Raw genomic sequence first — 119,878 nt, forward strand, 5'->3', positions numbered from 1 at the left:
GAGATTCCTGCCTTTCCTGGTTGTCTGCTCAGTTATTTTCACTTTACCAAGATTCTTAGAACTTTAGAAGTTGGCCCATTTCTCTTGTCCAAGAGTGAAAAAGAAATAAAATAAAATAAAAAATCACTGCAGAGACCCATTCATAACAATAGGCAATGCATGCTGATGTGCTATGGGGCACAAAAACATTTCTTGAAAGCCAATCATTAAATTAATTAGCAGCATTTTTGCAGAATTTAGGACAGGTAGAAAAATGAAGAGCAGGCCAGAAAATGCTTCTTTCCTCCAGTCTGGGTCAGGTAAAATATATAAATCCTGATTTTTTATTTTATTTTATTTTGCCGAAACGCGCTCCACTGTCCTGCAATTGTCCTCACAGAAAAGACCAGCTCACAAATGCAAGTTCTGCTTCACAACAAGACATGAAAGGGAAGAGCACCAAGGAAGAGAACTTGAGCTTCACTTTTTTCTGCCAAAAGTTTCCAGCTCACCAGAAATGGACTGCAAAAGATCAGAAAGATAGAAGTGCCAAGAAAATAGCAGCGTTGTCTCCAAAATTTACAAACAGCTTCATAACAACATCAGGTTGGAAAAAACTCTGTCCAGGCTCTGAAAACATGGATTCCAGCATAGTCAGAAGGAACAAGAAGCCACGTGTGAGAGAGAGAAAGAAGCACGCTGCACTATTTGCGATGGGCTTTCCACAAAAACCATTAGATTCCAAAGAGAATAACATCTAGGAAATGCACAGAAAATGTCCATTCCACCAACAACTATTTACGAAAAGGAAAGAAAAAGATCCCGCAAACCATTAAAGCTTATTCTTGAGTATGTATTTCCTGTATTTGGCTGAGAGAATTTTTTAATAATAATTTTTGATGGATCTGATTTCATCATATACTGCCAGGGCTAGAAGGGACTATTTGCAATGATTTACACAAGTTGCAGTTCGTAATTTTTGATAGGGCTGAGCTGCTGTTGGAAATATTCCATGGTTCTGAACTTGGGTCAGCTTATCCATTCAAAGATCAGTTTGTAACAGTTCCTTTGTTGAAAAACCAGCCTTGGAAGTTAAGAATCAGGCAGAAATTTGCAGAATTTCCCTTCTGTAAACAGATGGAGGAAATCAGAAGCACTTTTTTCCATCCCTTTGAAAAGAGAACCAAGCAACTCTCCGAATGAGTTTTAAAGGCACTTACTGCAAATAGCTGGAAATGACTGCAGCCCAGCTTGAGAAACAGAAGCAGCATTTCTCTGTAAAGCTCAGAAAAAATATGGTTCTCCTTTATATGCTTCTTCTGGGGGGGAAGTAAACTTCTTTGGATGAGGGCAACAAAAAAACTTTGGTTCATAACATTATTTTGCATAAAACTTCAAGTAGATCTTCAAAAGCCACTGACTGTCCAGACTAATAACAAAATACCCGTGCTCTCTCCTCAGTGATGGACGGTCCTCTGTAGTATAGTATTTTGTAAGGCAGAAATCTTGCTGAGATGGAGGAGTCATACAGCTGCATCTTAGAAAAGGAAGACAGTGTCACTTGCACCACCACAAACAAATGAATTTACTTGATTAAAGAACGCACAGGAAACCTTGTTTTGGTGGGAGGGCAGGGGGGTGTGGAAGATGAGACAGCACCGATACTTGCTAGAGGCAAGTTATTTTGCTCCACTAGTTAGCTGTGAAAAGTTGTCAGTAGCTGTGACACATACGTTGACCAAAGTGTAGAATTACTGCTTTGTGAGTAATTTTGAGTAACAAGAAATAGGCTGTTAATAAATCCTCCCAGGCAGATACTGCCATGGGAAAATATAAATATTCATTTCGAGAAGCATTTTGGCAGGCACTAAGCATGATACTTACTTGTTGACTGCGTGATGCAAGAAACCTTGTAGGATGACCATATGCTTAAAACACAAAGGACTGTAGCTAGGAATCCAAACGTCTGAATGAAAAAACAGACAAACCACAAATACTTACCATTAGATGACACATAATCCATGAATGTATGGACTCCTGTATATTCAACTATGTATTTTATGATGTTAACAGGCCAAAAATGAAGTTATATTTTACACCATTCTGCCAATGTGCTAAAAAAAAAAAAATAGTTACCATAGTATAATAGCAGCTTACGCCTTGTCAAACCAATGACTGAAAATCTTATAGAGTAGGGAGAAAAAGCTGGACACCTACACAGTGTCCCACCTGCTAGACTTCTCATTAGGACACTGCGTTAAAGAAAAGACTTATTCTGACACCTCTGATTTTTGCTCTTTTGACAAACCCCATTTGACCAGTCTTTATTTGTCATCTGCCAGATAAATAAGTGTCTCCTTCTCCATCTGCATCTACAAATAATCATTGGGACAAAGCTTGTGAAAGCAACCCTTTATCCTAGTTGCACTGCATTTTAAGTTCTGTTGTCCACATTCAAAACTCGTGTCTCTGAACAACACTTCAGCCAGAGACAGAATACATCATCCAATACATAGACCCAGGATGACAAAGGGTTTTAGCTCAGGAGAAATAATCTCTGTTTCAGGTGCAGAACATGGCAAATCAGAAGACTAGGGTGAAATGCTAACTTGCAGTTGTTACAACAGCCATTTGTCAAACCTAAATTGTCTTAATTCTTCCCCAAAACACATTTGTCTTTATGTGTTAAAGCTAAAGCTTTTTGTTTCAACACACATTCATTTTAGTGGTGAGACTGGAGTCTCACGAAACCTTTTTGTTGGTGTTATGCTACGGAACAATCACTGAAATGAGATAGAAGACAGTACACCAACCAAGAAACAAGCAAGACAAGTCTGTAAGAAATCAAAGTGACAAGCAATGGATTTCTAGCACTCAACTTACATTGCAAAAAAAAGCATCAAGACTAATAAACAAGTCCTTACCGCTCCAGCCACTAGTCCAGTCAAATTGTAACTCTTCGATGCTGCTACAATTGATGCAATGAGAAGCAGAATTGTACCAATTAAATAATGGAGAAATTCCTGTAAAGACAAGCATAGATTGCTTCAGAAGGAAAACTTACCAGAAAAGCATTTCAGTATCCATCAGAATCAGAACAAATTGGCAGTGGTTACTCAAAGTTAAAAAAAATAAAGAACGAGAAAAACATAAAAAACAACTGACAGGTTTCTGTTTGAAAGGGAAAGACCAATCTGCAGCTCTACGAAATGTCACTGGAATAAAATCTTCTTAGTGGGTATGGACTCCATCTTTTTCATTCAGTATGGTACAATATGGGGGGAAAAACATGTATCTTTATTGTACCAAGAATGCAATTTACTCAAAGACACCATTCTGAGGAAAGGAAGAAGCCTTGGGGGCACGTTTCTCTAGCCTACATACATGAAATAGCAATGAGTAGCAGAGGAAATGCAAGTGCTTCTATTTCTAATCAGAAAATAAGCTGGATTTACTAACAACTTTCTTACATCAACCAAGCCTAGAAACAGGAGAGAAAACACAAAAAGCACAACTATGCAGACATTCATAAGCAACATCAGGTTCCAGAAAAGCTGCCCAAGTCTTGCAAGCTGCAGCTTAGTAATGTAGTAAATCAAACGTGATGCAATATTTTTTTTTTTTCTGAGAGCACTGAGGCACTACATTCTAGATTTTCTCTGGTGTGACAAATATCACCCTAGGAGTCAATTTTGCCTCACAGTGCACAGTCATCTGTGGATTTGTGTTCTGAATCCTCACGAGGGTTACATCAATCAATACAGGTCTTCAGAACATTGTGTGGTGGGGTGTCCTGGTGGGATATATGTTTACTGATTTTGTACTGCACTACCAGCATGAGCCAGGCAAACACCACATGTAAGGGAGACAGGAGATTCCTTCTCAAACCAAAACAGAGAATATATAGACCCAAGAGGAAATTGTTCAAGGAAATTCCAGAAGAGAAAAAGTCTGTCAAACCATACCAAAGTTTCCCTCTGCTCAGATTTTTAAACAACTGAAGAGGATCCTTCCCTAAAGCAGGTTCTCAGACTACAAATTACTTTCCCCTTGTAACCTCGTTTCAGGTGATCAAGATCATAATCCCTGTTTTTGCTAGAATAAAGCATTTCTATTACAAGTCTCCTCTGATTAGTCCACATCGCAGCAGGCAAATCAGGTATGCTGTTTCTTTCTTAGAGACATCTATTACAGCAATGTAATAGATTACAGCAAAAAAAAAAAAAAAAGCCTACAACTTTCACAGAACCCAAGGGATGGAGACAAGCTGTAAGTGAATTATCAAAGGCCATGTTATGTAGAGAATGAACCCCTGGCAGGACCAGGACAGTGCAATTCTGCAAAAATGCTTTTGCAGCTTTAAAAGTTGTCGTTACAGAACAACCTCCTCAACCACCACAGCTTTACTGATTGTAAGGCACACCTCTGATTGCAATGCAGGGATCTTGCCAGGAAACTCAGCCAAACACTAATCCTAGTTTCCCAAAGTCTCTTACAGGCTTTTCAATTCTGTTCCAAAGATACTAAAATATTTGACCAAAAAGGAGGTGGTTGTAAAACCAGGGAATCACAGAATATCTCAAGTCCAACCCCTGGCTCCTCATAGCACCACCCAAAACCCAAACCCAATGTCTGAGAGCACAGTCCAAATGCACCTTGAGCTCCGGCACTCAGCGCCGTGCCCACAGCCCTTGGCAGGCTGCTCCATGCCCACCGCCCTCTGGCACAGACCCTGTCCCTAACTCCCAACCTGACTCCCCTGGCACAGCTCCACTCTCTTGTGTCCGTCACACAGAGCAGAGCTCAGCGCTGCCTCTCTGCCCCCTGTGAGCAGCTGCAGCCACCATCAGGCCTCCCCTCAGCTCCTGTGCTCTGTGCCAAGCAAACTCACACACCTTGACCTCCAGAGCCTTCTCCATCTTTATAGCCTCCTCTGAACATAAACAGAATGTATAAGCATCCCATTTCGTTAAAGCTATCTGAAACTAAATAGACACAAACTGAAGTGCCTTAAGTTCACCATCGCACTGTGGAACATTTTGAAATGAACAAACAGATAAGAAAAACAAAAGGAAGTGAATGAAAAGGTCAAAGTGGCAGAGTTACAACAATTCACACATTAAATATTGCTTTACAAAACTCATTCCTTCTTCCATGCAAACATATTATCTCTAAATAAGGACAGAAGTACTTTCTAGAAACAAATACTAGAGGTACATATTTTAAAAAGTGTTGCAAGTCTCCATTAAAAAGAATTTACTTTTTTTCTTTGCTTAGAAGTAAAATAAACTGCTACCTCACCTCTGTAAACTATTTACATAGCTTCCTTGAAAAGGAAGCAAACACTTCTTGAATTTCAAAACTTCCTCTACATCTTTCTGTTTGGCTTTCCTCACCCCTTTAGCTCTTTCTCTGTGGGATTAACAGGTCACTATGCATCCAAGAGAGATGCAGTCAGAGGTTACTAAAATCTGTGATCCCACACCAGGCCAGATGACTTTTCTGTTAGCTGATCTAATCAAAGCTGTTGCGGAAGTTCAGGTCTCTCATTTTCAGTGGTGCTTGTTAGTTCTCTGCTAGGATATAAGAGATGGATGTACAGGGGAAATGGTGGAATGAGGTAGGATATCCTGCAGGAAGTTCCTAGTGAAGGCCAGGCTATGAGCAGTCAGGCTGAGGATCCTATTTCTTGCTATTGTTTAAGTTACCTATAACCATACCAAAAAGAGTCACATTTGACTTAAATAGCACATGTAAACTTTATTTTGGGACAGGATGTATTACACAAATTCTAATGTAGTGTATTGGTACTCTAACAAACGTGTAGCTACTATAAATGGCCAGAGTTAGGGCCTGTCTGCTGACACCTTTTTCCAGTTGTCTCAGAATAACCCTATTGCCTTCACTGGAGCAAATCTGGATTTGTATCTGTGTGAAGGAGAGAAGGATCTGATTCAAGTCAGCTTAAAGACTCAGAATTACAGTATCTTTTGAACTGAACACTAGTAACAAAAGCAGCAAAGGGATCTGTACATGAAAGAGAGCCTATCAACATGTGACAGCACAAGAAAATGAAGCAAGTAATCCAGACATCAACCCACAAGAGAAGCAAAAAATGCAGACCATCTGACAGACTTACCGCAAGTGGCCAGCTAACACAAGTGAGCGTCCTGTAGATTCTGAAAATGTGGATTATGTAGAAGAACAAAATCATAACCAAGTCGCACATTGTAACAATCTGAAAGTAGCTGTATGCACTGTAATCTGTCCACTGAGAATTATTTACACTGATGAATCCAACCAGCAGTGAGATCTGAAAGACAAAAGACACATTAGAGGTTTTTAGAGCATCTACAAAGATGACTTCAAACACAACAATATGTCATTTAGAAACAGAAGGCAATCATCCAGAGTAAACTGGATGGTCCCAAAAAAAATGGAGGACAAAGTAACAGGCACAAAAATGTTCAAAGCTGAGAAAGAGCCAACTGCTAAAAAGAAAGCAACGGTCCCAGACAGCCTGCGGGATCCAAACTGAAGAAGTCCGTATTACAAAACAAGAGGTCTCAAATAGAGAACAGGTGCTGAATGCCTGGGGTTGCAGCAGCAACTGAAGGACATAAACCCTATGGAATTTCAAAAGGACACGGATGGTTCACTGCAGCTGAAATCACTGAATGCTGTAAAAACAAATATGCCACGAACACCTTTAGTTCTGTTTGGTGGGTGCTGGCTGTAACTGAGATAACAATTTCACTCCTCTTTTTCTATCACCTTTGCAGCAGAGGTATCAGTAGATTGCAAGGTAGTACTGTAGGAAATGATGTAACCGTGTCAAGAAACCTTTCAAAAGTTTTACTACGTTAACAGTGTCACATAAAACCACAACTTCTGTTACTTGTAGGCTTGCAAAGGACCTGCCTAGCATGGGTGATTGAAAAAAAATCTACCCAGGATACAGCCAAATATTTTATTATTACAGGCTTTGGTAACATGCATTTTCAGCCTCTGTAATTTTCAGCTCACCCCAAACCAGACAGGAACAGTAATGATTCACACTTTGAATGTTTCTTCAAGACATTAAAAAAAAAATAATTCTGAGGAAGCCTGCACTTCAGTACTGCATGTATAATCATCCTTCAAACTCCTAATCAACTCCATCCATTACTGTTTAATTAAAATGAAAAGGAAAAAAAAACCCAACACCCAAATAACATAGCTCAGATTCTTCCTCCAAAAGAGCCAATTCGTTGTCACAACATGATGTGGTTGTTTGGACAGAGTTTGGTCAAAATAACAATTTATTGTGAAGTATAATAGAGGTTTTGCTTGCACCTGGGAGTGTGTTCTGTTTAAGCCTATCCACCCAAGCAGGTGGAATTGGGTCAAACATACAGCAGGAAGAATCTGAACTATGCTGTTTGGGTGTCGGATTGTTTTTTTTTTCCTACCTTTCAAAATGTATGATACAGGTCAGTCCGTGCCTCCCCAACTAGTTTCTGCCCTCTAGCTTGGGAGTTCAATACTGGCAGCATCCCATCTGTTTGGTGCTTCTCTCTGCATCATGCCTATTCTCTGCCTCCCAACTCAGGTCTCACAGCTTAGCCACTGGGTAATCCTAAATGCACAAAGTCTTGCATTTGAAGTATGTTTGAGATTTCAGAGATGTTACACTTCATAGAAGAAGAAAAGGAAATGCTCTATAAAATTCAGCATTTCCTACTTCCAAGCCAAGTTCTTGAATTTTAAGATCATTTTAATGATCTCCCCCAAGTGAGGGAGAACAAGGGAGTAGTTAGGGCTGCACGGAAATGACGGGAAGCAGAAGCCAGGTTGGCTCAGGTTGACATCTCAGCTCCCTGAATCTTAATGTCAGCTGAGCTGAGACACCTGACTGAGCTGCTGGATGGCCTGAACTGTCAGGTGGAGATCAGCAGGTCATTTATCATATCATCTAAGAGATCATTTGCAGTGATACAGGATACACGCTCCTAATAATTCAAGAAGAAAATGAAAATAACACTCAGTGAAATTTAATTCTGAAGTAAGACTCAACAACAAAATCACAGCAAGTGCTGAATCCTGCCCATAATTCACGATGGGATGAGGACAATGGCTGTCTAAACACCAAAGGCTAAAAGGAGTCTCTCTTATTCAGGTGCTTTTACAGTGACCGCTCTTCAGTTTTTACACTGTACAGAACAAAAAGGGAGAGCCAGTTCACAGAAATGTTCAATCTGCCTATTAGCTCATTTCACACTTGAACCATTTCCTTTATCAACTTTTTTACTGTATACAAAGGGTAAGAAGGACTGGGGTCCTGAAATATAGCTACCATCTGAATAAGCAGCACTAGTAAGCCTTACTTACTTTAAACATTACCATATCTAGTTGCTAAGATTTGTAAGTTGAAAGCAGGGAAGCATAAAGGTTTCTTTTTCTTCCTTTTAGATAGCAGGTATAAAAATTTCAGAACAAGCACAAAGGAGAGCCATCCAAAGACAAGATCAGAAAACTCCTCTGAGGAGCTGCATTCCTCAGAAGATCCAAGGGAAAAAAAACATCTGACCAGCTCCTAAGAACATGGCAGAAACTTGGATTTAACAAACGTGCCTTCCATTCCAAGTGCCAATTCTCAATTAAAACGATGCCCAAAACAATTAGCAAAGACTTCTCCTTTCTTGCTTTCAGGTGTGCCTCAGTTCCCCCCATAGGTAGGAAGAAATAACCATGGGAAAGATGCATTTCTCTCAAATATTTCCTTTCTTAAAGTAAATTTCCCAGCACAAGATTTACACACAAATTCTCAAGAGGGTTCTCTGATCAGAGGCACGTAATGCTGTTTCACAGGACAGGCACAAATGGGACAGGATCAAGAACTTTATACAATACTATACCATGCTAACCACACAACACTGCCCGTATGGCTGGCAGGTACATTCAGAGTTAAAAAATCATCCATTAAAAAAACGGAATAGTAACCAATGTAGCAAGGAGAGCCACAGAATTTTACCTTTCCTTTTAAAAAGTGACAAATACCAAAGTTTCTTCACCAGGTATCAGAATTTATCACAATATACTGATACCATATATAGGCAATAACTATATCTCAATTTTATCTCTGTAATTTCTGTTTCCAGAAAACTTGCTGAGTGAGTGGTAAAATGATTAACATGTAACTGTCTGAGATATGGTTTCATATATACACCTCAGAAGTCAGTTTGTGGCACAGACCACATGTAGATAAATAAATATACATGGAGAGAGAAATGAATGGCAAAGTGATGAAATGTTATGAGCATTCTTTACGCATCTGAGCTCAGTGGAACAGGTTAATACATCTTGAAAACAAAACCTAGGGGCACAAAAAATTGAGAGCACTGCCATTTCCATTTCAATATAATATTTCAGATTGTGAAAGCAGCAGACTCGGATCCCCAGCCAGCAGGCCAGTCACACTAGAAGAATGAGGTAAAGGTTGGTCAGCATCAGGAAAATTTTAACGCACTGCACAAAATGTAAGCAGGCTTCTGACCCGCATTACTCAATGGGTGAGAGACGTGTTGCAGGACATTACTGATATGTTTTCTGGTTTCTGAAAAGCAACACAAAGAAAATAGGCATCAATCAACTTCAAGGGACAATTCTGGGGTTTAAGTCGAGCTCCATATTTATCCTGTTTCACAAAAGTTGATTAGCTTGAACTTCATGACTTTCCATTGAACCAGATATTATAGTTGAGTCATTAAGACTTCAGGAACACTGGGATATTTCAGCAACCATCTCCCAATGAAGCCAACATGAGCTAAAGGCAATCAGCAACTGCCAGAAGGCACTCAACACCTTACCAGAGAGAACAGACACTACACAAGAAAGATAGAAAGAGTCCACATTCTCTTCTCTATTTTGAGCTGGAGAAAAGTCAACCATCTCCTCTGCAATGTGCCTGTGGAAAATGCTAGCCCTTGAATAGCAGTGACATAAGCTCCCAAGCCTAAACACCGCACTGATTTGAAGTGAGCTTAGCTCTACCAAAAATTTAACACTTAGCTTTTGCCTAATATAGTCTTCCTTCAAAAGCCAATCCACGTCCCCTAAAAAAGGATGAATGAGCACAGATTTTTAGAGTGCATTAATGGGAGGTGGGACATATCTCGGGAGATCTGATCCTCAGATCAGGGACCAGGGTTTATGCTGCTGCTGCCTTTACTCAGTGAGGGCAAGGCTTAAGACTTGCTCTACTCTCTGCTGTGGCTTCACTTGCTGAATGAGCCAGCCACAGGCCATGCTAATCAGACATACCTAGGGCTGACAGGAAAGAGAGGAGCTGCGGCTGCATGCTTGTTTTAACCATGCAGGAAATGAAAGGCGTGATCCACTTATGTGTTGGGTGCTCATAGCAAAAATCACAAGAAGACTGAGGCTGGAAGGGACTTCTGGAGGTCATCTGGTCCAATCTCCTGCTCCAGCAAGGACACTTGAAGCAGGTCTGATCATGTGGTAAAAGACTGTAGTTTATCCGACCACAGAGCAATTTTATAGCCCAAGAATAAATCTGTGCAAGTGCCTTGTACAATCTTTTTCTACTGTCCCACCTTAATAGATGTAATAAATAAAGCTCTGACTTTATTACCAATACTTAATTCTTTCGCAACGTTTGGAGAGAACTAAATTTTCTTCAGACACAGCTACCTGCACAAATATAAATCCAGCATGATCTCCAATACTGACAACATGCTATAAAAGAAAGCTTGCTGTTCTGAGCATTAGAGACACACTTCCACAGACAAACACTGACAGAAGATGGGAGGAATTGAACATCAGTGCCTCTTGAGTTCCAATCTCAGTTTTGTAACCTTATTACTGTTTAGAATTGAGTAAATTACGTGATTTTGTGCTTCAATTCCCCCATTCACCAAATAAGGGCTAATAGAATAGAATAGCTCAGTTGGAAGCAACACTGAAAGACCATGAAGTTCAACTGTCTGACCAGTTCAGGCTAAATGAAGGTTAAAGCATGTTACTGAGGGCACTGTCCAAATGCTTCTTGAGCACTGACAGGCACACAGGTTACCAATCACCTCTATAGAAAGCCTGTTCAGTGTTTGAACACCCTCACAGTATACAGTTTTTTTCTAATGTCCAGTCTGAACCTTCCCTGGTGCAGCTTTGTGCTATTCCTAAAGACTCGTGCTAAAGTTCTTCACCTTCCAAACACTTCAGACATATAAAACAAGGCAAAATGTTGAACACTGCAAATAAACAATCAAGATGCTTATGACCCTAGGTCAAGATGACTGTTTTCATTTAAAGTTTAAATGAGAATAGATATCTACAAAAAACAAAATGGAGCAGCAACAACAACAGCAAACAAAACTAAACAAACAAAATCCACCAATAGATTGATGCAACAGATAAGTGTGAATTAATAATATATGAAAAAATTCCTAAGAAGTCCAATGGAGATTTCAGGGAACAAGTAAAAGAGTAAAAAAAGATTGGTCTCTTGGAGTTGCTTTTGGGTTGATTCATTGCCATTACTCCACATGATTAATAAAAATGAGTATCCTAGCTTACTGTAAAACAGTAATTAGTGTCTGTTTCCTGACTACTGCCATCTGAAGTCCAGGAATAAACTCACTAACTCTAATGACTCCAATGTGGTGTTGACAGGCATTCTTTACTTACAAAGTTGGATGTGCAAGAGGTTATCTCCACCCTAACCATGCATACCTTGCACAAAAGACCTTCAGCTCATATGTTATTTGTGTTACATGTGCAAAGGTTTCCTCTGGGCAGTATGCACATACTCAATAACCCCCTCCAAAATGATTAACATAGGGTCCTGCCTCCTTGCACATGCTCAGTGATTTTGGGTGGTGGTCTCAAGACCCTTGGGGATGAAGCAAACAGTTGTCCTCTTCATGACCACAGATTGCCCTCCTTTTTTCAAGTTGGCAGTTTTCCATAGCTCATTTAGCAATGATGAGCAATTCTTTATATCTTTGCTCCCTGTTTTTCTAACCAAGTAGTAAATTCCTTGTAGGGTGATATACTGGAGAAGGCACCCACACTGACCTAGATAACAATTATATGCTGAGCTCCATGAGTAGATAAAGGATGATCTGCTTAGCATCAAGTATATTTTGCTTAGTATCAGACAATTAAGACAAGTGTGTTTTGCTTAACATCAGCTAGTTTTGTGCAAGCATGTATTATTCAATTAAGGATATCACTATCACTTACTTACAGTAAACCCTGATATCACATGTTGCAAAGAAAACACCCCAAATACATCCCAAATAGACTCCTGTTTTCAAACTGGAAACATAAGCTGCAAAGTTCAGGCCTCTGTTCGTCCTCTTGACCGCTCCTGACTGTTCTTTCCCACGCATTATCACTGGCCTGTATCTAGCTGTTCTTTCACTACTCCAATAATGCCCATGGAGTAAGCGTTACCCTTTCCCACTGTGTGCACAGCACCCAGGACAGTGGCTGTGTACTGGGTCTGGCTGGGAAGGAGTTAACTTCCTTCACAGTAGCTGACAGGGTGCTGCGCTTTGCCTCTGTGGTTAGAAAAGCGTTGATAGCACATCAGTGCTTTGCCTACTGCTGAGCAGTGCTCACACAGTAGCTGAGCTTTCTAACTGCATTACACAAAGCAAGAAGGCTGGGTGTGGGCAAGAGGTTGGCAGGGGATGTGGCCGAGCCAGCTGCCCCAGGCGGCCCCCAGGATATTCCAGGCCATGCGATGTAGTGCTCAGCAACACACTCAGAGGACGGGATGATGTTTGTGGCCATTGCCTCTGTCTTACCAAGCGACCATTATGAGCGCTGTGAGCCTGCTCTCCAGCAAGTGACATGGCATCCGCCTGTCAATGGGGATTAAGTGAACAAATTCCTCTTTTTGCTTTGCTTTCAAGCACAGCTTTTGCTTTCCTTATGAAACCGTCATTATCAAACTCCACGAGAAGCATTTCTATCTGCTCTCCATCCCAGAGGAAAAGGGAGCACATGAGAGCCAGGTGGGTGTCTGGCTGTTGGCCATGGTCAGCTCACTTCATTGGCTGTCAAGGCGTGGGACTTCCAGCTGCTGCTGTACTACCAGCAGCAGTACTAAAACCCTAATTCTTCAAAGTCTCAAGATCACATCCTGAACTGATAGGTCAAAACTGCTGTCTTACCATGTGACTTTTAGATATGAGTAATAGTTTTCTTTTGCTATATAAAAAATAAGATGTGAAATGCCAGCTAAACTGTTGGGAAGAAAGATAAGGTAGACAGGAAGCATATCTGCATCAAGATACCCAGTTCTGGAGAAACACTAACTCTTATCTCAAAGATTTCGAGGAATACCATGACACAAACATGGACACATATAATCTACCCATCACTGCATTATCTTTCCATTTATTTTACTATGTGATATAAAACCACTTCCTTGCTTTTCTCTGCGTATCTTCTTTTCTTTCTTGGCTATACTCCCCTCTGCTCTGCTCTCCCACAAGAAGTTTTTTTAATTCCATGGATTTTTTTCCTTCTTTTTTTCTTACTATTCCTCTGTCTTCTTCATTCCCTATATGATACTCTGTACTTCCTCTCTTCTGTATCTCATTCTTTCCAAAGAATCCAAATTTCTCTTCATGCATCTGAAAACACAACATTTCCCTCTTTTAATATATCCTAGGTATCTTCCCCATGCCCTTGCATCAGGACATGCATTGCAATTAGGTAAATAAAAATATTTCCAGAGGGATATAGTTTGATGCATTTAAGCCAAAGCTGTCAATGCAAAAGCAATTCCTAGCCTTTCTACTCAGCCACTTTGTGCAGTACCAGCACAGAGTATTGTGAGGTAAAAAAAACTGAAGAACTGACACAGCAACACAATGACTCTGCCTGTGTTTATGTCCTCCCCTGTGTATGAATTGTTTTTCCAGCTGTTATCTGTTCTATAATTAGTGCAGGAACACAACAATGGTGCCAGTGCAAGAGGAAAGCTGACAGAGGGAATGAAATAAGCAGTTGGGAGAAGAAACAAGGATATTCCATTCAGGGGGCAGTGCCAACCAAGGTGCTCACGAAACTAGAAGCATCAGAAGCCCACTACCAAAGTGCCATTTACTAAGCAGCTGCACAGGGAAAGGAGACGTTGTCTCAGAGCACCATTCAGGGGAAAGAGGGCAGGGGACAGGACTCAGCATGCCACTACATCTGTAGGCAGCAGCTCTGGTTTACCAGCCCCCAGCTCGTAGCTGATAACGTGTGAAATACCAAAAAAGCTTTTATTTTCCATCCTTCTTTGGAAAGGAATTTGATTCTCTAGAAGACAGATATAGCCTTTTTTTTTTTTTTTTTCTCCTTCTTCCCTTGAATGCTGTAAACAGCAGTGAAAGGAGACTTCTCCACTGCACTTGGTGAAGAACTGGTGAACCTCTGTACCGCTTCAATCTCCCTCCTCCTTCATCTAATTCCTCCTCTCTTAGAACTTACCCAAGTTCCGTGCAAACAACTGCACAGAAGCTGTCTGTCTTCAGATTTGGAGTAAGGGACAGTGGTGACTCACACCAAGTTTTATTAGTCTTTTTAAAGAAAGCAATATAATAAGAGCTAAATGCTTCTTTTATTTGAATGAAAAAAGTCAAAGCTTTTAGCTTGTGACACTGGTCAAAATGGAATGTGGAATTTTCCATCCTAAGCATGCCAATGAGGACAGCCATGTCCTGTTTAGGTGTCCCACACAGAGAAGAGCTGTCACTGACTGCAGAAGTACTACCACATTTCGTGTATTTATGAATGTGACACCACAACACGGTGAAGCAATATGTATATTATTAATTACATACTTCTGGAGAGAATCAAACGGTTTTTTGAACTGTTACTGTTACTCTTACTCATAAAGCTGTAAGATAGACAAAGCTCAGGTCAAGGTCACAAGCATAATTCATGCAACACCAGTTCAGCTAATTTAAGCAACAAAGCTGACTGATGCCATAACCAAAATCTTCTTCCAAAGGAAAAGGGAGGTCTAACAGCCAAGCACACACTAGAAAGATTCAGAAAAGGAAAACATGATAAAGAACCCAGTCCAGCTAAAACCTCCCTAATGACAGATGAAATCAGCAATCTTCAAGTGCATGGATCTGTGAAGCAGTCAGTCTTTGGTTGCACAACAGTCTCTCAGCCCCTGCGTCTGGGCAGATTTCCTCTTGTCTGGCTGGTTTGCTAAAATAAGGAGGCTGCCTGGTCTCTGATAAGTGACTTCTCTTGTGCGCTGCCATCCTCAGCTATTTATTGAAGATAGGAATGGTGGGAGGGTGAGAAGAAGACAAAATAATCTTATTTGACCCTCTAAGACTCAGATAAGAGGACAAGCCTCAGTACAAGGAAGCTGTATTCTTCACTTATTAATAAGTTATTTATCTGTTCTGGCACAGGCCCCGGCGGTAGCAAAGGATGTGAGGTAATCACAGAACCAGCATGTGAATGACAGCATTAAAAAGCCCCTGTTGCAGGATGGTAGCCACCATTACTAAAAAAGCAATTCTCTGTAACGACCAGCAAAGTCACACCTACTGCACAGCACAGTGCAAGCAACACATCAGTCCCACCTCTGTCACCTCAGCCAGCTCCCTGCCTCACACCCCAAAGCTGCCTGCACCACCACACCATGCTGCACTGAAGGACACCACGCTGGACTGCACTTCATTAGCTGAAAGCTGAGAACTTCACCATTATACGGCAAAGAACATGCTACAGTCTCATCTAGCAGTGAATTAATTTAAAAGAGCAATGCAAGATTGTTAACAAGAGGCTCGTAACTTTATTTCTTTTCTCTCTAAACCAATACTAAAAGATTTAGGTTCTGCTTTGTTTTATAAATCAAATTCAGTTTAAAACGCTCCAACTGTAAAATCATCACCAGCAAGTTTTTGCAATCTATGTAAAAACATTTGTGCAAAACTCATATTACTGCAGCGATATGTGAAGTCATAATTGAGTAACGGCACACAAGTGCCATATTCAAGTCACAAACAATTCCCAAAACATATAAAACTCATTGCAAAAGATTATTAATAGCACAGCTAACTTTCAACATCTCTACATAGGATATGGCCAGAATTCTAAATACAGCAAACGTTCTAGCAGGATTTTAACTCTGGAAAAGGCAACTGCTTTCCTTCTAGCTCTCAAAGAAGCCTTATGCCTTTCTAGGCACCCACAAATCCTAGAGATGCTGTCCTGGGCAAGGCCAGAAGACCCGTATACTTCGTGAACATGTTACTCCTTGTGCATGCAACAGCCCCAGCAGAACAGCCACCCACTCCAGCAGTCTCTCCCAGCTCACCTGTATTACTTCCTCTCAGCTTGCCAAGGAGAAATACGTGGAGTAGGAGTGAGGTACCTCTGAAACCACCATTCTGAACCATTCTCAGTGTACACTGAGTTGTACTGTTTGCAAACTGCTCAGGAAAGTCTCAGTGTCCATGCCTGTAACCCTCAGCAAGCAATTTGTTCATCCCTCTCCTTATGGATGCTGCTCACAACACAACTCATTGTCTGAGGCATTTATTGCTTGGCTGACTCGAATCTTCAGTTAGCACCTGCCATCTCTTTTCCCAGCCCCAGAGAATACCACACTGACATCTGGCAATCGCACTGAGAGCTGTTAAAAAGCCTGTATCTGTCATCTTCAGCAAAGGCTGTGCGAGCCACGGCGGAGCCTCAAGCAAGGTCTCCTCAAACAAGAGGAGACTGGTAGCATCACTGAAGTCTATGTTGTTAGCTGTGCTGGTACCTCATTTTTTTTTTTTAAATCAGGAAAAACACAGGTGAGTGTTCCCCAAAATACTAACATTGTGACTATTTCCACATCAACCAGCATTATCACAACCCAGTTGATGGATTAGACAGGGCCTAAGCGCACACACTTTGTGCTTGGCAAGGCACAAGAAGCGAAGGGTGATGAGATAATAGCTGAGATTTCCCAACGGCACCACTGCCCGGCAGCTCACACTAACACCCAGGGATGGCACTGCCCTTGCTACTAGGAAGCCACGCTCAAGCTATCTACAAAAGGCTCAATTAGCCAGCAGGTGACAAAGAGCAGCTGGGACTGGGTTTTTCCCTTGTAGATGAGAGACCTCTTCAAGTGGCCTTCCCAGTTTCGGGTGAACGTGATTACAGACTTACAGGACAGTATCCAAAGCCTTTCTGCAGCTCTGCAGTTGCTACTGATGATCTCAGGTCTCTTTCCTTTCCAGCTGTCAGTGTTTGTTTCGCGAACTCAGAAATGGTATTGCAATAAAACTAAACAACATCCCAAGAAAATTCCTCTTGAAGCAGCTTCTCAATCTTGTCATTGCCACACTCCATTTTCCTTGTGTCAAGCTATGAGCAGAAGAAGCCCTAAGTACAAGAACAGCAAATCAATTTGCTGTGGCTTTGAAGGCTGCAGCCACATGGCTTGGGCCAGTCAGACACTCCTGTACTTGCCATTGTATTCATCAAATTCCCAGCACTGCAGCGTAGAAAATTGTTTCAGCTGTAATGATTCCTTTGGAATCTGAGTTATGCAGAACAGATGAAGCACGCAGGTGTGTGGAAGAAAATTACAGCAATTTTCAAGTTTGATCTCTGCACAGAGAGAGCAGCAATTTCTGGCTGCTGTATACTTTACATCTCACCACAAAAGAGGAGGACAAGCCCACAGTGCACGTGATGTGACAGCAGTGCAAAGGAGAGGCTCAGCCACAGGACTGAGAGAATGCCCTACAAGTACACCCAAGGGAGGGGAGCGGAGGAAACACTCACTCATAGTAGACAAACGCTGCCTGGCTTGTGGGGCCGATACTGCTTCGTGCAGGCAATGTAGAGCTGTTACCTAATGTCATCGTGGTCAGGCACACTGCCCTCACTGAGGTATGTCCACGGCTCCCGTGATCATGATGAGACACATGGATTGTTCCAGGGCTGCAGGTGAAGGATCTGCTCAACAAGGGAATTTTCAACATTTTTAGGCTCTGAGTTATTTAAAGACCACACTTGCACTGAACTGAACCACTGGTTTTCGTTCTTCTGCGGTAGGAGTAGCAGATATTCAAAGGGACACTGTCTCCAAAGGGACAGGAGAGGGGATATGGCACATTAGCACTTCTTAGGAAGGTCACAGAGCAGTAAGAATCCATGCTTTTCACATCTGACAACCCACAGACACCATGCACACCTGATAGAGATTTCAAAACGCTACTGCAAATCTAACTTCCTGTGAAACACATGCGCCAGAAAACCACTGCCAATACTTTACTCTGCTCTTTCAAGCATGCTAAACACATCTCAGGAGATGTGGTAAATTTCTAGGCTTCACTTCCTGTTTTTTCTGATTTCAGAAAATGTACTTACTAGACCTTATTCAGTCACAGCTACACGAAGAGCACTACAGGCCATGAATGTATTACAACAAATCCTAATGGATTGGCCAAGTGAGCAAGGCACAACAGCTCCAATTCCGTGCTTGCAGGTAGCCTCTTCTGGAAAGAAATAATGCATTCACTGATATATTTGGAACAGAGATTTCCTACTATTTAAAAACAGCAATATTCTGGGCTCGACTTTTGAACCTTCCAGAGCAGTTGAATAATTCACTGGTGTTTTTTTTTTCTGCTGAAAAACATAGAAATTGAACAATTAGACAGAGAGTAACCCAAGTAATTAAACCTTTCCCTAACAACAACAACAAATAACAGAAAAGGACTGAAATCTTAGCTTGTGACTTGAAGCATGTGGAACCAATTCATCCTTCTGCAGTTCCTGCCATTCTATCCCAGACTCTGGCTGCTCCTGACAATAGTCTCTGTGGCTGCACCATTCCCTCAAATCTCTTATGGAAGAAGAAAAGTGAAGGAGAGTTGAAGTAAAGCTACATCAGTTCCCTCATTTGGCATATTGCACAATCTTGTAAACAGCTGCATCACTGCAGCTGAGAATGGCAGCACAGAGAAAATTCCTTCCACTGCCGTTGCCTCTGAAGTTTTGACCCATCAAATAAAACCATGTCAGCCTACCACTAAGCATTACTTAGCACCCAGGGAACACGCTGTCTGCTCCCAGCTCATATGCAAATACCTGGGCAGAAATTGTATGGCCACCCTGAGCAGAGGAATGGAAAAAGTACGCCTGGCCAAGCCAGCCTGTTGCGGTGATCTCAGAGTGTAAATAACAGGACTTCCCAGACCTATGGGTTTTAATTACAAGTCTTGGGCATTCCTCACTCAAATGCTCTTGTTTACTTTTGAGCCACCCACGACATAGACAAACTTCTATCTCTATGGCCAGCATGCCAAGCGAGGTCCCTTCACTGCAACATCTAGCAGAACAGCAATGGGCACCTACAATACACGTGTCTGACCTCGGCCTGAGAATAACAACTTCGCTGCTAAAATTAAAAAATAAATTCAATTCCTTATTCTTTAGCCAGTCATTTGTCACACAGTTGCAGGCTGAGGACACTCACACATTTCCTCCTCTATTACTTTATCCACTACTTCACCAAATGCCTCCAATAAGACTTTTTGTGTAATACATCAGGATATCACTGTTAGCTAGAACAGCAGCATTTTTCCTATCTTCTCTTATCAGCTGGGATGAAGAGACAAGCAGAACACAGACCTGTTTGAGTGTAAGCTTGGCAGGTCACCATCTGGCATCTTTCAGCCAAGCTTGTTACTTCTGACCACTGTTTTCCTTTGGAAGAACTACGGACAGAGTAATTGCTGGAGAAAGTTGAAAGTACAGTCTAGGTAGGATAAAAGTTTACCATTTCAGCATCTCTGCACATATCTCCTAACTAAACAGTCTTATTACCATACAAGCAAAGTCATACATCAGTAACACACTGCTGCAAAGAACTAGATCATTTACGTCAATAGATTCCATAGACAAAAGAAGTTTGGGGCTCAAGTTAAGACTGGAGCTATTGGAGAGCTACTCCAACAGCATTTGCTTTTGTGCATTTCTTTTTTCTAAATCAATGCTTTTGACTAGGAGTTTTTATCTTCCACCAACAGATCTTGCTTTCTTCTCATATTTTAACATCTTCCAAATGCAGCTCCCCAGGAAGTTTGGCTGATACCATCCCGCACATTTAGAAGTTGATCTTGGCTCTAACAATCTAGCTACCAACGTTTTTTTGGCTTTCTGCATGAGATGTATTAATATTCCCTTGAGCACCATTATTCAACTGTATGTTTGTATATAATAATCCAAAGAATTTCAGCAAACTTCAGTGCTGCTCAGAGGCTGCCTGGTGGGCTGTTCAGATATCAAGAATTGCAACTACTTTTGTCGACACTTGGGAAATGAAATATTTACTCAGCAGAAGACTTTAACTATCGCCTTAGCAACTTTAACGAGTTAAAAATGATGCTATTAAGTCAACTTCCATTGGGTTTATTCTATTTTTCCCAGCTTTGAGAAGATTTCTTCTTCTCGTGTCTGGTGAAACTGCTCTTTCCTGATTCAGATTGAATAAGATGATCCTTAGGTTAAAACACTGTATACTATGGCTGTGCTTGCTGTGCCAGAACCGCTGTCTGCTCAGTTGCAATGGCCTTATTGTGGGGACATCCTCCCTCAGTCTGGACTCTGGTCACAGTTACCTTGGCCCATCTTGAAGTAGGGGCAGAGAGGCCACAGGCCACCTCCATTCCCCTCAGGATCCAGAAGCAAGAAACAATCCTGGAATGGTTTCAGAAGTCTGAGACCTACAGAAGCACTGTGTTGTGATGCCTCTTCTTGCACACAACAGCTCCAAACAGTCTCCAAGGGCACAGGAGACCTCAAAAGGTTTCCTGATACCTTTCGAAAACTACCCGGTTCTTTCTGAGTACCCAGAAAGTCCTGCAATAAAATAAGCCAGCAGTAGCACAAACACAGATCAAACATGCTTCAAAAGCACTGTCAGTGGGGTGTACTGAAAAGTGCCACATGTAGCAATTTCGCCAAGCTGGCTTCATGTCAAATGTAGCCCTTGTAGTCACGTGGACTGTGCACACAGAGACACACACCCTTGCACTTGCTCTAGAATCACAGAATCACCAAGGTTGGAAAAGACCTACAAGATCATCCAGTCCAACCATCCACCCATCACCAACAGTTCTCACTTAACCATACCCCTCAACACAACATCCAAACGTTCCTTGAACACCTCCAGGCTCAGTGACTCCACCACCTCCCTGGGCAGCCCATTCCAGTGCCTGACCACCCTTGCAGAGAAGTAGTATTTCCTAACGTCCAACCTGAATCTCCCACAGCCTGAACCACGGCACAATCCTGCATGTAACACCCGGAGTACAAAAGGTACTGGCAAAAGCGCAAGCACAAAAAAGAATGAAAGAAGGAACAAAAGGAAGAGCAATATTCAAACTAGACCAGTTGAAGGCAGAAGTTGAAGATACGTCGTAACTTCTTGCTAAAAGCACATCAATTCAGACTGGATTTTGAAAATGGAGTCCCTATTAACATTAGTGATGGTCATACATGAAAAACAGCTGTGAAACTGCCTTATTAGTAAAGTGCACAAGTAACAAACTATTTTTCTCCTCCACTGTATTTTCAAAATACCTATATAGAGCATTCCTTGCATATTTGAAAGTCAGGAACTCAATGCAGAAAACGCATTACCTTCTCAGAGCTGTAATTATGCAAAATAAAGGAATGTACGTAGGCTCACAGGCACGAAACATGCTTTCTAATTCCTAATTTCAATCTATACTAGATGCTACAGCCAACACAAGCTTTCAAATCACCCAGAAGAATTTAAAGGGAATGAATTGGTAACATGGAGTCAGTAATGATCAGATTCCTGGACAAGCTCCTCATCTTGCATGAGACTGCTGAATTTTAAGGCTTGTGTTAAGATCCTTCTCACAGAAGAAAACCTGTGACATTGTCTTCTGTTTCCTTGGTACAATTATCCTGGCACGCTGATGCCATCTATTAGAATAATTTCATGCACACAATCAAATTATTTATGCTAATTTTGGGGCTTGCAAACAGCCGTTAGCATTACTATAAATGAAGAAATAAAAATGTTTGCTTCTCTCTCGTACCATTTATTTCTTGGCAAAGGAGATTGAGGAAGAAGGAGAAAAGAGATGCAGTAGTGCTCCTTCTTCATAACCAGAACCATTCAGAAGCCTCTAGGTATACTTTATGAAGCACGTTGTATGTCTATCTGAAAACAACTTACCTTTGTCCTCTGTCTGAATAATGGCTCTCCTTCATAAGAAGCCTGCAGTCACACCATCCCCACTAACATTAATCCAGCAACGTTTACAGTTTCATCACAGAGAATTCTGATCAAACAACACCAGAAGAACTGCATGCTAATAAAAGCAGATTCATAGATATAGTGAAAATAATCTCTGAGAAAAGATGAATTTTAGATGAATGTTGTGGAGTTGACCTAAAACTAGCTTGTCTTGGTCATTTCTACATATTGCAGCACAAACATTTTGTTTTCTTTGAAAACTGTTTGAGAAGAATACATTACCAAGATAACGCATCAGAAAAGTTTAACCTGCCCAAAGTTCCTTGGATAGCTGAAGTAATTTCTACTGATATTATTTATAAGCAAGCTAGAACGCAGAAAAATGTAAAAGGGTAAAGTTGGGAGGGGGCTCATGGGAGCTTGTCAAATCAGCACAGAAAACCACTAGGTTAAATTCTAATGATATTGATCAGCATTCAGAAAATATTATTTCATATAAAATATGTTAAATATTACACTATTACATACACTTATATACATTAAAATACATTTACATACATTACATTAAAGAATGTAAAGTATGTAAAGCACACATTCCACACTTTCCATGCACACCAAAACTGAAACTTCAGCACAAATACACGCGCTTGTGAGAGTAACAAGTAGGAAGTGTAGTGCAGATACATCAGGATGGACAGCAGAGAGGACTATGTCCTTCTAGTCCATAAAAGGTATTGTGCTTTCTACAGTGGCGAAGACAAAAAGATAAGCGGGCTTCTAGTTAGTCAGCAAAGCACAAGGCTATATTTCCAGGACCGCAGGGTCACTGGCAATGGAGACGTGCATTCAAAAGAGCATCGTTTTTATCTCCTGGAAAGACGCTCCAGATCCTCATGATGGATTGGGAACAACCCAAGAGAAGAGAACACAGCAGACAGCTGCTGGCTCTCCTACAGAACCGAACTCACAGTGAGGGACAACTACAGTACAAATGCCCAGCGTTTCCCCAGTTCCTGCTGCAGGTGATACCTCACCACTTCTGGCCCAGGCGCTCACCCCGACCCCGGCCTCGCAGGCGGCCCTTGGCCTCCTCTCCCAAAACTTACCACAGCTAACGGACCGCTGACGTGCAGCACCCGATGCCTTCACGCTGCTGTGCCAAAATTACGATTAACAACAAAGTTGTCACCGCTCAACATCGCCACTGGCTTCGATGTCCCAGCAGCGCAGCGCGGCACTGCACACAAGCAGCGTTCCCCCAGGCTGACACACGTCTGTCTCCACCAGCGAACGAAAAGCGGAGGCTGCTTCTGACGGGAGTTCGCACTCGGCGTCCTGAGAGAAACCCGGCTCCCTCCTCCTCCCGCCAGCTGCGAGAGCTCCAGAGCAAAAACCGCCGTTACCCGCCGCCCCGGAGGCGCCCCGGGACGGGCCGAGGGTCCCGAGGCCACCCGCCCCTGACCGGCTTCGTACCATCTGGGCCACCTTCAGCATGCCGGCACACGAGCGGAAATAGGCGCCGTCCAGCAGCTCCGCGTCCGAGCCCGCCGACGAGGAGGCGGCGGCCGACGGCGGCGCGGCGGGCCCCGCGCTGCTCACCCCGGTGCGGATCACTCGCGCCCCGTGAGACATGGCTCCGTCCTGCCGCTCCGCTGCTCTGCCGCGGCCCGGAGCGGGAGAAGGGGTACGGGACGGGACGGGACGGGACGGGGCGGGGCGGGGAAAGAGGGAGGGGAACGCAAGGAGGACGGGCGGCGGCCAGCGGCTGCGGAGGGGCCGGGCGGAGCGGAGCGGCGTACTTCCCCGCCGGCCGGGCGGTGCCCCGGGGCAGCGGGCGGGGCGGGGCCCGGGGTGGCGGGAAAGCGGAGGCAGAAGTTTGTCGGCGGTGTTCTTCGGCCGAGACGGCTCGGAGCTGGGGGGCGGCTCGCGGCGTCGCCGCGCGCAGCGCGTGTTTGCACAGATAGGAGAGCGCGTCTTCCGATCCGCCGCGGCCCAAAGGCAAAAGGTTGTCTGCAGTGGGCGGCAGCAGAGGGGTTGTAACGGTGCCGGAACGGCTCGGCTCCGCAGCTGGAATTCAGTCATGCAGAGATGCAGTTCGGCAAAGGAAGCTCTACGTTTCCTCAAGGTTAAAAATAAGCGGTTGTGCTTTCTGACAGGAGGGTAAAAACGGCCCCTGAGCTTAGCATCTGTTGCTCCTATAGAAACATCATCTTCTCATGTTTTGTTCTGCAGTGAGAACACGTTTCATTCATATTTAATACTGAATATCGCCCTGAACAACGAAGGCTGCTGTAAAAGTGTAGACAGGTGAGATCAGATGACGTCCAGCATAAGGAATTGATGTGAGTGAGATGGGGTAGGTGAATGGAAGCAACCATAGAATCGTAAGTCCTTGGAGTTGGAATGGGCCTTCAAAGATCACCTAGTCCAGCCCCCCTGCCTGAACAGGGACACCACAGCTAGGTCAGGGTGCCCGGGGCAGGATCCAGCCTGGCCTTCAAAGTCCCCAGGAACGGTTCATCCACCATGTCACTGGGCAACCCATTCCAGTGCCTCACCACCCTTACCGAAAAAGATGTTTTCCTTACATCTAACCTAAATCTCCCCTCTTTGAGCTTAAAGCCACTTCCCCTTGTTCTATTACCACAGACCCTGTCCCCTTCTTTCCTGAAGCTTCTGATGGGTTGACCTTACTGATAGAATCGTTATGGTTGGAAAAGATCCCTAAGAACATCTAGTCCAACAGTCCACCTAGCAAAAGACCAAGCAGTGCACTTTGTTTTCAGTGAGGAAACCTACTATCTGCAATAAAAGGCAGTACCTCTCCCATCAAATTTTAACACCTATTATTAGATATCAAATGTACAACACTGCCAAATCACACAGAAGTAAAATGCTAGCCACTGAGATTTTAAAGCTGGTTTTCTTGTAAGCCTTATGAAGGAAGGTCTTAGTTATCTCTGTACTTCCCATTAAGAAATATGTTTTTCTTTCCCGCTGACTCAGCTGCTGTAGTTCTTAATTTCTCATGAATTTCTCATTTCTACCCAGTGCAATAGAAATGCTTTTACATTAATGCACGTAGAGTAGTTGTATTTTCCACTCAAGAACACTCAAGAACAGCCATCTTCTGTAAACCACTGGCACAAACCCAAGTCTAAAACACTTCTGAATTTCAAGTTTTGATTATAATTCTTCTGCTGTTTACTTGGTAAATGATACGATGTAAAATACATGGTAAATGTACGATGATGATGACACACCAACAACTCTTTAATTAATGAAATTTGATGGCCAAAAGTTAACAGCAAATATCCTTGCTCTCTAGCACCTCACATGTCTATGTGAGTGCCTCAGATCTTTTAGAGATACCGTTTGTTTGGAACACATTATTTACAATGTCAAATAATTTTATTTTGCAAGTTCTCTCATGTTTTTGTTTTTTTTCTCAATTCTTCTCAATATCTCTGTTAAGAATTTTGCTAATGATTTCATTGGTTCCCAGATGTACTTTCAAAAAAAGCTTTTATCTTATGAACACAAAGAAATGTCTACAGCCAAAAATCTTCCAAATACTGCTTTATGATAAACTACTGCTACGTTATCTTCTTTATCAATATTAGAACATACGAAAACATGGATCATAGTTGGCAAGTCAGTATTTAAGACTAATGCACCTGGAACAATCAGATAACCTTTTGGAAGCTTTTACCTTTCATTAGGCCTGAAATAGAAGCAGCAACCTTCAGAAGTAATTCTCAGCCTTACTGATCCCTCCAACTTTAACTAGATATTCAGATTGCTTGAAAAACAGTTGGTAGCTGCAGAAGAGATGAGAAATAGCATACGAAGTAAGATGGCTATCCTTCTTAAGAACAAAGCAGATTAAGTTATGATTTGTGAAACAAAGAAAGCCAAAGATAAAACAAATTCCCACCTAGTACTTTTAAAAACCCAGCAGAATTACAAATTTAATTCCCAAACTTGTCCTTGGGAGACAAGGGATTCTGCACATCTTCCCTTGAGAATTAGGGTGAAGATGCTGAGAGGACGTATTTTGCCAAAAGCATTCCCTAACCTACAACTGTATGTTTTTGTCTTTCATTCTTGGGTTTACTCTAACAGGTAGTGGCTGTTTTCTAACACACAATTTACACAATAGTTTTAGGTATAATGGATAAAATGTATTACTCTCTCTAAGCTCATCTCTGTCTTTGTACCTCTATCCACAAGTGTTGTTTGGGCTATGATGTTAGACCAGCCCATCACTGTTATCATGAAACATTTATGCAAACACAGCCATGTTCTTTGAACTTAGATATGAACATCGAATATCATTCAAGAAAGAATTTTTCTTACTTCTCAAGCATTTTCACAGATGGAAAATCACTCATGAGATTTAAATTTTGGCTGTTCCTTGTCACATTTACTCAGTTGACATTTGTATCATTTTTCTGCCTTTGATTTTTTTCCAGCAATGGAAAAGAGCATATGGAACTTTAATGACACATTTTGTCTGTATAGATAAAATGCATAGTTGGTAGCCCTTCTTCATTCTCAGAGCTGGATGATATTAGTAAGCAGGAGACAGCTTGACCTTTGTTATGCAGGCCAGATGCAATTTGCAGACAAATATAGGTATTTAAATAATATCTTGGCTTCCCTTGTATTGAAATCCTGTGACTCTGACAGATAATCAAGAACAAAACCAGGAGATTGAGAACAGAATTAGCTGGCTGCTGATAAATCTTCCTAGCTGCAGGGTGTGCACATAAGGAAGCACACCCCATTTATTCACAGGGAAAAACAAAGAAGATTTTCAAGCAGTGAGATTTCTCTACTACCAAATATATAGTGCAACAAAGTTTTTGAAGACTGGAAAAGCCCAAATCCCCTGAGTGCAAGAATAAGGGATTTACCAGCAGTCTTTTTTACTAGCAGAAAACTTTAAATAATCACAAAATAATCACAGTCTTGCTCTTTACATAATTCCTGGAAGAGATTCCTTAGGTAATTTGTATTTGAAAGTCATTTGCAAAGGTATTTGTCTTGGAAGTCATAACCTTCCATCATACTTCTGCGTAACTCAAAGATATTTAAATATGAGTCAAATTAAAAACTTGATTTGTTAAACTAACAACTCACAAATGAGGCTGGTAAAAAGGGAATGAGTGAGAAAATCCTTTGTTTCTACTGCTAGGGTCTTGACATTTCTTCTATGGATTTAATCTTCATGTCATTTGATAGCATGTTGAGGCCTACATTTTCAGTACTACAAACTAATGAACTAGCCTCAGTCCTCAGAGAAGCAAGAATTATTACCTTTAGTACATATTTTATGATATTCTCTGTAGGTTAAACATTGAGCATTAAAGGTCTGTTGTCTAGAATTATCAATCAAATCTGCTAGATTTGAGAAACCTGTTAAGATAATTTGCTTCATACATACAACTTCTTCAGCAAGCTGTAAGTCTATGTTGTTAATAGGTTTCAAAACCAAACTCACGATTAAAATAGGCTATTGGAATATGTAAACTGACACAACCATCACAATTCTTAATAGCACATATCTGCCTCTGAAAAACAGACAAAATAAGCAAACCCCTGCTCCCTGCTTACAAAACATTCAAAGCTGGGTCAATTATTTATTTCTCTTTAAAGCTTTTTGGTATTTTTCACAAGGTCACTTTGTATACATATAACATCAATCTTACTTTTGATTTGTAGCATTCGTTATCAAAAGTACACAGGTGACATTTAAAAAGTTAAATTTACAAAACTGGCACATCATCTGAGTGAAGTTTATTAAAGGTTTAGTTATAACATCTATGCAATGTCTAGAAAAATACCATGTTAATTTTAAAAGAAGCAGTATGAAATTTTATTATACAGTACAAAGTCAGTGTTAGATGTCACTAAATACGATATCATATTATAAATATTCATTTTAATCTAAGTTTAAATATATTTCTTCAATTACAACAGAAGTGTTCCAGAAGATCTAATCCTTGTTCCAAGCTTCCATCAAGAAGAGTATAATCCTCAAGACGTTTTATTCTACAGAATTCATTTTAACACAATTTTTACTGCAAAGTTCTTGATCGCCAAGATATAAAGCTAAAATATGTATTTCCAGCATAGCAGGAGGTAACCACAAAGGCAAAGAACTGTGGAGAGAAGAGTAAAAATATATGTCAGAAAAATATTTGAGAGCGTTCTCATTCATTTGAAAAATTAATGATGGTATTTGGATAAAAGCAGCAGAATTGCTAAAATGGTGGTCTCTGGCCTTCTTGTACTTGGGTTGCCATCGCAGTCAACCTCGTTTAAATAAACTTTGTGTAGGAATATGGGCCTAGAAGCAGCTAAAATATAGACTATTTCAACACTTATCTCCACATCATATTGCCTCAGAAGGGATCCTACAGACTGGATGCCCACCAACCCTATACTTGCAGCTTTTAACTTCAGTTGTTCGTAAAGACCAAGCGACACTGTGAGCTCAAACTAATGCCCCCACAGTGCTGCTGCTGCTGCATTCCAGGAGCTGCCTGAAGGCCACCTGTGCCTCAGTGTGGCACACTGCACATCCAGAGAGGTCATTTAGAGCAAACCTAAATTCAAAATTCAGGCCCAGGCATATTCTCAAATGATAGTAATTCCAGTAGTCCTCTGTTAATGAATTTATTTCTCAGTGCAGAGAGTGGCAGCAACCTCATTAAGATATCACTACGTTATCAGAAAGTGACTGCAGAAGAAGTCTTCTATAGCAGGCTAGATTTATTTTATATTTGAAGATTTTTAGGAACTACAGAATATGAGTGGTGTTTGAATTCCTTACTGCATATGCAGCCAGAAGCAAAAGAACAGCTGTGAACTATTTCAGTTATACTGATAAAGTCCAATTCAATGCCAGTGGTTAAGTTCCTGCTAATCACTGCATGTTGTTCAAAATAGCTTATGATAAGACCAGAATGTTTTGTGCTGGTAACTGAACCAAATAAAGCTGACATTGCAAACAGGGCAAACACTACTTTTCTTGGAGTTTGGCAGTGGTAGGGACAAGAGGGAACAAAAACAAGTTACAGTAAGGGAAATTTCAATTAGATATTAGCAAAGAAAAAAAAAATCACTGTGAGAGAAATGAAATATGGCAATGTGGCCTTGAGGCATTTTGGAAAATCCATCCTCAGAAATGTTCAAAACTCAAACAGACAAGGCCCTGAGCAACCTGGTGCAAGCTAACCCTGTGCTGGGGGAGGAGAGGTTGGACCAGATGATCTCCAGAGGTCCCTTCCAGCCTAAATATATTTTATGATTCTCGCTTCTCGCTTCTCTCACTGGCCCAGGTAGGCACTGCAGTTCTGAGAGCAAGGCACTACTAGGCATATACACAAGGCAGTAAATCTGAGCCTTCCAAAGATTTTGGGTGAGCCTTATCTCATGTAAATTCAATCCGTGGCACAAAAACTTGTAGATGATGATATAAAACCTGGTAACAATAGAAAATTCTAACATTCTCCTTACCAAAAGAATGTTATTTCTTAGAAACTAAAACCTCCATCCAAAATCTTCCCAGTAAAGAAAAGATATCGGAGATGGATGATTTGCTAAATTCTCACAAACATATGTCCATGAAACACTTAATGTGTACAGAGAGCACTATTAAACTACATTTAATAGTTTATTTAGACATTGCATTAGATGAACATTATTAGGAGGTATTAGAAGAGATTCCAAATATCCCATGAGCATTGGTGCATTTTGCATAAAGCATGAGTCAGCATGGAAGATTACTGAGCAGCAAGCGAGCTCCTGTCAACACCACTGGCTGAGAAGCAGATCAATAATTACAAACTGCCAAGAGGTGAAGATCCTGAACACCACTGAAGTGACAGGGACATAGTTACATCATTCCCAAGATAAAAACAGAGCAGGTGTTCAGGTCTCTGTGTTCATCACTGTGTAAAATAAGCTTCAGGCAGAAGACAGAATTTGTGAATAGTCCAGAAAGGACAACTGCAGATGCATTAACCATCAGCAAAGTAGCTGTAATTCAGAGTTACTCCAATACAATTGAATTTGACTGCTGTTACCAAAATGTGCAAAGTTCTTCTGCAACTCCTTTAACTTAGCTAAAGAATACCTTCACCTAATCTGGTCCTTATAAAATTAAAAAAAAAATGTTTTTTATTACCCACTTTGAATGCTTTGGACTTCCAAATCTAAGTAGAAAGTCAGTAATGTCAAAAACAGTTGGAAGTTACATGATTTTTCAAGTGTTGCCCAAGATTATCAAAAGGTGAGCTTGGAAGTCACTGTAGAAATGGTGGCACCATTTCAAGGCCTTCCCACAGTGCTCTGTGCATGGCTCAGCCAACAGAAATTAAATGCACTTTAACCACATCAGTGCAAAGTCAGCTGGGTTAGTTTAAGCTGCTTTGGAAGTTGTGTGAGTGCACTGAAGTAACTTTGTGTTCACCCAATTTGTCACTCTGAGGCAGAGGCCATAACTTCTGCTAGAAAGCTAGTAATGAATGGAGGCAGGGAGGGGGAAACAGTCTGATCTTAAAACCATTACAGCCTTTGCAGCTGTGACTGTCATCTCCTGGTTGAATTCCTAGTTGCCTTCAAAACCTACAAACTAAATTACAGTTATCAATAGATTTTGTGTGAGTCCCTACTGCAATCTGCAGCTTTTTGAAATCCAGAATGTGTGCATTTCAACCCTCACATCCAGACAGGCGCTGTTTGGTATCACTTTGTTAGACATACAGCTGTGACTGAAACAAAAAATGAACTCACTGAAGAAGCTGCCCAACTGTTGTAATTGTGACTGTCCAGTTCTTTGGTGACTGAAGATGCATCTACAATGGCGGCAATGAGGTACAAAATGAAGGCACTCCCATTAAAACACAGACCCTGTTGAAAAAGAAAATCAAATTAGCAATTCATATGCAAAAACGTTTGTTACCATTTTCTGTTCCAACATTACAAAAATCTCCTCTGAAACACAATGTGCACATCCAATGTACACACAAAATGTGATTCTCGATGATTTTACCCTCTTTTAACTTCCTCTCTGTAAGATTAGAATTTAATTGCTTATTCTTAATATACATGAACATTAGAGCACATTTTGGACCAATTGCTCGTTCCATCAAACTAAATACTGAAAATTTTAATTTAAAGCCAGGTACTCTGATTTTCCAAAATTGAAAACAGGTACACAGATTGCTTATCGCAAGCTAAATATTAGAATATTAGGCAGAAAGAATATGAGACTACATGAAAGACAAACAAACAAACAAAACCCAACCCCCCATCTGCAATATTTATGGAACTTCCACGACTTTGTCTTCATTTTTGAAGGAAATAAAGTGGGTACAATTTTTTTGGTGAGTATTCTTTCACCATTCAGTAATTTTCCCTTCTGCCTGTTTCTGAGAGAAGAAAAAGCAAACAAACCACAACATAAAACGAAGGAGGAGAACACTCTGAAAGGACTACCTGGGTCATTGAAAGACCCATCTGTGGCAGACACTGCATTTTTTCTTCCCAGGGAAAGAGTGAATGTCTCAGGGAATCTATGCTCATTACTATGAATGAAGCAAAGCAGATGACCTTAATCTCACATGAAACTACAGAGAATAATCAAGGACAGTTTATTCTGGTTTTGCATGTCAGAGACAACAGGAGGGCAAGCATCTGAGAAAAGGCAAACAAAAAGGTATGCATTTATTTTTCTTTAAGTAAGTAACTTGAATACTTTGACATTAATTACTCATTGCTTGCTCACGGCTAGAGGAAATTCATTCGTGTTTAAAAAAAAAATCCCCTAAAACTCCCCCTGCTGCTTGTCTAAGGCATATGAATTTGGCCATAAAATACACTTGCAGTTCAGATGTCAGTGGAATACCCATGACACTCTTTATACCTAGTTACAATCACAGGAATTAGTAACTGAATTTAGACAAAGCCCTGGTGTTGTACATGGTCCCCTCCGTTCAGCTTCTGGCTCTATGTTTGCACCTCACAGCATCACACACGTATCATAAGCCTTAACTCTGTTGTCCCAGTTGTCTCTAAATGATGCAGACTGGTGCAGCTCCAACTTATTCATTTCCATGGTGTGACCCAGTAGATGCTGGGGATGTACCTCAATTGTTCATGACTGAATTCACCAATCATGAACTCTGTCATGATCTAAAAAAAAGGAGAGAAATTCAGAAGGCACCCGTGTCTGTCTCAGCAACTCCCTCAGTGCACCAAAACACAGGTCAGCACATTGGAGTGATTGGTGTGGGAGCTCCTCACCTCCTTCTCCTTTGCTTCAGAAAGACCTCAATTCAGACTTGGTGGAGCCTGGCTCACTGCCCCACATTCTAATGACAGACAGGGTTCAAACCTTCATGAAGGGAAGCCATTCCCCAGCAACTTGCTTTCTCAGCTACAAGCCCTTCCAGAGAGCAGCATGCTGTGCTGTCATCTGTTATCCACTCAGTTTATGAGAGGTCTGACCAAATTCATGCAAGCTGCAGAGAATTCACATTCTCCTGTGGTTTCAAGTCCTTGCAGCTTCAGGACATTTGGAAAAGACCCACCTACCTACATTTCTGCAGAGAACACAGGGCAGTGCCTCAGCACTCGGCTGAAGCCCAGCACAGGGGACTTGAGGTTTTATTCACACACTTGTGAGTGGCTTTTATCTCGCCTGTAGCAGCTCATCTAATAAAATATAGTATCTCCTTGTACAAATCACCTCTTCTATCTAGGTATTACAGTAATAAAATATCAAACAGTCAATTTTAGGATAGGGTGCCAAAAAGTGGAAAGCACAACTTCTGCAATGCACTGATTTTCCAAGTTCAAACTTGATTGCCTAGAATATTTGTTGTTGTTATTTTTAAATTTCCCGTTCCAAAAAGACTCAATTACCTTGGAAAGCTACAAATCCCTGCAATATCTTGTCATGTAGAAAAAAAAGCACATAATTTTTTAGAAGTGCTGCTTTGGGAAATAACACTGCTAGGGAAGATGGAATGCAATGCACGCTGATTGGGCCGTTTACTGCCAATATATTACTCAAACCAAATGGTTCATGCTAAATTACCATCTGCTTCTTAAATTCAAATCTACCCAATTTTAAAAGCTTCCATTGATTGTTTTAGCAAAGAACTGGCCCTATTAAGGAGAGTCACTTCTGAAGCACATCCTTTGGGTTAATTTGCAGTAAAGTAACTGCATCTTAAGCAATTTGGTAACGTGCTTAACCTGCAAAAACCCAGTTTGTGGCAGGGAAGTCCAGATGTAACTTTGGATACTGCATACAATAGGCAGAGTTTTAGCTAACTGTTGCTTAAGGAGGAAGAGCAATAATTAGCAAAGACTGATACTTTGGGGAATGGGGAGAAGGTGGCAGTAAACTCTGTGAAAAGGTGTGACATTCAGGAGGTGTGTGTCATGCCCTCCTCCATGAAAACATTAAAAACATCTCTCTGAACACCTTGGCCAGCCAGGAGTGGCAGAGGTTCAATTCACAGGCTGCTCCCAATAGCTCTTTCAATACCTCAGGGCAAAAGAAGCTGAAATCCAAGCGTCTTTAGTTTGTTTTGCATTTTCTCTTCAAATTATCTTGTACCACAGAGGGAGAGTACCTTTTGGACCTACGTTTGGGTGATCTTATCTACCATGCATTTGGAACTGAGAGCAAGAAATATACTCAGTTTCAAGCAGAAATTAATCAAGAACTGCAGCTTGTCTGCCACACAGATCAGGGGCAACTCATTTACTTGCAGCTGTTGCCTGGTAATAGTGTTGAACTGATAAAAGAAGGGTAATAACTAAAACTGTAACAAAATGGATACAAAGATGTTTTCCTTTTGAATGTACTTTACTTACACTTAATGGAATCGGGAAGAAAAAAAAACGACACGCACTTCTAACCATACCCAGACACATTACTGCTGTAATTGAAATAATCCAACATTTCTATAGCGTTGTTATAGCCTTCAAGGTAATTGCTGGTCGTGAAACTTGAAAACAGAGAAGCTATCTGAGCATAATCCTTGTTGCTGTTATTAGTAATTGCTATAGCTAGCTATTTATTACAGCAACAAAAGGGAAGGTGAAAAGTGTATTCAATTTTAGTCACATACACTTTGCAACATAGAAGTCAAATATATTTTATCATAAAAACAGCAGAATTCTCACTAATAGCCCTTATCTGGTAGAAAAAGAGAGAAAAGCAGTATTTCACTGTATCAAACAAATGCAAAACCAAATTTATGTTATTTGCTGTATGGGTTACAAATAGCCAGTTGGCTTATGTGACAATGACATTTAGCATCTATTCTCTCGAAAATCAGCATGTTATGAAAATCACACACATATATAACACTCATTTGTATAACTAGCAGGATTTCTTTAAATAACAAAACTTAGACCTGAATTTCAAATACCTGTGAATTTTTTCTCCAATTACATTAGTTGTTCACCTAATTTTCATTTAGTCTTGAGCTAAAAGCAAGGGATTACATGGCAGGTATTTTACATGCATATAACACTAATAATTTGCAGCACCGTTTTCACTCTAGCTGTACATGGCTAGTGAGACTGCTGCTTCCTCTCTGAGCAACATTTTATTTTCATTTAGCAGAGGAAGACTCATGCTTTAAGATCCGTGGTACCATTTCCAACTCGTGGTGTTGATTCCTGTAGGGATTCCCACTGTTTAAGCCATACAACTAAGTCTGTTAGCTCAAACGCAGCGACAGATTCATTCTTCGTGGGATGTAATCACTGAAGGGTGAAAAATGGGCCACTGTGCATAAATATGAGTCACACACACATTATTAAAAATCAAGTCACTAAATCGATCGATGAACAAAACAGTGAAACATCACAAGAAAAGTACTTTAAAAGGGTAGTACTGTCTGAGTAGAATGAAGGTTAAACACTGCAGGGATGCAGAGACAGAAATTAGGGGGAAAAACTGCAAAAAGCACCAGTACGATTGGGTAACTGCAGCTGTAGAATGCATCAGTATTTTAATCTCTTCACAACCCAGCAAATCCAAAACAACAATGAGCAGATGTATTTACCACTGTGGTCCATGGCACCTGGGGGATCCTGGTGTAGGTCATGGTCATGTAGATGATCAGAAAGAAGACAGTGAGGACCCAGTAAAACACAGCTACAAACATCACCCAGCCAAAGGCTGGATATAGGAAGTATTCTGTTCCAGCGATCAGAGTCCACACCAGCAGCCCTAATATCTGCAAAATTATGGAGAAGAAAGAAATCAGTTACACAGTCTTAGACTTCTTATATTTGTGCTAGGTCAAAGAACCCCACCACTGCGAACCACATAATCATCTCATGAGCCGAGCTGGGGTGCTGTACTGATCTAACTACATACAACAGTAATCTAACAAAACTACACGTAATACTAATCTAACAAAAAGGAAGAACAAATAAAACTGGCTTTGCTGCAGGAGGTTGCAAAAAGAAGGGCAGAAACGATGCATCTCAGTCTTGACTTAGCCCACGTTTCTCTATTATGAGACCATACCTGTGGTGGTTTTACAGCTAGATCTCAAAAGTATTGCTCATTTTAAATAACATTTAAAAAACAAACTGAGCAAACATCATAGATAACTGTGTTTGAATTCTAGCCTACTAGCTTACATGCATTACTCTGCAGTCAGCAAGAAGCCTGTGAAGGACTGCCAGGACCTTCAGGTCCCACCTGCTACAATCATGGGTAACCAAGCACTTGGGGTCTAGGTCAAAATGGTCCATAAAACAGAAACTCTGTGGAGTGTCAAGCACTACAGATGTAAAACAAGTCTCAGGACCTTATAATAGAGGGAGCAATACAATATCAACAGCCACCTGTAATGCTCCGCTGGACCAGGTTGGGTATATTATTGTATGCCACAGTTCTTGAAACATTTCCAAAGTGATCGGCCATAAGAAGCAGAAATCCTAATCCATCAGTACGGGGAAAAGAACCTTTCCTCTTGATCCTGAACCTGGCAATCTGTTCACGTCTGACTCAAACAAAATACATCAGCCGGGGATTTTAACATGCAATCTTCTGTTTCCTCTAGGGTTAGCTGATCTCCAGTGCATTAAGGGAGATGCAAACAAATCAGAAGCCAAATGGATGACAAAGAGATTTGCCAAGGGGAGAAAAGCTGTGTGTTTTACAAGGTCTCCAGAGATTATTAAATATTAAATAATTTTTTATTTTAAACCTTTCATATATTTATATATTTAAAAGCATTTTACTGCAATCTGTTTTGGGAACTAAAATCCTTTTGTTTGAAATAAGGCTCACCTCTTTTTGCTATCTGGACTATGGTGAAATTGCCTAGCAGAGATAAGTGAGAGGAAGACAAAATTGAAGAAAACAGCACTTATTAAACAGACAACATCCAGAGCAAAACAGACTAGGAAACCTTCTATGTCAATATCTTGTCTCTGGCAGTGGTTAATGACAGATGCCTGAAAAAGTACATAAGAATAGATGACACGGCAGTAGCATTTCCATGGTCTGTCTCCCAGGCTTTCAGGAACCTGTTGTGGAGAGCCTTCCTGAGCCAAAGTGATATCCTTGTAGCCCCTGGGAGAGCAGTTCTGCCATAGCTCCATCTGCATCAGTGCTGGCCCCATTCCCACGCAACTTGTTGGCCATGGTACCATTTACTCTGCAATTGCAGAATTCTGCATGTATTCATAACGATACATTTCTAAACATTACATACGAGATAAAACTATCCCGTTAAACAAGAGTTTACTACAATCTGTCCCGCTAACTTTTAGCAGCTGACACCTATTTACTTTGTCTTCAGTTCATCTTCCAAATTGCCAGACAAACAAAAATCAGCCTTCAATTTGTTGTCTTGGGCATTCACAGTATATTACCATATAATATTCCTATTTTCATCCACTTCTACAAAATGTACTCCTAAAAGAACCACAAAACTGTACAATCTTTTTGTCTTTTTAATAGAAAAAAAAACACAAAATGGTATTTTAAGAATTTTAATTTCTTGCACCATTTTTTTCCAGCTTAGCAATATCTGGAGCACAAATTTTATGGGGAGTGACCGAGAGAACTGGGATTGTTCAGTCTGGAGAAGAGGAGGCTCAGGGGAGACCTGATAGATTTGATGCACTACAGCTGGCTTGGGCTGGGCTAACAATTCCCAATTCATGCCAGATACCAGGTGAGGGCAGCATTGCCTCACAAGAACAGGATAGTCTAAAATACAAAGTTACCGGCTCAGCAATGCTTCTGACAGTTCACTCTAATTCTAGTTCCATTCCAACCACATTTCACTAATAGCAGCAATTCGGTTAATAATGCCTTAAATTACACAAACTATACATGATTAGATTAAAAACCAACTCAATTTTAGTGCAGCAACTGCTTTCAGATTATACAATCTTGATAGGCCATTTAGCTCACAAAATGCCCTTTTCTTGCAATACAAAGATGCTTCCTGTTGTGCCCATGCTCATTAACCCAAATTTAAATTCATTATCCATAAATTATATCAATGAATAATTGGTCTCATGCTTAATAAACAGCTATTAAAGACAGATTTATCCTCTCTCTGAGTTGCCGGTACAACACCATCAAAGGAAACTTGGGAGACAAAGAAAACAGAGAAATGTAACGTCATTAAACACCTAAGAACAACAGTGTGGGTTCTGAGTGAGCTTTAAAAACAGCCAGATAACTTCAGCAGAGCAGTGTAACAGATAACTAACTTCAGCACAAATGAGATTGGTCAGAACACCTCAGCAGAGGCAACGATTATTTCTGAAAATGGTAAAAACTTTGCAAGCAGCAAGTTATTAAAAAAGAAAATTCCAAAGTTACACGAGACCACTAAACCTACACAACTGCACAGTGCAACTATTCAGACGTGGGCCACAGCAGTGGTGGTGTTCTCAGTTAACTTTCCTCCAGCAAAACTCTAACCTGTGATTACTCTCTGTCTTTCAAGAACACTTTAATATTGAAACGGCCGTACATCTTGCTTGTATCTCAAAGCACTGCTTTTAATGTGTGTTTGTAGCTCGCCTGCGTCAATAGCAGACCAATTTGTCTAAGCAACTGAGATGCACCATGGGTTTCTCAGATTTATATTCTTTACCAGTTCTTGGTTCATATGCAGCGTAACTTTGATGGGTTGCATATTAGAATGCCCCTGACATTTTCAGTTAGATCCAGATACTCTTACCGCATATTACTGGAGCTGACAGGCTGAAATAATATTTCAGATTTCTTGATTAGAACTGAAAAGGTCAGACCAGCTCATGGTCAACAATTCACTCTCTGTGTAGTTAAATGATATGGCAAACAGTTTTATTGCTGATGTAAACACATGCAATAAATTGATTTAAAGTTCACGCTGGCCGACAGTACCTACAAAATACCTTAGGTGTCAAAGGAACAGAGACAGCTAGACAAGTCTTTCATTATTAGCTTGTCTTTTCAGCATGTTAAATACTGAGATGGCTTCTGTGGTGTAAAAGCCTGTCTCCTAGTGTTTTGATTGTCCCTTACATTACATGTTTGCTGTTCAGCAGATCAGTACAAAGTGGATGACACTCGTGCATCTGATGGAACTGAGAATACCACTTCTGCTGATGTAGTAACGAGCCTCCCTGCTGGGAATAAGGGCTATGGCTACATCCAAATGGCATCCAAATCAGCTCCTAGTGCACAGAACGTGGCAAATGAGTGTCAGGTAAGCAACACTGTAAAGCAGAGACCAGCTGCAGTACCTGAGGAATGCTCACAGCCACTCAGTGTGTACACAACTAGCTTCATGGCTACAGACTGGCCAGAAGACAAGGAGAGCTCCATTCAGTAACTGGGAAAGGCCCAGATCTCATAATGCTACAATGGATTGCTAATAGCTAAGTGTTTCATTTACTGACCGGTCAGAATATGCTTATCTAGAGTTATAGGAGCATACTGTGATGCTGTCAAAAAGACTTTGAGAAAAGGAAGAACAAACATCAAGAAGAAAGAAGAAAACAATGCATGTGGCAGCTGATGGCAGGGGTTGCTGGCTTATCAGGCTAGCGGGGCTTCTGCAGCTGGGTCTGATATTTCAGGTTGGGTGGGAGATAAGGATTTTACTCATCAGTAAATCATAAAGGCAAACAGTTTTCCCTTGTTCATTGCAGTCTATGATTTCACCTTGGATATCTCTTTTGTGATTATTTGGCTGCCAGTTGCCCAGGTATCTCCATTACTGCATTAATATGTCAAATCTACTAATGCATACTTCAGCAGTTGGCAGACACCATAAAAAGGAAATAATTCTGTAGCAAAGTCCAATATTATTGAGCGTGCAAGTTTAAAATTAGATGCTTAATTGCATATTCAAACTCTTAAATAAGTGCCATAATTTATCTGCAGTGCTAAGAACTTCAGAAGTATCAGACCACACAGAGATGTGAAAAACAGAGGCTTTGTAGCCTAGCAGATGAGATGCATCTCGTCTCATGTTGCTGGTACAAGCAAGCAAGTAAGAAATAAGAGTGAGCTTCAATCTGTGTATCCAGTTTCGCTTTCAGAAGCAGCCTGAAAACTGCAGAACTGAATTTGTACTTGCAAACTATATTCTAAAAGCCCATGATGTTTTCTGTGACACTGTTCTGGTGATGTTAATGTTGCAAATCTGCAGTGTTCATCCTGACTGGTTAACACAGTAACACAGTTACAACAGCATATGCATCCCTTTCAAAGAAAAAAGAAGGCTCACGGGAGAAAAACCCAAGGCCTGTCTCATTTCATGAAGTAAAAACTATGTGGCATGCTTGCCTGAAGCTTTCTGTATTTATCCTAGAGATGCTTTCCAAGACCATTTCGGTTAGCCGTATGCCTAAGTATTGTAGGATTTATGCAGCATTGCTACTGGCTGAGATGGAAATGACGGGAGAAGGAGAGATGTGCATTTGCAGAAACAGTTTTCTTCCATACTCAAGGCACCTAAATATGGACAGGCTCCAGCAAACAGAAAGCAAGACGTCTTGCATCTCCTTCCTAAGAAAGCAGATTTACTACCAGAACAAAGAGAAACCACTCTATATTACTGCACATCTTTATTTCACTCTTAAATCACAATCTAGGAGCTACCTCAGCAGCCTATGAATGTCTCACCCTCAGCCTTTTCTTCCCTAGGCTACTCTCAGCCTGCAAAAAAAAACCAACCAGGGAGTCTGCAAGCAAGGAGAGCACAAACACTTCTCACACACCAAAATGAAGGATTGGATACCCTGACTCAAACTGTCCCAGAAGGGAGGTAGGGTGAAAAAATAATGAAAGAGAAAAAAAGAAGGAGAAAAAAGGGTATTCCTTCCCTATTGTTCCTGTAAAATATAGCCAGGACAGTCAGTTATCATAATAGGAAGATTTATTTGCCCTATACTTGATGGATGCAGAATGATTTTTTTTTTTTTTCTTGCTAAGACTACATGAAATAAGTGTTTGCACTGCATTTAAATAATCTCTTTAATTGGGGTATTTGAGCTCCCACACAATACATGAAGCCATATCCATCAATTTTGTCCACTGCCACTAGAGGGAGAAAAGCCACTGCTTTTGTAGAAAAACGTTTCATGATCCCTCATGCATTCCAGATGACCACTGGCAGCGGGTGATTGATTTCCCTGCCCAAGAATCACCTGTCCAAAGATAAAGAATGGTGGTGGGGAAGAGATGGAGCAAGATACCGAAATTACTCTCAGGGCCCCCTAATACTAAGGGTGCCATTTGCATACAGTACCCAAACGCAGCAGCCTGGAAGTGTGCTCTCAAATAAAGCCAAGAGCTTGGTTGAGTCATATGGAACAGTATGACAAAGCTTTCAGTCAATTAGAGAGCATGACTTTGATGAATTAGAGAGAATGACTTTGATAGTTTAATTCCATACTGACCATGATGCACACAACAACAAAATCAAATGTAAATTCAGCTACAAACTACTCAAAATGGCGCTCATTTATTTGTTTTACTTAAAGAAAAAAATAAAAAAAACAACACTTGTATTTTAAAATCATATTTTAGAGTCCATGGAGGAAGAAAAACTAAGAAAAAAATATGGTGAAAGCATACGAACAGCAGATAAATGAAATTCCTGTCCAGACTAAAGCACAACTCAACAATCGCTTTGGCTTAATGCTGGCAAATCTTCTTTTGTGTTCGGTCAGAAGAAAAGGTGACTCATATTTGGCTACATTTTATAGAAATGCAAGAGCCTTGCTGAGCTACCTTTGAAATGTCAAGCCCATGTTAATTCTTGTACTTTGTAATAATCTAAGCAATACACTGTCTTAGCCTGACTTATGTCTCTGTTTCAGTTGCAAGCACTTTTCTAACACGAAACACTACATCAGATTGACATCAGCCAGTCACTGCCCTTCTTGTTACTGATAACATCGCATTGGAAGTATTTATTTTGCTGAGATCTCCTCAGTGAAGGAAAGGTCTGAAGTCCACCCAGGCTGTCTTCTTTTGTGACAGCTCTGTGCAATAAACTCCGCTTCTATAGACAAAAATCCTTTGAATTCCTATAGTTTCACAGGTTGTACATCAAATGAAAACAGGCTGCTGTGTTTCTGTTGAGAGTTTTTCAGGGCTTGTCATTCCTAACAGAATTCAGAAAGCCACAGTTCTTGCAGAAACATCCAAGTGGTCACAATGGACACACACAGAAAGTATTTTATGATTTATGAAGTACCGCTCTTAGCATCAAACTCGGCCTTAGCATTGGAACTCTCTCCTATGTTTCTATTCATAACAAAAAGGTGGAAAATTGAGCCCCTTTTAAAGAAATTTCTGAAAACTGTCAGATTAGTTTTAATATTATTTTTACGCAATCTTCAAACTTTCTGTCCCACTTTTGGCTCCATAGCAGCAACAGCAAGCACTCCTCGTGAAAGTGAGGGCTTGAAATGCTGGCAACACTCACCATTACTGGAAAGTAGCAATCTCTCACAGAGTTGTTTTTTAGGGCAGCTTTCACTAGAAAGGAAATCATGGGATGTGGAAAGTGTCCAAACATGCTCCAGAAGTATGTTTTCCCTACAGTGAACTCTTACTTAGGAGCTTAGTCCAAACCTTCCTACAAACCACACAGAAAACCTGTAGATCCAGGATTGAAATTGTTTAAACTCATGCTCACTGGAGGAGATTTCATTCAATAGAGAGGATGGGATGGTCATTTCGCATTGAGAACTCAAAGACTTTCAAGAGCAGACAGACAGACCTCTAATGGCTTTCCCACAGCTCCAAACAGCAAGGAAGTCTTCCCTCAGTAGCTCCAGTTCCCTAGGAAAGAGCCCCAAACCACCTTCATCCACAGAACAAGGGCCAGACCTGCTCACACCTGAGTCAGTAGAGAAGAGCCAGTTCTGATAATTAGTATATGATGCTCATTAGCCAGATCAGTCACATGGTGAAGATGTACTTACTTAGCTAAAGCATGTGTAAATAAAGATATGGGATTGACATTACAGCATGAGGGTGAGCCACCTTGCAAGAGTGCCCAAGAAACTGTAAAGTCTCATTGGGAAGAACTGTGAGAGGGAAGCACACACTGGCTGGCACGTAAAGCATCAAGTTGGAAACACTTTTCTGAACAGAATGAGTGTTGCTATGCTGCAGCACTTACTGGGCATAAAATCAATAGGACCTCAGCACACCCCGATTTAATGTTGACTGAAGATGCCCACTCAGATGAATAAATCACATGGCACTCCTGTTCTCACCTTCATAGATGAGATCACTGACTCTGCTGCAACTCATCAACTCATATACAAAGAACCTTCTACAATATGGTGCTACAGCTCACTGCAACCAACAGCTGAGGAAAAGAACTCAGGAGGGGCAGAGTAAAGAAATTGTCCTGTCCATCCCAGCAGCATACTACAATACCGAGCTCTTGCTTCATCTGAGAAACATGCAAGGAATGTGTGAGACTGGAGCTAGCGCCGCTCATGCAGACCAAAAAGAAAGAGTGAATGAAAACAACTGAAGATGTTCTCTGGAAAACACATCCCATCCCATAACCATCAAATTTGTGCAAATAAAAAAGGGTTTGCTACATTTACCAAGACATTTTTTTTGTGGAAAAATTATTGGAGGCAGGATAGTGAATATTCATAAATAGACAAAACAAAAAATTGAGCTTGGGTTATAATTTTTTCCATGTGATCAAAAAAGAGAAAAGAAAAAAAAAAAAAAAAAAAAAAAAGCATTAGAAACTGTTAGAAATTGAATAGAATAACAAAAACTCTAACAAATAGCACACCTCACTGTTCTTTACAAACCAGTAGTGTACCTGCACATTGGAAATGTTCTGTTGATACAGGCTGGTTTAGCAGTAGGGATCAGTATTTAAGTTTAAGGACCAATATACTAGTTTAGCAAAAGGAATCAATGAGTGCTTGTTCTAAAACTTTCCATTGTAACTGCTTGGTGTGTGAACAGCCTTATTTTTCTCATTGATTCTGCTTCACAGGAGCACTCGAGTCACAATAGACTACTTTTATCTTTGCTGGTACATGGACTTCTTCCTTGGATTTCACATATACTGTTTTGAATTAGAGTGCACTACGATAGAAGTTGCTCATATGGCCTAAGAAGTAATGGAAATTTGCCAAACTGGGGAAAAACAGCAAAAGGCCAGCCAAATGTCACTGTGATGAAGCTGATAGAGAAATAAAGGGGAGGAAGAAGTTGGTCGTACGGTTTACCTTAGATACAACTGTGCATGCCCAGAAGGACACTGGCATATATTATTGAGTTCTTGGAAAAGAAAGAATATGTATGTCAATGTATTATATTTGTATGTCTTCACTGTTTAAATGTAGAACTTGAACTCTGCGAGCGCGTGCTTGATTTGTTGTCTCCTGGTACATACTGTGAGGAATAAGGGAATACCACTTTCTAACACCACACTGAAGTCAGAGAGTTTTCTTCCCAGATTTCAGATGATACTGTTCATCCCTCTCTCCCATTTCTAAAATGATTCAGTAGGCTTAAGCAAGGCACCAAGAATGGCTCCTGCAAGAAATGAAATTTAAAGCTAGAAAAAGATGACTTCTAATTTTCTGTTCGAGACAGAAGGAGGATGTGACAGGAGTCTGCAGTGCTGGGTGGCATAAAGGGAGCAAGGAGTGGGTTAGGCCTCACAACAGAAGAAGCAGCCAGCTAAACTATCAGACAAAAAGGTGAAAAAACAAGCAGAAGTAAGTGGTATTGCAAATAAAACAGAAAACAAACAAAATAACACAACCCAACAGTAACAAAAAACCAAAATCTGATAAATAGCCAAATTGTGGAATTCACTGTCACAGGATATAATGGAAATCAGAAATAAGAGAGTTTTAGAAAACATACAAACTCCTAGAAGCCAGGCTAGCCCACGGCCATTACCTGTATACATGACATTCAACACACAACTCTCAGCTCTGGAAATTCCTAAATGCACAACTTGTCAGAAGCCAGTAAACTACCATGGAAGGCTCTTGCTCTGTGAGCTCCCCTTCTCACACTCCCTCATAGGTTTCCAATATTACTGATTATTAGAGACAGATTAGCAGATCAAACAGCCCAATGATCCTATCCATTACAACCACCATGACGCGCTGCTGGTTTAATTGGCCTTGCTTCCCTGCAGGATACCCTGGCAACTGAGCGCTGGAAGCTGCAGAAGTTTTGGCAGACTAGGATGAGACAGCCACACAACACATCAACACAACATGTTTTTTCTAACATAGGGCTATGAGGAATGACCTCATACACTAGCAAAAAAACTGGCCTGAAAGATACCTTTACCAAATCTATCTTCTCAGCAAAACTCTGGTTGATCATTAACAAGTCATTAAAATGTGTACAAAGCATAAAGATTGGTCCATGTCCCAGGGCACTTTCCACATTAAAGGCTTTAAGGTTTTTGTGGGCTGCATTTGGGAGCACACATCTGCTTACCAGCTGCCTACCAATGCCTGTAAATCCCAGCTTAACACTTATGTTTTGCCTGAGGAATGACACACACAGAGTTTATATAGGTAATGCACTTTGCCATGCATTACACATGCATTAATTAACTTGTAACATCCTTGCTAGCTATTATTTTATCTATAGAAGCAGCCAGATCTTTGAAGACAATGCTCCTTTATTTGACAAAAATGCATTTTTATGCAGGAGACAGCATGATGGATCTTTCCCAGGTCAGTCAGGAGAAAGACCGGAGGTCAGCTTCTCTCCTAAGGCACACAGAGGTGTTGCATTTAACCAGCAATGCACTGCTTCGTGCTATCAGCCGCTCCATCAGTGGCACGGTTTAATGCAAAAATAAAGAGGGGTGGTGCAAAACCTTACTGCAGACAAGCAGCCTGCCTTAAAAAGCACTTACTTCTTTAGAAGGGCACTCGGTGAAACAGTGGGAAGGCAATGACCTCCACAGTGCTTAATCTCTAAACCTGACCTCGGCCAAGGAGACTGCCTGGCCTCCTCTCCAGCAATCATGATAGATGGGAATAAAAGGGAAGGCGCTGCTCCCTCTTCCTGTATGGCACCACCTTCACGTCCATGAGAAACACCTTCCTATTGTTCACTAATGCCTCTGATGTGAAATTCACCTTTTACAGTCTGCGCAGCTTCCTGACAGTGCTGGGAGAAGCGGTGCTGCTGGGGCCAACGCCACGGGCTGCAGCTGACGGCATCGCACGTCTCCAGGCATTGTTCACTGCAATTCCTGCCGTGCTTTGCCCTTCAGCAGCAGACACGAAAAAATGTAAGAGTATATTAGATCCAAACACGAAAGGATTTGCTTTTTCAGGTGCTCTAGGAGGGAATTTTCACTTGGTGATGTTTTTGAGTATGAACTTCAAAGTTCTAAAGCAAAACAGTCACAAAGAAACACACGCTACTTGAATAGACTGATATTCCTCTGTTTCCTAAAGGTTCCTTTTGTGCTTCTTAAGAAACAGCACACTTGATGATCCAAACACCTTCAGTTTTAAAACTAGCAAATAAGTGCCATGCTTTGATCATTTTTTCTTTCTAAAACTCCTATTATAAGTCATCAGAATAGGCAAAACAGCAAGGTTAAGTGTTCTTGTATTTAACATGCAAATATTAATGCATTTTGGAGCTCTGAGTAGAAGCTGTAGCTGATTTCTCTGAGGAATAACGTTCACAAATAGGTCTTTTAAATTGCCCTGGTCCCATACAAGCAGTACAGAAGGAAAAACGCAGCTCATGTGAGCCATAGGGATAATTCATGGAGCTGATTTCTCACGAGTTCTATCATCAAATCCGTGTGACGCCTGACTTCAAGTTTAAAACATCTCCATGCTGATTTTAATTTAAAAATATCTCTGTACGAAATTATAGATATTACAGATTTGAGAGCTGACATCAGTAGCAAACATCAAGTACTTATGTGGAAGAAGTTAAAACAGCCTTGCAGGGTTTCCCTGCTACAATTTAAGGTTCAAAACAAACCTAAGCACAAAAACTGGGACACCGTACTGTCACGTTGTTTTTTAATTCCTGTTTTGAGATTTGAAGTTGAGATTAGACAAGGCAGGGAATTTCTGCGGATGCAAAATCTCATCTTGAGACACAAAGGGTTTCAGGAGTACCAGTGCATTTATAACTGCAGGATAGGGTCTGCCCCCACCTTCCTCCAAAAGCAGATTTTCAGTTGGGATTTTTTGGATGCCAAGCTCAACATACTACCTTTTGTTTGTGCAAATTTACTGTTTTCTAACATTAGTTCACAAAGATACAGGAGTTTTCCTGAGAGAGGCTGCAGACTTTAAAGGCAAGTAGTCGAGATACACTTCCATTGTTAAAGACCATGGTACAGCCCCGGTGCTCTGGCGTTATGTCTCCTATATAAAGCACCCATACACATGTGTGTGCAGGCTTAGCTTGTTGCATACACTGAGTGTGTGTTTGTCTTTGGTGCTATCAGGAAGTGCATTCTGAGGAAATGACAACCCTTCCTCAGAAAAATTAGAATGAAAGACTGTTAGCTTCAGTAATCTCTAAATGCCAGAAATCTCCTTTTCTTGGTCTCTTTTATTATGATTTAAACAGGAAAAAAAGCCCATAAGTGAATTCTGAGCTTAGAAAACAGATGACCATATATGTCTGCCTGAACATTGTGTTTTCCCCATTATAGCTATTTATTGTCATTATTTTTATTAGTGTATCATTGTTTCTTCAGGACCATAATGGTAGGAAGGTTTGTTCTTTTGTTTCATATAAATGAAAAAAGCTTGAGGTATTTTTTTGTTCTTCTACCTTGCCCTTATCTCTTTTTCTGCATACAGACTTTTCCTTAGGAAGAAGCTTTATAATGCTTGATCTTCCTCTCTCCCTTCATCCTCTAAAAAAGTTCAAGCTCCCTGGGCTAGAAAAATACTGGTTTCCCAAAGCAATGATTTGTGTACATTATTTTTCAGATTTGGTGCCCGTGCACCAAACACACTAAACACACCCAGTCACAAAGAAAGTCACCCTGCCCTCTTTGAACATTAATAAGGTGAACTATTTTTAAATGTGAATTCCTAACCGTGGTTACTTATGAATTAGGACTGATTATTTATGTAGAGCACTTTGTTTAAATGGTGTCTACTTTCTTCGGGAGAACAATGCAGTATACAGCTGCTTTATTAATAATGTCATTGGCTCTTTGTTGCTATTTTTACATTTCCATCTTCCTGTTAGGCCATGTAAATAGAGCTGCCTATAATTAGCGGACGCACAGCATTGTTTCACAAACCCTAACTGCTACATTACAATAGAAAACTCATTACTTCTTTGGAAATAATTTTACTTCATAGTTATGAGGCTGTATGACTGTGTGTAATATGGCGCAATGGGAAAAACAAAGAGAATATCTGCTAAGAAAGCCTACTGCTGCACTCCATTTCTACTCAAAGATCAGTAACACCTTAAAAGCTTTTTTTCAATTTTATTTTTAGAATGAAACTATTTTTTCATTTCCAGCTGGTCACATAGAGATTGGTTTTATAAAAAAAGAAATTTAGCTCCCTGTGAGAGGAAGTCCTCCGATCACCAGAAGCTGAAGCAGTTCCCCCTTGCTTGACCAACTGTAGACATGAAAATGAGCCTGCGTACAAATTTGCTGTATTTCTTGACTATGTCAATATCCAGACCCGTATATAAACGTCCAACCCCAGGAACCATTATCCATGTTTTTAGGTAAGGACTCAGGATTTTACAAAGACCAAATCACTGTAGAAGCACCTCCCTGAAAAATCCTTTTTCTTACCTGAGAAAACTGTTTCCCTTCTTGAATGTATTTTGCATATAATGTGACAACACAGGAGAACACCATGCTTACATATATTTTATATTTGCACACGATTTTCTGGAAGCATTTCCGTTCATGTAGTTCACATTCAGACCTTTATGGCCACGTGGGCATCGCACAAAGAATTCAACCTACAGAATGCTCTTTGGAAAGAGATGTCTTAATGAAGACACTGCACATGATAGGATTAATCTTATGGAATCACAGAATCACCAAGGTTGGAAAAGCCCTCTCATATCACCTAGTCCAACCATCAGCCCATTTCCCCCATGCCCACTGACCTCGTCCCTCAGTGCCACATCCACACGGTTCTTGAGCACCTCCAGGGCCAGTGCCTGCACCACCTCCCTGGGCAGCCTGTGCCACTGCATCACTGCTCTTTCTCAGAAGAAATCTTTCCTAGTATCCAGTTTTCTCTCTAAATAAGCTGCCATACTGCCAATTGCACTAATTGCTGAAAACCTCAGCCTCACTTCAATCTGAATTTGTCTAATGTCACTTTCCAGGTATGTCCTTTTCTCACATCTCTGTTAGTGCTGATAAATTAAATATATCTTTGTACTGAAAGCTGTTTATAAGTCAATGAGACACAATTGAAGGAGAGAGAATCATAAATTTATGCATGTGTGAGTTTTCCTTATTATCAGTAGCAGTAGAAAAGGGTTTACTATGAAGGAATCAGGAACAGGGAATATACAAAATTTTCAGACAAGTCCTATTTAGGAGCCATTATCACTCTTCTACAATTAATATTCACAGAGCAGTTTGGGATGCAAAAGCAACTTTAAGATGAGCAATTCTAAACAAGTGAAAATATTAATGCCAAAGGCAGAAAATTAATTGGACAAACTTGAAAACAGAGACTGTGGATCAGACATACTCTTGGAGCAGTCCTTGTCACCTTGCTCCACCAGCTCATTTTTTAGATTCTGCAGAAAAAAGCCTGCAAGCTTGAAGGGCTTCCCACAATGAGCCTGCTTCTTGTGATAAATACTCAAGTGGAGCACGCAGCATTGCAGAACAAAGTAAAAAAGCTCCACAGGATACCTGACACTTGAAATTCAAACTACCAAAGTCATAAATTAAGTATATATATGCCTGCATGTGAGCGAGGGTGTAATGTTCCCCCAACTGCTTCAATGGGCTTTCTGTAAACAAAGAACAAAACAACTGGCTGCAAACCTCAGCTTTCTAGTGCAAGGAAAGCAAGTTTCCAATCAAGAAAAAAAACCTTCATGGCCTGAAGACACTGGCTTATTCAGATTTAAATAAGTGACCAGGGATGATTTAATGCCCCTCAAGTCTACTTTACTTTTCTGACAGAGGTTGCTGCCCCACAAGGGTGACAGCTGCACACAAAGCTGCTCATGAATTACTGCACACTGCTGCTCAGCATAGTCAAGGTAAACAAATCACTGGTTTGGGTTATGGCTGCACACTGAACTGTGAGCAGCAGCCAACAGCATGGCACAGAGAACTTTTAAACTTTCTGCATGACAGAGCTACCAGCCTGGAGTTGGAGCTTCTGAATTTTCCTCCTGTAGTACATGAACAGAAAAATCAAGAAACGTTCAAGAACAATGAGCCCTTCTTGGCTGTTGCTCTCCCTGTAGGCATTTATGCCTCACTCTCCCCAAAAGAAAGCTAATAACCCTTGAGTTTTATGCATATTCAACTCCATTACTGTCTCTAAATCATATTTTCCAACAGAGACTTCAAGACATCTGCAAACCACTTGGGTTATCATGGATTAATACATGAATCCCCAACCTTTTGGCTTGCCTGGGCCACACTGAATGAAGAGGAATTGTCTTGGGCTGCATAAGTTGCTCCTAAAGTAATATCTCTTATTTATTTCCATGGAAACCACAGCACAGTAACACTGTTTGATAGAGCAAATTCTCAGCTACAAAACACTGTTTCTCAACATAGTCACCACCATTAGCTATGCATTTTCTCCAGCAATGAAGGAGGTGGTGACTTACTGTTGCCACTGCTGGAACACACCACCCACCACCTCACTGTGCCACCATCCACCCTTTGGTCCTCACAGACATTCACCAGGTGCTGATGAATGTCAATGGGCACCATTTTTTTCCGCATGGAGGAATTCAATTCCACCCTTTTACTTCATACACACTTCCATGTCAGATGGCATTCTGTCAGACTGCCCCTCTGCTGCCATCTGTCACAAGGCAACAACACGTAATGGGATACTGGTGGGAAGGTTCAGCCTCTGCTGCCAACATGTACCACCAACATCTGCATCTGACATCTTGGGCCAATGTAATGAAATAGGAGGCATTACTTTCAGAGCAACCCTCATAAAATACACAATATTACTAATGTATACGTAACAAAACACCTTAAATTCTAATATTTTTCTTAAAATGTTAATAAAGAGAGGAACAAAACCATAAATCCAGTGGGATATTTGAACATGTTTTTGTGACACTAATGCATCAATCAGGTTTAGCGGCAGTGGCTGCAGTTCTTATTAAGCTCTCAAGGTGTTCTTCGGAGACTTTTGATGAAATTTTTCTCTTCCTATGCTTCATCCTTGAAAACAGTTGCTACAAATGTGCGTGCTGCCAAAAAGTGATGACATGAATAAAGTGTGATTGTAAAGCAAAAGATATTTTTCTCTGTTAAGATAAGGATTATGAAAGACTGGCAAAGAGACATGATCAGATTTTTGAGTTGAATATCTGATTGCAACTCTCTATGATCCATTTGAAAATTTCCAGGTCATGTATTTACGTGGACTGAAAATGGTGTCACAAACATAAATTGACAATATTTTTTTTTTTGCAGTCTTGAAACCTATTCCCAAATTCCATCATCAAAACAGAAAGAACGACTGTGTATTTTTCACTGTTCAGAGCACTGTATCTAGCCAGTGTATCACGATGCATACAACTATCTGCCATCTCTTGAGTCAGCTCTGCACAGCATTGCTCTCCTCGTGCGCTGATTTCAGCCAGCACAGGGTTAATAGAGCACCTGTCGTTTGGTTGTTATTGATTGATGGGTGCATGCCTGGGACCAATCTGTAGTGAAGAGCCACCCCCCTTTATAGCATGGGCCTTGGCCATGCCACATTGCCAGCCATGCTGCACTACGGGTTGGACATGCCTGATTTAGTGGGACCCCCATGCCTGGGCAATTACAAGTCACAGTGGAAAGTATTCCTTCTACATTGACCTTCCTGCTCCTCTGCAGGCACAGCACTTTCCTTTGGACAGGCATGCTGTTAGCCTGCAGACCAGTACAACTCCCAAAGATATCAGCAAAGAGTGCTCACCTTCCTAGCACAGATTGGAATTTTGTTCCAAAGAAGACAAGCCAATCTCCTCATCCTGAGACCCAAATAAATCTAAACAAAATACAAGCACTGCATGCTTGCTCTCCAGCCTGCCTTACCCACTCACCCTCACCCATCACTGATGCTGAGGCAGAAAGTCAGAACACGTGACTACGCCTCAAGTCATGGCTCCAAGCATAGCACAGATCAAACTGTGTGAGGAAAGGACACTACCAGCCACCGGTGGACAAGTCCATCTCAGATCACAGCTTGTGGTTTAGGGACATAGGAGTGGGGTCCATCTCTGTCTTGGTGCAGGCGGCCATGAACAGCAGGCAGCTGGTGGTACCAATTCCCAAAAGTGCAGCAACCGACTTCGCTGCGAGATGTTTGCATTTGATCTGCAGTTCAATAACAGCAAGTGATACAGCGTGCATGCCACATTACAAGGGAGAGAGCTCAACATAATGCAACAACAGCCAAGGAGCCGAGGGGGTTACAGGCTGAAGCTTTGCTCTAGTTGCAGGCTCTGCTCCCATCCAAGCAGCTCTTTTGGAAAATCAGAGCCTTTTCCTGTAGTTTTGTTTAAATTACAACATCCCCAGTATATACAACCAACTAAATGATATTTACTTAGCTCACTTCCACACCTTTCCACTTTCCCTTGCCTCGTATTCAGACCACAGCTTTCTTTCCAGTATTTTCATCCCAATGATTACAGTAGAGCAGATACAATAAGGAGGTCTTACCACTCTTTGTTCAAATACACTTTGGTGATTATTTCAGCTATCTACCTCCCACTCAGAAGCGCCTGTTTTTCCACTGAGGGGGAAGGGAAGGCCAGGAGCCAGTAAACTGATATTGGCATTTTCTTTAAAAGGTCTGTGTGCAGGGTCAGAGCTATTTAGTATGTTTTCCCCAGAAAGCATTATTTTTGTTGTTTCAAGTCAAAGGCAGAAAATTAAATCAAAGAAGGAAAATTCTTTAGAAAGCTCAAAACCAGTAAGCTACAAAAAGAAGTACTTTACAGATTGCCTTACTTCAAGCTACCAACTATTCCCACATTAAAATCCTCACAGTGAAAACAGCCCACTGAACTGTGCAGAGACACATCCTATAACTTCCTACAGCAGACAAATCGCAGATCTAGCAAACAGAACTGCAAGCAGAAAGGAATTAGGCTGCTGAAGCACTTCATTAGCTGAGAGCTTAGCTAGATCACACAAAGGGAAAACAAAGAACACTGCAAGTGAAGTGATTTGCCTTTGATACAGGAGAATGCTTATACACGCAGCCTTATATTAATCAAGTGATGAGGCAGGAAAGTCATGGGACACATTTCATGTATTGGATAGGAACACATTTAGATTGATTTCTGTGACACTGTGCAGCTTTGATACTTAGGATTTATGAACATCCTGAAGGTGATGTGGATGTAACAAAATGACTAATGCTTCACCATGAAGCAAGGTACTTGTATCTGTAGCATACACGGCCACAGGCAGCTTTAAGGAAATACATACATTAGACATGTGAGTTACAAAAGGGTATGTCTGAGGAAGAATCGGCAGTTTTCCTTTTTGCCACCAATCAGCAGCTCTGTTTAAGCAAAAAACAAAAAACAAAAACAAACGAACAAAAAAAATCCAAAAAAAAAGCATGCACAGAAGGGGTAAAGAACCTTGCAGCAAGACTTTGCTTTGAAGCAATTTTACTGAGCCTTTCATTTTCCCCAAGTCAGTTTCAGTACAATAGGTCAAACAAACAAAGGGTAAAGACTTGGGCCCCTCCCAATCTCTACTTAATTTGACACCAAGTGCTGCACACAGAGGTCTCAGGGAGGAAAGCCTGGAGGAAGACAATCTCTTTCATTAGACTGATCTACAGCGGAGGCCAAAGCAACAACCCAGGAACACTTCTTTCTTCATCACTGAACGGAAGGAACAAAGCTGATCCTTCACCAAAGGCAACAAGTGGGTAGGAAATGACAGTAGGAAAGGAGCTGCTGATCTGTAGGAGCTCAGCAAACAACAGGCGTGCTGATGAGCTGTGCAACCTCCTTGGAGCCAGGCTGCCCTGGTCCTGGTGTTTCATGCACGGAGATGTCGGGATGTCTGAAGTCAATGGGAATTTTACAACAGATTTTAATAGTATCAAAAACCAAATCATTATAACCTTCTCTTCATAATAACTGTTTCGATTCCTGTCAACTCATCTGGACTCTCTTTGCACCTTGGCTCAGGATCATCTTCTTGTTTGTGTACATTGTCTATATGATAGAGAAATAACAGCCCGCACAATTCAAAATCATGCGTTCTAAAACACAGTTCTCCCTGATATTTTGTTGTACATGAGACCTAAATTGAAGAGGTATATTGAAAAAAAATAAGATTAGGAGAAAACAGTTTTGAAATGACAATGACTGCAGGCATAGTTCTGGGGCCTTTAGGGGCTAGCATTCAACTCCTCCATTTAGTAAGACAGTGAAAACAGAACGTAACTGAGCTTAGAGAATTCCATTTCATTTATTGCTCTGTGCTCTGTTTAATTTTAACTTGACCTGGCGAAATACTTCTTAAGATTCCCCATCTCATCCCTGACACACTGTCCTGATTTGCTTACTTTAGGCAAACATTTGCTAGACAGTCCTCTGTTACTGCACAAAGAAAACATCAAGTTCTTTGTGCAAATGTCTGGTCATGTTTCACGATGGTCAAAGTCTAAAACGAAATCCCAAATGTGAACAAAATGTTTGTAAACCTTATTCTGCGTTCCTACCCTCATTTTTGCTGAGAAAGGGCAAAATCATTAAACAACTGCAACAAATGACAAGATGCGGTTAGTAACATGAGAAGTTGCTTATCACTATTTCACTCATCACTGAACTATAGTAGTGTAGGCTTGTGTCATATCTTTAAAGCTAGTTTTATACACATTTACACGGAGATCACAGTTCAAACAGAAATTGCTCCACAAGAAATCCCATCAAGTGGTATCATTTGGTATTTAGACTCTGAAAATAGCCAAATTCACATGCATTAGGACAAAAAACCAACCAGCCAAACAAAACAAAAATAACACTAATAATGTGCTGTTTGTAACAGTGCCACACCTTAGCAGTGCCCAGCAGGCAATCCACAAGAGACGTAACGGTTGTGACTGTCCCGTGCATCCCAATGGTCACTGCTTATGCACACAGTGAGGCTCCAAAATATAAATCAGAAATTCCAACAGAGATCCTGCTTTTCCATGTGTTCACCCATTTCTTACACCAAAGTACTGTTCAGCTTTTTCAAAAATCCTTCCTTTCTGGGAGATGGTGGTAGGTCTGACCAAAACCCAGTCTGTCCAATCTGCCCCATGTCTGTAGCATTCACAGTTCAGCCTAAAGCATGTTTATTTAAAAGTAAGCCCCTTTAGCAATGCAAGAAACAAACATGCTACAATAATTCACCAATAACCTCCTAAATCATTGTATTAATGTTGCAATATTGTTTTTAAATGCCACAGTACTTTATCACAGTTTTGTCCAGCTACAGTTTTATCAAACCACTAATGATGGATGTCTTACAGTGAGCAGAGCCTGTTCTTTCAGCTGCCTCACATCTCTTACTGTAAGACCCTGTTTTGCCCTATTCTTATGGCAGGAGCTGCGCCTTCTATGTGGTCTGTGCCAAGCCCAAGGAAAGGCTGTCCTGATGGAGATCCTGCAAAGCAGACCTTCAGCAAGTTGTCCAGAGCAGTGGGGCAGGAAGGCTTGAAGGAATGAAAGAACCAAAACCTCCATCCCTTCTCCCTCCCCACCCCGTCCCCCCCAAAGAAAAAAAAAGCCACAATGAAAAACCTTAAAAAATCATAAAATTATGACAGGGACAAAGAGGCAGAGGAATGAGCAAGCCAGAGGTAGGCACAACCATATGTTAAAATATCTTTCTGTTCAGTAAGCAACAGTGCCAGAGAGAAAGTTTTTCACACATCTTCATTCTATCCCTAGTAAACACACATGGTGCTGCAGTCTGTAATTACAGGACCACAGATTTTCCTCTCCTCTGTAGCATCACCTGCGTGCAGCAGCAGACTGGATAGCTGTCTTCAGAATTTTAAAGAGATTGCACTAAAATTGAAGTCAAAAGCATCCATTTCTTGCCAATTTTTTTTCTGGAAAACTGCTTCTTTTTTCCCACAGTACTTAACTTGCACTTTGCTTCTTTTGAACATAGCTCTTACTGACTTGGCTATGACTGCAAATAATCATTTCTTTTGCACCTTAGACCCAAAGTCAGTGACCCAGAAAACAAGGAGAAAAGGGAGGACACTGAAAAGCCCACCTTATTTGCTCAAGCATCTCACAGGAACAAAGCGCTGCAGGCGAAAGATAAAACTCAGATTTCCCATGGAAGCTACTGGCCGAGAGAGCACCTTTTCTCCTTGAGTGATCCCTTTCCTTACTCACATCTGCCTTCCTCCAGTGCTGTACAGAACACGCAATACTCTAGTCCACTCCCAGGAAACCTCCCTGCTCCATAACTGTGACAGAAGCTCCTTGATGAAAGCAGCATGTATCGTAGCTGTGCTCTGAGCCTGCAGAAGACAACCGTGCATTACTTTATGCCTTGTGAGCTACATCAGCAGCAGCAGGCACTCATCTACCCACAGGATCATCCTCCCTCACCTGATCCTGTCAGAGCTCGCTCTGAAGAGTCTCCAAGTGGACACAGCCAAGGCAGATTTTATCACTTAAGTGCCATTTTAAAGATACATTGTAGAGGTTTAACTTTTGATGGAGGCTTCTTCTGGCTGTCCCTCTGCCTCTCAGCGTTTGACTCCTGCCAGATACATCCTCAGCGTCTTGATTTTTAAGTTTCTGCCATACCTCCTCATATTTCAAAACTGCACAGCCTTGTGTCAGCTATTATCTGCAGCAGGAGTTGCAGCCTTGGGAATAGCGTGCTGGTCAAATGAAAAGAGATGAGGCTGCTAAAATACATGTGGAAGGAACTCTTTAATGTGTAATCACTACACATACATTAAAGGGGGGAAAAAAAGGATCTTGTTAGTGGCTGTCTCGTTTCCAAGCTAAAGGAATGGAGCCTGTGCAGAACAGTGTCACCTTGAATCCATTTAAATGCAGGCCTGGATAAAGCAGGCACATTTGAAGCTGATGACAGAAACCAGTCTTGTTTTCAGGTACGAAGCAGAGGTTTTTACAGGTTTCCTTTTAATTTGCGCACATCGGGCTATCAGCTAAACACAAACAGCAATTACTGGAGATGATGATCAGAGAGCGTTTCCCCACACAGCCCCCTTCCAGCCCTAATGAGGATTTTTCAATACGTTTGTTCTTTGTAACTAAATGATGATATATCCAAACACCGCAACAACAAACTGCTGATTATAACCATGCTTACTTAGTTCATCTCCATTCTACAGAGTCTGATTTTAGCGCATCTCAGATTGAACAAAACCACCGTGGCTGCCCAGAACAAGCTGCTGTTACAGCCTTGCTCTAATGACAGCAGCGTGATGAAACCCTTTTTGTTTTGCTTTGGAGGTTTTGTCCCAGCAAACTCGTGGTTGCACCCGGATCATTTGCACGCATACACCTTGCAAAAACAACGGGAGTGAACACTCATTCTTGTGTTCTAACTCGGTAAAAGTGGAGTCATGCTCAGGACAGATTCAGTGAAGGACGAACCAGGCTTCCAGCTCTCCCATTTCACTCATGTAAGGTTAGCTCCAAGCCTTCCTCTGGCCAGCCCCAGCTCCCACAGAAAGCAGTGACTCAGTGCTCCCGATCCTTCAGAAACAGGTGAATCAGTGCTAGCAGCTTCCACAGGAACTGGCTGAACAGAATGCCTCGCCAAAGATTTGGCAGGCGCTAAAATTCATTTGTGAGTTGATCCTAGAAAAAGAGGGCTTGATGCTCTCTCCAAGGGCAGTAGTTCTAATGCTTTTCTGGAATGGAAACAGGAACAAGTGCAGAAATATCACACTGCACAGCGCTGGCTCTCCAGGCACACATGGGAGTGCTCCCTGCATCCTAGAGCTGGGACTGAAAGGCATCTGCTGCTGCTGCGGGGGGTGAAGCACGTTGCTAATGGGTAAGACCAGCAATCAGAAAGCTGGGGGTCTGTTATGGTTCTGACCCCCAGCCCATTCACCTTTCTGCCTTTCTCCTTTCTCTGTTTGCATTTTTACAGTGTTACCAGCAAATGCACCACTTCGTCATGCATGGCATGGAAAACAGATTTTTTTCCTGGCCAAGCAGCCATTAGAAATACTGGGAGGACTATGCATTTTAGCTACAGAAGGAAAAAAAAACAAACAAACAAAAAAAAACCAACAAAAAAAACAAAAAAACAAAAAAACAAAAAAACAACTGCCTTTGGATTGCATAAGAATTTTTGTAGGTACAGAGGAAAATGATTGTTTTCTAGAGTTTGGCAGAGGTGAGGGAGAAGGAATCGTATTATATTCACTATCCACCCAAGAACGAAATTGATGCTTAAGTATGTCTTTAAAGCATTCTTCTCATCAAGAGATAATGGCATTTCATAGATATTCCACCTTAACCTTGAGATATTGAGAATATTTTGCATTTTTGACCTTTTGTAAAATATCTGCATTCAATTTGAAAGGCATTTTCACCCTCTTACCATGTCAGACTTCATACTGCTCAACCTGCACTTGGAGCACATTTGACACCATTTCCAAAGCTTCTGTTTTCTTGTGTGTCACCAAACATTTTTCTCCTCCCAAGGAAACACCCTGACCTTGTCCAGGAAATCAAAAGCCTCTAGGAAACAGAACTCAAGTGAACACTACGATCCTGGAAGCAGATGGAAGTCACACAGATGTACGAATGCATGACACCAAGGATGACAGCGATTAGTGATGGAACGATGGCACCTGAAATAAGTGAGAACTGAAACCTGACTTCAGTGAAAGTTTTGGCTGATCAAGAATAAAGGATAGAGCCCAGACTTTGTACTGTATGTTTTCTTATTCATGTGCAGAAAGATGAAGCTGCTGAATGAAGTGATTGATGAGAACAGAGTAGCTTTTTCCCTCAGTAGTTCCAACTGAATCATTTTAAGACCACGCTTATGTGCACCTCTTTCAGGCAAAGCACTTGTTCAGCACATCAGAAGATGCCTCAACATTGTCACCTTCATGCATGCAGACACGTTTTGATTGCAGTAACAATTTTATTGCAAAAAAGGAAAAAAATCTCTACTGCCAATGATCCCAGAGAAAGTGCTGGGGCTGCTCAGGTGAGGGAAGGGGCTTCAAGAATCTCTCTCTGAGTTTCTGAGGCTGTTCCAAGAACTAGGGGTGCAGGAGCATGGCATCTATACAAAAGCTCTGAACTGCAGGCAGAGAAAAAGCAAAACACAAGGACAACTTTAAGAGCTAAGTATAATTTATGTCTTTTGAGTATTCTATAGTACGTGTTCCCACTGTTTTTCTTAACGTTTCTATGATTTCATTGCTAACAATTCAAAACCTGAAAACCCGTTAAAGGGTTCTACTTCTACTTCTACTTTGGCTTCTACTAAAAGGGAAAAAGAATAGACATTTGGAAATGACAGGTTCTGCTTTTGGTAACTTCTATGTTTCAAATTTGACAGTAACTATTTAACATTCCCAGGCTCACCATTGCACTGGAATAAGCAAGTTAAACAAGATTTCCTGCCTGAACTATGCCTCCAAAGGTTCATTTGAAGAATAAAGAAACAGTCGTCAAAATTATTTTTATTCCCCAGAAATGTAAATGTGAAGCACAATTTTATGTGGTGCCAGTAACATAAATAAGCACCTCTCAAGCTTCTATTTCAAGCACCTATTGCATTCTGGGCATTTCACACGAAGAGTAATGTATAGCTTTAATCTGTACAGTACAAGGAAACATGACTGCAATTACAATTTACTCAAAATTACACCATCACAAGCTTTCGCTTGCAGCTGCAGCATAAAAACCTCCCAGACCTTTTGCAGCTAGGTTATATTTGGTTTTGTTAGGGACAAATAGCCATCACGAGCCTTAGAATGACCGGGGCAAGTTTTAAGAGAGGATCTGCATCTAGCAACACACTGGTGTGAGGCAACAGTCTGAAGAAATCAATGTAATTGTGCTGGAAAGTAAATACCTTTGTAACCACATCCACGGCAACCACAAAAACTTCACTTCTGCAAAGTGATCAGTAATGCTTGACTTGAGGAACTGACTGAGACTCAGGAGGTATTGCTTGCCACCATTAATCAGAGCCATAAAATTCCCACAAACAGTCTTTCTGAGCCATCACTGTATGGAAAAGAAACACTCAGCAGTCATCTCTGGAAATTACTATACTTGCTTCTTTCCAAAATCTAAATGCTCCTTTTTAGGGAGCATGCTATGGGAATCAGTACCTGCTACCTTCTGCAGGATGCACTTCTACTGCAGCATTAACTCAGGTGATTGACTGCTGAAGTCACTGAGATGCAGAGAAATTCCTTCTGCTGCCAACAACCACCCAGTGCACTGAGGGCAGCAAATACAGATCTCCTGAGTCAGGAGCCACTGCCTTGCTCATCACACATCATGACTTCCGTGTTAAACTAATTTGGATAAACTTCCACACAGCAAAGCTGCATTTTACACCAGTTCTCAAAGGCCTCTCTTAGAAATCCAGCAGTATTATAAACCAACCCCAGTTCTTTCCCTAGCAAACGGCAGGAAGCCTTGCACGCCCTCTGGCCGCATAGAAGGCAATGGATATCTGCCATCACCTGGTAATTTACAGCCGACACCTCCACCTGCAGCTCTGTGCTCACTCACTGGATGTGCAGTTCCAGACCCAAAGGCATTACAGCGTGAGGCTGAAACAGGTGTGGATACACAGCTCCATCACTGCTGAATGTGCATGGCCAACTCCACCCCAGCTTTATGCTCGCTTTAAGGCAGTTACATAGAGACAGATAATACCTTACCCATCTGTCTTTATAAAGCCAACGTATCTTGAAGCAATTGGAAGCAGCAGGTTGAGCTAATGGCAGATGTGTGTTTTACAGCACAGCAAAGAACATCCTCCTAGGAGCTGGTAAATCTGAATGTACCATATCTGGTTACCAGCCCACCTGGAAATGCACACAGCCATTACTCATCTTCACAGCACCCACGCTGAGGAGGAGAAGAATAACAGAGATTTGCCCTTTATCTACACAAAGAGAGCTCTTGTTTCAAAACCAGCAGCCACAAACTTCAATGTGCACATTGCTGATTGACAGTGGCAGTAATCAAACATGCAGTGCTAATTCTTCAGTGCTCCTGCTTCAAGCCTCTGGCTTAGCTTTAACACAGCATCCTAACAAACATGGTGTCTAGCTGATGAGTGGGTGAGCAATGAAAGCTGCTCCTAAAAGCATTCCCATTCCCTGCCCACCTAGCTGGTGTCTCAGAGCAGGGCAGCAGAGGCACAGCTATGTAGGCGCCTACACAGCTGCTGCAGCTCAGAGCATGGCAGCAGACTGAAAGCAATCCATCAGGTTGAGAATTCCCAAGGTGAAATACAGACACAGATACAAGCCCGTCCCATTTACAGCTTTGCAACTTTTTAGCAAAGGACAGCGGCTGACAGCTGGGGGGTCAGTGCTGAGGGTCAGAAACACCCTGAGCAGCCAATCTGTACAGGCATGACAACACTTTGAGACACACTGGATGATCGGAACAGTGGAATTGATGGATTCGGTGCCAACTTGAAACCCAGATCTTATATGAAGCTAGCCATGCTCTGCTAAAGCACACTTCCTCTCAGAAAAAACATCATACAGAATTAGTGGAAATGGTTTAGCCAAAATCCAGTGTCTAATACACACACGCACATATATAAACATTCAAATAAAATCATTTGATTTTAATAACTTCAGTTAATTCCATCTAAAAGTATTTACTAGTATATTTGTCTTTCATTTCACAGAACAGCATCTTCACCTCCTTTAAAATAAATGGGGCTAAAATTATCAGTTAAACTGAGAACCATTGGAATTTCCTTGTGGATGCCACCTTTCAGTACTTCTGTAGGCTTGCCTTAATGCTGTTAATCTGCTATCAGAATTGTCCTCCTTTCTCTCAAACAGCCCATCACGAACATGGATAAGTTTATCTACCTCAGAGACTTCCATCGGCTCCCCTGAGCTAGCAGGGACCACACATCTTCACTCTGTTGACCAGCAAAAGCATGTGAGTGGAAGTCTGCAGTGAAGACACAATTTTTTGTTGGCCTACAAGGTCAGGTAGCTTTGAAGTTCTTCTCAAAGCTGCCAAACATATTTCCCCTGAGGTACTTCTAAAATTCAGACCAAACTTGACTCTAAGTGTCAATGTTTAAAGAACTCACATCAACATGCTGGATGAAGAATCATCCTGTAATTATTCTACAAGCCAGGGATGTGTGAAGGAAACAAAGTCCCCAAGAAAACCATCAACACTTTGCTTGGAAAGGAAAGCCACACAGGTATCATCATCTGTCATCCCTAATGGGAAAGCACACATTAAAGGGTCAGTCATTAGGAGCCTATCCATGGCCATGGAGCTTCATCCACATGAACATGGAGCTTCATCCACAGCCGACATACAGCCAGGCTCCAGTGGGGTGGGGAATGCTCCAGACAACTCTTAGAGTTTGGATGATGTACAAGAAAAGTTCAGAATTTTGTTGTAATTGGTAACTGAAAAAGAATGGAAAAGATGCTTTTCTTTCCACAACTAAGACCTTTATTCACAGATGTCCCACACAGCAAAGCCTCCCCTACATCTAACCCTGGAAACCCGCCTACAGTCAAACACCTGAAGATTCTCTGGGTTATCTTACTGGAAAGGTAGCAAGCAGGAGTTGAGCCACAAGCACGACTGAAGCACAATGTTTCCAAATGGAAATGAACCTGGTTTAGTACGCAGTATTTCCACCACCATCAAAGCAAAAGCAACACAGGGAAATTCAAAGAAAACTGGCCAGGGCAACAAGCCCTTTAAGCTCCTCAATTACTAGCAGTGCAGATGAGCAGGCTCAGAGATGCCGTGTGTCTGCTGCTTAACACCGAGGTGGGCACCCCGTGCCACCTGCCACCGTGGTGCACAACCGAGCCTCAGCACGTGCCTGCTTGCATCTCACCAAGCCCTGCAAAAAAACCCACGGGGCTCCCATCCCTTCTGGCTCGCACATCTATCTAATGACTGGGATCGCAGGGAAATGTTACTGACTACAAAACGGAGAGAAGCCGTGTGACTCTGGCACGCGGCTGTCGGTGCGCTGTGACACAGAAGCACACGCAGCCTGCGGAGTTCAGAGGCGCCTCCAGAAGTCACTCGGCAGCCCGAACCGTCCCCGCTACGAGGGCTGACGGGACCGCGGGCTGCGGCCGGCGCTAACTCGCTGCCACCTGACCTGCAGCGCCCTGCAGAGCTTGGTCACCCGCTGATGCGTTTTTCAGGCGACCAACTCGTTTAAACTAAAGCAGAACTTCTTACAGCGACGAGAGCTGCCGTGCCCCCCCGCCCCGCCCCGCACTCACTATCTCGGCCACCATGAGGAGCCCGGGCGGGGTCCGCAGGAACTCCCTGTCGTAGGCGAGGGTGCTGGAGCTGGCCGACAGGTTGGCGGTGAAGGAGCTGCTGGTGGTGGTCACGGTGTGGGAGCGCGGACGCGGCGGCTGCTCCAGAGGCGGTGGCGGCTCCATGCTTCGGGGCTGCCCCGCGCCTCCCGGCCGGCCCCGAGCCCAGCGGCGGGGCGGGGGCAGCGGCGAGGGCGGCCGCCTCCCGGGCGGCGGGAAAGGCTCCGCCGCCGCCCCGCTTTGTGCGGCCCCGGCGCCGCGGGGGGGAGAGGCGGGCGCGGGGGGCGCAGCGCCTTCGGACGGGCGGCCGTGTGGGGTGTGCGGGTCGGGCTGAGTGGGGAAGGGGAGCCCAGCGCGAGGGAGGGCTGCGTGCGGCCAAATAGTGCAACCAGCAGGAGCAGGGAGGAGATCGTCCCTCTGTGCTACGCACTGCTGAGGCCGCGCTCCGAGTGCTGTGTTCAGCTTTGGGTCCGCACTGCAAGAAGGACGTCGAGGCCCTGGAGTGTGTCCAGAGATGGGCAACAAAGCTGTGAGGGGTCTGGGGCACAAGTCTGATGGGAGCGGCTGAGGGAGCTGGGATTGTTCAGTCTGGAGGAGGCTCAGGGTAGACCTGATCGCTCTCTACAGCTGCCTGAAAGGAGGCTGTGGTGAGGTGGGGGTTGGCCTCTGCTCCCAGGTAACAGTGATAAGATGAAAGGGAATGGCCTCAAATTGCACCAGGGGAGGTTCAGGTTGGATATGAGGAAGAATTTCTTCTGAGAAAGAGCAGTGATGCAGTGGCACAGGCTGCCCAGGGAGGTGGTGCAGTCACCGTCCCTGGAGGTGCTCAAGAACCACGTGGATGTGGCACTGAGGGACGAGGTCTGTGAGCGGTCACAGGCATGGGCTGATGGTTGGACTAGGTGATCTTAGTGCTCTTTTCCAGCCTTAATAATTCTGTAATCCTATGATTGATCTGGAGCTGCCATCTGATTGCAGGCTCTTTACGCACACAAAGGTGTTGGGCTTTCTTCCAGAGCAGCTGAGGAATGCTCTGTGGAATCCCATGGTTGGTAAGCACCATTTGGTAAACCCATCCCCAGCACTGTCCATCTGCACAGTCACCTGCAACCAGCACCAATGGAGACATCCTAGGAACACGGGTTGCTGCAGGTGGTCTGTGGGAGTGCGACCACCACAGAGAGGCCACAGGCAGACACCAGGGCCTGGAAGGTGCAGCAGCCTCCTGAGAGCTGAAATTGGGGATTTAGCTGGCATCTCCCAAACAATCCAGAGTCTCTGTGGTGTAGAAGGCATTGTAAAAGGCAAACACTGAAGGACACTGGAAATGGAAAGTATGAGGTCATTGCTAAACTACTACCTGACAGTGCTGAGCTGTTCTCTGACCTGTATTCGTTTGTAGTTTCCAGTCTAGCCTTAAGTGTCCCCTTTAAAAATAATAATAAAAAAAAATGAGGGTCATTTAAGAGCTTCTAATGCAACCTTCCATTCCACAGAAAGCACAGTGTTTCAAGAAGGAGCCAGCAGGTGATAGCTTCCTTCAGCGTTCAGGAATTCTCATTAGTGAAGCATTTGTAAGTGGCAACTCAGTAAAAGTGAAGTGTTTTCCATATGTCTGGTGGCTATTGTCCTCGAATTGTTTACTGCTGCTCTCCCGCTGGCTAACAAAGGATGGGCTTGCAGTGTTACCTTTCAGCAGGGGACCGAACGAGCTGGAGAGGGAGGAGGAGGAGGATGCAGTTTCTCCCAGCAGTACGGGAAATGCGAATTACCCAAAGAAACTGCTGCTTATACTTGATTGTGCCTCTCTTACAGTGTAAGTGTGTCACAACACAGGCTCCACGGGGGTGCTTTGAAGGTGTGCCTTGGCTCGGGATCAGTGGAGCCTCTGCATGCATACTCAAAGGCACGGGTGACTTTGCTTTGAGCTGGCAGAAAAAATGTGACAGCGTTTTGCAAACATGAGCTGAGCGGGTCATCAGAATGAAGTGCCGGTTACTCAGTGGGGTATGATATACAGATACACTGTGTGAGGAAAAAAATAAGTAGACCACACTTAACATCTCATAACATTTAACACAGCATCTCAATCATAAATAAACGATTTTACACTTTTTACTATCTTTTGTGTGTGTGTGTGTGTGTGGAGTTACCAGTGTTTTTGTACTGGTTGCATTCCTGTTTCATTCCTTTTAAAAATAAGAGCTGAGATGGTAAGGAAGACTGTGCATTGGTTTGTGTAGAGACCAGCTTCAGCTGGCTTGCAAATAAAAAGTGTACTAATTGTTCAGCGCTGCCAAGCTTCCCCCCAGAGCCAGAGCCACTGTGAGATGCCCCTGTTGCTGTGAGTGCGGATCCAGTTAGCAGCACTGAATCACTTGTAAACTTTCCCATCCACAAGTGAGTAAATCTAGGGGCTAAAATTCCTATCAGTAGCAACGCAGTAATCCACACAAACTTCAAAATGGTTTGAGTCACTCTCATCACTACCACTTTGAGAGCTGATTTATTTCCCACTGTATGTATATTCTCGCCGTGTTTCCAGGGCATTTATTTAGTGGACTTAACTTTTATACATACTGCTAAAACTGTGTATTTTGCTCACTGCACTTCTGGAGGTCAGTGCTGTTTACTTTTTTGGCCATCAAACATCAGACCAATACACGCCTTGGCTTTTGGTCCTTATGTATATCATTTGAGCATCCCAGGTCCTCGGGGAAAAAAGTTAAACACAGATGCGGAGAGAGATTTATTTTGTTTCAACTGTATTAAAACTATTAATATAGCATATGTTTTTAATGTCTGCTGAGGATGTCAAATATTGGAACTAATTCAACAAGAAGTGGATGGCTACATTGCTGGGCAACTTCTCTGAACTCTAGCTACTGCTCTGACTTCCCTAATTAGCAAAATTTTCTCCAGCAAACATAATCAAGAAATGAGTTTCACTTTAAAAAAAACGGCAAATGCTGCAGCAGCTTTTCCAAATTGCTTGCATTTCTGGAAGCAAATTTCACCCTTTAACCTGACAGTATAACCCATTACATTTAGAATGTAAACTCTGAAACTCTTGCTTTTTGTTTTGCATCTTGCGCTGAAGGCTCCAACTGAAAAGCTTGCAGGGAGCATCTGAGCTTAGCTAGATTTTTTTACACGTAGATAGCATCAGAAGCAAAATAATTGAACGCTGCCGCTTGAACAATCAACCTTTCACTACAAAACTACCAAGAGAGAAGAAGGTGGCCCATTTTCTGTATTTTAAATGAACCTTTCAAGGGAAGGATTAGTGAGCCTTTCAAACATCAGTCAGGATTCTTACCTTTGTTTGTCAACTCCTGTATCTCCTCACAAAGTAAACTGTGATTAGAAGAAAAATACTCAATGTGTTGAAGCTTTTCTGTTCAATTGTTTTAGTAAAAGCAAAAGAGCTGATAAAAGTATTACAGTGTTTCTAAGTAAAGGAATTATTGCTGAAATGTCCTGATATCTAATTAACAGATTCTTCCACTTAAGCTGGTTTGGGTCTCAAATCCTGAGGAATCAACATTTTTGAGATTTCTGACTGAGCTCTCCAGAACTACTGCATTAGCAACAATGTGGCCCACTGGAAGTGCTCATTAAAGTATATTCACACGACCAAGGAGCAGAGATGACTGGAATTTCCTGAACTGTTTTTCTGGTTTTGAAATACAACTTCCCTTCACCCCTCCCAAATCTCAGAACTTCCAAATGTCAAAGTCAGCTAAGCAAAACAAGTGAACAGATAAAGGAAAGGTGACTGAAAGTTTTCATTAGTCATCAGGACATTTCAGTCAGCAACAAAAAGTTGTGTTCTTTAAAACGTAGGAGTGATCTAAGAAAAATAAGTGAGTTTACTCTAAAGAGAACAAAAAAGGAATTGTATTTGCTATGGAACCCAGGCTAGATGTGAGGAATAGGAATAGGAATAGTGTCGGATGTCCAGGCCAAATATTTTCACCCTTGACATCCGACTGTGCTCATCTGAAGATATTTCCAGTAAGCAATAAATCAAATGTTAAAACTACGCTTGGAATATTTCCTAATGGCTTTCTGGAACCAGCAATGTATAGGCTCTGAGCTGTGTATATAGAGTAAATAATTAATAACATACATGACTCTCTGACAGCTTATCTAGCTCTACAGAAAATCTGATTTACACTAGCCCAAACCAGAAATGCTAGACTTTGACTTCAGTACTGAGATATACTATAAACATGCCTGGTGATCAGTCAAGACAGATGACTCTAAACGAACCAGCATTTAGTAGAGTAAAATTGGCTTTCAGTATCACAATACTTGATATTGAGGCTCTTCTAACATTGCAAGAGAGAGTGAATAGATGATAACCTCTGATTTTCAAAATGGCTCTTGCTCTTGAAATCCACAGAAGGATTTGTTTGTACGTGATGTTACTGAACACAGTATTTGTTTGCTCTGCTGCTCAGACACCCCAAAATTCTGGAACCTATGATCAATAGTAACACAAAGTCCATCAACTGAGTAACAAGAGTGCATTGGATTTCACCACCAGACACAAATGTTACTGCCCTAAGGCAGGAAAATACAAAAATCAGCTGTTTACATTTCATGTGCCTTTTCTTTCAATTATTTCTTTCAACACATGAAGTTTACCCGCGTTACATGAACAGCCAGGACTGTAGACAGAGTGTCAGAAAGTTGTCTTATTACACGTGATCCACCATACAGAGAATTAAGTCCATGCTATAAACAGTAACATACTGACTTCTCAATTTTTTTCCAATTTTTCAAACACATTACCGTGACTCTAAGTAAACTGTTCATTGACAGAGACTGCGCTAAGAAAAGAAGTCACAAAGTACATAAACCACGTGTTTTCTATGCTTTAGGCTTTCACCAGCTGTCCCATCTCCTCTGGGAATCCTAGAATCCTTCCCAAATGCAACTGTGCCTTAAACAGTGTGTTGAGGAAAAGCTGCTTACTTCCTCCAGAGAGATTTGTACTTCACAGTTCCTGCATGCTACACACATACACCTAACTTCAGGGCAGAGGGTGTACCTACTCAGTTAAGGGGAGAGATGAAAGTGAGAAGTCTATGTACAAATCTCAGAATGGATGCTGTTGTTGTATTGTTTATACTGCATTTCAAGCGCTGCTTCTCAGTTGTCTTCAGCTGTCCTATAGTGAGCGTGCAAGCACAGCTCTGAGCACAGCTGCTGGCCTTGCCTTCTCACACCTGCAGATCACAAGCCACTTGGATACTCAAGTGTCCTGTATCATCTTATGCGAGGAAGGAGCTTTTTGTTCCCTAAGAATGTTCAGACAAAGGCTGTCCCTGAGGCTCATTCATGAATGCTCTCCATGGGGTCACCATCCCGAAGTAGACTTTTAAAATGCTTTACTTTCAGTCTGGATTTGTCCAGCTTCAGTTTCCAGCCATGTTGTCTGCTAATGCTGTACCTGCCAGCTACTGGATGTTTCCACTATGTGTACATACATACAAAGCAAGCTCCATTCACCTCTTAACAATTTAGCATAATAGGTCATGTATTTCAGGTCTCAGACGTTTCTAGATTTTGTACTGATCACAGCAAAGCAAGAGAACTAAACATTAATAAAGACTGCAAGCAAACTGATGCCAGAAGCTTGGAGGAGACAGTAAATGCTGTTCCTAATCATGGATGAGGCTGTGAGAAATCACAGTGGAACTGTTCAGCCTTTCACTAATCACCTGAAAACAAACAGGGAATTGACAACTGTCAAGGGTGATCTTTTTCTTCAGCAGTTCCACACTAGCTTTAAGTGCTGTATAAAGATTACTGCTACCATTTAAACACTTATCAGGTTGGATATGAGGGAGAATTTCTTCTGAGAAAGAGCAGTGGTGCAGTGGCTCAGGCTGCCCAGGGAGGTGGTGCAGTCACCGTCCCTGGAGGTGCTCAAGAACCATGAGCAAGAACTGAGGGATGTGGTCAGTGGGCATGGTGGGGTGAGTTGGTGGTTGGACTAGGTGATTGTAGAGGTCTTTTCTGACCTTAATGATTCTACAATTCTGTACTTCTACAGTAGAAACAAGGACTAGTGTACTACAGTACAGCCATTTTCACTGAAGACATCTATGGGCTCTTCTCAGTAAGGATGGTGCTTGCATAAGAATCAGCTCTTCAAAGTTTGAGGGTTAGGGTGAAGTCAGAAGAAACTGGGCAGGAAGAGGAACAACAGGCGTGTTTTTGTTGCAGTTGCTCCTGTTTTGTGGCTGAAGGATCTACTGAGAAAAGTGGCAGCTGGCTGGGGAGAGGTTAACAGTCTAACTGCTGAGGCACAGGAGGCTGGAGTGATGGAGAGGAGAACGCCTGGCAGGAGGTTGACCGACATCTTGGAGAATGCAGCAGTGGAAGGAGAAGGCAGAGAAATGCAGGCAGATGTTTTGCAGTCCTGCACAGCTCTTCACAGCCATTCTCTGTGGGATATTTAACTTCTACTCATTGAAAGAACAAAATTTTACCACAGAATGCTCTGAAATCTCAAATGACTGAGATACACGGTATCAGTATTTTCAAATCAGTAGACCAGTGTCAAAATACTTCTGTGAACACAAAGAACAAAGTGACCCTGTTATTATTATCACAAAGTGATCCATAGAGCAGACTCAGATCTGAAACAAAACAAACAAAAACAAAACAAACAAACAAACAAAAAACCCAAAGAAACAAATATCTGTAGCACAAAATAGAGTTAAGTTTAACCCAAAGGACACAGAGATGAGTGTACTTTTAGAATATATAGAACACTTCTCACGACTATAAATTATTATTGGATGTTTTCAAAGCATGAGCGTTGCAGATATGCACAAAAGCAGCATGCAAAGCTGCTCATACTGGCTAAGTCTTGTGCCAGTTCATGAAAAAATAAGCGCAGCGATACAAGACACTTTGCATGTGTTTCTATTCTAGGTTCCCAAAAGCAGCTATTGCAGGAGAAATAGGAAGCCAGAGAAACAGGAGATAAATAGAAGAGAATGATTTTTCTGTTAAAACTGCATATATTTTTGGAGAAGAGAGTGTGTTCTGTAGCAAAGCCTGCTGGGATTTTTAAAGGAATCAGAAGATGGATTTTGTTAAATTTCTTAATTCACTTAGTCTGCTTTGAAAACGGCAGGCTTTGGACTGTGTAAGAATGGCGCACTGTGCCAGCCTACAGAGCAGCCAGGGGATGGGAGACAGGCTGCACTTTGGAGGGACTGGAATTTCCTCAGAACAAAGGCTTATCCTATTTATGACATATCTTGAGAAAGCTTATCCTGTCAAGTCATTTATCACTCTACTAACCAGCTACTGAGCATGGATAATGCTTCTCTGCTACATCAGCGAGAGAAAAGAGAATTTCAGACGAAAAGGTTTTCATTTGGGGATTTTAGGACGAGAAGAGCTGATAGGAGTTAGACTATCTAAGCTCTTTGAACCATGAAAAACATACCAAGAAGGATTTTACTAAATGCTCATATTACAGCTAAAATACAGCCTTCTTATTGAAGGCAACCTCATTACCTAGGTATTTGAATGTGAATTTAATGCAAGTTGGCACAGCCCTGTGGATTGTGCTATTAGATTTGGATACTCTGAGATGGATGGGGCTCTAATTACTAATATCAAGGTGAATTAAACCCACCATATATTCATGAGTGTCTGACTTGGCTTGAACCATAAGACAATTCTGACAGGAGATTTGGTATAACGTAATGATCCCCATAAGCATCACAGTTAAGAAGCTTGGTTTACTGTAACTTTGAGGTTAGATGACGTTACATTCAAGGAGGTTCAGACTCTGCTGTAAATACTTGCTGCGGCGGCGATATTTATCACGTCAATTTATCCAAGTAGCCTTTTCTACTGAGAGTGTTGTCAGTTACAACGTTTTCTTAACATTTACAACTTCAGATCTTTCCGTACTCCTCCATTTTTCCTGTTCAGGAATTAACCAAGAGGTGAAAATACTTTGCAGAATGATGAGGACACTCATCTGTATAGTTAAAGGACTGTCTCCTAGACCTGAACAAGTACTAACAAAAAAAAAAAAGCCCCCCCAGCCCCTCACTAAATATATCAAATACATCATCTTACAAAAGCAGTGTGGTTGATATGCCAATCAAACACTTTCTTTATTTGCCTTCCTCAGAAGGATTCAATCAGAGAACCAAGCAGTATTGGTTTGTGCAAATGAAGGTCATGCATCAGACTTCTGTGCTACACCTGTTTAAATGATGTTATGATTACAATTACAGTGAAGTACTAATCAGGGAGATCATATTTTTGTGATTCATTGTTCAAGCTGGCAGTACAAGGAAAAACATCAGTTAGCAAGGATATATTCAAACCAGTTATTGCTTTGATGAAGTCTGAGGTTATTTCTTGCATGCAATCATCCTTGTTCTAGAAGCCTACTTCTATGGACTGTACAAATTCATTACTGCAAAGTTTCTCCATATAATTCAGCAGTAAGAGAAATAGGGGTTATACAATTACACAAATTTATCAGTGCTAAAATACAGGATTTAATAAATTACCTTCATAGATAACAAGGTACAACACTGGAATATTCTACTGTATTAAAATAAGAGGAATTTAAGAAAATTACTTATAATTGAAATCCTCCAGCTTTCAAAGTAACCCCATCTGTAAAGCAACTGAATATAAGGCAATCAAAAAAAAAGAAAAACACGCACAGGATAGGGAAAAAAAAGCTGCTGGTAAAGGCATCTGTGCTAAGTATGTGGTTATGTCTTGTTGTAAGAGCTCAGTGGGAGCTGCAAGCATGCACAGTTGCCTCTCCAGGAAGGGGGATCCAGGGGCAGCAGGCCTACAGTGTACTTTGTGTGCAGCACAAGTGATGCAGTTCAAGCCCACTTCCAAATTTTGGAAAGTGATTAAGAGGCAGGACTTGAAGGACTACATATCTCCCAAATACTTCTCCTGTGTGCATCCCTGCCTGGAGAAAGACACTGTTAGATCGCAGTATTTCGTAAGTAGAATTAATGTGATTGAAAATAACTTTTTGCAAGCATCAACTTTAAGACAAGCAGCAGAGAGGTTACTTTCTCCATTAGTGCTACATTGAGAAGCAGCCCTTACCCTGTATTTATGTTGGTAGTGCGTCTCCTGACATAAGCTGTGCTGGAAAAAGCCATCAATGCATTGTAACCAGCTGAAGATTCTGGACTAATGCAGAAGGACTGGGCTGTGTTTGCTCAAAGGCAGTACTGAATATACAAAGTTTGCCAGCCCCAAACACCACCACCATCCCAAATATTCCAAATCCATATTAGAAAGAACAGCACATGAAAAAGAGCTATTCTTGGAGAGTTGCTTACTGGATTTCTATATATTTTACTAATCATCTCAAGCCAGATAATTTTGCAATCAAAATAATATTTCTAACACTCTAGCTAAACAAAGACTTGTGATGGACTGAGCCCAAGAATACTTCACAGAATAGAGATAAATCTTATGTTAGCACTGTAATACTTCAGAACTGAAATCAGACTTGGCAATTTTCCCTGTTCAATTGCTGTCTGTGCATGTGCACATCCCCATTCTTTACAAAAGTGTACTTGACACACAGAGATATTTAGACAGCAAGCAATCCTGGGAAACAAATTCAGCTGTTCTTTAGGATGTGTTCAGCACTGTCAACAATCCCAAGAATCTCCCTTTAACAGCTCAGAGGAAAGGCTTCAATCCTAGCTCAAGCAGCCTCCCTTGAACAGTTCAGGCTCAATACTTATCCCCTATAACTTATACAACCATGTCGGTTTTAGCGATGTGTTGATGAGGAACTCATCTGACTGCCTGCTGCAGAGTTCCCATTTGTTATGAGTTTTAAATCAATCTAGTCCAAGTTAGTGATAAAAACAAGATATATGGATATACTTCACTAGTTTTCCACCCTATTTCCTAAAATCCGCCTGTCCATGCACTCTGGACCTAAATTCTGTCTCAACATTAGAGAAGCAGAGATGTTTAGGCTGACTCCTCGAATGATCCCCTTACTCAGCTCCTGTGCTGACCTGAAACATTCTGTCTAAATGCGCTCGGCTCACCAAGCATTTTCCATGTCCCCAACACAATAATACGTGACAATTTACAAATCATGGAACCAAGTTCCCTAACTTTTCACTTTTGAATTGATGACAAAAGCAATGAGAAAACCAGTTTTGCTGGCTTTGTGCTAGAAGAGAGCTTGCACATAGCGCACGTTCCCTGGTGAAGAAACAAGCAACATTGCCAGCCCACAAGCTCAACTTGTGGGTCAGGACCTATTTGAGACAGAAAAAGTACATCAGGAGCATTCTTCACAGTTTATGTCCTTCCACCAGAGACTTCATCTCTGGTGACACCAGGCCACAGCTCACTTGATTCTTAAGATCACATAAAGATCTTAATAGCTGGAGCTACATGCACCTTGTTTTCCCTGGGGCTTCCACTTCTAGTTCTGAACAGAGGGAAGAAGATTCCCTCAGAATTTTCAGGAGCTTTGTTTTGAGAGCCTGTCTCTGCTTCATCAAACTTCATCCTTCTTAATTTAGTTTTGAGAAAATCACAAACTGATGGAAAGGCAAACAACACTTCTGATTACTTCTCACGTGTTAAATGCAGCATGTGTGAGAAAAAATGGGGGTCTTTACCCTAAAGAGCTTGCAGCTCACAGATCACCTCTTGCCAGCCTTTCTCCCGAGTATCTCTGCATTCTTCTGATCACTCACAATCTCACTGCAAAGTGAACAAAGTGCATATTTTCTCTGAACAACCCATCTAGAGTGCACGAACAACATATTTTTCTAATCTCAAGTTTTCCATATATTACTTGAAGATTGATACACAGAAGGGAGGGGGAACTTCAACCGCAGTTGCTCTCTCAGTGTGTGTGCGGATATTTTGAGTGGGCTTGTGGAACTGCTACACTGCTGAGGGGACATTTTCTAGGTTTTAGTTTTGAAGAGAATTGTGTTGCCGTGAGGCTGAGCCTGATGCAGAATGACAGAGGGCTTAAATCACCTCTCCAAGAGCTCTGCCTGGACTCCTGTATTCTAATGCATGCTCTTGGCTTACCAGCTCTTGCACTGGTCTCACTCTGTCTCTTCTACTCTCTGAGGAGTGCAACACTTTGAATTCTGTTCCCACTCTCCTCCACGGGAGGACAATTGAAACAACTTACATACAGGGTGGGCAGCTCAGCTCCAGGCTACTCTCTTCCCTCATTGCAGATCTGATCTAATTGCTTTCTAAAAGCAAACTGTGCCTGCTAGGAAACAGCTCTTTTCATCTGCTGCTCTACAGTGCCCTGCATTGTGAAGCCAACCACATTGTATTTTGGAAGAAACGCCACACCTGGAAAATGTCACGCTTGGGAACTGCACATTCCTTTGCCAAATGGTAATGGCTATACGCAGATGAGTTAAAAGTTTTAGAAAAATGTAGTCATGGCTAAATTAGAGAGAAAATCTGAGAAAAAAAAAAGATTATTTGAGTATGGTGAAGAACATTAAGCATATATGCAGGATACTGTGGCTCCAGAATACAAACGCACTGAAACCAAATTAAGCAGCTTTTGTAACAAAGCTTAAGCACTCTGCTGGGTGAAGATGACTGCTGGCTGCTATGGCTTTGGTTTGATCACATAGCCCAGCCTGAGCAGCTGCTCCTGCCCCAGGGAGTGCCACTAAGAAAACCTGAGCTGCTGCTCCTTGAAAGCAGTGAATGCACAAATAAAGAAAGTGACAAGCAAGGATTCAAACCAGCAGCTTAAAATTTTGGGAGATCTGTTTCCGTACTTTGCATCTCTCCTGGGCACCAACATAAGACAAGATACTCCCCCTCTATAGGAGCCTTTAGCTTGAAGAAAATGCAGCTGAGGAAGAAAATCAGAGGATAAGACTGAACTTGGACACTGGGAGACTGGCAGGGCCAGTGCTACTGCAGCTACCACCCAACTCCAGGTTTGAAGATTGTGCAGCTGAGGTCTACGTTCAAACAAACCAACGAACAAACGAAGTTGGTCACATTCAAAAGCGACTCTGCAGAGTAAGGGAAAATGGGAAGAATTTCTGAACTTAAATGCCCCATTAAAACACCTGTGTCAGAACTGGGCTTTAACCCAAAGAACAGGTACAGTTATGGCTGCCTCTGTTCAGCCGTCACAACACAGAATGCCTTCCAGTGAGCACGGAGCCTTCAAAACCATATGTCACAATACGTGATTATTTATTTATTGATGCAACAACATGGACAGTAGCTACCAGAAAGAATGGCATGTTTAAAAAACTGGCTCACAGTTATCAAAAAGCTGACAAAATTAACTTTTGTGTTTTAAGTCTGCATTTTAAGCAGTAGCTAATGCTTCATAAATGTTTCCATATTACTATTTACATGTATCAGGAAGCCTGCCAGTGCTTGCTACCAGATTTGGCTTGCTTTCCAATTCCCTTCACCCTTTTTTAAAGGCAAAAAAGCAAACTAAAAATCCCTCATCGTGCTTTCTAAGTCTACCCCATATCTGTGTTTAGTAATTAAACTGCAAGACAGTCGCTAAGTCCTCTAAGCACAAAAGATTCAGAAAGAATCCACCCTGCTGAAAGCTGCAGTACATTTCTATGGCAAGAAGCAATAGTTTGCAATTTTTGAAAGTGGGATTTATAATGAACATGGACTTGGAGAAAGAAAGGGCAAACTAACACAGTGTCATTCGTTCTCATCTAAACATAGAATTTGTGTTATTTGTACATGTGGCGCTTCAGAGCTTTAGAGACTTGGGGTGTATTTATAATACTGTTCTCCAAAATGGTAGCAATGTTTCCAATTCACCCAAACTGTCTTACTGCCACCCTAGAAGAAACCATAGGAAGGTCTATGCATTAACTTCATAGCCAAGAAGTTTTAAACATCTGTCTGTTCACAGCTAGTGCCAGGGCAGATGAAGAGAGGTCCTCCTGATGGCCTCTCTGAAGCCTTGAGCAGAATTCACAGCCCCCTGCAAGGATTACTTGCACACACAGACTTTCAAGAAATGGGTTTAGCTGTACAGATGAGCACAAATGCATGTACATGTACACACACCCACCTTTTGATAGGAAGAACTCTTGTGAAGGTTCACTACAAAGTAGCATGATTAAAAGGAGCTACGCAAGGAAGAGAAGGAAACTGGACCGGATTTGAAGAAAAGCCCTAGGGTGAAGTATTCTGAATGACTTGAGACCAGGTGAGCAAACCAAACACTCAGATTAGTCGCAAGAAGAAGCACGAACATCACAGAGGGTAATATGCATTACACTGAGCAGACTTTGGCAGTTCCCCATTTGAACATGACTGCTCACATACGAGAACTGTGCTTAATTTATTATTCACTAATTCTTATGGTGTGAATTATAAGAAAGTCATACATTTAAAAGCAGCAGTTCAAGCTGTTTCTGTAACTTACTGAAATAATCGACATATGGTTCCCAGTGCTCCCTACAGTCACCCTTTACAGCATCTCTCTAAAACAGAGATACTGCAGGCAATAGGTAAATATAATAAATAGTTAGAGAGAATGTAGAAATGGGGAACGCTGACAGAGCTGCCATTCCGTTGGGTCTCGCCCTACTGTCCTCATCTTAAAATCCAGTTCTGTAATTGTTTTCTATAAGAGCACAATGAAGAGTATTTGAAGTACCTATACAAGGCATGGTGGCAGGAATTTGCAACCAAATTAGAACAGACTGAGAAGAGAAGTAGGCTCCATTTAAGCCAAATGCCAAATGCTCTCCTTCACACATGCTGGGATTGAAGGCAGATACTCTTCTCATCCATTATTCAAAACTGAAGTGTTAACTTCTCATGCTCAGATTTCCATCAGTTCATTGCAAATCACTGGAGAAAAACTCCAGTGTGACCAGGAGCCAGGTGGAAAACAAATAATTTTACACTTAATAATAAGAAATGCTACATGTTTTAGGATTCTTCATTCCAGCATTCATCAGTCCATGTGATATCTGTGTACTTCATTCATACAACTCCAGCCCTACAATGAAATTCAGAGTGGGAACATGGTGAGCGAGCATCAGCACAGGCCAGGTGAAAGAGAATTCTCGTCTGCCATTTTTCTTGTACCCAAGTGTCAGCCTGTGTGGTACTTACAGTCACACAACCAAAAACTCCAGCTGATAAACACCAATCCAGTGAGAAAGCATTATCCCTACAGAAGAGAATGCCCTCATAAAATAAATATATCCATCCTAATTCTCTTGTGATGGCTTTTACCTTCCTATTCACTCAGACTTATTAGAATTCAGACAGTACTTTTTATATACCTACATATTTATTCTATCAGTTCATTTAATGTACCCTTAAATTAAAAACAATGTTGAGTTGTAAGTACAGTGAGAAATGACCTAATGGCTAAAGCTCTGGCTTAAAATGAAGAATAAAATGCATCCTGTCACAGGTTTGCTGGGCAACCATCTTTACCTGTCTCAGTATCCCTATCAATAAACAAAGAAATAAGACATTGCTCTCCTTTTATGGTAGGCTTTCAGGGAGACAGTGTGTTATTTTGTTCACTGAAAAAGCCCGTACCTCCTTAACTGTATAGTGCTTCACAACTAAGTACTGTCTAACAAACTGAATTATCTTCATTCACAAGAAACCTTAGAAAAAACACTAAGTAAAAAAAAAAGCCACAAACTGATAGCTGTAGTCTCTGTCTCATGTGACCAGGTAGCAAGGATTTTACAGCTAATGCAGAAGATGGTGTCTGTTCATAATTCAGCTGTGCAAAGACAGCTCACATCCACGTTCACATCCATGAGGAAGATATACTTCAAGTAATGCAACCTTCCTGCCAGCAGCTGCAGCTCACCTATCCCTAGTAGGAACACCAGTCTTGGAGCAATTGCACATATGAAAATGCTGACAAGAACTTCATGATTCGACAGCATTTCCCTCACGCCTCTACAGGAGACTGCACAGAGGCATCAGTGGAATTGCTTTGTCAAGTACTTGTGACATCCCCTATTAGCTGATGTAGGCATCGAGAAAACCGAGCACAATGTGCAGTCATCACTTCCTCTTGCAACTTGAAGATGCAACAGAAACAAGCATTGCTGGACGCATGTTTCAGGGCTTCTGGTGATGTCATAAGATCTCAGACTGTATTGTCCATGACCTGAGGCAGTGACTTGTCCTGATGGAGCACTTTGGAACACAGGCATGGCAGGCGTAGTCAGGTGTGGGTGTTTGAGCCCATTCTCTAGTTTCTGATGGGTCTGCAATGCTTACATCTGCTGCTGAACCATAACCATCTCCAAATACTTCAAACACAGTGTACCACAGCTGCAAACATACAGGAACCTAAGGAGATTCGGAAATAGATGGGAAGAAAAATGGCTACAGAACAAGTGGAATTGGTCACTTACCAACCAGTGCCCTCCAGTGGCTCACACAGTAACTCAGGGAAATGAAGGCAGTAATCTGTTTTAGAGGTCAAAGGCACCATTTCATTGAAACTGTTTTACTAATGCAAAAACAAAAATGCTGACTACGGGACTTCATACAACTCTTTTTGTAATTTTAGTTCTCACATCTCATATAAGCTCTCATTACATATCATTATGTACAAAAAGACCACATTCCACTAAGTAAAACATAATTGCAAGCCATGCAAAATGAAACGAGAAGCCAAACTGATTCCCAAGACAAAACGTTTATTTGTACTAAATCCTCAAATGGGCATACATTCACAATCTTTAAACAAAACCAGCACGCATGTCTAGGGCAAGCTGATGATAAATCGTTAGAAGATCATGCCTTCTTTTGTAATTAATGTTCATAAATGAAGGATTAGTTACAAACTTACAGCTTTGTACGCAAAAATCTTACGCAGGGGTTAATGTATTCAGTAAGACTATCCAATACTAGGAAAAAGAGTATATGTAGAACAAGATCCTGATAGTCCAGTACCAGTTTCACATCATGATCTTTAATCAGAAAAGAATCAGAGAAGAAAATGCTAGTGGTGAAAAAATATCTAGATCCAAAATGAATGCTCTAAGCATGAAAAGCAAATATGAATGGTAAAGTACCTATAGAAATTAAATTATCTTGGTTAACGAAATCTCAATTTTTGCCTAAAAAGAATGAGAATACCATCACAGACCGGAGGAATGAGTTCCATAAAAAGCTTTCCTCTGGATTTGCCTTTTGAGAAGGCTTCTGTATAAAACCAGAACAATTAAGATGCTGGGGTTTCAGTGGAAGTACTACTGGAAAAGAAATAATCTTAAAATATATATTAATTTACCACATTTAGCCCTTTATGTATCTTACAAAATACTACTGTTCTACATACTGCATGTAAAAAAAAAGTTTATATATATATGTATATATACATATAAAGGCAAAGTCGACCAGCGTGGCATTAGAAAAAAAACCAGAACACAACACAAAGCATGAGCAAACACACTGAAAGTTACGCAGTAATGAGGAGTGTATGCTTCATGTGTGCGTTAGTGTAACAGTGCTTCCAATCTTCAAACACCCTTTTAATTGTCTAAGCAGTGTTCTTTTCCACATCTGCTCTACCAGTGATTTTCCCAATCACCACAAATATCTGTTACTTGATTTCTTGCTATCTTTACTATACTTAGCACAAAATCAGAAATAAGGCAAAATAATCTTTCAGAACTCTGAATATCTGAGGACATTCACATCTTACAAAAATTAAGGTAAAATATTACTAAATATCACTGGAGCACAAAAAATGGTACCCCTAAACTGCAGCATCCTTTTGTCTCTACCAAGGTGTCCAAATTATTCCAGAGTTATCCAGGCTGCTTAAGGATGTCAATTATTTACAGGCATCCCTTTTGTCTTAGCAAGTTCTGAATGACCTTAAAGCTTCAGGATGTGTGTGTGCTCACAATTTCTGGTCTAAAACCACCACCAATGACAGAAAACAAGGGAATCAGTTCTGATACTGCTCAGAGGTTTGGAGTGGATATTCAGAGGTGATGGGCATTCTTGTGATCGGCTTCATGCTGAGATCTGTAAAACTCGATTCTAACCTTCATCTTCCAGCTACAAGAGTGAAATCCACTCTTTATGTACCTAGCATATATTTTACCCAAAAAACTGCTGTTCAGTATACAAAGAAACTAAGACAGAAGATTGCATTTACCTGCCTTCTCTTGCATCAGCCTTCCTAAAAAAGCAAGCGAGCAAGCAACCGAGAAAACCTCTAAAACTACTCCACAAAAATTACTTTTTTTTTTCCATAATAAATAAAATTAGCCTCCCTGATAAAGCAAAAGTGCCTGGGAAAAAAAAAAAAAAAAAAAAAAAAAAAAAAAAAAAAAAAGAGTTGAAATACCTAGGGAATAAAAGAGACAGATGTCTTTGCAAAGTTTTCAGGTCAGAAGGACTTAATCCAGCACCCGCTAAAGTTTTATCCAGTGAAAGAGTAACTTCAGAATTCATCTCTCTAGGGATGCTGGTTCAGGACTGCAGTCCAGCTGATATATCAGTCACTGGCAGGCACTGAAATGAATGCCATCAGCATAACGGTGTACAACCCTTTTTAAACCTCAAGCATGAGCTACCAGGGAATTCCCTGAATACTCCTTGGAGTGTTGTGTGGAGTGCAGCACTTTGTAGCTGGTGTTTAAGCTAGAAAAGCAGCATGACAAATTGAGCAATGGAAACTCCAAGAGCATCCTTTGCTACTCACCAAATCATACTAGTGAAGAATGACCACAGGCACAAGACTAAAACGAACCCCAGGCTCCAGGGTTCAGAACCCCCAGGTCAAGGTTACCCATTTGTTTTGGGAAATGGAATTTTTGAGGAGCCAAACAACTGGGAACATCACAGGAAAAACACTGAAATACAAAAATGCAAGGATTAAAAAACAGAAGGGGAGCTAATGATCCCCCTCTAACACATTCCCTTTAAAACAGCGTATTTAAAAACTTTAAATTCAGTTATAAATTGGTTTCAAAATTGTCTGGCAGTTTTAAAGAGTTCTATAAGTCATAATATTAATCACCAGAGTTCCCTAGAAGGTCCCTGTAGCCCCCTGAAAACTATTACCACTTCTTTATGCATCAGTATTGCTTAAATTAATACAAACATGGAAAACATTAAAATCTCGATGTGTATGCAGGAAAAAAAAAAAAAGTTTTAAAAGAAAGACTCCCAACATTTCAAGGGTAAAGGCGTGATTCAGTCTCCATGAAAACTAGTGGGACTCTTCCCATAGCAACCAGTGGATTTTGGACTAGGCCTTAACAAGAGACAACAACATACTGAGTTTCACGTGGCAGGAACTCACACAAAGTACTTCTGTACGGCCTGTGCATGTAGTGCAACTTCTGCAGTGCGCTTTTGAAAACAGCTATATTTTAGCCAGTAGAACAAGTCACCAAGCCAACAACACTGCATGCTATGTCAAACTAGGCAGTAAAAGTAAAACCAATACCCATTCAAAGACATTCGTGTCGTTACTGTTGCCTAGTGAGCAGCTTTGCAGGAAGCTTAATGATGCATCCACTTGAACTCAAACACCAATTTGAAAGGCAAAAAGCTGCATGAGTACAATGGCCTGATTGATTTTATATGTGCTCTGGATGACTTTGAAGGCAGGATATCATCTCTTTGACAGGCTTCCCTTCATAGCAGATTTGATATACAGCAGTGAATAGTGGAAACCTAAGGAAACAGGGTGGGGGAAAGCAAACGCAGTGTAAGATTATTCTGTAACATTTTCTTAAAGGAAAGAAACAAAATGGAATGAGGAGAGGGAAGAGAAAGAAGGAGACTGAAAAATCAATTTCTTTCAGCATTTGTCAAGCACTCAAGGTAAGCTGAAAAGTGCTGGATAAATACAGAACCTACATGCATCTCTACAATGAGTCACTCTCTCAGAAGCCTAACTAGCTATAATGGAGCCTGCAACATTTATTATGTATGGCACAACTATGAAGTTAGCTAACAAAACCAAATGAAACAAAACCACATCTTTCTTTGATATTCTTACAGCAGTTCTGGCATGTCAGTTTTGCATTGTATCTAAACAATACTGTGATAATATGCCATGAAGATACAGAAGAAGAAATTGAAGGTCAAGTTTTTAATGATAAAAGTCCAAAACAAAATGTGGATTTTAAAACAGCCATCTCTCTCAATTTTATTTTATTTTTTTTTTTTAGAGAGGCGCATTTCCAAAGAAGCATAAATTATTCAGACTATTTTTATAATCTGAAAGGAATCACAGCCAACAAACTTTACATTTGCTTGTTTTCCATCCCAGGCAGAGCTAGATGAGTCCAATTTTCAGACACAGCCTGGTGAATTTTAGGGGTAAATTATCTGTACAGCAAAATAAACGTGCCATTTCAAGGTGGCGGACAAATTTTTGACACACACACTATTATTCTGAGTTGTACTTTCTTCCTGGGGAAGTGGTTCCATCAGTGACTCCAAGGTTTTATCTGTATTGCCCAAAGGCAAGTCAGATCAGAACTCCCAATCAGTTCTGAGCACTGCACATGAATACCAACGTACTCTGCCACGACGTGTTATACTGAGCTAACTTTGGCATCACCACATAGCCTGAATGAGACTCCTCAAAAGAAAAGAAAAAGAAGCCATGAGCAATCCACCTGACAGTACCACTATGGCAGGTACAGCATTGCTACTTGAACGAATCTCTACTTGCAAGATTTTGCATTACTGAGGAAAAGAAATGGTAGCACAGACATCCTTGTGGATAGACTCCATTTTTTTGTGGCTCTTACTGGAAGTGCTGAAATATGAAATACTGCATTTTGAATTATCTGAAATATTTTTGTGTCTTGCTATGAAATGCACATCCATTTCTGTTTTATTTTCAAGGAAAATAAGATGAAAATAGCTGCAATAGCAGAAAGTATTTCAAGTCAATCCAGCTGACTGAGCTTTTGTTTTTACTTCATCAGTGGAACCAAAATTAGCAGATAGTCACATAGCTGTTTGGTACTGTTTAGGTTGTAAAGTCCTTACTAGGGAATATGCAGACTAAAATATGTAAAGATTTTTGCATTTATTAAAAAGCCTCACTTGCTATTCAGTTTCTATGATATATTGGGCTGGGGGCTGTATTTGCTTTTAATATAACACAAACTCAGGCAATGAAATCAAATTTATTACGTCTATATGAGATAGCCACAAACACATTGTGCACCTTCTGGAAAAAAAGCAAGTTTCACACAGCTTTAGAAACAGCACTGATGGTCATCAGAAGGCTCAGAGAAGAAGGACCACTACTACAAAGTGCATCTTGCTGCACAATTCTTGCTTTTTATCACAGAGAACATTACTCAGTTGTGCCTGTCTGCACAGGGAATGAAGAATTAAGGTTGAGTGCAGGCTCACGGCCAGCAAACTCCAAGCACATCTTATGCCTGAGCACATTCAGAGGGTCTGTTCCACCGCTCCCAAAACGAGAAAACAAACTGTGCTGTAAATATTAATAGGCATCAACAACGTTACCAAGGCTCTTCTGCTGAACCTACTGACTTGTGAGTATTTTTACAAAGCCTTGGGAGTCTATTTACAGGATGAGAATATGGAATTTTATTCTAGTGTCCTACCTCTTCACCTTGAAACCATGACTTTTTAACCGTGTTTTGTGTTTAAAGCAGTAACAAGCAAGTTCTTGAAAAAAACACTTTGCAAGTTGCTTTCAAAAGTCTTACTGAATGAAACCTCGCATGAAGAACCAACACATACATTGGTGAACCAGAAGACATAAGAACTGTCTGATATCATGTTTTTCACTAAAAACACTGTCCAAAAATTCATATGTGCTCGATTCGCTATAGGATATAACAGGAAAAAAATATAAGAAAGAAAGAAAGAGGAAAAAAATAATCTAACAGTATCCTGTCTTATGTAAAGTATCATAAACAGAAGGAACCAAAGGCAATATTTAATTATTTTTTCTACAGTTAGATTAATTACTGTACACCGCAGAGACAGGCTTAGGTGTTTTACTCCCAGAGAGATGGTTAAAAAATAGTCAGTTTAATACAGCTGTTCCATTAAAACTAGATTTCAAAAACTGTTTTGGAAAAAGTAAGGACAAGGCCAGGTCTTCTGACTGGCTGTCATTTACGTTCTGATTTTCTGTCATCTACCAACAGGAACAGATGGCAATAATGCATCCCTTAATCTCTTAAGGAGACAACTGTGTGTGTGGATTTAGGAATCCTATATATGCTGACTCAAATTCAGATGAACAAACCAGGACAAACTGCTTAATTTCATACAACAAAACCGACCTAGACAAGCTGATGGCAGGTTTCACCCTTGATCTAACAGAAAGTCAAATAAGGAAAAAAACTGCAGTATCTAAGCCTGAATCAATGTGGACAGATGCACCTACTCTACTTAACTATATGGATCCTTAATAACAAAGCTCCTCTTTTCAGAGATAAGCAATGAATTTACTACTATGAAACGAGCTGCAGAGCCTCATTAAAAAGTCTCTTTAGGGAGCTCAGCTTTCACGTGCTTTATTCTTTTCACATGTTAAAACACACTCTGCTGTACCTTCCTATGATAGGAGACAGTAACACACCCTGGTGTAAACAGAAGGGAATTCACAGATTTGGTATCACACTATTAGCTCTAGAGATGGCAATACTATTTTGAGGTTTCATTCATTGTTTTCTGCATTTTAACTGAGGATTAAGCCACTCTTATTACAGCAATTTGCTTTTGGCAAAACCTTCATGAAAAAAGCAAGGCCAAAAGTGTAAAAAGAGGCATGGAGATAAAAAGGTTCATGCAGAACTAGCACTCACTTTATCTGTTCTTACTTACTTGTCCAGCATTCCTTTCTGCTTGAGGATGCGATACACCTCTGCAGATGTCTGTGGTCCCTGCAGCTTCTGACCGTTCAACATTTCTTGCTCCAATTCTTCAATAGACTAAACAAGAGGGAGGGAGAAAAGAAGAGCTACGATACAGTTTTTGTAAGCTTGACAACATTGTCTGGATGGAAGTAAAGATGTTATTGATGGTTTTCCCTACCCAAAAGTAAACTTGAGTGAGTACACGTATCCTCCTATATTCTTGTCTGTAAATGTTCTTCTTCCTACATCTGCATTTCCCACTGTCTTATCCCTCCAGCTCTTTTTTTTAAACACCTTCCCACTTATTCTATTCTTGTAACACACTCAAAAGTGAAAGAGAAGTGCAGCTAACACGGCTCAGAGAGCCATACTATTACTTCAACAAACCAGGAGTGTTTAGTACTTGCACCAGTGGATTTCACGCAGTAAATAAGGTACCTTTCCAGTTTTAACAAATGCCTCTGCTACACGTCGATTCCGGCCACCATAACACGTCGTGATGAGGTCAGCAACTCCACAGCTTTCCAGGAAAGTGGCAGTAGACACCTGTCCTTTGCAAAAAATTCTGGCAAAGGCAATCATCTCCATTAGGCCGAGGCGAATAACAGCAGCTTTGGTATTGTCACCGCAACGAAGGCCATCACAGAACCCAGCTCCTACTGCCACTATATTCTAGTGAGAAGAGAAAAAACAGATGGAAAATTATTCAATCCGAATCCCAGAAGATGTGAATGGACAAGAGTGCAATGTCCTCAAGAACTGCAAATACTTTATTAATGTAAAACACTATTTTTTTTCCCAAGGTTTATGGGATAACCTTAAAAAAGGAAAAAAAAAAGGATGTTAAGTCTTACGTCAGTAAATTATTTCCAAGTATAAAAGCATAGTTAAAGCTCTGGAACAAGCTGCCCTGGGGGCTGTGAAGCTGTTTTTATTGACCGTTTTTAAAAGCATGCCATACTACACCCAAAGAAGATTTTATCCAGATTAACCTGTTCCTACCCTGAGGTAGAGGTGAAGATAGACTGACATCCATGGCCCTGTACCCTGAGTTTCTTTATGTTTAAAGTAATTTGAGAAACTTGTATTGACTTTCATGCCGATATGCTAGGAGGCCAAATTCAGCCAAGCTAATTGCATTCAGCCCCTTTAAGTACATGGAGATCACGTAACAATAATTGTTAATAAAGGCTTCTCAGAAGTTTCATCACACAGGAAACCTTTCGTAAGCAAAAAACGTTGTGTTTTTCCTTAGATCTAGTGACAGCTTTCTACAAATACTGTACTGGTTTTTCATGATAAATCATCATGAAAATGATGATCAGCTTTTGTTTACAAACATAAAATAGAGATTAGTTCAGAGATGCTTGAGCAAAATCACTGCAAAAGCTATTTCTTCACCTGTAAAATAACAAGATCAAGTAACAGGAATCACAGACTACCCATACTTAGTTATTAAAGAAATCAAAAAACAACCCTCCAAGCGAGATGGGATCCTGAAGATCTGATAAAGAAAACAAGGAAGCAATAGATACAGCATTATGTTTCTGCAACAGCAATAGCAGAGATCTCAACAGAAACAGAAACAAATACAGGAGACAAAAGCCTTTGACTGTTGCTGAAGATAAAACAGCAGCCAGAAATTGCTACAGTAAGCAACAAGCTGATAAACAGCCATTTTTATTTCCCTTTTTGGACTGTGAGAACGAAAAACTGCAGGTTGTTGCAGTGCTATGTGCCCATCACAGTTTCTTCCCTCTACAAAATGGATCACTCTTTGCTTTTTAGGTACCAGCAAAGGTCTAGCAGCAGACCTTACAAACTGCAAACAGAAATTTTGACATCAGATATGACAGCAACAACAGATTATCAGACTTAATGCTGGTATTCAAGCTCATCCTGGCTTACATCTTGGCTGTGATCAGACAGCTCTTCTAGAGCAACTTCCAATATCTGTTCACTTGGTGGCAAAGTGAGAGAAGTCGAAGAGGTATTCAGAAAGTTTTCAGATGGGATAACCCATTGAACTGCAACTCACATGGTCATGAAGGCTAAATGTTTAGCACAAAGACAAAAACAAAAATATTTTTGAACAACTTTTGGATGTTTTCCAGTACCTCTTGAACACTCCTGTCAGTGCAGCTTCTTCTCCCCCACTCTGACAATGCCTGTTTCGACTTTCTTTTCCACTTTGCAGCTGACCATCTGACCATAAATTTCAGTACAATTATTACCTATGGCATTTGTTGACTACTTCTGCCTTTCACAATGTTTGCCCTTGGAGTAATGCAAATATTGTTTTAAGCAAGTCCTACCATGACTAGCTACTTCTGAGGAGATGGTGTAGGGAGGAAGGGAAGCTGTGATTCCAGTTCTGAATCACTTAGCTCTTCTTTTGGACAATGCCCCATTATATGTTCTTGCACACAGCTTGCAAATGAGGAAATAAGACAACTCCTTTTGCTCTTGAATACACACCCACACCTAGGAGATGATTATAACCTGTCAACATAACCCCCAGACCGCACTTGTGAACTTATAAAACTCCATCCTCTGGTTTCATTTAGATCCTTGAAGAATCTATGACAACTCCTTCTTGCCCAATACACAGCAGAGAAAACCGAATTACGACACACAGAAAGTCATGCTTTACTGAAAAAAATAAAACAGCCTCAACTTGATCTTATTCTGGACAGAAAGGTGTCTAAGTCTCAAAGCAGACAGCTTGCTACTTGAAACCTCTGGTGAGCTGAGTCTATTACAGAAAGATGCATAGAGCCTAGTGGCACTAGCACTAGAGTAATCATCTAAGAAGCAGATGGTATGTGTCATCAGCCTTCTATATGGCAAAATACATTTACTGTATCTGATAAAGGTGAAGCGTACCAGCTCAGCAGTGTACCCAATAAGTAATGACAATTGTAGCCTACAGACAAACTTGCTGTTCCAAGGCTGCAAAAATACCATCAGAACAAATCCAAAATGACTGCAATACAATGTTCCTCTTGGACTGTGGGATTCAGAGCTCTCAAAATCACTTAGTGCTTGAGCGAATGTTTCCCCACGCTCAGCATTACAGCTTTTTCCATTAAAGCATGCATCCTATGAGCAAGATGCACAGGGTGCTTTTATACTGAGTATGGTTTTAAGCTATTAAAATACTTACAGTAACAGCTGACTCTCTGGCTGGTTTCACACCCTGAAGTACAAAGTGAGCTAGGCCTGGACTCAAGTTATTTTATCACCAGGATACTGAAAGGACACTCCAGAAAAAAAATGTTGATGTCAGGCAGTGTCCACAGTGTATTACAGAGTGAGTGAGAAAGTGTATCTTCTATTTGCACATGATCTGCTGCAAGCATGCTAGAAGTCACAAATGCAGTAGATAACCCAAAAAACATAGCTAACAAAATTGCAGACTGCTGACACACGTCACTGCTAAGAAATACCCAGCTTCCTGTCCTGTTCTGTTTACTCTAAGTTTGTGGTGTGCTCATGAAGACATTTTCAGAAGCCACTTCTGACCCTAATTAAATAGGTCATTAAAGTATTACACAGATATTTTAATTCATCTGGGACATCGACTGTTCCTTGATGTAGTGCCACAGCTCAGCACATGAATTTGTAGAAGCTAGGAGGTCAAATAGAGACTCAACAAATTAAGGACAGTATCAGCAGGACTGTTAAAAGAGGCTCAGCATAAACCATTTTCTTGCTCCTGGCAAACTTGAACATAAATCATGGATTTAATTTCCAACTAATCTCAGGAAGGCGTAATTACCACAGTCAACTTCTACAGGAGCTAGACTGACTATCCGACAACAGTTGCCATAAACAAACTTCAAAGGAACACCTTTGTAAATGAGAATGCTGGGTTACATGCTCTGGTAAGCAGCAAATCACTTACACTTCTTTGCCTAAGGTTAAGCTGTAGATTAGTTAAGATTTAGAGAAAGACCTGAAGCTCTGCTGGGAAAGGCAACCACAGCTGCGGCTCTTTCTCCTTCCTGCAAGAACTGTCACCCACGCCTTGGTCCTTGTCCCTGTCACCTTTAACTATTTCCTAGGAAGGACCCACATTGTCTGGCAAATGGCAGCTGGAATCCGAGGGTGCCCTGCGGTTGGGCTGCCCATAAAGACATTCAGGGACTTTGAACCACCCACGTTTGAAACTGGTTCATTCCTGACCTCACTCCTTAGAAAAGGCTGCCGACTAAATGTGAAATGTGCTTCAGTCCTCAGAAGAAAAATTCCTTATAGAAAACTCTCCAAGCACATCTTGTTCCCACAGCCAACAAGTTACTGGAGATAGATGTTCTTCTTCAGTATTATTGGATTCTCTTAAATGACTGCCATTATCAGTCTCTCAGCTGATGCAAGGCTGCAGTTTCACTGCACCTATTTCTATACTTCTCCATCTGCCCATTGTCACAAAATATAAACACAGTGAACGAAGTGGATATTCAGTCTATATGTGCACATATATAAATAGCAATAAAGCATGTGTTCATGATCACCCAGCTGCAATACCTATTATTACAGTCTGAATTTAAATATGCTTCAAAAGACAAATTTCAAACCTAAAATTATCATTATTGTGAGGGAAAGCTGAGCTCAGAACACTCTCTACTATCCTTCCGTATTTCTTCTCCCAACCTTTAGGCAATCATCCACACTGAAATCTTCCTTGCTTGCAGAAATAGAGTGAGGTAAGTGCTGAGGTAGCCTATGGTGCCAGATGAACCAAGAAAAGTCTCCTTTTCCCAAGCAGGTACATATGGAAAAATGCAGAAGCTGGAAGGATGTGCTTTTCTCCCACCGTGGCATTTCTCATTCATTAAATACTTCTACAGGAATTGCTTTTACTATTTCTGTAAGAAAAAAGCAAGTTTGGACAAGCACATGCATCTGCTTGCTTCTGAATTCCAAAATGCAGTTTGTGGGGATGCTCCTGTCAGTCTGATGCAGCATCACTATAGAAAAAGCAGACCCTCTCATTTCATGCCTGTCTCTTTACACGACACAGTATTGACATCTTCTGAAATACGAATTTCTTCCTTCCCTCAAGTTAAGTAATGCTCATTTTTATTATTTCTCATGAAGTAACTTTGCAAGTCTAATAAAGTAACTGGCAGTCAACAAGAGCTGCACTTGAGAGTTCGTGCATTTCAATCAGGTACAAAATACTAAGATCAACTTGTTTTAAAATACCAGCTGCAATTCACATTTTTCTTTAGTCACACCATGCACTTCTTTGGAAGTTTCAGCTCGCTTAACAAAATATACCACAACCAACACCAAGTGACCAGAGCACATAGAATATATACAGCTTTTTAGAAATGTGACTACAGAGCTCAGTCTGCAGGTTGCAAGATGAATAATGGAGCAGGAGGGAGGAACAAAGCAAGCTTACAAAAAACCCACAGAGTTTGACCTCAGCCCTTTTTCAGGTCAAGAAGGACAATTGATTTAAATTATTCTGCACTTCCAAAGAAATATTGGTCTGTTGCCTGTCTGGGACTTCTATAATGGAGTTTGAGTGCCTGCTGACTAACTGCTGATTTAGCCTACAGAATTTTCTAGAGGAGACAACTGTCAGGGAATTAACTCACCTATCAAGCAAGAATTCCAGATAATCAGAAAACACCAAGCTGAGCAGATTTAAAAATAAAAAATCTGTAGTGTTTGTTTTTTGACTTATTTCATGGGCCTATACGCAGGAATTTCTCTCCCACTAACCTTGCTTATCACAGCAGCAGTTTCAAGCAATGGCTGTGGAGCCACATTACGAACTCTACAAGTGCTTCCATGATAATTAGCAGATAATGTGAACTATTGGCCAGGGTCTCAAGCTACTAATGCTTTCCCTTCATAAACGGCCTGTAAATTAACCTAAAAATAAATCAGTATGTTTAAGCTTGTTTTGGCTTCCTGTCAACGTCAATTTTTTTACCAAAAAATAAAATCCAGATAAATAACTCTCCAAAACAGCTTTTTTTCCTATTCAAGTCATTTTTGTATGTGGTCATACACATGGTGAGAAAGTGCAGCACACAGCAGAGCTCACATTACGTAAGTCAGAGGAGAGGAGAACATTTCACTCATCAGACATCAAGGATTAATACTGACTTCTCACTTTATTTTGGTGAATGCACCGCTGCATAACGAAAAAGTGAACTAAGATGTATTTAGAAATATTTTGACCAGTGAGGTGAAATTAACACTTTGTTTGTGATTACGTGTAAGCGACGTGAAAGACGGAGAAAGACGACTTGAGAGATAATGAGACAAGTGTCTAAAAGCCAACTCACTGAACATGCTGCTGCCTACTTTCACATCTGGTTCTTCAGGGAACGTTATGTAACAATGTTATATATTATATAAAGTACAAGAGGCTTGATTCTTTAAATGAAAATATCCACTTTTTTTTCTACAAGGATCACTGCTCCATCTGTGCACAAACTGCAGCCTGTTACTCTTACCTTCAGTGCACCACAGAGCTCAACAGTGTCCGCATCATCTACTACAGTTATTCGGAAGTTTGGAGTCTGCAGGAGTTCTTTGAAGAGAAGGCCATTTTCCAAGATTTTGCTGCCTGGTGAGAGAGAAAGGAAGGATAAAAACTGCCAATTAATAATTGATTTGGGTATTATTTAGTCTTTCCTGCACAAGTTTGACTATTTGGAACTAGAGATAAGGTTGTCATCCTAAACAGACTCCTTCACACTTAAAAGCTTCACGCTGAGTTTCTCTGGATTCGTAATTCATTGCCTGCTCATCAAGAGCTTCCAAATAATAATCTCATTAATTCTTGATACTCTCTTTTTTTCTTTGATCATTCTCCTTAAAATAACAGTTAATAATAAAGCAAAGGTAAATTTGAAATAAAGCAGGTGCAGTTCCGCCTATTATTTTAAGGCCTTCATTCTAGAAGAATGCCTACTGATAAAGGCAGGTCAAGGACACTGTATAAGCTAAGCATGTTGACATTCACAGCTGTTTGTAAACATGGAAAGGTAACGCAACCATTCAAAAAATAAATTAAAATACAGAACCATTAGTAAGAAGTTAGAAAGCTGAAAAAAAAAAAAGAAGAAAGAAAAGCACAAAACTGTAAAAATAAACACTGAAAAAATGACATTAACTCTCTATTATGTATGAGTACATGTACATGTATACATACACACATATGCTTATCCAGAATTTGTGACATGCAAGATGAGAGACGTCTTTGTACTGCAGAGGTTACAGACACCAAGACACCAACACAGAACTGAACCCGTTCCTAGCTTTGGGGTGAACTAACTACTTGGAGAACTCAAAAGACAGCAACACCTACACCTAAAAAAGACGTGCATATAGGTACCATCTGTGACCATAACAGCTGAGCTGGAATACAGAACATATAGTCATTTATATATATCAAGCCATGCAGATCCAAGAAAAATCGTAAGAATAGCAATAAAATAAAGCAGTTTGTTACATGGAGGGTGATCAAAAATGTGCATAGCATTTCCTGCACTAAGGTCAAACTCTTGTGAGACATGTTAAAATTGCACTCATCTCTCCTTCTAGTCCCAGTATTCTCCCAGTACTTTTGGATGTAAACATTCTAGGAAATTCAACATTAAAATCAGAAGGATCCCAGAGCTTCCGATGCTGAACACAATGAAATCCGAGCTACTGAGTGCACACCTGTGAGGAGGAGAACATACTTACAACACTGTCATTACTCGGGACATTACCTATTGTGGTTTCACAGAATTTCTCTGCTGCCACTTCATTGGCAATGTTTGCTCCCATCAGCACACTGATGTCTATTCCCATCTTCTCTCGAATAATGTCAGAGATCAGTTTCAGTCCCTCTGGGCCTTCATCTATTCCCTGCAACCAACATTAACTGCAATTACTAAAAAGGCATTCAGTAGACACAGTAGAGAAGCATAGCACAGTAACTCTTGTCCATGGGCACTGCACCCAGGCCTGTCCAGATAGAGACTAAAGACGAAGAATTTCCTGCTTTGCTGCTATGCCAGTAAAGCTTCTGCTATTGCAACTTGTCCAAGCACCTGAAGAGTTAGGACAAAACTACCAATGGGTTGGGGGGGGGGGAGGGATGATGGTAACATTGTTATTCCCATTCCCAATAGCAGTTCTGACTCTCAGAAGTGCTGAACTAGCTGTCTTTTCCAATCTGATTGATTGTATAATATTCAGCTCTGTTCATAATCTCAGCTGCTTATCACTACATCCCCACTAAAAATGGTGAAGTGTCACTGATGCATCATTTGTGAATCTGGCCTGCATTTGGATCTGGATCTGCATCCCAACTCAAAAACACCATCTCATTGACTCCTTCTGTTTAGAAGTACCTGAACAGAAACATCAGAACTGATTCCTCCCAGTCCAACCAATAGCAGTTCACTCTTAGAGATGCATTTTAATCAACTTAAGAATACTGCAAATGAAACAGCAGTTTATAGATATGAAGAAAGCTGAACAACTCAGAATACTTTAACTTATAAGGATATTTTTGATCGTCATTTATAAAGCACTCTTCACAAAAGGTGAAAGTAGGGGGAGAAACAGGACTTTAGAGAAGATCACCATAGAGATCAATGCTGCAATGGAGAACACAATCTGGTAACCTGGATGGCTTGTATCATAAACACAAAGTAAGACCACTCTTCAAAAAAGCATTCTCTCCTACTTTACAGAATGAGGTAAGAGATTTTTTTTTGAGCTCTTAGAACAGGGACACAGCAGACTGCTGAAATGGCCTTTCTTTCCTACAGTATATAAGTTCTATTCAATACTATTTCTCAATGTTGGGAAGGCATGGCTATTTTTAATTTTATGCCTTTTAGTGTGATCCACTACTGCTACTACTACTCTATACACACACAGACACACACACACACAAATTTGTATGTTGTCAGTAGTGGCATTTCAGACATGCAGCGTTTTGCATTCTCACAGACCAGAGGTAACAGCCCTGGCAAAACATCGTACAGCCGAGAGACGATGAAGTGCCTACATAACAACAGCCAACAGTGCTTGCATTTCTGCATTATTTTTTCAAGCACTTAATGCACACTCTGCTTTCTCATCTTTTATGAGCCACAGAAAAAAGAATTTGAAAGCAAGCAGACACATAAATATTGCGTTTCCCCCTCAGAGCACCAAGATGTTCCCACGAGGTAACTGCAAGGCCTCTCCCCCATCCTCCTAGCAAACATAAATAAACAGAAAAACATACACACGTTGGGAACAACTCCAAAAATCTACACGTGTACACAACAATTATTCATCCACGCAAAAACTGATGAAAGAGGCTCAGGTGCCAAAACCCAGCTTTGCTATGAAACAAATGCAACTTCTGACTAGTCAAGGAATGCTGCACCTGTTTCTTGAAGAGCCAAGTCCAACACAGAATGACAGACAGCAAGAGGAAAACCAAACACTCCCCACCCCAAACCAAAGGCAGCAATGATCCCTGGGCAATGCAAGTCCAATTCTGTGGTCTCACCCGTTGGTCATAATGCCTGCCAATGCAATTCCTGAGGCCTGTGCACAGATGGATGAAAATGAGCTCAATGCTGAGGCTGCCCGAGGAGTCTTCAAGTGCTCCCTGATTCCCAGCTCCCTGCTGAGCTGCACCCTGTGTGGTGTATGATCCAGGTTCCTCTCATCTGCACAATCATTTGTCAGGTTTTCATAGATACTGCCAATCAATCCTCGTGTAAAGCAACACGTTTGAATAGGAGCACAGATTACCTAGCAGACAAACACCTTTATTTCCCAAAGACTCCATTTTACTATAAGACATTAGGCTTTGCTTGAAAATTTGTCTGTTAAGAAAAAAGAGAAAAGTAAAACGAAGGAAGACTAAAGATGACATACTGCTAACTTGCTAAGCAATTTAGAAAGCAAAGAAACAAGAGGTCCCACTAGTCACATTTTTCAGAGAGCTGCACTTTAACTGCCAAAGTTAACACAAACCTCTTTAATTGCATTAGTGGTGAGGTGAGCATAATGAGACTGCTAAAATATGACCTGAATGAAAACAGCACGCATAAAGAAGCTGCAAAAGTAGGGGAAGGAGTGCATTCTTGCCTCTATTATTAGTTTCAACATTGCATTCTACTTCTACCCTTTCTTCTTAAATGATACTTATAATGATGCAGTTATAGCTTTTGGTAAAAGCTAACGTTTCACATTCTCCTTAAGACAAGGAAATGTGCCTACTATGCAGTTCTTCCTTGCACGGCAGGTGTCATTAGTTTACCTATACTAGGGCAAGTAGGGTCATGTACCCTCTTCCTATTTCTTTTTTTTCACATAGCCCTTAATCAACACTCCATTAAGGCACTTGTAATCAATACTCTGAGCAGTACTGCCAAGGAAATGCAGGCCCAGGTCCTGATTTCAGATGCGCTGACATAAATCCTCATCTGCTCCACCAGTTTAATCAGAGTTGTTGCCAGCATTAGGGATATAAGAACATAAATCACATTTTGCAAACTACAGAAGAATAAAGATTACCTTGAGCTTACAGGAGAAGGAAGCATAAACTGACAGCTTCAAAGCAATGCAAGTTTTATAGCTTTAGGGCATCTAAGATAGCTGTGTGGTTTGGGTGCTATGCATTCAGCTCTTTTAATGCTGCTTCATTTTATCCTTCTACCATATGGAAAGCTTTTCCACAAAATGCAGCAAGTGCACTCAGGAAGCATTACTTTTTCATACCTCTCAGTAATATATCAAGCCAGCACTGACAAAGTAACACAAATTTGATGGGTTTAGTCAAACTAAAGACAAGCTTGTGGTCAGCAGTCATAGGGTCTTTTTGTACTTTTCCTTCTTTTTTCTTTTTGAACTTTTTGATCCCTAAATGATCCATTAATTGGTTGTTTGCCAAAAATGATAGCGGACAAGGGAATACGTGCTGAGAAAATGGTCTACTCTTAACTAAGTAGAAAGCATTCTTGATAACCTCAGAGGAACTAAAAAAAAACACAACACAAGAGAAGAAACATTTAAAACTTCTATCACCAAAACCATAAAGCCTCCAATGAAACACTTACTTCCTACATCTCAGCCCCACTCCAAGTTCCCATGTCTGAACAATCCTTTTGGGCCATGCTGAATAATCTCTGTTGTTGCAACATAATCGATGATATGAACAAGAGCTCAGTCACAGAATTCTCTCAGTAGTTCTTAAAATGATTAATTCAGTGTGTGGGATGAGCATTAACAATCAAAGCATTATGCTTGTGCTCTGCTCTCCATCTAATGATGCATTTGGAAACAAGAAATAACAGACTGCAAAGCTTGATGGTGCAAAACATATTCCTCTCCCCTTTCTTTTCAAGTCTTGTGAACAGCCTCATTTTCTTCTTCCACTAACGACTGAGACAAATTCCAGTCTTGCACCTCAAAAGGTTTAATGAAACAATCTAGGGAGTAGCACAGGGTTTTCATATTAAACTGCAAACTATCTGGTTTTAGAAAATCCACAACATATTATCTGTTTTTTATGCACAGTATTTGCTTTACCTTTATCAGAGTTATACCGAGAGCTTTCTTGGGCACTCGTCCTGTGATTTCATCGCAGACCTTATGAATGAACTGATGAGGAATGACAAAAACCAACAAGTCTGCATCCTGTACAGCTTCATTAAGGTTTGGGACAGCAACCTGTGTAGGAAAGGGAAAGAAAGACCACATAACTTCTTAAAATTTACCCTACGCACAAATGTTCTTAGGTTAGTAAAAGCACATTTGGGTCTTATTCAGAATGCTATAAATTACTGAGCTTCATAATCGAAAATAATAACACAAGCATCCCAGAAAAGCCAAAGAATTGAGGTTTTCAGATAATCTATTACATGCCCTGACAGAAGCATCTTCACAGTCACCAGTACAGTTGGTGTAAAAAAAATTCAAAGTGCACCCTAACATTCAAACAACTCTTTTGAGTCAGAAAATATCAAATAAGAAGCTGTCTTCTCTTTGACAAAATGACCTGAACTTTTGATACATTACTTCATTGGGAAAACTTGTTTCCTTAATTCCTTGAGCAATCACATTTCTTCCCCAGTCCTCTTATATGCTCTAATTCATATTCCTGCTGTATGCACCCATAGAATCACAGAATCACAGAATTGTAGGGGTTGGAAGGGACCTCCAGAGATCATCGAGTCCAACCCCCCTGCCAAAGCAGGTTCCCTACACCAGGTTGCACAGGTAAAAAGTAGAATGTGTTTAGTCTTTACGAAGGTGGGTTACTTCACACTTCATGGACTCCACTTTTCTTAACACTTGATGACCATCACAAAATAACACAAAGATCTAGAATCTAGGAAGAAGCTTAACCCACAGGTAAAGAAGAACAAATGTGAGTGAGCAGGTAGGGGACAGGAGAAACATCACGCTTGTTGCTAAAGGCTAGGGGAAAGGGACTGTTAAAGATAAGACAAAAAACAAAAAGAATAACCCAAAACCTTGCAATTGAGGCAATTCATGTTTCTCCTGCCTAAAATCTTTACTGAACTGCCAGCTGCTGCAGACTTTTCTGGTAATGTTTCTGGGGCAAGATTCCCAAGCAAGCCACCCACTGGCATGTTATGCCAACACAGAGTGTCTGTGGAGTTCCACTGTCCTGCCCTGGCAGCGCTACACCTAGCACGCTCACCCGACTGCACACAGCAACAGGGAACTGAGAACCAGATGAACCCAGGTGGCTTGCAGGAATAACCTAGTTCTCATCCTGAAGAATACTTTAAATCCCTTCAATTCTAATTGACCAGGCCAGTTCCCTTCCAAAGTTGAGGCCACATTTTTATGTTGAGCATGGTTAGAACCATTAATCTTGCTCTCATTTTCAATTTACTTCCACATAGAGAAACTGTAGTAACATAAAGACAACAAGAGCAAGGCAAAAAAACCCAACAACCCAACAGTAAAAAAGTACAGTATGTTGCATTTACCTGTAATTGAACTTGTGCAAGTCTCTGATCTCAACAGTATGTAGTTTGAAATATTATAAAACCTAACAATGTTAGCAAAATAAATTTCTATTTCCATTCACAGTGTGAGAGATATTCCCTCTGCTCTGTAAATACATCAAATTTAACTTCGGTGCCTTACCACATTATCTGGCAGCTTGTATCCAGGGAGATATTTTACATTTTCATGTTCATTATTTATTATATCTGTCAGTTTTCTCCCATTAATATTCTCCTCGAAGACCCACATCTTCACTGTGGAAGCAAACTTCTGCAATTTTTTTACATTATTGCCTATTATTTTGGCAACCGCAGAACCCCTGCAGGAAAGGAAACAAAACAAAAAATATTAAAAAAAAAAAAAACATTAAATAAGAAAGAAAAAAAATATTGCCCAAGAAAAAGAGACTGTCTTTTAAACAAACAGAAGCTCACGGGTTATTGGACCAATTACTACTCAGCATTTCTGATCCAGTAAAGCAAGTGGAAAATACACCAGTCATTCACACCTGCTGCTTTCTCTCAAACAAATGTGTCTATAGTACAAAGGACAGAAGCATTTGTTTGCTTACTGGCTATGCAGTGGGAGTTTGGGTTACTGTATTTCCACAAATCAAACAGATTATATCTTCAATGCAGTGGTAAAAGTGGCATATTAAATTTTTTAAAACCAAATCAGTTTCACCTTTCAGAAATGGCAATTTTTCTTTGCTAAGATGATAATTCTTCAATTTTTGCAGAATACCAATTTGCATTTAAAGCCAAGAAGCATTTATATTTTGCATAATTTATAAGACTTATGCTCACCCTGCCTGTCTCAAAGAATTTAATTACTGCAACAGCATCTTCTGCATTTGCAGGCAGACAATTCTATCACTGATTTCCCCAAGAAAAAGCACACGATAAAACCTGTAGGATGATGAGCATCTTTACTGCTCAAATCTCTGTGCGACCATTAAATTAATCAGAACTACTGAGCTATACACGTGATGAGGAATAAACACAACCTTTTCTTCTACTCCTAGCCTGAATACTGTATGGAATTAAAAGATACGGTTTTATGAAGCCTGTTTCTCTAGCTTGCTCTCCTGAGACAAGAAGGCTTCATAATTACACATAACATACATGGGAGTGAAAAAATAAAAAATAAACTGGAAAGATGTGACAAAAATACAGAGTGGCAAGTCTGAGGCTTCCCACTTCTGCAGATTTCCTCATCTCTTTCATGGTTGGCAGCTGTGTCCAGGGTGAGGGGTCCCTTCCAACTTAAGCCATCCTATGATCCTATGATTCTATGATCTCTCCTATTTAAATTTATGATACCCTGATTTCCTAGAGCTTGGTGTTGGAGTGGTGAAGGGAGGAACAGCACACTTTATTAGAAGGTACAAATACTCTCACTTTACCAAAAAATACTCCACCTGAGGTAAACCTTCTTCAGGCAAACCATAAAACTGCACCCTAAAAGACAGGGACATGTCTTTCCAACAGCTCTTCACACACCAGTGAGCCCCTTGGGTTCAGGTGGCCCTTACTGAGCTCTCAGCCAGGTCCGACGCTCACGGGGAACTCTCCCTGCAATAGCAGACAGCTTACCGGCCCCATCCTCTAGGCTCCAGCCCCACACTGAGAGTGATGCTCCATACAGCACAGGTGTGTGTGTCACAGAAAGCAGGTTAAGCTCCGTGAGCAAGAGCAAACTATGACAGACTTCTGTATAAAGCCTGGATCCTGGTAAGTCACTGTCTTCAGTTCTGAACTTCCATACACACGGCACGTCGATAAAGACAGAAATAACCAATTCAGCGACTGCCCAACTGGGATTTTCAGTTTGCTACCACAACACTCAACAGCACGTGTTCTTCATCAAGACATTAATTCTATCATAACATAGCACTTAAAATGACTTAGCTGCCTTTTTTAATACCACAATCTAAGGCTGCAAGAAAACTGAAGAGCTGTCTGGTTCCTGAATTCAAGAATGTTCTTTCGTCTGACTGCTGTGGTTCCCCATTTCCTGTTCTGCTGCAACAACTGCTGTACCAGAGAGCTCAGCAAGGTCAAACAGCTGACTCCAAAATGGCTTACAGTAAAATACCAGCTCCCCACACCTCTTAATCCAACAGACAAGCCTGTATTCTCTTCTACGTCCTACCATCCTTAGTATGTACTCTGGAATCACTACTGGCATTTCTGGCTTGTCTTGTAGCGGCTCTCCTGACACATCACAAGGCAAAGGAACTCCAACTCCTGACAATTTATTCCTAATAACAGTAGATCTAGCATGAGCTAGGTTGAAATCCTGGTGCCTACATCTGATCAGTGACAGAAAGATATCTGCAATGAACAAAGCCCTCACAAAGCTTAGCCTGATGTACTCCAGCTGTCTGGTAATTCTATTTAAGTAATGTAAAGTTCTCTTCCCTGCAACCGGTACCAAGGGCAGGCCCAAACTCAATCCCATATAATTCTTATTTAACACTTTTAAAGACCGGTCTGAAACTCACTGCGTAGGATCATACACTTCATCTCCTGTTCTTCACTATTAGTGTGTTCTGATAGTTCTAATTTCCCCACATTGTTTTAAAAGTTAAAATCTTAATCCAGAAACTCCTAAACTCGCCCTGTTATCACCACCAGTGGAGGACGCAGTATGCAAACGCACGTTGTATCATTAGCCCTATCACTTTTTCCTAAAAATAAATCTCCTCAGTTAAACCATAAGTTTTATCTCCAGTTTTTCTACAGCAAGCTCCCAGACATATGAATCCTTCTGTCCCACCTTTCCAAATCCTCCAGTCCATGCTCAAGTTAGGCAAGTCGATTAACTAAGGGCTGGCTCTAGCAAATGGCACAGGCACAAATTCTGGTCCCACAGCCTTTGTTAACTTGTCCTGAAAGCACTGTCAAATAAGAAGGCTACAATACATGTCAGAGGCAGTGCTTGTGGTATTCTAGCCACCATTCTGGGGCTCCAAGGCACATATATTCCCAAGGTGCACACTCTTTGCATTCAAGCAAGGGTTTATTATTATTATAATTATTTTGTAAAGATTCTAATTCGATCAATTATCTTCTAGCTGAACAACTACAAATCGGCAAAGAGAAAAACAGCAACTCCTGCTCTTCTGCCCCTTTTTTAAGCCATCTGTCTGGATCCATGATCTTGCAGCAGATGTCAGAGACCCTGCCAAGCTAACAGCATCGTTAAGGTGACCTTCCCCAGTCACACCAGCCAAATGAGTTTGGAAGCCGTTTGTTACCCAAGGTGATTAGTTCTGACCTGTCACTGTTGTGCCAAGCTCCCTTCGTACTTTTTTCCATCCCAGATATAGGTGAAAGGGCTGTGAGAAAGCAAAGGCATTCAATCCTACAGCTACTTGCAGGACAAGATCATCTCACAGAGATCTACAAAAAACCTCCAGTCTCCAAACTGTGGCGCTCAACCCAGTTCAACTACATACATCTTTACATCTTAGTCAACACCAGGCACACTCCCGTTATGTATGTTTCATAAATATAACACCCCAAAATATCATTAATGAAGCACATATAAGTGCTTTAATTTCCTTTTATTTCCTTGCATTTGATCACTAAACACTTCCATTTTAGGACCACAGGCTCCAGTTCAATAGAAATGTTGATCCACTATGAAACAAACCCACAAAAGAATTTGTAGGTATTACCTGCTAGCTATAATCACATGTGTATGTACTTTGTTTTCACCTGACTGGATCTGTTTAATAATGTCAAAAGTGTCTAATGCTTGAGTGGCAAAAGAATCATACCTGCAGTGTCTGCAGTCAAATTATCTATGGAACTTCATGCTAGATTTCAAGTGTGGAAGAACAGCAATAACAAAAGATATGGCAAATCACACAACTCCTTTTTACATAAACTGCAATGCATAACACAGAACCATAGAATCATTAAGACTGGAAAAGATCTCTAAGATCATCCAGTCCAACCATCCACATCTACCACCAATACTGCCCACCAACCCATGTCCCTAAGTGTCACATCTACACATTTCTTGAACACCTCCAGGGACAATGACTGCACTACTTCCCGGAGCAGCCCGTTCCACACAGCCCTAAATCAAACAGTTACATTTCAGTCATCTTCTGCCTTCTATAATCATCTCGCAGTTCACCTTACAGCCAGAAGGGAAAGCTGTGCTGAAACACCTGTCATTCCCTCAAAAACCCGTAACAACGAAAAACAAGACTTCTGCAGTTGCTATTTTTCTGAATTATGCAAAACCACAACAAAGTTATGTAAAAACCACATCCAATGGCAATGGATGAGCAACAAGCCTGAGGATGCCTCTACAAGCATCACGTTTTGTTCAGCAAATTGTAGGACTTTGCTCTCTGGAAAACTGAACTTCTGTGAAGTTAGATTTAAAATTTAAAACAAACAAACAACCAACCAACAAACCAACCTCAGAAATAACATATCCCTAGCATTACTAAATAAAGTGGCAATGTGAAGACTTTCACATAACGCATTGTATTTATTCATTGCAAACAGCACCCAGGGTAAAACTGGTGCTTGGGAATGATAAGTGGAGGGAGGCAGACAAAGAAGCACCATGAACACCATATTCTCCCCAGGGAAATAACGTGTCTGTCGCTTTCCGCAAACATAACGCGTGCCTCTGGCAGCTGGATGGAAGCGGAGCGCTGCACAAGTCAGCAGCGACCTGCCGCGCTACCAACTACGCTCAGGATCCTGAACGCCTACGTCACCTGACAGATCACACTACAAACGCCAGGTTAAAAATACCCCAAAGTAACACCTTCACTGAAGGGTCGAGAAGACAGAAACAGCTATCGATTCCGCGGCTTCTTCCTCCGTTCACTTCGCGGAAGCACCTCGCAGTGGGAGCGCGGCGGCACGAGCCCTCCTCAGCAGCCCGGACGCCCACCACAGCACCGCCCCTCCCGCAGCCGCCGCGGGGTCTCACCGGCCGCAGCCCCCGCAGCCCCGGCGCTGAGGAGGCTCGGCCCGGGCCGGCGCTGCGGTCCCCTCGGGGCGGTACTCACCAGTTCCCCGAGCCCACGATGCACACCCTAAGGGGCGCCCCGGAGAGCGCCATGGCAGCGCCGCCCGCGCCCCGCCAATGGCCGCGGCGAAGAGCTCCGTGACGCGGCCGCTTCGCGCTTCCCCGCCTCCGCCGTCAGCGGTTCCTCTCACCTCCCTCCGTCCCTGCGGCTTGCCGGGAAGTGTAGTTCCGCCCCGCCGCTGCCCCGCGTCGCTCATCCCCTCCTCCTTGCCTGCCCTGTGAAGGGGCACGGCGGGATGCTGCCATCTCCGGCGCTGCGAGTGGCTGGAGGCTGCTGACCCAGCCTGCAAGTCGCGCTGGCACTTTGCCCTGTTCTTGTGCTCAGAGTTTTCTGTTCTTCTAATAAAACGCATTTCGCAGGATTGTAGAATCATTAAGGTTGGAAAAGACCACTGAGATCATCTCACCCAACCATCACCACCATACCCACTAAACCACGTCTCCCAGGGCCGCAATTCCATCGTATACACCACAATTTATACTCTTTTGCTTTCTCCTGGTATCAGGGAGGGGCTTAATAGCTTTGGAGCAAGTCAGGGAAGCACTGAGATTTGTGAGAACACCAAGCAGTCAGGCAGGACGACTTTTACGAGAGTAACATTTTCAGACGTTCCTTGGCTGCCTTAGCCAAAATCACACCGTTCTCCCTGCACCACACACGTCCGGGACAATAAATGCAGATGAGCAGTACTGCTGTTTTGGTGAGGACAGGTGGTTTTGAGTCATTGGCAGTAAACATTTTTGTCAAAAGCTGTACCTCTAATTACGCTCGTAGCTGTTTTGGTAATAGCCCAAAAGCTTTAAAGGAAAACATTGCAGATAGCAGAGAAGGAAGAGCAAAAAGTAACCTTTCTATTGTTAAAACAAGTGCTGTCGGATCATTACATTAGCAAGAACAAACAAAAATATACCTTTTGGCCTCATCAGCAGACTCAGGCAGACATGTTCAGGCAATCAGCTGTACAGACTGAATGAAGATAGCAGCCTTCCATCCTAGCAGGCTGTACAGTCTTGGTGGGAGATTTTAATTTTTTTCTTAATGTTGGCAGAAGAAATTACTTTTTTGCATGCTAGTGGCTTGAGTTCACAGTCTGGTATCATACCTTGAGTTGATAATGAGCTAGGTTAGAAGCAAAGGCAGCCTCGTGGAAATCAGAAGGGTGGGCTTTTTGATAGAATAGCTCATCCTCTTGCACAGCCGTGACAGTCCAGGCAGAATCAATGAACTGAAGTCACAGAGCCTCAGGCACATATTCCATTCTGCTGAGCCATCTGAAGGGAAGCGGCAGACAGCTACAAGCTGTATCAAGCCAAACAGCTGTTTGCCTGAATTAGAGGTGTTGAGGCCATCAAACTCTGGGCGTAGTAAGGAAGTAGATGAGGCAGGAGCACACGTTCCCTTACATCAGGTTTGTTATGGCGCAGTATGTGCTTCTCTGACATGAATCAGGTGTCCGGGCTTATTAAATCACCACTAAGATTTGACACATTTGGTCTGTCAATTCACCAAAAGACTCGGTCAATACTGACTTATTTTGTGAGTTCCAGAAGCAGATTGTTTGGCATTTTAACTTACAGTTCATTTGCAGAAAAGAAAAGGAAGTTTCATATAGAAAACGAAGATAAAATTTGGATGGAGGAGAAAGAATAAACAATGAGATGATTTCTTATTTTCTTCTATTTAAGTGGTGTGTTGGTCCAATGTCCAATATAGAAGTAGATCCACTTTCTTCATTGCTCTATCTGATTTTACACATGACAACAAAAACACAGCACGGTTTCAGTATCCATTAAAAAGAACAAAACTAATTCCTATAAGGGAAGGACAGAGCTCAGAGATTCCCTAGTTGCACATTCTAGACTACGTGCATGCAGAGTCACTGCACTAGTAGCTCAGTCTTTGAATCTATTTTAACTAATTCAACTGAGTTGCTGGGATATCTTTTCCCCTTTTCTAGGAAGTTCTCTGTTTGTCTGACATCCAAGCATTTATCACAACCAAGAAGCTCCTTTCAAAACTCAGTACCCAGAGATAATAAAATACGGCAGTTGTAATCTACAGCTGCAGAGTCCTGTGCAGAGCAGAAACATCTGTCAACAGGAAAACACAGTTTAAAATGTTTAGCTTTCTGTGCATTTTGAAAATGTTTCTGATTATTTAGTTGGAAAGTTTCCATTTAATATGCTGTATTTTTCAGTGAGTAGAACAAATATACAAAACAGTTTTCTTAGGATGCATTTAAAAGCAGTAACAGTTACGTTTGATTTATTTTCAGTGTTCCATACGAAAGATAGGAGTATGACCTTAATCCTTAATTACATAATTTTTGGACTGGAAAATATTAAAGTCTTGAGATGCACCTTGAGTTATTCTAAATCCCCTTGCTGATTTTGTAGGATTTTCTATTACATACAGGCTATTTTGTGAGTGTGGGACCAGCAAATCTCTGTGACTTCTTCAGTTGTATAAACTTACTAGCTTAAATCTGGGTATGGATTAGGTAGCACAATTCAGTAGATGACCTCAAAGCAAAAAAGTCTAAGATATAATAATTCAAATTTTCAAAAGATACCTTAGTTTCTAAAGCACGATTATGATAGATATGAGGTTGAGGTTCCTGCTTAGTTTAAATGTAGATGTAATGTAACTGGACAATAGAATTAAGAAAGTGCATGTCCCACATTTTCTGACTACTTTGAAGGTGGACCAGATGGAGAAGTAGTTAGACTGAACTTTAGTTTTTTTTTTTGTGGTTTATTATTACTATTACTATTATTATTATTATTTCTAGTGACTTCTGGGTAGTTTAAAAGCCCCCAAAAGCAAATGCACATTAAGGCTAGGAGAAGAAACTCAAACATTTTACAATCTTCCCAACTTAGACTTCCTCTCCTACATCAACTCCAGTCCCAGTTTCCCTTCATGTGTTTCTTCCACTGTGTTTTCCCACGCAGTCCCTGCGTAGTATTTTTAGAATAATTGTTTGCCATCATTTGTTTGACAGATAAACAGTATTAAAATATATTCCTTACAAAAGAAAAAATTACAAAAGGTAAGTTTTGCTCTCCAGATGTGGAATTTTTTTTCTCCTTTGTTTGGAAGTGCAGATGGCATCAAATTACTTCCTTTTCCATCTTCCATTATTCTAAAAGTTGATTCAACCTTTATCTCACCTTACCCAACCATTCTGATGGCATGCATGGAATGCCTTCTTTCTAACCTTTCCTCTGCAAAGTAAGCAATAACAAAGACCTTTACCTTTGGAAACCAGGAGAACTAGAATGGTTAGGGTTGAAGAATGTGGGGCTAGTTCCTTGATATTTAAGTCAGCCTTCTTAAAGAGGTCAATTTGCAAAGCATAGATCAGTATCTAACTAGACTATTGCAGTTAATTCTGGGGCTTCTCACAGTGGTGTCCCACTCTGTCACCGAGTTCTGCTTTGCAGATAACTCTTACTTTTATAGTTGCTCTGCCTCTAAGCAGTGGCTGGGTCTCTTGCAAAACTATGAAACAAACTTCCCACTGTTGTTCGGCCCCAGTCCACAGAGCTGTACTCCTGAAGTTACACAGAGCTTTTAGCAAGCGCAGGGCTCTTATCAAGCACATACAGAGCATTGAAGATTAGGAATTGAATTGAATTATTTACCGTTTATCTCCATTTCCATGGAATTCCACATAACATTTTTGCAAACATATTAGTCCAGAAGGCTTTAGATCATGTGTCAACTTTCTCCTGTATTCTGTTGACCACAAAGGGGTTATGGCAAAACAAAACAAAACAAAACAAAACAAAATACCAAACCTGATACAGGTTGATTTGTTTAGCAATACGAATTAGTACATTAGTTTAAGAACCAGTACATTAGTTCAGCAAAAGGAATCCATGAGTGATGGTTCTAAAACATTCAATTTCAACTTTAGTGTGTAAATAGTCTTGTTTTCCTCAATAATTTTCACTAGAGATGAAAAAGGAATACTTCTGACTTTTGCCTCAACAATTTTACCTCACAAGAGGCAAAGAAATCATAATAAAATACTTCGATTTTTGCACCCATTAGGTGCAAGAACATCTTCAGATTCCACATGTATAGTTTTACAGGCTAACAAACAATGGACATTTTCCAAATTCCAAAGTGGCTCAAAGTTAGTCAAAGAAGTTGGCAGTGGAAAATGGGGAAGAAGTGGGGAGACACTCGAGCACCCCAGACACTACTGAGCATGCCCAAAGAGATACTAGCATATATTAAAGAGTCCTTGAAAAAGGAGTGAATATGCATGCCAATGTACTGTCTTAACTGTTTAAATATAGAACCTGAACTCTGAAGGAGCATGCTTGCTTGTCAAGTGGCACAGTACGTACTGAGGAATGAGGGAATGCTACTTCCTAACACCACACTGGATTTAGAGAGTTTTCTTCCCAGAACTTGGGATGACAAACCCACAATGAATATCAAATCTGAAGCTCCATTCCAGGTTGTGCCTTAAAGAAAAAGAGGGGAAATAAAGATTTTGGGACTGGACAGAGATTTGAAAACACTGTTCTACTGCTCCAAGATGAGCTTCATACATTGTCAGGATCAATAAATGCATTTTTATGTTTTCAGATACAATAATTACTTTGTGTACTTACACGCACTAGATTCAGTTAGATCTGTGCTCTGTTGGTATACAGAATCATAGAACCATAAAATCATTTGGGTTGGAAAGGACCTCTAAAGTCATCATGTCCAACCATTAACCTAATACTGCCAGCTACACCAATAAACCAGGCACGGGCAACACATGGCTCTGCACAGCTAGTAATGTGGTCCTGTGTGGTCGTAAACTTTTAATGCTAGTATGTGATTTTTAGTGATATTTTCGATGAGTTGATTGTGCTTAGTTTGAGCATGGGCTGCATAGGTGACAATGAACTACTGTAGAGGGCACAGTGCAAGGCTGACTCTACCTCTCACACCGCCACACACACACAGTCCAACCCAAACCCCTGTGTATTGCACGTTACACACATTGTGCCTCTTGGCGTAACACAGTGATTGCTGATAACAGTATTTCAACCAAAACGTGTATGTGTCTGTGAGGACATGCAGTTGTTGTTATTAAGCAGACATGTAGGAATTGGGGAAGAGGAAGCTGGGGGGATTATCGCTTTCTTCGAATACCTCAAAGGTGACTGCAGCAAGAGCAGGACTGGTCTTCTCTCACTGCTGGCAGGTGACAGGACAAGGGGAAATGGCTTCAAGTTGCACCAGAGGAGGTTTAGGCTGGATATCAGGAAGAACAACTTTACAGAAAGGGTGGTTAAGCACTGGAATAGGCTCCACAGGGAGGTGGTTGAGTCACCATGCCTGGATGTGACTAAAAACCATTTGGATGTGGTGCTTAGGGACCACTGTTAGGGTAGTATGGTTTGGTTGATGTTGACTTGATGATTTTTAAGGTCTTTTCCAACCAGAGCAATGATGATTCTATGATTCCATGTAAATTTTCTTATTTAATCATTAAACTTGAGCTAGTGTTCTTATTTTGCAAAATAATTTAATAAGTTAACACATTCACTTTGGAAGAAATATCCAGAATACTGATGTGCTGCTCACAAGTTTCATAATTTTCAGCTACTTCAAGGTAAGTATTTATCTGTGCTAGGTTTCAAATCATAACAGCGTTCAAAATTTAACTTAAATTATGGCAAGGTCAAGTCATGGCAAGTCATGCTATTCATTTGGCTAAACACAGTCCTGAAAACAACAAAAAATATACTTCTATGCTTTCAGTTTAGATAAACAGATTTGAGAATGAGCTTAAAGATTTAAAATATATATATGTATTTGTGTGTGGGTACTTCCAGATCCATTTTCAGTTGACTTAAATGCATTATCTGCTAATTTTCAAATGGAATGTACAGAGTTGACATTGAACTCAAAGTAAAATTGGATCATGTCTCTTTACAGACCTTTATAAACCATCTCTTAGCAGAGAGAAACACCTCTCACTTCACAGTTGGATCTTATTCATGGCATTGCTTTTTGGCAGTACATGCATTTGTGAACAATTGTTCTCATCAAAAATCTTTGAGAGCTTACCAAGAATAGCAGCCACTGGCATTGGACCAGAGTGATGCCTTAGTTTCAAAAAGCTAGGCTGAATGTCCCACTAGTTTTGTGTTTTCCACTGTCCTCTTTTTTATATGTTTTAATATACAAAATTATAAAAATCAGTTTTGTTACTTATATACATTAACTATAACATATATTTTAAGTGCCGTCCAAGACAATTCCTCTTCACTTAATGGAGCCCAGGCAAGCCAAAAAGATGGACATGCGTGCTTTAGAGCGTTGCATCAAGAATTTCTAATGAGATGCTTTCTGCAAACCCAATTTCCCAGAATTTTCCATTTACATTGTTTTAGTGGGATTTCTGGATGGAGGGAGGTCTAGCACAGTCTCTGTGTCATGAAGGCAGGACAATTTCCGTGCTGCCTTTGGTTGCAATCTTATTTCTCACCAGCAGTGGGCTGCTTTTTGCCATTGTGGCTTAGATTTGTGCTGTTCCATTGGCGTGCATATGAAAACAATGCAAGTTGTGCAACCCAAATGTGTGCAAAGCCTCTCTGTATTCAGCGTGACAATCTCTGTGACCTTTTGTTTACAGTATGTGCAGGCTGACAGTACCAGCAGCATACAAACCCTGTTATCAGCGTACCAAGCCGGAATGGAATGTCCCATGTGGAAATGATCTTCCTCAGCTACTTTTTAACTCAAGAGCGTAGGACTTTATTTATCTTAGCTGCAGAGGATAAAAACTCCCACAGAGATGTTGCAACTTTGAGTTTTGTTATTCCTTGCTCTATGCATACTCACTCCCTGAGTATCAACACTGAGGACAAATTTAGGATCTGTAGTAACTATGACTGATTTCAATGTTTTTGTTAGGATGGAAATTATACACTTGCCATAAATTGTGAAAGGCCAGGAGATTTTGAAACAGCTTTCAAGGATGGCAGCTAGCCAGCTTTAGTGCCAGCCTGGTGGGGACTGAGTATGTAAGCTACATCAGCGCTCAGTAAAAACAGGATAGATTCCTGAATGCAACTTTATAACAGGAACACAATATTAATCAGCACAGAATGATTTACAGTGGAGATTAGTTTATTGTACTGTGAGGGAGGAAGTTCCTTTGACACTACAGGGTGTTTTTGTTTCCTGAGTGATACTTCAGTTGGTTACTGGAGAGTGAGAGAAGAAGCAGGAAAAAAAAATCTCACTCCAAGTTTTTGGAAAAATAACGATGAACCAGGATGATGTCAACAATTTTGTCACTAGTTTTGCGTTTTGCTAATTTTGGATAGAAAAACTTCATCATTTGTAATGCTGATGTGTATTAATGTGGTTTTCAAGCATAAAAACCTATTCTAGAGGTTCAATCTTTGTTCCACCCATCATCTTCTACCTCCTTTCCCCAAGCAGTGCAAGCACTGCTGCTTCTTCGTGGCCACTCTGTGTCCCATGTGGGTTTCTCCATAGGATGCTGCCCTTCCCGAATTGATCCCTTGTGGACTTCCCACAGGCTGCAACTTTCTAAGCAATGCTTCAACACAGCTCCTTACACAAAGCCCACCCTCCAGGAGCATACTGCTCAGTAGGTATCTTCACCGGGGACATCTCTCAGCCCTCCTGCCACACTGTGGTCTTCTCTCCATGGGCTGCAGCTCTGGCCCAGGATGCTTCTGTGGGGATATCCATGGGCTGTGCCTCCTTCTGGCCTCATCCACTGCAGCACTGTGGGCTCCTTCATGGCTGCACGTGGAGATATGCTCTGTGCGGTGCCCATTGGCTGCAGGAAGACAACCTACTCCTCCATGAGCCTCTCCTGGGCTGCAGGGAAGTTCTGCTCTGTGCCTGAAATACCTCCTGTTCTTCGTCTGCACTGACTTTTATGTCTGCAGGGCTGATTCTCTCATATTTCTGCATAATAAATCTTATCATGTAAACCCAATAGAGGGTTAAAATACTGTAAGTATCGGAAGGATGATCTGGGGAACTACAGGCCTATCAGCCTCACCTTGGCACCAGGGAAGGTTATGGAACAGATCATCCAGGGTGTGATCGCATGGCATATGCAGGATAACATGGGTTCGTGACAGTCAGATCCTGCTTGACTAACCTCACTTCCTCCTAGGATCAAGTGACCAACCTGGTAGATGAGGAAGAGGTATATATGCAATCTACCTTTAGTAAGCCTTTGACTCTTTCTCATTCAGCATATTCAGCTGGCAGCCCATAGCTGGCACAAATGCACTCCCCGCTCAGAAAAGAACTGGCTGGCCTGCTGGCCTAGAGGATGATGCTGAATGCAAGCAAATCCAGCTGGTGACTGGTCAGGAGTGGTGCTCCTCATGGGTCAGTATTGGGGCTGGTCCTGCTTAATATATTTATTGATGATCTGGATGAGGTAATTGAGAGCACCCTCACTAAGTTTGCAGATGGCACCAAGTCATGGGGAAGTATTGATCTGCCTGAGGGTAGGAAGGCTCTACAAAGAGATTTGTACAGGCTGAATAGCTGGGCTGAGGTCAGTAACATGGGCTCTAACAAGACCAAATGTCAGATTGTGTAATTTGGTCACAACTCCATGCTTCAGCCTTGGGGTAATTTTCCTCTGGAAAGCCATGCAGAGGAAAAGGATCCGGCGGTGTTAGTCAATAGCTGGCTGCACATGAGCCAACAGTGTGCCCAGGTGGCCAAGAAGACCAATGGCATCCTGGCTTGTATCAGAAATAGTGCAGCCAGCAGGAGCAGGGAGGTGATTGTTCCTCCATACTTGGCACTGCTGATGCCGCACCTACAGTGCTGCATTCAGTTTTGGGCCCCTCACTACAAGAAAGCCACTGTGAGACCCTGGAGCGTGTCCCGTGAAGGGGAAGGAAGCCATGAGGGGTCTGGAGCACAGGTCTTATGGAAAGCAACTGAGGGAGCTGGGATTATTCAGTCTGGATAAGAGGAGACTTGGGGGACACTTGGTTGCTTTCATACAACTGCCTGAAAGGAGGCTGTGGTGAGGTGGAGGTCGGCCTCTTCTCCCAGGTTACAGTGATAGAATGAGAGTGAATGGCTTAAGTTGCTCCAGGGGAGGTTCAGATTGGATATAAGAAAAAACTTATCCAAAACATTGGTGATGCTTTGGAACAGGCTGCCCAGGGAGGTGGTGGACTCACTGTCCCTGCAGGTGTTCAAGAACCATTGGATGTGGCACTGTTGTCAACAGTGTGTGGTGGTTGGATTACATGACCTGAGAGGTTTTTTCCAACCTTAATGATTCTATGATTCTAATAGATCTCAGCAGATATCTCTTAGTAGGAAAATATTGATTTTGAATATGCACAAGAGATAAACCCACTTTTGTTTAAACAAGTCCACTCTGAGAGTTGACAATGTGTCACAAGCTACTACCTCTTTTTTGTGTAGAGATGAGGTTCTGAGTTGTTTGATAATCAAATTTGTATTAATTTGGTTAAAGAGGAAAATTCTTAAAATTATCATCCCCCATAATTATCTCCATCTCTGAGAACTTGTCTCCTCTGCTCTGATATTCTGTTTATACCTAATTCATAATGATGGATGCCAGAATAGTGTAAAAAACACACGAGGAATGCATTAATGCAATAGAAAATGACACCTTTTCTCATTTGTGTTTGCTTTCTCAACAACTTTGAGAATAAATATTATCAGTTTTCTTGGAGATACAATTATCCATTTATTGCTACAAATATGCTGCAAATAGAGATGAAGCATTTTCTCTCTTTTTCTGTGCACCCATGAACTTTATAGCACGAGCAATTAATCTGCAATAACAGTGAACATAATACAGTTCACAGCTTTGATTTCAAGTTTGCAAGAGTATTTATTTGAAAGTTTTTCATTGTTTGGAGTATTGGTCTTGAAGGCAGTAAAAGTCATACATGCTTTGACCATTCAAAATTCATAATCGGTAATCCAATTAGAAGCCTTCTGAAGTGTGTGAGCTGTCCAAATTACAATGAAATGGAAAATCGACTTTGTAGTCATTAATTACCAAGTTAACTGGGAACACTGTTGCACCTTTAAGCCTTAGAGATTCTATTACAATATTGGAATAAATAACAAATATGATTAACCTTTCCTCAAAGGGAGAAGTGAAGTACATAATGTTTTCAGGAAAAGCTATTGCAGATTTATCTGTAGGTTTTGTGTTTCAACAGAGACAAGTCTTAGCACCAGCCATGTTCCCTTAGTATTACTTCCATTTGAAGATGTAATGTTCCCTTTTAAAATATTTGCTGAATTCTTTGGAACCGATGCCCAGCTACAATGTATTTTTTCTATGATGTGCTAAACGTGCTTGCTCTTTCTGTTTTTCTGTTTCCTCTGTATATCCCAAATTAATGAGTTCGGTTCTCTTCTCATGCTGTGTTAGGCCAAGGAGAACTTTCCTAGAGGCACAAAAGGGGAAATTCCTCCCTTCTGTTCTGTGCTCTGTGAGTACTTCTCTGTTTTCTTGGGAAGTGCTTTCATAATATCCTGAATTATTTTGCTTTCCTTCTGCCTCTCAGTGTATCCACCTTTATGAGAACAAGGCTACTTGTTACTTTTAATCCAAAAGTTGGGACTTACTTTTATATTCCTGCTAGTGTACATAGAAATATAACCTAATTACTATATTGTGTAAGGGGGAGAAGCTTACCACTGTGAGATCTGTATCCTACTGTTTATCTTCTATTATTAGTGGTGTTTTTGAGAAACTGCAGTTCTGGCAATCCATCATTTTTTAGCTGGACACTGATGCACAAAGCAATACATTCCCCATTTGCTTTCTAGCTGACACACCACTCATCTCCTGATACAACTTCTGTGAGGAATTAATCATAACTTAATGAGGCTCACATCACCTCTTTTTTGATGTTGTGCACTCTGCTAGTGCAGAAAACCTTTGCAAAATGACTCAATGTCCTGGATTTTTTTTTCTTCTTTTTCTACATATGTTTTGTCACAGGATGCATGGGTCCTTATGTTATTCTTTTTGACTTCAGTGTTGAACTTTACATTCCTTATTACTCAGTAGATTTGAACCGAAACCTGAGTTATCCTTTTATTGGCATTTCGAATTTTCAGTCATTTCTGCAGAATTAGGCTTGTTCTGGATTGAATAAATCTTTAATTAATGCTAAACAATATGCCCAGATTTAAATCTAAATCTGCCAGCACTCTCAGTGTTTTCTAAAGACTTTTAAATTTCACTGCTCTTTTTCTTCTTGAGAAATCAAAATTGATTCTTCAGTTTTCACTGAGCCACAGATACATCTAATGTAACCTAGATAAAACCTCATTTCTGTGTTCCATTTTATGACACAGCAGTTTTGCTTCTTATATCTCTATACTGCAATTTCTCAGCCTTCTTTGACTTATTTTATCAGGGAACGACAAAATATACCATATATTTTAGCACCAGCCACCATAAAAAAACAGCATTCTCAACATCATATTTTCTTTTGATGATACCTATTGCTTTTGTATTCACAGTATAACTCAGTATGAACTTCCTTCACTGTCTGCTGTATATCCAGATTGTTGTAGATGTAACTGAGCCTTTGGGATATGTATTTTAATTTCATTTCTAGTGCTATGCAACATTAAGTAAACTCTGGGGCACAAGATGCATAGCAGAGAGATATTACATTGTGTACTTTGATTCACGCTGGGCCTGAATTTCTTGATCTTCTCTATTGCAAACAATAGCACAAATTTCTCAGAGGCACAGTTCTTCACAAGGGGTATCACTAGAAGCACAGAGAATGCAGGGGAAGTTCAGAAGCCAGGGAAACAGGAAGGTTCATGCTTCCTGCTTAGTCCTGTCATGTGTGCGAGAATAGCTGCATTCTCCCACAAAGAAACAGATGATGCAGATTGTAGACAAAAGAACAGGCTACTTTGGTCCTACACGCATTTTCATCATTTTTATTTTTCCTTTTTTTTAGCCATTTATTTTCATTTCCCTAGTTCAGGCTGAAGCAAATTGCTCTTGGCCAAGGAAGAAGAATAACCGTAGCTCTCTTGATTGAACTGGAGAATTCTCATAGAATCCCAGAATCACTAAAGTTGGAAAAGACGTCCAAGGACATCTAGTCCAACTGTCCACCTACCACCAATATTTCCCCACTAATCCATGTCCCTACATGTCAGTACAACATCTAAATGTTTCTTGAATACCTCCAAGGATGGTGACTCCACCTCCTCCCTGGCAGTCCATTCCAGTGCCTTACTGCTCTTTTGGAGAAGAAATTTTTCCTGATACCCAACCTGAGAAAGGAGCCAAGATAAGATTATTTTTCGACCTTTCTCTCTTACTTTATTCTTTTGTCAAGAGCCTTTAATCCTTCTCTTTTCTTGTGCAATGGGAAGGGTTGGCTCTTTACATCTATTTCCTGTTGTAGTATTTTCCTAAGATTCAAGTTACCTTGAAACCCTTCCTCATCCTGTGGCTGACAGCCTCTGACTTATTTCTGATGTGCTGCCCTGTCATACAATGCCACTTTTCCTTTTGCAGCTTTAGGAGAGTGAGAAAATCCTGAGGTTATGTCAGCAGAATTATCTTCTATTTCTTCCTGGTTACAAACTTCCAAGCCTGCTGCCAGTTAAGCACCAGGATTTTGACATGTGTGCTTTAGTGCAGCCTCTGAAGACTGCATTTAACATAGCCTTTTTTGGCAAACTCTCTGCTGCGCTCTTAGATTGACACTGGAGCAGCTCCACCTCCCCTGGGAATTCTGAAGTAGACTAGGAGCTTGTGTTGCTACCAAAGTGTTGTCTAAACTTGGTTAGCACAGATCAAGCTGGCAAAAGGGAGCAATAGCAACTGACAAAGATCAATGCGATGTGACAGTCCTGGTTGTTAGCTGGGAAAAAAATGAAAGCTCTTTCAAACGGTCTGGTTAATTCTTGTCTTTGTTTCTGCCTATCAGCCCCATTTCCCTCTGTCAGCAGCAGAATCCTATGCCCTTCTCTACTAAAAGCAATATGGATTTCATTTCTGACATGAATGAATCTCAGATCAGATTAAATTAAGATGACATGGGCTATGTTTTCCCATAATAAGACCCTATTCCAGTTTATGAAGTATACTCTATATGAATGCATTTTTATAGCTTTTAGATGATGATTTTGTTCAAGCAGTCTTCTAAAGAAGAAAAAGACGCACATGATCTTTTGAAGACTTGTCCTATTCCATTTGATACCTATTCTAAAAACACAGATCTTTTCCATATGCTTTTCAGGAGGCGTTTTGTAAATTATGTCAGAAACTCACAGAAATATTAAATCTGACACACGAATATTAAATCTAAGTAAAACAAGCATTGGGTGGGGAGTCTCAGTTCCTAGTTAGACTCTTCAAAGCTGTATGACAATATTCAAATTTGTAACTCTGGTGACAGTTTGAAAAAGCTGTAAGAAGTTTTTTTTTTCAGAGATCCAGGATCCAGAGTTTCATTTGTTTGGGGTTTACTTCTCCTGGTCAGGATTTCCAGATGCCCCAGAATCAGTTCCTATTTTTTGCCAGTAGGACAGTAAGATTAGACATTCCTTCTTCAATTTCATACAAACAGGATGCCAGAAAAAGTAAAACAAATCCATCCAGTCTTCTGTGTATCTTATAAAGAAGGAAGAAATTCTTCTGTGTGCAAATCTCCAGTTTCTTGCTCCTATTGTCATTTCAGGCTGTTGGTGTCTGGAGTCCATTTTATATCAACACTCTTAACTTTAATACTATCTCCTTTTTTTTCGCAAGCATAGCCCTATTTTTAGGCTGTAGCATGAAATCACCATAGTAGGGGAACGTTTATGACTGATTGAAGCTGGCAGAGCTCAGAGCTTGGAATGCCTGGATTTGTGAAACTGCAGCTAAGGAGTGCCCATCCTAAGCATCCTTTCTGAAAAATAACAAGGTTGGGAAAAGCTAAACAGAAAAATAGCAGCTTCCTGAACTTTTAGTTTGTGTGTTCAAAACAAATAACATTCATTTCTACCTTTGACATCAAGGCAAATGCTCTCACATCACCTTCGGTTTTGCAGAATAGGCTGTCAGAAGTCAAAGATCAAAGCTGACAGCTCTGGTTTTGGAAACCAGAGATACAGAATCACAATTCAGCTCTTTGCATATATAAGGTTGTCTCCACTGGATACTCCTGTCAGAGCTGAGTGTGATGGGAGAGAGAAAGCATCACAAGCAAATTCACTGGAGGAGGCGGAAAAAAATAATGTCTGTCTTTTTCTTTCCAGCAAACAAAAAAGGAGAAAACAAATGACTTTCTCAGTCTTCTGTAAACTTCAGTTTCTAGTGTTCTTCAGAATTGCTAAACAGTTGATTCTGTGCTGTGGTCCTGTGGAACATCATGTTGCCTATCCATTCTGTCAGCAGCGGACCTCCAGACTGCAAGAGAACTAGTCCAGTACTTGCACTAATAAGGCACTACGTAGCATGCTCCTTTTTAAAAACAAACAAGCTAACTAAGAAACACAAAAAACCTACTGCATCATGTAAATTGTTCATGCTTTTCACAAGCTATTGTTATTTTGGTTAACAGGCAAATTAAAATCAGTGGTGAACCCTAGCAAATAAATTGCCATCCCTAGCTTGGGGGAATTACAGCCATAAAACATTCTGGACTTAATTAAAGTATAAGCCCAAAGATTATAAACTCACAAAGTGTAAAAAAAAACCCACAAAACAAAATACTTTTTACTGCATTTTACTGCCTTTTACATGCTTACTTGACTGGCTTTTATTGGTGGGAGCTAAAATTCAGAACTAAATGGCTAAATATCTTTCACTAGTCTATTGAATTTACAGCAGATTTATTTTGATAGCAAGAAGTCATTAAGATACAGGCAAGAGAATTTGGTCTAAGGTTCATGCACTGTGTGTTAACATTTCTTGCAAAAAGTAGGTCCTATTCTCTACAGCCCGCCCAACTTCTAAAACTTTGTTGTGAAAAAGGGACTGAGAGTTATGCTTGTATTCATACGGGGTTCAGCAGTTTCAGAAAGTGTTTGAAATAAATTCCATCTTTTCACATCTGTTTATTTCTATTGAGCATATTAAACTACCTTTGAGTATTTCTTATGCAGATTTGTAGAGTAAGAAGGAGACAGTTATGTTCCATATGAAACTTGAAACTTGCAGAGTAGAGTCCGAAACTAGTAATACATAGGACCTTTTGCATAAGTAGTTGTTTGAAAGCTTTAATCTGATTTTCAATTTTGTTTCCACCAAAAAATAGCAATGTTTTTTCATCGCCAGTACACAGATCTTCCCTTTTATATTTTTAATCTGCCATCCCACTGCAATACTTCACAGATACTTCATTTAGAAAGTCAGTGGAAGACAATCTGGGTGATTTTACAATGTCATATAGCATCATGCTTTATGAATAATAAATGTTGGAATCTGACACATTCCGTGGAAACAGTTCAGTTCTGCAAAAAGTGGCACAAAAAAGAGCCCATGTACAAGTCTGAGAGCTGATAGAAGACAGCAGCAATGAGAAGAGTCAGTCTGGTGTGAAGTCTGAGTTTGACCCTTAGAGGAACAGTGTACTTTGCTGATCTCTAAATGTTTAACCATACTGCTAGAAAAACATGGGTAAAAGTGCCTGTATCATGTTAACATTTGATAAATCAACATTTATCTATAATTTCACAACAAACCTAAAAAGGCTTCACTTACTCAGAAGGTCATGATAGATAATCTCAGTGTTTTCTTCTGGCCTTAGTGTATGAAAGAATCTATTTAAAGAGCCGTATTTGTCACTACCTATAACAACTGTTCAAACAGAAGATGGCACAGAATAAGGCTGTTCCCAATAGCTAAAATACACAATATATACTTTGTGTGATGTTTACTCTCACTTAGTTTCTCTGCTCACCACCTTTCTATTTGTTTCCAGGGCAGTTCAAAGGTTTAACTCTAATCATACAGAAAATATTTTGCATCATGGTTATCACACACGTCATTTCCTTATGCTCATTTAATGACATACGATGTAAACATAAGCAATATAAACTAATATTCTCTCCACCTGACCATTTGTATTCTAGAGGCTCACAGATGTTTTGATCAAGGTCTGTTTCAACTGGCCTAACCTGCAAATTACAGAGTTGTGAGTAGACAAGTTATTGTAAATCTAAATGTGGCAGGCAGCACAAATTTCAGCCCAAATGAATTTGTGATGCCTTGTGGCAGAGTGAATTATGTTTCAGTCAAGACTGTGTTCCCTGAACTAGATTGTTTCTGGCAGCCAAGGTGGTTTT

The 119,878-nt window shown here is 41.0% G+C and overlaps 3 protein-coding genes across 3 annotated transcripts; all 3 read right to left on the reverse strand.

Annotated features, from left to right (window-relative positions):
• Nucleotides 1-1,846: 1,846 nt before the first annotated feature.
• CMTM7 (CKLF like MARVEL transmembrane domain containing 7) lies at nt 1,847-23,881 on the reverse strand (the record flags this gene model as incomplete). The annotated part of the gene is made up of 4 exons (XM_079538303.1): nt 1,847-1,945; nt 2,904-3,002; nt 6,119-6,292; nt 23,723-23,881. The coding sequence occupies 4 exons, from the start codon at nt 23,879-23,881 to the stop codon at nt 1,847-1,849; spliced, it is 531 nt and encodes a 176-aa protein (XP_079394429.1).
• A 4,451-nt stretch (nt 23,882-28,332) lies between these two features.
• On the reverse strand, nt 28,333-63,661 carry CMTM8 (CKLF like MARVEL transmembrane domain containing 8; the record flags this gene model as incomplete). The annotated part of the gene is made up of 4 exons (XM_079538433.1): nt 28,333-28,416; nt 31,055-31,171; nt 35,353-35,526; nt 63,497-63,661. The coding sequence occupies 4 exons, from the start codon at nt 63,659-63,661 to the stop codon at nt 28,333-28,335; spliced, it is 540 nt and encodes a 179-aa protein (XP_079394559.1).
• An 18,512-nt stretch (nt 63,662-82,173) lies between these two features.
• Nucleotides 82,174-103,569, reverse strand: GPD1L (glycerol-3-phosphate dehydrogenase 1 like; the record flags this gene model as incomplete). Its single annotated transcript, XM_079538406.1, has 8 exons — nt 82,174-82,270; nt 85,427-85,533; nt 85,897-86,130; nt 91,941-92,053; nt 93,204-93,342; nt 97,018-97,158; nt 98,611-98,788; nt 103,517-103,569. The coding sequence occupies 8 exons, from the start codon at nt 103,567-103,569 to the stop codon at nt 82,174-82,176; spliced, it is 1,062 nt and encodes a 353-aa protein (XP_079394532.1).
• Between the last annotated feature and the right edge of the window lie 16,309 nt (nt 103,570-119,878).

The sequence above is a fragment of the Tetrao urogallus genome, assembly GCF_951394365.1.
Source record: "Tetrao urogallus genome assembly, chromosome: 7".
NCBI lineage: Eukaryota > Metazoa > Chordata > Aves > Galliformes > Phasianidae > Tetrao > Tetrao urogallus.